This window comes from Panthera uncia, chromosome E3 (assembly GCF_023721935.1).
Source record: "Panthera uncia isolate 11264 chromosome E3, Puncia_PCG_1.0, whole genome shotgun sequence".
NCBI classification, from domain to species: domain Eukaryota; kingdom Metazoa; phylum Chordata; class Mammalia; order Carnivora; family Felidae; genus Panthera; species Panthera uncia.
Window position 1 is genome coordinate 16,323,420 of NC_064815.1, and position 144,179 is coordinate 16,467,598.

General features: G+C 48.6%; 1 protein-coding gene, 1 long non-coding RNA gene and 1 pseudogene across 9 annotated transcripts; all 3 read right to left on the reverse strand.

Moving 5' to 3' along the window:
- Positions 1-8,520: 8,520 nt before the first annotated feature.
- XPO6 (exportin 6) lies at positions 8,521-111,670 on the reverse strand. 8 transcript variants are annotated; one of them, XM_049638478.1, is made up of 24 exons: positions 111,112-111,670; positions 80,655-80,745; positions 77,015-77,127; positions 76,014-76,211; positions 70,809-70,968; positions 68,773-68,868; positions 58,672-59,125; positions 55,234-55,360; positions 49,430-49,539; positions 40,432-40,540; positions 38,528-38,683; positions 37,365-37,434; positions 31,189-31,348; positions 28,136-28,228; positions 25,423-25,567; positions 23,273-23,419; positions 22,173-22,362; positions 17,676-17,831; positions 16,473-16,587; positions 16,102-16,273; positions 14,605-14,766; positions 11,967-12,065; positions 11,604-11,834; positions 8,521-9,219 (listed from the first exon to the last, which is right to left on the reverse strand). In XM_049638478.1, the coding sequence occupies exons 1-24, from the start codon at positions 111,112-111,114 to the stop codon at positions 9,118-9,120; spliced, it is 3,459 nt and encodes a 1,152-aa protein (XP_049494435.1). In that variant the 5' UTR covers positions 111,115-111,670; the 3' UTR covers positions 8,521-9,117. The 8 variants fall into 8 exon arrangements, with proteins under 8 accessions (XP_049494435.1, XP_049494433.1, XP_049494432.1 ...); XM_049638476.1 differs by lacking the exon at positions 111,112-111,670 and adding an exon at positions 101,940-102,192 and having other exon boundaries at positions 38,528-38,680; XM_049638475.1 differs by lacking the exon at positions 111,112-111,670 and adding an exon at positions 101,940-102,190 and having other exon boundaries at positions 38,531-38,683.
- Positions 63,646-68,321, reverse strand: LOC125928000 (uncharacterized). Its single transcript, XR_007459527.1, has 2 exons — positions 66,068-68,321; positions 63,646-65,962 (listed from the first exon to the last, which is right to left on the reverse strand). It is a non-coding gene; the product is annotated as an uncharacterized LOC125928000 (long non-coding RNA).
- Positions 64,371-64,549, reverse strand: LOC125928669 (uncharacterized; annotated as a pseudogene).
- Positions 111,671-144,179: the final 32,509 nt, after the last annotated feature.

Below are 144,179 nucleotides of genomic sequence, written 5' to 3' on the forward strand. Positions count from 1 at the left end.
CGGGCCGGGCACCAGAGAGCCTAAGTGATTCGGCCAAGGTCACGCAGCCAGACTGACTGATGCGTGCTCAGAAGCCCAAGAGAGAGAAGTCAGCCTACCTGCAAGTGTAGCGTCACTTTGAAATCGTAAATCTAATCCTATGACTTACTATTGTTCTTGTTATTTGTTCCCCCCCCCCCACCCACCCACCAAGTTTTACTGAGGGGTCTAATTGGACTTAGAACTTTTTTCATTTTGAATTTCTTAGGGGTGGGGTGCTGGCACTACCCTGTTTTCCAACCTTTAGGGTCTGACCCTGCAGTTAGTAAGGAGTAGCATCTGCACTTGAACCCGGCTCTGCCCGAGTCTGACTCTCGCCTCCTCGATAAGGACAGACAGGTTCTTGACACCCACCAAACTCTCAGACACCCACCTCTCTGGTTGCCTCCTGAGGGGTCGTGCCTGGAAGAGAGAGGACAGAGGGTGGGGTCCCCCAGGAGGCCCAGGCCTGCCGCCTCGCTGGCCGCCCTCACCGAGGGGCGGGTCTGTGGGGTGGGTCTAGCTGTGGGAGGCCTAAGGGCCGCAGAAGATCTAGAAATACTTGTGTGGCCATCTAGTGGGCGTGGGTCACCTTGCAGCTACCCACCATCTTTCAAGTAGGCTTTGTGTCCGGGGAAAATTCTCCTGTTAGGAGCCCAATTCTCAAGCCCAACCCCTCTTTCACCAGATATGCCTACGTAGGATTCCAATTTGGGAGCAAGTCAAGCCACTTCCCAGAGCAGAGGGTGGGTGGTAAAGGACATCAAGACGTTAGGGGCAGGCGGTAGGACCGAGTGGCGGTTGGGAGGGTAGCCCCTCGTGCTAGAGCTCCAAGCCTGAAGAAGGATTCCCTGAGCAGCCGGCTGTCCTGATCAAGTCCCACGGGTTAGCACCGAAAGGCGCGAGACCATTTGTCAATGGCCAAGGAGCACCTTTCCTTACGGAGGTGGATTCCCTCGGCTCTCCCCAGCGTGAGCGGACAGCCACAAAGCTGTCCAAGACTGGCCCCTGAACTTGGCCCCCTGGGAGGCTGAAATTCAGGCCTGGAGGGGGGAGAGGGCAGACAGACGGAGGGAGGGGCTGGAGGGACAGACCACCTGGAGGGGCCGGGGGCATCTGTGAGCCGGTAGCCGCTCCCCACGCCCCGCCCCCTGCCACCCACGGCCTTCACCTGTCATCAAGTCCAAGCTGCCAGAGCAAAGACTGGCCAGGGAGGATCGGGCCCCTCGGGAGCCACGCCGGTCGAGCTCCCCGTTGGGAGTCCACTGAGGGCTTCCTGTGGGTGGCAGCCAGCATGCTGCCCGGGGACTGACCAGCAAGACTGACGCCCGCCTGTGCCTGAGCCCTGGTCCTTCAGCTCTGACATCCCTTCTCATTGCCAACTCCCTTTTCGGGGGCCACGGCTTCCCCGGAGTTGTCTAGAAGGGCAGTGGGAGCTGGCTCCGGGGGAGGGGGGAGTGGTTGAGAGTGCAAAGGGAAGCCCTAAACCCCAGGGCCCAGGGGGACTGGAGGGAGGCCGCTGAGTCACCCCAGCCGGGGCAGGGGGATGGGAGGGGGAGGCCCGGTTCCCACGATAGGAGGGGACACGGAGGCTCGAGAGCAGGGCAACCCCGGCCCTACCGAAGGCAATAAGCCACCCAGGGAGGAGAGCGGCTGCAGCGCGCGCCCCCAGACCGGGAGGGCTGGGAAGGCAGGGGTGCCCCACACCTGTTACTCTGCGGTGGCACCAAACGGCACGGAGGCCTCAAGTACCAGTGACAGCTTTCATTCGTATTTCGCCTACCACGTCCTTCTGGGGACTGGTGAAAGCCAGGTGTTCCAGGCTGGGAATGTGGCCTATGGACGCACTGAGCCTCGGGTATGGGATTGAGTCCCCTTTAGATCTTCAGGCCATGCCCATCTACTAGTGACCCTCTGGTTCGAGGGTCTAAAGTCCGAAACGAGGGCTGGATGCCTTTCCCGCAACCCCCCCAGGCACATAAGCTGCACCCCTCTGAAGTCACCCTGGCAAGAGGAGGGATGAAGGGGAGACCTTTTGAGACAAGGCAGTTTTGACGGGGAGTCTTGACAAATCTACCAGGGACAGCTGTGCAAGTTGTTCACCGACCGAGAAGGCCTGGCTGAGGGGACAGGGGCCCGCCCTCCACGCTCCCGGTGCAGAGCTGCACCTGCCTAGAGGAAGAAGTGCCTTTGAAATCCACACAAAGTCTGTTTGGAGTTTGAACTTTAACTGAACGTTTTATCCAGAAGAGCCTGTTTTCGATCTGGAGAGAATGAGTTCCGTTAAAATCAGCGGGTTTGTTTTTGTTTTTGTTTTTTTTTTTAATACCTTTTTCCTGCCACCAGTTTTCCAGAGCAAAAGGGCATCAGTTAGAGAAACAGGTACATTTCGTACACATCTGACTCTGCTCAGGGTACATTTTGTCCACCACCCAACTCAACGTGTGGCACCTGGCGCACAGTAGGACCCCTCCTCCGTTTCTGGAAGGCAGGACTCGCGTTATGTCCACGTTTCCCTGTCGCGGAGAAGACCCTCAGTGAACTAAAAGGCCGAACTGGTGAGTGATGTGTAAGTGGGAAGCGTGTCCTTGAGTCGAGGATGAGTCAGACACGCGTCGTCATAGCGAGGAAAGCCTACACAGCCGGCCTTTCATTCCACAGCCCCATCCACATAGAAACCCCAAGGGAACCTTGCACTCGGTGGGGCCGGAGTGCCCAGGGCCTCCCCCCATCCGGACGGTCACCTGCAGACTCAGTTCTGCCAACGGCTCTGAAAGCCCCTGGGACCCAGCGGCAGGGACAGCAGGGCCGGCCGGATATGGAGCCCTCCCGTCCTGGGCGGGCCCCCTCCTCACGCCCACTGGCTGCCTCTGCACCACACCTGGGGAAGAGATGGCCCAGGAAGGGAAGGGGACCCGCAGACACAGTGAATGCCGGACCCCCGGGGACCCAGACTGCAAGCCCTCAGCAACCCGCTCTTCCCACAGCTCGGGCTCTGGAACCCCTCCAACCGCTCCGCCCGCAAAGTGCCTCCACTCGGGTCTGTCACGAGGCAGACAACGGAGTGAAGCAGCCACGCAGTGCCTCTGGCGGGGAACAGAGCAGGGTGTGGAGCCCTCCAGACCCACAAGTGGACCCCAGCTTTGCCGGGGCCTTGCTGCTGTGTGGCCTCGGGCAAGTCACTTCCCTTCTCTGAACCTCAGTGTCCTCATCTGTAAGCATTTGCCCTGAAGGCGGGGGGGGGGGGTCCCAAGGGGGGGGGGGGGCACCTGCAAAAGGCAAAGCTGGCTGCATCTGGGAGGCAGTGACGGCCTGTCTCCTGCTGTCTCTTCCAGCATGGAGGAGGCGGGAACCGTTTTTGGAAATGCCACAATACAGATCACGAAGGTAATAAAAGCCCCCAGAGCTTCCTCCGGGCTCCCGGCCCCTCCCCAGGCAGGCTTGAGAGGGAAGACCGAGATGCTCGGCGCCTCCATCTCTGGAATCTGAATCCCTCCTACTCGAGTGCCCCGCAGAGGCCGGGAGCAAGGTCGCCGCCACTCCTGGGGTGCCCAGGAGTCATCAGCTCCAGCGTGGAACACCAGTCGGGAGAGGCAGGATGAGGACTGGTTGTGACCTCTGGGCCTCAGGCTCCACCCCTGCAAGATGGGGATTATGCCTTCCTCAGCGGCTCCGAGAATAACAACGGTTATCTGTCTTGACTCTTCAGGGAGAAGACGCACGTCTGGATGAGCTTCTCCAGATACCAATGTGAGTCTGAGAGACAAGGTCCCAGCTTAACTTCCTGCAATGTTCCAGAGGACACTTGCAAATTGGCCCGCCGTGGCTTAGGTTGAAAGAGCTGGGGTCTCTAGGAACCACACAGCTCACCGAAAGGGGTGTGTGTGTGTGTGTGTGTGTGTGTGTGTGTGTGTGTGTGTGCGCGCGCGCACGCGTGCGTGCAGAGACTGAAGGAGGCAGGACCTTGCCACACAAGTCACATGATCTTATTCCCGCTGAAAGATAGAGGTATGCGGATGGGCATATAGGATATAAATGCAAGGAAAGGTCTGGAAGGCCACCTGCTGAGACATGATTAAACGGCTTTGGAGATTTTTATGTTTATCTCCAAGAAACATACATTATTTCTATAATAAAGGGGAAAAAACTGAACTTATTTCTATTTTTTTTCATGTTTATATTTGAGAAACAGTTCGCACATGCAAGTAAGGGAGGGGAGAGGAGGGACACAGAAAATCTGAAGCAGGCTCTGTGAGGAGAGCAGAGAGCCCGATTTGGGGCTCGAACTCACGAACCATGAGACCATGACCTGAGCCAAAGGCAGACACTGACCGAGCCACCCAGGCGCCCCCAGAACTAAGCTTATTTTTATTAAAAAATTTTTTAATGTCTATTTATTTTTGAGAGAGAGGGAAACAGAGGCAGAGCGGGGAAGGGGCAGAGAGGGAGACACACAGAAACCAAAACAGGCTCCAGGCTCTGAGCTGCCAGCACAGAGCCCGACGTGGGGCTCGAACCCACGAACTGTGAGACTGTGACCTGAGCTGAAGTCCGGCGCTTAACTGACTGAGCCACCCAGGGACCCCTAAGCTTATTTTGAAAAAGAAAATATACCTGTTGCCCAAATGCTCACCTATGTCTGCCCTTTGTTTCATTTAAATAATTTTTCAACCAACCCCCCACCCCACCCCAGGAAGGCACCCAACGTGACCTCTGCACGAGCTTCTGGTGCCCTTCAGGGTCCTGGGGCTCAGAGCCAGCTTCCGGCCCGCCCCACACAAGGCTCCCGGCCTAACCCGGGAAGCCACATGACCTGTGCGATCGCCCACCCCACCCACCCCAAGGCTGGAGCCAATTAATTAACATGAATCTTTAAAGATGTTTCCAATGATGCGAGCAGGGAAGGGCGGAAAAGCGAGTCCTTGAACTAAAGAAATCCTTCACTGAAGAGCTGTTCACTCGAGTGCTTTTCCCTGAGGAGCCCTGAAAAGTAAGGCCAGGCGTTCTGAGCAGACACCAAGGACGTGGCTTCATAATGTTAAAAATTAGTAAGACACCTCAGTGTGACTGCAGGCCTCCTCCTGTGAGGAGAAACCCGTTTGGATAAATCTGGAGAATCCTCGCGCACTCGACATTTTGGGGCACCCGCTGTGGGCCAAACCCCACACCGAGCACTGCGGAAACAGACCCTGCGTCCCCTGCCTTCATTGTGGCAGGGGACACCGCAGGGGCCGTGAGGAAGGCCCTCACTGTCAGGACAGGCTCAGGGGGGCTTCTGACTCCTCCGATGAACCAGGTGGCTGCATTTCGCCAGTGGGACTTCGTCCCCCCCCCCCCCCCCATCTCTGCTGACAGGCCGGGCCCCACAGAGCCGGATGTTTTCTCTTCCAGGAGTAGGGAGACCAGAGGTCCCAGTTGACCCCTGCTGGCCCAGGATTACTGCAGAGACCGTCTGTTGTAACGCCATACATCTCCGTTTGGCAAAACAAACAAAAAACGGACGGTCACCCCGCCCATTTCCCCATCAAATCTTCGTGGCAATTTCTGAAGTGTCCAGGCAGCCCCGGCCTCACCCTTTCCTCACCCACTTGCCCGGCGGTGAGCTCGTCCACACCCTGCAGAACCGGCTCAGTGGCCGACACCCTGGGTGAAGCCCTCCGACCCTGGGGCCCCCATCCGTTTCCTGGCCTCCCAACCCCCATCACCGCACTCAGCCACTCAGCATGCCACTCTGCAACAACCTGTCTGCCTGTCTGTCTCCTCGCGGGTCTGGGCTCCTTGCAGGCACAGGCTGCCTCACTGGCCTCCCAGTCCTTCACGTGCAGCCCAGCACCTGGCTAGGAAAGGTATTCGGGAAACAACGCCTGTGAAATTCACTGCCGTCAATCGGGAGTCCCGTCAAGGCCCCAGGAGTCAACCAGAGCCATCGGCACCTTTCCTCTCCCTGGTCCCAGCCACCCTGCAGCGATGTCACTCTAGGATCACGGTGGCACTCGGGAACGGGCAGGAGGCCTGGTCGGGCCCCACCACTAAGCTAACCAGGCAGGAGAGGCCCCAGGATCCACAGAAGTGGGGGCTGATTTGGTCAAATGATCTCATCGGAGCCTTTCGAGCTCAGACACTGTGCAACTCTGGAGTACGCTTCTTCCGAAGAGAAACCAGGCCCAGCAAAACCTGTCACAAGTCGAGAACGTTTGTGCCGCCAGCTTCGCGTGTGGGAACCGAACCTATGGAAATAGACAAGCGCTGAAATTTAAGTGTGAGAATGTCCACAGCGCATCATTGAGAATAAGGAACCCCATAAACGAAGCGTGTCTGTGAAATGCCATCTGCCATTAAAAATCCTGTTTTACTAGAATAGTAAGTAAAAGGGTCACAACGTGTCAAGTGAACAAGAGAGGCTGCACTACAACACGAACTCGCTTTTACAAAACCAAAAATAAAGGAAAAGCAAAAACATGTGTTTGTCCACATGTGGGAAAGAAAATTCACCAAAATATTAACAGTGGTTTTCTCTGATCAGATGCCTTTTTTTAAGCTTTCTACATTTTTTACTACAATATTTTACTCAGGAGGAAAAAAAAGTCTATTGAAAAAAAAGTCGACCCTCCACTGTCTGAGGCCAATGGCAGGCGAGTGGCAGAAAATGCTGGAATTCGGGAAGCTGTTACCAGTCCCCAGCCAAGACTGACCTAAAGGCTCACTGCTGTCCGTGTCTGGCCTTTCCCTGTCCCCTCCCTCAGAATGCAGACAGTCTCTGGGCTTGTCAAGCGCCTGAGAATGCACCCAATTCCAGCCACACTTCTTAAGGCCTGCTCTTGTGCCCACGGAGGGGGGCGGGAGAGCCACTGCAGACAAGAGGGATCAGATGCAAGTCAGAGGATGACGACGAAGGGAGCAGACCCTTTCTGCAGGTCACCCAGACTCTGCTTGCACACCTCCAAGGACGGGGAGCTCACTACAATGCACACAGCTGGGGCCACGTCCAGCAGAATTGGAACAAAAATCCCCCATCTGGGCCCACCTTACTCCCCACGGCCTCTCCTCTCCCACCCCAAATCCTGCCTCGAGTTCTGTCCAAGGGTACAGCTCTCGGGCGGCAGACCCCATCGCTTCACCCCTTCCATCTGCAAGGCATTCAAAAAGCCCTTTCATTGGCTCAGGCACAGACCACACTCTGGCCTCCCCTCACGGGCAGGTGAGGTGGTATTTATAGCCCAGGAATAATTGGATGTTAATTCTTTTCTGCAAAAGAGCGACCGGAGTTTCAATTTCCTCCTCTCCGAACTCTGAAGTGGGGCTAGCTGTAACTGGGAGGCTGTGACCGACACGGAGCAAGGGGCCACATCACGCGCACACAGGCACACACACGTACCACCCAGGGCCCCCGGGCCCCTCACCCCTGCAAGTGGTCCTTGTAAAGGCCTCAGAAGGAGAAGCCCTTCCTCCCCAGTCCTACCAACAAGCCAGTGGCCACTCTCACTTCGGGTGCGCAAGCCTCTTCCTGCCAGGTGTGGGATTCCACGTCAGAATCTAGCCGAGTCCCGGGGCGCCTGTCTGGCTCGGTCAGTGGAGCCTGAGGCTATTCATCTTGGGAGTTGTAGGTTCGAGCTCCACGCTGGGTGTAGAGATTACTTAAAAATAAAATTAAAGGGGCGCCTGGGTGTCTCGGTCGGTTAAGCGACCAACTTCAGCTCAGGTCATGATCTCACACTCCTCCATGAGTTCGAGCCCCGCGTCGGGCTCTGTGCTGACAGCTCGGAGCCTGGAGTCTGCTTCTGATTCTATGTCTCCCTCTCTCTCTGCCCCTCCCCTGCTCATGCTCTGTCTCTGTTTGAAAAATAAATAAAAACATTTAAAAAATTAAACATTTAAAAAAATTAAATTAAAAAAAAAAATGTCTAGTGCCGTCAGACTGGTCGCTATGACCCTCAAGGCAGGAGGAGCTGCTGACGCGCTATCCCAGAAACTTCGGGACAAGCACCACTTCCACACGCGAATAGCGGCCGGACAAGGCCCAGCTCTCAGACCTACCAACTGGCCCCCAGGGCCACCCTGCTACAGCCTCCCTCCTCTCCCCTGCAACCACCGCCTCTCAGATGAGCCACCTGTTGAGACCTCTGCCTCTCTGCTGACCTCAGGCGAGACTTTGGGCCACAGAGGGGCAACTCCTGCCTGGGTGTCTAGGAAGGATCCATTCTGGAGGAGGAGAGGAACGGGATCCCGAGCCTGAGGAGCAGGGGTGGTCGACCCCACGTGGACTCCACCCCACCCCCGCCACCGGGTGACCTGTAAGAGTCAGCTCCCGCCCTCTGCCCCAGAGAACCGGGGGTCCCGTGTCCTTCGGCCGCTTCACTGAGAGGCTGTCCAGGCGGCCCTCCTGTGTGTGCGCTCCCCCGGCACAGTCCCACGCCCCTCACTGCCCTGCTCCGCACCAGGATGTCCTCCACCCGCACGCTGGCCCAGGGAGGCCCCGAGTGGAAAGACGCTCCCTGACCAGCGTTTCTATAACAACAACATAAGCATTTTATTTTTCATTAAGCTTCTTAGTTTCTTAGTATCACAATGGAATGATGAGAAAACGGGAACAAAAACCCACGAGTCTGCGAATCTCTGACAAAACGCAGAGACTTCAAGGCAATCGGAGGGGAGGGCGGGAGAGGCTGGGCAGAAGCGCCCAGATAGTCCCGCGTCAGGCCTCTCCGCCGCCGGCCGGGCGGGGTGGGTGGGGGCGGAATGGTGAGAAGGTGGCACTGTCACGAGCGGTCCCCGGCGCTTCTGCCTCACGGCTGGTGTCCTCGGGAGGTGCGCGGACGGCCCACAGGATTCCCCGGGGCCTCCCTGGTGCCTGGGCGCACGAGCCCCTCGCCCGCCCCTGACGTCCGGGGGCACCCCAGCCAGCGCTGAGGGGCACCCCGAAGCCGGGTCGGCTGGGTGGGCGGCGGGAGGGGGGCGTGGAGGAGCGGGGGGGCAGGTAGCCGGTCAGGGTGCGGGAATCCGAGGAGCGGCGAGGCCCGTGAGGGGGCGCCTGTGGCGGAGGGCGGAGGCGGTGCGGGCGCGGCAGCAGCAGGTGTGTCCCGTGGCAGCGGGCGGCCGCGCCTAAAGCTTCACAGTGCCGGGGGGCAGGCTGTCGTTGCACAGTCTGTAGTAGCGCAGGTCGTTGACCAGCCTGTGCACGTTCTGGGTGAACGAGGGCAGGTCCTGGAAGGCAGGGGCACAGCTGCAGCCCAGCCCCACCCCGCACCCCGGCTCAACCCCAGCCCCCGCCACTTCCGTCCCAGCACGCTCGAACCTTCTACGCCTCCCCACACCGTGTCAGCACAGGCGCTGCGGGAGAGCCAGAAGCGGAGCGAACGCCCCCCTGGCGCTCCCCGCGTGCAGGCCTGCGCGTCCGCTCAGGGACCCACCCCCTCGAGCCCCACCCAAGCCCGCGACGCACGGTGCGTTCACACCACCGTCGTAAGGGTGAAGACAGCGAAGCGCACAGCGATCGCGGAACTTGCCCCAGGTTACACAGAAAGCAGGGAGGGGGTCCAGACCGGACTCGCTCGTGCACGGGGGCACGCCTGCCAACGCACACCTCTCCTTCGTCACGGCCAAGCCACGTCCACAGAGTCCACCCCCGCCCGGGCCCCAGGCGGGCCCGACCAGTCAGCAGGGACGCATTGGCGGCACCCACGGGCTGCAGACACCCATCGAGAGGGCCCCTCGCAGCCAGAACCCAGACCCCACCAGAGGCCACAACAAGAGCACGGGGGTCGGCCCCCTCATCTTTAGGCCGGGATCACCGGTGGCCAGAGAGCAGGTCCAAATGCGGAGTGACCCCAACGGTGCCTGCCACAGAGCGAGTGCACGCCTTCTGAAAGCCCAGTGGCAGGGCGGGTTCCGGAAACGGCTGAAGCCACCGACAGCTCCCCTCGCCCACCCACGCCTCACCCCCGCTAATCTGTCCTCTTCGGCCTCCGCTCAAAGCCTGCCTCTTCTAAAAAGGCCCCAGCTGCCCAGGCCAGCACCCCTGCTCATCGCTGTCGAGCCGCCCTCGGCTCCCCCTGTGCGTGGGCAGTACAAACCGGCTCCCGAGTGAGAAGGCCCAGCCGAGGGATCCTGCTTCCGGGCTCTAGCGTTCCCAGGCTCTGAACTGCCAACTAACGGATGACCCTGCGGAGCCTGGGCTCATCTGTGAAATGGGATTAACAACAAGACCTGTATACACTTCAGAAGGCTGCTGGAAGGCTCACGAGAGCCAGGACATGTGACTTGGCTGGCCCGGCGTCATCCACGGAGGGCGCCGCCGCCTGTCTTCCCAGGGAGGCTCCTCTGAAGCAGGGAGGGACTGAGCCCCAACACCCTCTCCGGGCCGAGAGGCAGCCAACTTCAGGTACAGAGGGAACTGGTGAGCGGAGGCACTGATTCCTTTACTCATCCTCCAGAAAACAAACCAAGGGGTGTCTCTTAGATCAGTGGCTCCCAAATGCCAAATTCAAATTTCCTGGGGGAGGATACAAGAATATGTTCCTGTGTGTTTCATAAGCACCCCAGGTGCACTGATGCATATATAGATTTGGAAGCCCGGCTTTCAGTCGAGAAGCTGGCTGACAATGACATCACTAGAAACTGACAGTTAAATATCAGGATGTGGTCTCCAGGAAAAGGAAGGAAAAATACCCAAGTGGCTGAAGTGAACTTTAAGGAAAAGTTTAGGAGGGAACAAGACATCCCAGAGAGAAAGATTCCAAGACAAGGGAAAACAGGACCTGAGTCTAAGAAAGCACTATCCTGACACACGTCACAGACGAGACGGGCAAGCGGTGAGAGGAGTCTGCTCCAGCGAGCGATGTGTAAATCTGAACGCTAAAGGGGGACCGTGGGCAGGCTGCTCCAGGGTGGGAGGCAAGGCAGGGACGCATGAGGACGTGGGAGAAAGATTTCATCTTGCCACGTGTCAGGTGGTGAAGGACAAAAAGGACTTGTTCCGTGGGAAGAGTTCCAGGAAAAGCCTATCGGGCAAGCGAAGAAACCTAACGGCTGAGAGAGTAAGCAGGGCAGGTGAGTGCCCGGGAGGGAGGCGCCGGGACAGAAGCCGGGTGCCACGGGACCCGGACACACGGGCAGCGCTGGCTCCGTGTGCACCCACAGCCACCCAAGGTGCTGCACGGGGGGCCACAGAGCCCGCCCTCGCACCACGTTCCCCGAGCGGGCGGCGAGGGGGACAAGGGGGAGTGCTGCAGGGGCTCCTCCCAGGACGCGGCAGCAGGTCAGCCCACACTGAACCGGGAGGCCTGGGGAGAGCCCAGGTGCCCACCTCGAACTCTGGGGACTCAGAGACTCCTGAGCACCAGTCTTCGCAGCCTGTCTGCGAGTTCACGACCCGTGAGGGAACAGCGTCCGGACTGCTGGGGCCGGCGCCCAGGGGCCGACGTGAAGAACACACACCGGGGGAGGCGTGTGCCCCTGCGTCCAGCCGCGGCACCAAGTCGTTCAGGAGCCACCGGCGGGTACAGACCACTGCCCCTTCCTCCCTGAGCAGGCCCCAGGCGTGTGAGCCCTGGCCCGTCCTCCCTTTAGCCTGGCCTCTCTCTCCTCACCCGATCCATCTTGAAATTCCGCCCCAGCACATTTTTCTGGTTGGCATCCACGCCATCACAGCTGGTCAGAAACTCTGGGAGGAAGGCTGCAAAGAAGCCATCAAAGTCCACAGAGGCCATGTTGTAAATGGCGATGCCGATCTCCTCCTGCAGAAGGTCGTGGGACTTGTGAACCAGGACCTGTAGCAGCACGTTCACAAACTGAAACAGCATGGTGGTCCGGAAGATCTTCTGCAGACAGAGAGGCCTGGGTAAGCCAGGGCACGAGGGCCTGCTCTGCCCCTGGGGCCTTGAGGAGGGTGGGACTCCGCCCGCCCCCGGGGCAGCTCTGACGAAGGGCCCTTCCCGAGAGGGGGCACTGACCTTGTGGTATAGCTTCTGCTTGGTGTTGAGAGTCTCCAAGTAGAAGAGATTTTGTTTAAATAGGTGGATATCAGGCTGGAGAAAGGACTGTCCGAAAGCCTAGAAATAAGACCACTGTGTTATAAGCACCATTTAAACCACCTCAGACCAGGCCCTCAAGGGCCCCCGCCCCACACCAAAAGAATGGGCGTGCCACAGGCAGTTCCTCATGCCCACCGCAGGGCTAGGGTATCCACTGCCTTGATTCTTCTGCTCAGATCTTGGAATGTTCCTGTGTAGCCTTAGCTCTTTTTTTTTTTAATGTTTATTTGGGCGGGGGGGGGGGGGGGGCGCACGAGTGGGGGAGGAACAGAGAGAGACGGAGACACAGAATCCAAAGCAGGCTCCAGGCTCTGAGTTCTGACACCAGGCTCGAACTCACAAGCGTTGAGATCATGACCTGAGCCGAAGTCGGACGCTTAACTAACTGAGCCACCCAGGCGCCCCTAGTCTTAGCTCTGAAGTCCTCCCCACTGGGCCTCACTTCGCATCTTGGTTTCACCTTGGCCTTTTGGAATAAACCTCCAGATCCCTTCATGGATTCTGCCTGTGTAGCGAGAAGCTGCCCACCCTCTCCTCGGCGTCCCAGCTCTTATAGACCACAAATCCTGGGAGGCTCCTTCAACCAGCTGCCTCTGCTTGGGGTTAAGCAACAGCAAAGTTTTAAACTGCTTTGTAATTTCTGGGCTATGAGCTATTAGTTCAAGGGCAAAAAGAAACTCCTCTCCGGACCTGACCCAAACAACCCCCAAGCTGATGACGTACAAGCCCCCACCCCTAACAAGCTGCTGATTGCTCTGTCATTCTGACCCCAGGCCCCTGAGCTACAAGAAGGGGGTCTTATAATGCCTGCTACAGCAGTGACATCTCCATGATGCCCAATGTTTTATTTACTTTTTTAAGTTGGGTTTACTGAAGTGTGTGACACAGAAAAACTCCCTCTTTCGGGGTGCACTGCCGTGTGACTGGTACAGGGTCATCTAACCACCATGACAATCAAAACACACATTTCCATCTCCCCCCACCCCTCAAAAGTGTCCCTGGTGTCTCCACTAGTAGTCAGCCTTCTCCCCTGCCCCTGGGCGACCACTGCTCATTCTCGGTCCCTCCAGTTTTGCCTTTTCCAGAATGTTATATGATGTAATGGAATCATATGGCATTGTAGCCTTTTGGGTCTGGCTTCTCACCCAGCACAACGTGACCTATGTTGGTGTTGGTGTAAGAATGTTCCTTTTTACTGTCAAGTAGCAGTCCATTATATGCATGTGCCTCAGTTTACCCACTCACCAGATGATGGATATCTGGATTGTCTCCAGATTTGGGCAATTATGAAAAAAGCCACTATAAACACCCGTGGACACGTAGCATGAATATGTTTTCATTTATCTTAAGTAAAATGCTTAGACGTAGGATCGTTGGTCAGGAAACTGCCAGACCGTGAAGCCGTCTTCCAAACCGGCTTTTACCAGTCCCGAGCAGGGGGCCAGCCATCACCAAGAAGGCTTAAAAGCAAGGCTGAAGAGGGCGACAGGAGGGGAGCAAACACTTGAATACTCCACACCCAAGGCCCCACTGGAGACAGAAGGGCAGCAGGAGACCAGCCGTAGGGAGACCAGCCGTAGGGCTCGTGCCCATCCAGACTCTCCACGCTGGGAGCGTGTGCCTGTGTGCCGACCGGGGGCTCGAGGGGGTAAGGGGAGAATCCCTCTGCCCATGCTGTGAAGAAAACCCTGCGCTGAAACAAACAAAAGGAGAACCCTCTACTCCAACCTAGGCTTAGAACAAAAAGTTCTACGATCCAGTGCAGAATGAGGATAGTGCCGGAAAGCAGCCACGAGGCAGCCTGGCCGCCCTAGCCTCCCACGGCGGGAGACCACTTGCTTCACAGGGCGGTGTTCCACCAGTATAGTGCGGTACGGGCCAGAATGATCTTTTTTTTTTTAATTAATTAATTAATTTATTTATTTTAATGTTTTATTTATTTTTGAGACAGAGAGAGAGCATGAGCAGGCGAGGGGCAGACAGACAGCGAGACACAGAATCCGAAGCAGGCTCCAGGCTCCGAGCTGTCAGCACAGAGCCCGACGCGGGGCTAGAACTCACGGACCGCGAGATCGTGACCTGAGCCGAAGTCGGACGCTCGACCGACTGAGCCACCCAGACGCCCCCTGAATGATCTTTTAAAAATGCAGATCACTGGGTCCCTCTCCAAGGGGGAGTCTCCCCAAGAGACTCCACTCAGCTCCCAGTCAAGGAGGCCTCGACAGCTGTGCTGACGGCAGGCAGTCCCCTCGCCCTTGGGAAACACAAGTGCCAGCTGCTGAGCATACGCTAACTCATCCAACCTCACAATAAACCCATCAGATAAGCAGCATTGTCCCCACTTGATGAGGGGAGAGACTGGGGCTCCAAGAAGTTAATTAACTTCCTAGGTCGCAAGAGGTAGTAACCAAGCTTCGGCCCAAGACGACCTGGCTTCCCCATATGTCAGGGAAGCAAACCAAGGGACGGCCAGCCAGTGGCCCCAGCTGGTGTCCAGGATGAGGCCTGTCCGTCCCGGGATCACACGGCAGCCTCGCCGGCTTTGCCAGCACGTTACCTGCATGATGGCACTGAACTGAGGCTCATTCTCCATCTGCTCCTCAGCGATCCCCCTCTGGACACTGGCCAGGACAGTGGACTTGAAGAAGTACCTCCAGTTGTGATGGAGCGTCCGGAACAGGAGCTCAAACAGCTCAGCCTTCACATCAGGGGAGGGGCGCTGTGGAGACACACAGACCCTCAAACCTTCCCTTCCTGCGGCTCAGGGGGGGCCGCTCACAGCCTCAGCTCCGAGCAGCAAGGAGGCCCGGGCAACGCCTGATAACAGCAAGCAGAGTGTCAGTGTCCCCCCACACTGCCGTCTGGTCCAGTCCCCTTCAGGCCAGCAGTTCAAACCAGGTGTACTTCCGCAGAGACACGATGCCTGGGTCAGTGCCAGGGGTGCCCTTTTTCTGAGGGAAACCCTCAGCCCTCTAAGCCAGGAAAGAACGGCTACCAAATGGCAGAGCAATGAGCGATATGGGTTTCCTGTTTAGAAAGCAGCTGATCCGATCTGTCACCTCTTCTTGGCTGTGTTGTTCCTTCCCCCAGGATAAAAACCGCTGTCCCAGCTAACCTGTTGACCCCATGTAAGACAAGTAAGAAGCTTTAAAAGCAGTTTTGCCGTCTACAGAAGAGGAGTCACAGAGCACCTGGAAGGCACAGAAAGCAGCGTCAGGGGACCTCGGAGGAGGCAGCGTGTGGCGCTGAGCGCTCTCTGGGCCTGTGTCCCCGGTCACCAGCAGCAGGGTTCTGGGAGGAGGGGAGGCTTAGCGGTATTTTCTAACTGAACCAAAAATCTCCAAGTCATTGGAGGGCATGCCAGGTCACGGTATTCCAGATGTCTCTGTAGAATTCAAAACTGTAAGCCCCAGATATATTTAATTCAGCCTTGATTAAAATTAAATTGGGACCAGAGGGCACCAGCTCCCATGGCAGGAATCCTTACAGGGCCCAAGCGTGTTTAACGATGCAAAACAACTCACTCACTTAAGCCTTAGTTGGGGGACTTAAAAAGGTTAGCTCTTACTTAACTATCACATAAAATTTAGTTAAATTCACACTTATTCTGGATCTTGTCATGCTGAATGTAGGTTTTCTAAGGATGTGGAGTGTTTCTTTAACAACAAAACTTCTACATGGTTCCAAGCACTGGCCTCGTATCCTTGAGACCGGTGCATGGGCTTACTAGTATGTCTTAACAAGTACGTCTTGTTACGGTGTTTGCCGGAGAAAACCACATATTCACCTAAAGTTAGAAGCTATTTGCCACGGACACTCATCTTACTCGCCGACCAGCCTCGCATTTAACCTGCTGTGTTTTCCCTAGACTAGTTCCAATTAACTCGACCAATACAAAAAGACTGGACCAAGCTACAGGCATTCTTTCCTGGAAAAAATTATTTTACAGAAAAATAACAAGTGAGCTTTAAAACACTGCATTTTCTTCACTATCTCATTCCCTCCTCGGCTGCAGAAGCGAGGCAGCACAGGGGACCACCCCAGCCCCTCATACCTCGGCAATGATGGGATACACCTGCTCCATGCACAGGGAGATGATGCTGGGGAGAAAAGGCTTGAACACCTGGCCAGGCTCCTGGACCACCACCTGCAGGATCTTCAGGAACTTCTCCACCACCCGGCAGCCAGTGCTGCCTTCGTGGAGGATGCTCTCGGCCAGCTGTTCTCTGCAGACAAGGGGAAGCACGCAGTAGCCAAAGAAATGCTCTCGGGGGGGGGGGGGGGGGGGGGGGGGCAGCATGAAAACCAACGCTCGCGGCAAGTGAAGAGAAAGGAGCAGAAAGTCCTAGGTTTTGTGGCCGGCCCCACCCCTCCTTGTCCCCTGGGAGTCTGGAAGCCACGGACAGCGGATCTGTGGTTAGTTACCTGGTAAACATGTTGAGGAAGGTCTGGATGATCTGCTCCGTGAAAGGCACGCCCATCTGTACTCTAAGGCCTCGGAACAGAGTGAGGAAGAAGCTCAGCATCTCGTCAGTCACATCTAAGCAGAGGCACAAAGCGAACGGTCAGAGGCGCGAGCACACGAGGGTAAGTGGAAGCCCGGGGCCTGGCTGACCTCCTTTTTTCAATCTGCGCTATCCTCTCTCCCGAAGGCTTCCTGCTGGAAGAAATTTCCCCAACACCATCGGAGCCGTGATGCAAAGCGGGAGATGACCGAGGACATGCTGGGACGACGGCTCCGGCCTCGCGAACCTCTGGCTCACAACGGCTCACTAGAGGAAGCGAAGGTCACCTCGAAGCCTCCCTCGCCAGCCGGCATCCAGCGACACCGAGTTTTCACTGCAGGTGGGCCATTTTGTGCTCACGCTGACGGAGCGATTCAACCGGGTCAACACCTGAGTGCTTCTGCCATTTTGCTCTCTGATCGCTAATCCCCGCACTTGGGTCAGAGGTTAAGTGGCTGAAAATGGATAATGACGGTGTATTCAGGCTGCGTGGCCCTCTATTATTAATGGTCCATTATCATTAATGGACCAATAATGGGACTAATTGCCAAAAACGTTGGTTACGTTTCCTCCGGTTCCACTGGCAGATCTCAACAATCATCTCGTACAGTGTTCTGGCTCTAACCTCACACACTCTGCTTACAAGAGGCAATCAGTGAATGCTTGCTGACTGACAGGCCCCAATAGTCCTCTCCGAAGACTGACGAGGCTGCTGTAAACGCTCTCCCGAGAGCCAGAAAGAGCCTCTATCGGGTGAGGGAGGGAACCATGTCGGCAAAACCCACCTTGCCATCTAAGGAAATACGCGGCATTCGGGGGAAAAAGTTCCTTCCCCTCCTTTACAGAGCCCCCTGCACCTCATCCACTCGTGGCCACGCTGGGAGAAGGCAAAGACTTAGAAGCGAGTCCCAGGTAGACGCCCCAAGTGACTCCGGGCCACACGACACAGGTGCAAGGCCCAGGTGAGGGCTCCACGGGGCCTCAGCACCACCCCCCCCCCCCCCCCCCCATGAGCGTCCCTGCCCTCTGCCTTCAGAACCCGGGCCCGCACCGCCAGCTCCTTGTGTTCTGCCGAGCCGAGCAGTCGCTCTGGGCCTTGCAGGCACCTGCCAGCAGCTCCTACCTGACTGGTGGATAAAAGCTGGAAAGAGGGCCAGGGAGACTTGCACGGATTCCTGCAGCGACTGGTAGCAGATCTGCCGGGACTTGGTGGACTCCCCGGAGACGCTGTCCACGATGTCCTCTAAAACACTAAGCGTCTGGTGGATAATCACTTTGGCTGCAAATCGAGATTCAGTGCATGTTATGACTTGTCGGAGGATAAAGCAGGGGGCCGGGGAATACCCGGGAGGGGGCGAGATTCGCAGAAGTATTCGGAGGGCAATCGCAGAAACCTTGCTGAACGAACACAGTCTCTCTTCATGGGCTTCTCCACCTCTCCCGTCTCTCTCCCCCTACACCCTCTTCTTTCTTTTTTTTTCCGCCAGGACTCTGGCTGCCTGCTTGCTCAGATTTTTGCCTCTCTTCTGCCTCTGTCCACCAGAAACAAGGCCACCCAGAGGAAAAGATAAAACGTGGCCCCAGTTAGGTGTCTAGACTCTGAGATGGTGAACAGACGGGTGAGACTGGGCGTCCCAAGGTAATCACCCCAGGCGAGAAAGGACACATGCAGATCCGACACCCCTTCCACCCGACGTGTACCTCCCCGCCTGGCGATCGGCACCAGCACCCCGCTGGCCCACCTACTGTTGCTACGTTCGTGAATAAACTGCCTGTTCGCCCCTTATCCTACTAGGCCTGGGGCCTGACGATATATATGATTATTATGGTATCATGTGATGTTATCAACAACATACGCTTCTAATGAGACCCTGATGTAAACGCGATGCCTTCAGGGAACACAGAGAAAGCAGAGGTGGTGGCCAGCAAACGGGCAGGAGCTCAGAGGACACAGAAAGGGCCCTGATCAGAGGTGCCGGATAGGAACCACAGACGGGCACTTGACGGCCCTACACCCAGACAGGCTCCTTGTCAGTACACCGGGAACAGCCAACAGCCCCACCTTCACGGGGCTGCCGCGAGGATGAGAGACAAGGTTGAGAACGTGTCTGGCCCAGTGCCTGGCACATCGGAAGGTCCAGCACAGGGAAGCTGTCACCATTCCTCAGCACTGGTGGGGCTGGCTCCTCCCCTTAGACACGGAGCTTCCCACCGGCTGCCCTAAGAAGCACCCCCATGGCTCAGCCTGAGCTCAGCAGACTCAACGCTGGCAGAGCTCCAGAGGGCGGAACCAGAGCTGGGCTGAGGGCTGGCCTCTACCTGGTGGGGGTCCCTGGGTCGCCCTGGCCCCTCAAGCTCTGCGGCGGCTGAAGCCTCTGCGGCGGCTGAAGCAGCTTCCAGAGAAACATAAAGCAGAAGGAATAGATGCTCTAGAGGAGCAGGTTTGACTCCTGACTCTACTAGATTCTGTCTCCTCATCTGAAAATGTGGACAGAGAGAGACCACCACCTCACTCAAAGGACGGAGCATGAAAGAGAAGAATGGCTCACGACGGGCCTGCTTCTCTAACGGCCAGCCACACGGACCTCGGCAAGTGCACACAGGGCACACGCATCCTATGGAAGGAGCCACTCCCTCACAGCTGCTACAAGGACCGGGGCCAGGAAACTGCACTCGGGTCAGACGTTTCCCCAAGATGACACAAGGCACAGGGAAAGCAGTTTAGGGGGAAAAGCCAGTAGAGTTAAGAGACCAAAACTTGACCTCTGATGTGTAAGGAAACTGAAATAAGAACCAAAGCGTATTCATAAAAATGTACAAGAGCAAACGGAAAGCACCGTTAAATACGTAGTAACAGGAGAGATACATAAAGTGTGATACCTTCCATGGAATAGGATGTTATCAAATCATTAAAAACAATGCTTTTCAGAACAAAGGGGTGATGTCGTGCAGGACAAGGATCTGGAAGCATTCAGAATCAGATCTGACTCCCGACCCCACCACCTTCTCTCTGATCCTGAACAACCTACACCTGCTGAGCCTGGTGGGGGAGGGCGCTTCACAATGGAGAGACTGGCAGGCACTGCTCAAAGCAAGTGATCCCAGAGAGCATGCCAAAATGGGACACACAGAAGTGACACAACGGGAGGTACACGTCACTGCCCAGGTGGTAGTCACACCCCAACTGCTGGAAACAATCAGAAAAGATTATGGGACATTTTACATGAAAATGGGTTTGGACTCTTCAAAACTGTCAATGTCAGAAGAAACAAAAAACCAGGAATACTTTTCTATATTAAAAGACTGAAGAGGGGCACCTGTGGCTCAGTAGGTTGAGCGTCCAACACTTGATTTCAGCTCAGGTCTTGATCTCACAGTTCATGAGATGGAACCCCATGTCGGACTCTGCACTCACGGTGCAGAGCCTGCTTGGGATTTTCTCTCACCCTCTCTCTCTGCCCCTCCCCCGCTTCTGCACTTGCTCTCTCAAATAAACAAACAAACAGAGATGTGACAACCAAACAGAACACAAGCTCCTTGGCTGTATCTTCGACTTTTTAAGAAGCAAAAAAGGCCACTTTGGTAACACCTGGGGAAAACCTGAACATAGTCTAGGTGTTAAATGACATTACCGTAATGTCACAACTTGGCTGTATTCGTGGTGTTTGGGTTACAGAAGAGAACACCTTGTTCTCAAAGACAAAGGTTAAGGTGTCAAGGATAAAGTGTCGGTAACTTCCTTTATTTAAAGGGCTCTGCTAAAAAGAGGAAGTGTGTGGGGAGGTGGGAGGAAACACGAGTGTGGCAAAATACTAACAAGTGGTAAATCCTAGTGAAAGATACACAGTTGTTCCTTTGCTTCATCCTTCAACTATTCTGTAGGTTTGAAAATTTTTCAAAGTACTAAACTGGGACGGGAAAAAACACTCCAGGCCTGGATTTGATCACTTGCAGCAGGAGGAGAAGACAGACCTCACAGGGCTGCAGGGAGGACCGCACGACGTAACGTACATGAAGTTCCGGGACCCCGCCTGGCACGCAGCGAACACCCCACAGACATGACTCTAAGTCTGTGCACCGTGGGAACCATGGGTTCTATTCAGCAAATAGTTCCAGCATGTGGTGGCACCCGCTCTGCCGTGGAAGCGTATGCTCTGGCCGACGAAAAGTGAGCGGAGATACAAATGATGGGTGTCACCTGCAGACCAGTGCTTTAAGAGCCACTGCACAAGCCCCCACGTCCCTGTCCCCGTGTAAGCACAGACTGCGGGGCGGCCTTCAGCGGCCTGGGTCGCTGAGTCGCCAGGAAAATAAGCAGGACGTTCTCCAACCCCCGTGGCCCCAGCTGAACATGCAGTGCGAGCAAGAAATACATCTTTCTCCTGGATTAAGCCACTACGCTTTGGGGACTGTTTGTTACCACAGGGCAAACCTACCCAACCCATGCTGGCTGACCGACATAAGCACGTGTAAAATAAAGAGACAAAAGACCACTAGATTTTCTGAAACACGACTCCACACTAGCTGTATGTAACCCCTGCGCCAATGACTTCCTCTTACCCGGGTTTCCCCAGGGATAAGATCAGGATAATCAACAGTGCCTAACTCGTAGGCTGATGTGGAAATTCAATGAATTAGTGAATGTAAAACACCGAGACCCAGGACCAGGCAAACACCGGACCGTGAAGGCTGGTGCCGGCTCAGCCGGAGGTGTGATGGCGGAGAGAGGACCGCCCGGGCAAGGGCCCAGCGCTCACTACACCCTCACGAGCTCCGCTGCTCCCATGCAGCTCCAGAACTAGAAGACATACTTAAACAGAGAATAAGGATGACAATGAGAGAATTAAAAGGGTGACTTTCTAAAATACTAAAACCAATGAGATTTAAGAGTTTTCCCCTTCTTTATACTATTCTAATATTTTTGTACAATAAGCATTATGGTAATGTCCCTGATTATGAAAATGATGTTTTTTAAAAAATGCTGGTATTTATTGCTATTTTTAACATTTGTTGACATTCTATGAATGATGTTATCCAATAATGTTCCAATACTTTCTCACTGTGAAAATACTGTATTTTTTTAACATGTACTATAAAATTTGTACATCAGAGAAATCTGATGCCTTCTACTTGAACTGAGTTCTCTTGATTCATTTTTCTCTCCCTTTTTAATATAAATAATTAAACTTGAAGTGCCATTTGTGAAGATACCAAGTTCTTTCAAAGCCTCTGAAATACACGCATTTGGAGAAAGGTTAAAAATAGTTTCAAAAGACAGTTCTTAGATCTGCTCTTCCCAGTGAATTGCTTTGATTGCTTATATAAGTATCTGAAACGGATCAGTCCCTGTACATTTTTTTATCCAAGGAAGGCACCATTGACGGTTTACTTATTTTTGACATTTTAACTAAGAGAAGGGGTGTCCCACATTCAGGAAATAGGTCCGGCTGACGCGTTCACAGAATTCCACAGAGAAGCGGCTTCTACCGCCGAAGGCTGGCTCTCCCACTTTGCAGCTGAGGGACTACGGACAGATGAACGAATGCCGCATCGGCCACAAAGGAAGACAGCGCCTGGCCTACCTGTCTCCCCGGGCCGTCCCCGGCTCTGGGACACTTACTGTCCTCCAGTGGCATCTTCCTCTGGGGGGCCGCAGCATTGGGTTTCAGATCGCGATAGTCCCGTGAGAGTGCGGAGATGAGGCTGGCGTGGTTGATGGAACGGACGGGCCACTGCTGCTCATTCTCAGGCAGGTTTGGCCACGGAAGCAGCAGGATGTTAGAGAGGGCTCGGCACACCAACACCTGAGCCTGGAAGAGACCACCCCCCCGCCCCAGGTATCCATCAGAGGGTTAAGAGCAACAGCCGCTGCACCGGACGCAGCCTGGGCACCCAGGGCACACGCGGAGCTCAGGCCTCCGGGCTCCTTTCTCACAGGCTGGGCCTGAGGCTTCGGTCCAAATCTAAGGTAAGGCAGGGAGGAAAGTGAAAGTGAAGCAAAAACACCACGCCTGGTTCCAGCGCGTTCCAGGCCCCATCCTGGAATGTCATTTCCCGGTGCTGTCACTGCCCCTCTACTCTGGTACCTGCAGCATTACAGGGCGGGGGAGTCACAGTCACTGCAGACGCTCGGTCTAACCAGTCCCTTAGCTGCTGGCTCCCAGCACCCTCGGAGGAGCCGCTGAGAACAGGGCTGAGAGAGAGAGAGGCTGCCGAGAACCTCTTGCGATCAACGTGCCTTTGGCGCCAGGTCAAAAGCAATACTGTGCCACCCCGGGCGCGCCCAAGTAACTGCTCCGACTCCCCTCGGACGCCACCTGTGTCTTGTTGGTTTTTAAACTTCCAGCCTGAGCCTCCTGAAGGATTTTGTGAAAATCCTTGTCTGGAGCTTCTCAACCCTAAGAAAACAAACGTGACAACGGACTGTTTTAAACCAAAAGGAATGCAAAGAAGACGCTGACACCAGCCAAATCGCTGGCTCTCAAAGCAGCGCCACCTCAGCACCTATCGGGAGGGTCTTTTACATCCTGATCTGCACACCGCCCGACTGCGTCGGGAAGGGCCTGACGACAGGGCACGGAGGCTGCCCTAAGTGCCACCTGGGGAGGAAACCATCTCTGGTGGCACAGCCCGTAAGCTCCGAGTGTGAAAGAAAGGCCAGACTCCTCTTGCTCAGCCTCACGGCTCCAGGGCCCATGCAGCGTGGCCCTGGGGTCTCACCTTATCGACGAGTCGCTGAGCAGAGGCATCGGTGATTCTGTTGAACACTTTCTGCACCGCGGGGATGCTGATCAGAAAGACGGGCCGCACGGTGGTGGCCAGTGAGACCAGTAAGTGGCACGCAGATAGCAGCAACTTGTCTTGGACCTGGAGACAGAAGAGAACGTGTCGGCTCACTAGCTCTCCCGCGAGGCTGCGATTCGAAGAACTCCGAGGCAGTTGCAAGCCAGATCTGCTGCCGGGCCGTCGTTGCACATAACTCGGGCTCTGTGTCCAAGAAGTTTCCGGGGACGGCGCCCAGCACGAGGCACGCTCCTCTGTGCCACGTCGCAGCTCCTGACCTCAAGCCGGGAGCGCCACCTCCAGTTCCTCCTGTCCTTACTCGCTGGCACCTCTGGGTGCGATCGCTTCTCAGCTCCAAAAATTCCACGGCAGACTCCTTGGCCTGTCATTCAAACTACTCGGGATTGTTCACCTCACTCCTCCCGCTCCAACCAAGCCAACGTTTCTCTCCACCCGCCTCCCAACACTCAACCGGTCACGCCAGGCTCTCCTGCTTCCTCCCCTCCGCGTGCCAATCAAAAACCTGGTTCGAGGACCATCTGCCCTTTTCAAATTAGCAAAAGAGAAAACTCTTTATAGATACGACCTAATGCTGGTAAGACTGGTAAAAAACAGCACACCAAAGAGTCACGGGCATGCAGTTACTTTCGAAAGAAATATTACTAGAATTTCCTAGAACCACACATTATCCCTAACCTTTAACCTTTAATCCCGCTTTAAGAAAATCACCTAAAAGGATAAAGCTAAGTGCATACGTGCATTTCAGAATGATCTATGGTGATTTTTTTCAAATGCAGGCAACATTAAAGTCCAGCAATGGCTGGATACATCATAAATTATATAAATCCCCCCTCGTGGGATATTGTAACTCATTTACAAATTACAATCACAAAAATCACCCCCAAAACCTGGGGCACCTGGGTGGCTCAACTGATTAAGCATCTGACTTCCGCTCAGGTCATGAGCTCATAGTTCATGGGTTCGAGCCCCACATCGGGCTCTGTGCCGACAGCTCGGAGCCTAGAGCCTGCTGCAGATTCTGTGTCTCCCTCTCTCTCTGCCCCTCCCTCGCTCACACACTCTCTCTCTCTCTCTCTCTCTCTCTCTCAAAAATAAACATCAAAAAAAATTTTTTAACAAGCTAAACAAAACCTTATGGAAATCAATACACTGTTAAGAGGAGGACAGAATGCTACATAGATTAAGACTACAAAAAGACAGGGCCCAGTTGGTTGCTTGTCCAACTCTTGATCTCAGCTCACGTCATGATCTCGTGGTGCACATGACAGAGCTCCAAGTCGGGCTCTGCGCTGACAGCTCGGAGACTGCTTGGGATTCTCCTCCTTCTGACCCTCCCACACTTGCACTCTCAAAGGAAATAAACTTTAAACAAACAAACAAACAAACAAAAAAGACGAACACCTATACGCTCCATAATATAAACTGATGGTTTTCTCAAAGGACAACTGAGTAGAAGCTGTCAAATTTACTTGGATGCACCTTTGACCCGGTAAATCCACTTTCCGGAACCCATCCTACAAGGTTGTACATACCAAGAACTAATTTCCAACAACAGGAGAATTATAAAACATTCCCACTACCAAACAGCAGTGTTTTAGAATGGGGGATTAAAGAGTACCATAAATTTTCGGTCTATAATTTAAATAGTGTTTAACTTCTTCACAATGAGCATGCATTCATGTGGGACTGAGGTTAAAAACTTAAGCTACATTTGAGTTTATATGGACCACAGCTCAAAAGGAACATGAGAGGACACGTGGTTCTATGGTAGTGCTGAGAATTATGGGTCTAACACCATGCGATATTTTGATTTTATAATAAGTGGGTATGTGGACAAAAGGACAAGGACTTAGACACAAAGCGTAGCCCTTGGGGCGCCTGGGTGACTCAGCTGGTTAAGTGTCCAACTCGATTTCGGCTCAGGCCACGACCTGGAGGTTCGTGGGGCCGAGACCCGCGTCAGGCTCCGCGGTAACAGTGCGAGGCCTGCTCGATGTTCTCCCTCGGCCCCCCCCCCCCCCCACAATAAACAAACGTAAAAAGCGTAGCCCTTGCTGCCTTAGGACCTTGGTGCTGATCAGAGGTGTGACGGCATCCATGGTGGTGGAGACGAGCGTGACAAACTGCTGTGTGTTCTGCCGATGAGCTTCGCTGCAGTACTGCGCTAGCCAGTGAGAGTACGCCTGGAGAGCGGCCAGGGACTGGGCGTGCCTGCAAAGGGGAGAGAAGATGCGATTTCAAAGGTTAAGGTCAAGACATATGAGCATTAAACTTGTGTCCACAGCAAGTAAGGATTCCACTCATTGCATTTACCGTTCTAAGACACGCGAGACGGCACAGAAATCACGTACTCGCTCAGGTAGGACCTAAAAATCAAAACTCATCATCTAAATGTTGCCACCACTTCCTGTGACACAGAGAGCAGTCAGTTCTCTATGAAGCTACGGCTCCTTTTAGTGGACGACGAATTTTAGGAAACAAGAGCCTGGGGACTTAGGGGTCGCACCGCTCCTAGGACCTTTTAGGGGACAGAGCTAGGATTCAGGCAGACACCGCGTGGAAATCAAACTGGTCGCCACCAACCGGGCGGCAAGCTGACCTCAAGCGCCTCAGACAGGACACAAGAAGGGCACACCGCCACCTATCTAGTGTTCTCGCGAAAAATGTTGACCATCGATGTCATACAGATCAACAACCAGACAAATTTCGATTTTTAAGATTTTCCTTAGGAAAAAAAATTAAGAGGGTGCCTGGGTGGCTCAGTCGGTTCAGTGTCTGACTCTTGATGTGGGCTCAGGTCATGACCTCACGGTTTGTGACTTCAAGGCCCACATCAGGCTCCGTGCTGACAGCGCAGAGAGCCTGCTTGAGATTCTCTCTCTCTCCCTCTCTCTCTCTGCTCCTCTCCCGCTTGCACTCTCTCTCTCAAAATTAAGTGAACATTTAAAAACAAAAAAATTAAGACCTAAATCTCCCCAAAACTCCATTTCTCTTTCCCTCGTCTGACTCTCCTCCTGTCCCTCCCTCCCACCAACATGTACAGTCTGGGGAGCTGATCTAGATTATGGGAGAGAAATGTAATATGGGATTCATGATTAGTTAGACATTGGATGCAAAGAAAGAAGGACACTTCTGAGGCAACTGGAGAAATTCGAGTATGGAGAAATATATACATATACACTCTTAAAAACCCCAGATATTACGGCATCCATGAAAGTCTCAGAGTATTGATAATGGTATTATGGTTATGTAGGAGGAGGACCTTGTTCCCAGAGATATGTGCTCAAGAGTTTATAGGTGAAGTGACATGTTCGCAATTTATTTTCAGTTTACTTACAAAAAAATAGTGTGTGTTCACCTGTATAAACAAAAAGGAAGCGTGAGAAACAAAAGCAAATGTGGCAAAATATCTATAACTGATGAATCTAGCTTGAGAGTATAGGGTGTTCATTCTGTTTTTCCCCTTTTCTACAGGTGTGAACTTTTTCAAGTTTATTTTGTATTTTACATTTAGAATGCACTGACTTTTAACTTTTAAGCTCTGAAAGTCGGCCTTTGGAGTCTAGGAATTTTAGTCAATCTATCAAATTTACAGAGCTCCGTAAGGCTTAAAGGGAGGGGCTCCAAAACTTCCTGAAATTGTGTGCAAGATGTTGTGTTTATGAGCAAATTAGCATTTTTCTCGGCAGAAGCTTCACAGCTTTCTCTAATCTCGAAAAGGAAAAGTATATATATATGTATACGTGTGTGTGTGTGTGTGTGTGTGTGTGTGTACACACACACACACACACACACACACACACACTCTCTCTCTCTCTGAAAAAAAAAACCTAAACCACTATAAAGTAACAGATAAGACTCTCTTTCTATCATTTACCTAATTTGCAGCTTAAGAACTGCTCCGGAACAGGGGTCAGCAGACTTTTTCTGCAAATACCAGAGTGAAAATATTTTAGGCTTTGCAGGCCACACACACTCTGTCACAGCCACTCTGCCGCTGCGGCACAAAAGCAGCATAGATGATACGTAAATGGACGGGCCCGGCCGTGCTCCAATCCTAATTTACAAAAGCTGGCAGTGGGCTGGATTCGGTACAGGCCATAGTTCGCCAATGCCCGCTCCGGTCCAGAGCAAGCCTTCCAGGCAGTGTGATCCCTGGGATGTGGCCCCGCCTCCAGTCTCCATTCTGCTGTCCCTTCCATAGTCACTTTCCTAATAGCTCCCCACCGTCCTGAAAGCTTCTCAAAGTGTGGTCCCTGAATGTTCTTCAGAATCGCCTGAGGTCTTGCATAATCCGCAAATACCCGAGCCTTCCGCATCCTGCTGTAGTCAGAATCTCTGATGGAATGTGTTCCCCAAGTAATTCTCTGGGCCCTACAGTTGCAGTCACTGGCCCACAGGAGAAGATTCACGGCACTCGAGCTGTTTCCACCATGGTCCTACCGTGCCTATCCGGTCTCATCTCCCACCACACAAACCACACACCACCCCCTAATCATGGGGCTCTGCAACACATCTTTGTCTTGGCTCATGCTGTTCTTTCTTCCTGAAATGCCTACCCCACATACCCTCTGCTCCCAGCTCTCATCTGCCTGATGAATTCCACTTACTCCAATCACCCCTGCCCCCAATCAATCTTTCTCTCTGCCTAGGCTTGGAGGAGGCAGTTTTTCTCCTCTTCATGGCAGGCACAACTGTTCCCTTCTATCCAGAAAATTCCTGGGGGCCGGAGGACAAGGTCCCTCCTGAGAACGCACAAACAGCTAACTCTGTACTTACACATCAATGAGGTCAGGTTTCAGTACTGATGGCACAGCAGTTTCAATGTTGTACAATTTTATCTGAGATCCATACAGAGTGACTTTGACCAACCTGTTGGCAAAGAAGCAGGTAAGAGAAAACATTCAGCTTGTGGGCTAACATAGACAAAATGGACAAGGTACCAACAAAGGTCCCAAAGACAGACTTTTTTCCATCCAAAGAAGAATCAAGACCAGACCTTCAATTTTATCCCAAAGATACCTGAGATGTGCATGAAGATTTACATAAAGACACTAAAGCTGACTTACAGAATCAAAAAATTTTGTATGCAAAATAAATATCTAACAGGGAAATATAAGATGATATAATATATACAATAAAAGTGACTAAGAAGTAAATATTTCATGGTGTGTATTTTACCACAATGAAAAAACACTGGACAAGAAGTAAATGTTTCAGGTGGACAGATATATGACAAAGAAAATATAGCAAAATGTTCACTGTAGAATCTAGGTGACGGGTATATGGGTGGTCCCTGTATAATTTTTCAACTTTCCTGAAGATTCGAAGATGTTCATGATAAAATGTTTGGGGGAGAGGGCAGGGCACGAAGCAAAAAAGGTTTGAGAACAAATCGAAGGGTTTTTGACATGAAGCACAATCCTTCCAGAAGCAAGCTGCTGCGCCCACTGGTGGCGCAAGGGCTCACTGCACGCAGACAAGCCTTCAATCCAGTAACTGAGAACCGGCTGTACAGAGAAACGGAAAATGCCTCTTTCGTTAGAGATGGATGCTCCTTTCTGAGCAAAGGGAAGAAGCCGGAGACGCAGCGAAGCTCTCCCCGTGCCTGCTCTTTAAGGAAGCCTGGGAGCAGGTCTGAGGCGGGCGCCAGGGAAGACAGTGGGTGTTTCTCTCCCTCGGTGCCACGGCACAGAGCTTCTCAAACTTCACCGAGCGGAAGACTCAACTGGGGAACCTGTCACAGTGCAGGCTCCCTGGTCCAACCCCACAGACCGACCCTGCAGCTGCAAGGAGGAGCCTGGAAATCTGCATCTCTGGAAACATCCTGGGGCTCCGTGCGCGTGGACCACACTCTGGAAAGTGCTGCTCTCTGAAGGGACCAGAAAGCGGGACTTCACTAGAAAACCACAAGCTTGAGTCCCAAAGCACTGAGGGTCAGGAAGCAGTCAGAAAGTGAGGGTGAAAGTAGCAAGGGTTCTCGACTGGAAGCTCTGGAAAGGGGCCGGGGTGATACGTAAGCGACGTACCAACATGCACCTGGTGTTTAACTCTTTAAACTGTTCTCCATTCTTCACATTCACAAAGTAGGTATACATTTATTTAGTGGCACTGAATACACGCAGAGCGTGCAGCCACCCGCTCCTGTCTCCTTTACCTTTTCATCCTATAAAACTCTAAGTCTGGACCCACGAAAGAGCAACCCCATCCCCCGCCGCAGCCCTGGCCCCCGCCATTCCCCTTTCCCTCTGGTCCGGACTATTCCATGGGCCTCACGTAAGTGGAGTCACCCTGTGTTTGACTTTACATTCCGCTTTCGCGTTCCCCAGCATTCTTTGGTGCTACTCTACACGGAAAATGGGCTTCTAAACGTGTCTTTTACGATTTCTATGTGCAGCAGTTTAGCTAGGAGGTTTGTTGTGTGGAGCCTGAGTGAAAAGCCGGCTAATCACACCGGCTACGAAGATCAAGCAGTCGTAACAAGGAGCCTTCTCTCACACTTTATTCTGAATGAAGACAAGACTGCAAAGTACCTGTAAGTACTGAGCCTCAAACCTAAAAGCAGTACAGAAAGATGTACATATAAGGACCTATGAGCTAATGACGCAGGAACTCTGAACTCTGAAAAGATACAGATTTCAAGGAGGAAGAACGCGTCCCATTCCGCTAACCGTCAGTGCAGTGGAACGGGCCTCACCCAGGACGGCGAGGAAGGAGGATGCTGGAGGCGACAGCTCTGTGGCGTGGCTAGAGCACAGCATGTGGACTCAGGAAGATGGTCAAAAACCCATGTGCTCCCTCTCGTGAAGCGTGGCCTGAAGAGAGGCACTCACCATCTCTGGGCCACGGTTGGCTCACAGGGAACGTGACATCCCCATCCCCCAAAGTAAAGAATGAAATGATACGTGCAAAACCACTTTGAAAGTTTCCTACCACGTGCTACTTTTACTATTTATTGATATTAATCTGGCTTTTAAAGATTTATTCAAAGCTCTTTGTTTTCTCTGCTTTTAAGCTAAGAGTAACAGTTAAAGAAGACTCTGGTGCGCAAGTCACTAGGCTTGGGGCTTGGTTTCGCTTGGCGTGTCGTCAATGATACGGCGAGTGGGCCAGTGAAAGAGTCCGGTGGCTCAACTGTGGGCTGGACCCACATCTGCCCAATTTTGATCTAATCAATCCACCGGTTACCCTGAAACAGTCTGAACCTCCAAACACATTGAAGCATCTGACTCGTTAAGTGCCTGAGTTCGTGGGAGGGGCGCAGGGAGAATGGGGCAGTCAGGAGCGGTCCTCAACACACGCAGCCAGAAACCCGAGGAGGGACCCGAGGGGAGGGGTAATGACAGAAGCCTGGTGGTGGAGAGGTTGGGAGCCACCTCTCCGGTCAAGCTTCAACTCCTCAAGACCCTCCCAGGGCTGGAAAAAGTCCCACCTCTAGCACCTGGCTGCCAGATGCCGACGGACTACCTGTTTGTCCTTCCACTCCCAGGGCTTTCCCCGTGTCTCTTTACCTGTGGGCGGAGACAGAAGACTGACCCCACGTGGCTTCTTCCGGGACTAACCCTGCCTTCTCATCCACAGACCCAATCTGCACTGAAGTGAACGGCCCACTCGTACAGGCTGCTAACCCCCGGCCGCTGCGCTAAGTGCCGTATCTCGTGAACTCTCACAAGAAGCTACAAGGCACCAGGTCCCCTCCATGTCACAGCGAGGGACCTGAAGTCCTCTGAAGTCCAGAGGGGGTCCGGTGGCCGCTCCGCGTCCGCCTTACAGCCGGCAGCACGCCGCCCTCACGCAAGAAGGAGCGGCGTCGTGACGTCACTCTGGCCTACCTCTCCACGACGGTGAGGGCATCGCTGAACCGCGCCGCAAACACGTCTCCGATGAAGTACTCGGCCAGCCGGCCCACGGCCTGCAGGAGGGAACTCAGGTCTCTCAGGGAACAGTGCAGTCGCCGGCAGTCATTCTCCGCTGTGATGTTCAACCTGTGGCCTGGAACGTAACACCGCAGGCGGTTTTCCACGGGAAGGGCGCGTTTAGTTACCGCTACGGACAAGAGCTCCTACAGGCAAGCTACATTTAGCAAAACCAATTGTTGAAACACAGCAACTCACAGGCTGCTTCCCAGACACGAGCTGGGAAAATGGGCCCAGTCCTCCACCTCAACCTGTACCCACACGCACCCCGGGGCCAGAGAGAGAGGGACAGCGAGCGCAGACAAGAGGGACACATGGCCTGGTGTGCCGACATGGACGGAGCACCTGACGTCATTCCTCTTGTGACCCTGAGGTAGTGACACCACCAATTTTACACCCAAGGAAACCCACACAGGGAGGCCTAGCCACCTGCCCAATGCGGGTCCTATTTCTGGGGCAGAACCAGGCTAAGCCTCTACAGCTGCAAACCTGCCTGCCTTCTGCACGTGGCCTGTCACACAGAATGGAATCTCCCTGGGCTGACAGGATTCACCCCTGTTCAAAGAACCGGGGGTAGCTGGCACTCCACCCCAGACGGTCTGCAGGTAGCACGGCCTAGAATAAAGGCACGGGGCCTGGATTCACAAGACGGGTGCCCTGCTACCCGCTGGCTCCGGGCCTCAGCAAACCCTTCTGAGTCTGGTTCCTTAAAGAGGAAAATAATGCTCCCATTAAATTCACTAGTGTAAAGGCAAAGTTAGAATGAACTATGAAGCATCCTTCAATGTTTTAAGAAATAGGTGTAACAAAAAACTTGTGATTTTCTACGGCCTGAGACTTTCTTACTTTTCCACACGATTTCTTCAAGCCGAGTGATTTAGATGCAAAGATGAAGGACAAAAACATCTTCAATTCAGCCCATCTCCTTGCCTTGCGGACCCCTCTCCCCACAAAGGTCCACAAAAGACAGTGAGAAGAGCCAAGCCAGGACAGGGCGCTCTGAGTTGGGACAGAGTTCTCCTCCATCCAGTCGGAAGGAGGGAGGGAGGGGCAGTAACAGCAAGAGCCCCCTCCCTGCCCACAGGGCACCTACAAATCCTACCACTCCCTAGATACCAGCCCCCTCCTGTGGCAATTTCAGGGGTTTACTCCGTTAGAAGAGAGGAACTGGCTAAGGGCAACCCTGCTCCCGTGGTGTCCCACAAGCATCTTCCTAGAACCCAGACCTACAGACTCAGCTCCCCTTAAGCGAGTGTCAAACCCCCTGGGGCTCTTCCAGTTAAGGCAGGAGAACCCGGACCACTCCCCCCCCCCCCCCCCCCCCCCCCCCCCATCAACACCAGGGCTCTCGTGACCTCACTGCCTCCCCCACCCCCACTCCAATATCTCACCCGGACCCACTGTTAACCCCCAGTGCCTCAGGTCCCTGCCCAGACTGTCCACTGCATCCCTGACCACTCACGCCCTGTATGGTCTTCTCCAGATTCATATAACCACCACGTCTTCTGGGAGACCTCTCCGCATTGCCTGACAGAAGGAATGTGCTTCCCTCCTTTCCTGCATCCCCCTCCAGGGCACCTCAAGTACACATGCAGATAAACTAATGAGCTACAAGTCTCCTCACTGACCATGAACTCCTTCACGGGGAGGGGCTGTGGCCAACACTCTGCACAGCGCCTGGTACGGAAGAAGTGACCACAACGAACGAATGAATTAGATACGACCGAATACAGAGCAAACTAGAGCAGTACAGGGAGGCTTGGGGAGCTTGAGGTTCCCTGATTATTTAAATGTGATTATGGATAAACAACACTTGTGGCGAGACAAACAGCAAAGGCTGCACACCTAAGAAATTGCCAGGTGAAGCGGCAAGTTTGATGCCTCGGATCCTACGCTGGCTTCCACGTGACGAGGCTAGAAACAGACCTGTGACAGCCCCCAAGGGTAGACATGGGTTTGGAAAAAGGTGTGGGTCACATCCCCAGGAGCAGGAGGACAAAAGGAAGGGGCAAATCAAGGAAGGTCTTTACAGGGACAGAGCCGGTGACAAAGGCCAGCTTTGGCCCACCCCTGCCTTCCTCACCTGGTCCTCCACCCCCAGCCCCGCACAGAGAGCAGTGCTTCAGTCAGGAAAACACCAAGCGGTGGGATTCGCGGCCTGCAGGCACCCTGCCAAGGTCACTGGGGTGGGCGCCTAAGGAGGGTGAGCCAGCTCCTCTAGTCAGAGCAAGAGGACGACCACCCCACGCCAGCCAGATGAGCCCACAAAACGGAGAGAACCAAGAGGTATTTTTGATCATGCGAGAGACAACGCTGCCTCTCCTCCTCTCCCAGCTAACAAAAGCACCACAATCACGCACTTTCTGAATGTCAAGGATTTTCAGGCTTACAGCTATATAACTGACTCCCAGGGTAAACTAAAACCTGTTTTCCTTTGCACACCAAGCTTTAGGGCTGTGGGAAACAAAGCCTTAAGAAAAATCTGCCCTGGAACTGGGTGTGGTGCTGCTAGTGTCGGCCGAAAAGAGACCAGCCTTTCTCTCCCCGGGGCAGCGAGGACACATTCTGACTCCGCACTCGCCCGCCCCGCTCACCTTCGTCGCCTCGCCCTCGCCCACGAGGCTCTCCACCCTGCCGACTGCTTCCCAACTTCTTGTGCCCTTAGGTTTACCCAAGAACGAGGTTCTTGAACAGTTTAAAACATGAAGGGAAACAAAAACCAAACCAAGATACCGCCCTAAATCGGGTTTCCACTGGCTGGGTCCTAACAGTCCTGGAGTCATTGTGAGCAGGCCTCCCCGCCTGCTCCGGAGTCCACCCGGCTGCAGCCGGGGCGGGGCCTCCTCCCAGCCTCTCCCCACAAGCCTCTTCGCGGAGTCCTCCATGTTTAAACAGCTTGGCCAGAAACGACAGAGAAAAAGTGTCCCTCCCCCCACAATTCCTTATTGGCATCCCTGGTCCCACCCCGAGGGAAGAACACAAAACGAGCCTAGGCCTGCTTACGAATGGCAGCCTTGGGGAGAGGCAAAGACAGAGACTCTCCTCTCGGCTCAAATACACCCCTGCATCCCTTCATTTCCCGTGTCACCCTCTGGCTGAGAATCCCTGCCATCCTGCTCGTTCCCTTCTAAACCTGCCCGAATTTGTCAAAGAGCAGTACTTGGAATGAAAACCAGCTCAGGACCGCTGTGATTTTAAACTATCAGTTCGAACCATAAGAAACTGCTGATATGTGTCCACTTCTGACAGAACAAAACTGCAATTCCGTATAATTCAACTGAAGACACACGTAGCATCTACAGCGCGTGTCGATGCAAACTGCGACTGCTGCTCGCCTACCGTCTGCAAGACACATAAGCACACAGGCAGGAGGCACCCCAAATGAAAATCTCTGCGCCCACCCCCGAGCCTAGAACCTTCACACCGCCAGCAGCACCAAATGCTGCAAGCAATCACCTGAGTTCCCACTGAGAAAGCTGTTCAGAACCACCCCCTTCTCCTCCTATTTGGCTAAGGCTTAGATGTCCGCCTAATAGCAAAGAACAGCCGCAAAGGGGAACCCTCAGAAGGACATCACTGCCACATGGAGGTTTGCGGGACAGAAAACATCGCGGCCACACTGAAGCGCGATCTTCCATCAAGCAAGTCGCCCTGAAGCCATCTAGGTGCATGTGCTTTTTACCACGTCCAAAGGACAGCTCCCTGGCAAATCAATGCCCGGGGGAGAAAACATCTTCATGTTAAATATAACTCAGTCTTCTTTTGTTGGGGGGGCTGCGGAGGTAGAGATGTGAAAATCCCCATTTGAGGAATTCTACTCTGAGAGAACAAGTAGGTCATAAATGAAGCCAAGCAGAACAAAGAATAGAAGAGACACAACAACCAAAGGTGGGATCTTTCAAACCACAGACGGTTGAGAAAGATAGGCAATGCGGGCGAAGGATGACCTCCCAGGGGCAAGACCCGCACACGGCCGCTGAGGTGCCACAGCGACCTCAGGCCTTGTCTCCGTCCTAATGAGGAAGTAGAGGCAGGAAGATCGGCAGCAGGTGTAAACAGTCAGTCTCCCATCCACACAGCCTCCAGGGGAGATTCGAGAATTAAGAGCTGGTGAGAAGTAAAGCACATGAATGGAGGGGCCACCCTCTCAGAGGAAGATGCCACAGTTTCTGTTAAGAGGCAGGAAGGCTGCTAATCCAGCATGGAGGTTATTGGAGAGGTTAGATGGCCATGGGAACCAGGGAACAAAATGTATTCAGAGTTTCCATTTTTTAATAGGCTTTGCATTGGAAACTTGGCTTTGGAGCCACTAAGGGATGGGGGAATGCTTCGTCACGGATAAGAGAGATCGTTTTAAAACAGTAAGTATTTCTCTGGCCTGAGAGGAGTATGCACCAAGGAGCAGTGCTAGGGATGAGATTTATAAACGATCTGGAAAGGCCAGGCACACTGGGAAACCGCCAGTAAACGGGTTTCAGTGAGAACAGGTATATGATATTTCATTCAGGGAAAAATAAATCAGATTATCCTTCTCGGATGAGAAACTCTAAGTTACCAGTATATCTCAGAAAAAGGATTTAGGAGTCGCTCAGATTTTTCTCCTCAAGACAGACTCAACGTAAGCTTTATGTAGGGGTCAATTTGGGGGGGTGGAGGAGTACATGCTCAGTTTCTTAAAAGATCGAGAATAAGATCAAGACCGGGTCTTTAGGATGCTGAGTACATTCTAATTTGATGAGTGGCCCTGAGGGAGAGACCACCAGGGTACAATTTTCCCCAAGAATGGATGCTGGAAAACATCTGTAGCATTTATACAGTCAAATGATTTTTGTTAATGTTGACAGCATATTTTACAGGCATGTTTGCTTTGAAAAGTGATCTTTTTAAAGTTCTTTGTAAGCTGTTCTTAACCTATCTACAAACTTAGGGGCATGCCAAGTCCCATCAACCTCCTGGGGCCCAGCGGATTATTTAGAAACTAATAATACAGTCATGGAAACAAACCGTCACAGGCCACCAAGAAGGGCAGCCCCAGACAGAGCCTCTCATGGAGGCTCTGCCATGAATAACAAGCTCGCCCAGGAGATGGTCTATACCCTGAGCGGCTCTGTGCCAGGCTGAGACAATTACACAGTAGAGGGGCTGGGGGCCGGGGCCAGGCAGGACTCCTGGAAGGAAAACACTGGGAAGAAGATGGGGGAGGCTGGGGGGATATGGGGAAGCACGGGTGCATTTGCAGGCACAAGAAGAAGTTTTTGGTGTTTTCAACTAGCTAGCAAAAAATGGACGGCAGATTTTAGTTCATTCAACTCTCTAATCCTTCCCTACTATACCATCTTGGGACAAAGTGACATCTCTGGACACCCATTTCCTCTTCCATAAAATAGGAGACCAGGACAGGTGAGAGAGTCAAAGACAGCGTAGGCAAAGAATACAGTGTCTGGCGTGTGACGTGTGTTCTACACACGGAAGCTGTTATTGTTATCAACCAAACGGCCAAAAACTGCTGACCCTAAACCCAAAGCAGGTGAGTGAAGCCACCTACCAAGGGCAGCCCAAAGTCTTCCCAGCCAGCTGCAGCCAGGCCTCCCGAGGGCCAGCTACGGGAGGAGAGTTAACAGCCACGAGCTGTCGGCGTGTGCCCGCACAGGTCGGCCGACTCCAGAGCCGCTCCTGGGTCCTCTTACTGCTTAACGCCAGGGAGGAAAGAGCACACGGCAGCAAAGCCCAAAGCCATTTTTCCCTAGCGTGCTTGCTGGTTTCAAAGACATAAGGAAATAGCCTAATTGGTGGCTTTTTGTTTCTTTTTCCCCCCCGCTAAGTCCCCCCTCTTTGCTCCAAATCAGCTGCTTCTTTCTCACTGAAACACCTGTTCGGAATGCACTGTCACAGCCTCATCCTTGACCTCCCCCACGGCTCCTTTTTGTCATTGATTCTTTAAGAAAGTTTTCCGTTTAGGAGTGGGGAGAGACAGAGCGGCGGGGAGGTGGCAGTGGAGAAATCATGTTGCGACAGCAAAGAAGGCAATAATTAAATATTAGCCCGGTAGTTTTCTTAATGTCGGTTAAATTAGAAAATAAAAACCAGTTTACCTGACCCTGAAGTAACTATAAACTGCTGTAAACCCAGATAAACTTCTAAATTGTCCTGAAGAACTGGGAACTGAAAACAAAAAAACAAAGATTAAAAAAAAAAAAACAAACATAAGTCCAACTTTTAACAGCATTTTAACGTTAAAACATTACAAGATCTATGGGGGGGTAGGGAGGGGCATCAGATTAAAAATACCCTTTTCTCTGAGAACCTTTACTGCCAGCTAAGGAGTGGCTCCCTTCAGTGCCCTGCCTTCAACAATTTCTACAATTCACACCACCAATTAATGTTTGGAATCAGAAAAGAAAAAAACAAAACAAAACAAAACAACAACTTATCAGGTAGATAACTCTTTTCTAAACAAAGCAATGGATGCTGGGTTTGACTATTACGGTTCCTAAAAGAGGACACCAAACCCCAAATGATCTACACCTTCTAGAGCTTAAAGACGGAACCTATCTCCCTTCAAATCCAAGGGAAATCCTATTCTGGAAAGAACTGTCAGATAATCTGCCTTATTTAAGTGCACGGCAGAGTGAAAAGACAGGCCCAATTTTTTAGAAGTCTGATTCCCTTACTCATTTGGCAGACAGGACCCTCATAACCAGAGCTATCAGTATCTTTTCTTTCTAAAGCTGCTAACTCACCGTTAGGACAAAGATCAGACTTCAATGTGACAGGTCCCTACGAAAGGCAGATGGCGAAACACAACAGAACTGTCTACAAGAGAACACAAGACCCCCTCCCCCAAATCATCTTGTCCTTGAAGAAGAGATAGGCTTAATGAAATCTCCCCAAATAACAAGCACCACTGAGTGAAGGAAAGCGGTCCTTATGACTAAGATTCTAGCACATGAATATACGCAGAGTGCTAGCGACGGGCTTTACAAAGGCTCACTTTGCAGCAATCGATCTTTAGCAGGAAGTCCTCTGCGTGGCCTGGTCGTTTCTGAGCTACTGATGCAGGCCTGAAGGCATTAGTAAAATTCATATTACATATGAGAGTTCAGGAAGAAAAACAGGGCTTCCAAAAGCGGATTTAAAATATTTGGGGACATGTTAGCATTTGTTAAACTTCGAAGGTCGGTGATGGTCATCATTATTCTTTGTTTAAAATGTATACCTATGTATTTTAAAATACCGGTGAGCAAAAAAGCCTTACTACTCGTGCTACATGTGCAGGGAGAGAATCAGGCTCTTCGTTCCCCTCCCGATGGTGAGTTACCAGTGTCGAGAAGGCGTGTGTGGGAAGGAGCTCCATCACTTTGGCCACTACCTCCAAGCTCTGGCGTAAGTACCGCTGCCACTCTGTCTGCTGCTGTGGGGGAAACACAGAAGGATCAGCTCTCCCGGAAAGGCAGTCCTGTCATCTTCCCTGCCCATCTAGCCTCAACCTCAAGTCCACTCTCGGACGTAAAATCTCGAAGAAGTGGCAAATGACGGAACCAGGTCATTTGGTACTTTAAAAAGGCCAACCTGGAATCTTTTTTTTTAATCCAATGAATTAGTTTCCTAAAAAGCTGTTTCCTCAGCACATGATCCAGAGAGAATGACCTACTTTTTCCCCCTACGGTCACAGGGACACAGAGATTTTAAAAAGCCACTGGTGAGACGCTCAAGGCCCCTCTATGAGAACGCAGCTATAGGAACTGGTCGCTCGTTCATTACCTTCTGAAACAGTGCATTACTAGGTCCCTAGCGGTGACGGACTGCGTCAGTGCCACTCAAAGTACGGTCCACAGACACGGTAGCACCAGCATCTCCCACGGCCTTGTAGGAAACGTAGATTCTGTGGCCCCCACCCCTAAATCAAAGTCTGTTGAACAAGCTGTCCCAACGATTTTTACCCATGCTCCAACGTGAGAAGCACTGAACTAAATCGTACAGCTAACAAGAAGCGAAGCTCAAGTTTACCGAGCACCCACGACATAAGCAGGCATGCAGCCAGCCCTTCCACACATTACCGTCATGTAACCGTCAGCGCAGGCCAGTCAGCCACATCGCTTCCCTTTTGGGAGAGGAGAAAATGAAGCTCAGAGAAATCTAAGGCCCAGACTTCTATCTCCTTGTGGCCCAAGGTTTCAGAGATTCAAACCCAGGCCTCTGAGTTCCAAGTACAAGGCTCTTTCTAACCCAAACACGGCCACCCTCAAGGTCTCAGCCATGCCACGGTCACAGTTATTTTGAGAGCCCTACCAGTGACTTGAAAATTCTAAAGTGCACGGTGCTTAAGAAAAAGGAACATGGGAATTGTGTCCTTCAACACATTTGCCTTACCCATGTTGGGCACACGAGTGTCAATAAACTCAAGATTGATTTTAAGATACTGATCGACAAAATATACTCAAAAGAGACTTCTTTTCATCCTAGCCTTACCATTTCGGGAGCTCTTTATGCCCTGTCCCTCACCCCGCATCTAGCTAGTTTTTATTCGTTGCCCGGAGTGGGGAGCAGAGGTGTGGGTGCAAGGCAATACAGAGCCCTTGCTCAACCATTTCTCACTGTGCATATGGTGTCTCTACTTATCTCCCTAGTTCATACAGGTAAAAACGTCTGTCAACTTCTTTTTACAATTAACAAACCCCAAAAGACGAGTAGGATATATAGCTGGCCCTTGAGTGACACAGGTTTAAACTGGGCATGTTCACTTACACAGGATTTTTTGTTTCAACAAACAGTACAGCGCTGGAAATGTATTTGCTCTTACCATTTTCTTCATGACATTTTCTTTTCTCCAGCTAACTTTATGGTAAGAATATGGTATAGAACTCACGTAACATACAAAATATGTGTTAATCGACTGTCAATAAGGCTTCCGGTGAACAGTCAGGCTGTCAGCAGCTAAGTTTTAGGGGAGCCAAAAGTTATACTTGGGATTTTCGACTGCACAGGTCGTCAGCACCCCTAGGCCCCACACTGGTCAAGGTCAACTGTAAAGTTCAAACACACAATTCAAACTGTAAGACTACTCTGGCTCCAGAGCAGAGAGCTTACAGGTTCCAAGTCTCCGTTTGGACTCACACCGAAAATGACAATGACTACGGTTGATTAGGCCACGCCGCTTACATCATCATCCAGAGTCTCGTCATCCAGCTCCTCCAACTGGGCCTGGTTGTATCTGAACTGGATTCGATTCAACACCTCCGTGAGCAAGAGGACTAGAGCGTCTTCGTACCTATGCGGCAGGGAGAAATTCAACAACAGGTGACAGCAGGCCTTTAGCCTGGGTTTTGAAAAGGCCTCCTACACTCTGAAGAAGAATAGCGTCCCTGCTGGATTACCATATACAAGCAGTATCTGAACTAGATTTAGCTTACGGGTTGGCAAGTGCATATGTGAGAGTGGAACGGTGGCAGGGGTATCTCTTTATTTTGCTACGTTCCAGACACCTTCTTGACGGATGGACCCTTTATCATTAGACGATGTCCCTTGTCCCCGGCAGCCACTCTTGTCCTAAAGTCTATTCTGACACTAGCATAGCTGCCCTGAATCTCTTTTGGTTACTGTCTACATGGAATAGCTTTTTCTATCCTTTTACTTTCAACCTGTTTGTGTCTTTGAAACCGAAGTGAGTCTCTTATAGACAACATGTAGCGGGATCATGTGTTTTCAATCCATCCTGCTAATCACTGCTTTTTAAACTAGAGAAGTTATATTCTTTACGTTTAATGTAATTACTGGTAAGGAAGGACTTCTGCCAGTATCTTTTGTTCAGCTCCTCCATTAATGCCTTCTTTTGTGTTAAACAGATACTTCTTTTCACTCCCCTGGCATTCTTTTCACCGTATACTCTTGAGTTATTTTCTCAACGGGTGCCCGAGGGATTATAAGTAATGATATATAAATATCAATTTACACCGATTCAATAGAACGTTCAACTCCATGATTCAATCCTTTTAACATCTGTGAGAGGTAGATATATTATTGGTGTTTCTCCGACAAGGAAACCAGAGTTAACAAAAGTTAGACAGACTGCCCATGGTCACCAAGCTAGGTGATTTGAACCTGGGGCTCCCTAACTCAACATCCTATGCCCTCCTCTCTATGCATAAACCACCAATGGTCTTCGAGCCTGCTCCGCTCACTCCCCCAAAACCTTCAGTCAGAACACTTAAAACCTAAAGGAAGAAATGGAAAAGGTCTGGAGGAACCCTGTCCCTTCTCAAAGAAACACCTAAAGCTCCAGGCCTGGCTATTTCCCACGTGTGATGACAGCCTACCTCCGAAAACACCAAGTTACATGCAGCAGTCACACCCAAGGGCCACCAAACCCTAATTTTCAAGAACAAATCCCGAAGCCTAAATGTCTGTCCCGAAACGCTTCCAAGACAGGCTCAGGGACCGCTCCCACTCACAAAGCCGGGCACGCGCGTCAGGCGTCCGGCGCCGATCCAGCCTCACACTTTGTGACGTCGGGGCCCAGGCTGCACAGAGCACACCTCTCCTCTGCCTGGAGGCTCTGCAGCAGGGGCGCTGGAGGAAGACCAAGAGGCAGCAGGAGCACAGGGACGCCATTCTCCTGGTGGGCTCGCTGCCCTGGCAGTGTCACCCCAGTGACGGTCACCTGGAGGTAAGAACTGGTCCTACTTTCAGCTTTCACATTCCTACAGCCAGCCGCATGCACTCTCGGAGGTGCCAGCAGCAGCCAGGTCGCACCCCGTCCTCTCAGGAGTGAGCACCAGCTCCAAGCCTCCACCCCCCGTCTGGCCGAGCTCCTGGGTGCCCTCTCTTCAGAGACCTGAGCTGCACGGGGCCCATCCCTGCGATCCAGACTTGAACAGCTCCACTCTTTTCCTTCAGCCCTGGGGGTGGGCTGCCTCCTGTAGTTCTCATCTGCTGAATCTTGGTGTCTCCTTCTCGCTCTTCCGGCCCTCCAACACCGGTTTCGTCAATCTCTTACACCGAATTCTTAAAACAATTAAGTGTGGTGTCCATTCTCCTGACAGGACTCTACCTAATGAACCATCTAATCCAACACAGGTGAGTACCAGACAAGCTAACCACAGCTAAAAGGAATCCAGTGCCAAGATCAAATACAGTCAGTCCATCTAGTCTGCTATAACCCTTGTAACGACTCTGTACACAGTCTCGAGACTACTTGGAAATCCTCCTATGCTGTCACACTGCAGAGTCTGGTGGGCACAAGAGTTCTTTTTTTCACGAAGACAGAAACACTGACCACCCCTCCCCGCAGTGTTTGCAAATGACTTAACAACCCAGGCTGGACGGGCAACCAAGCAAGGCCGCCCAGAAACTAACGCTGGCAGGGAAGATCACGCACAAAATAGGCAACGTCTGTGGGAAGAATTGCCAGCAGACTCAAAATCCTATTTCAGTCGACTTCAGAGAAAGGTAAGATCAAACACTTAAGCCTGGAGCTTATATTTGCCATTTGCTCAGACATAAATTCCTAAAGTTAGTTACACAAGTTTTATGCTATAAATCACTACGACGGACCAGTGCATTTTCACAATTTTGCTAGGAAAGAAAATCCACTTCAGACCAGAGGACAGATGAAACCCGTCATCTACAAGTTGTCCTGCTGAGCTCAAAAGGGACTTTAAAGACTTTGTAAAATGCACAGAATAAGCCTAAATTAGACCTAAACCCCTACCGGCAGTTAGCAGCTCTGGCTGCAAAAAAAGCTTATCCCATAGAAAATGGACCCCAACCAGGAACCAGGCTAAACACACTCAGGTAGTAACTGCTCTCCCCAAGTGGCTGGTGAAGGTGGGCAGAGTATTCGGGTGTGGCAGACTCCGGCTCCCTACCCAAGACCCATTCTTCCTTTCCTCCTCAGCAAGACAACACTGGGCACTGAGGCCAAGTGGAAGACCACATTTCCCAGCCTCCCTCGCAGATGGCAGTGGTCGAGGACATGCTAAGAGGAGTCACAGGGCAGAGCCTCCGGACAAGAGCCTTTTGTCCAACTCTCCCCTTCTCATTCCTGCTACCTGGCGTTGCGGGTGCGAGGTCTCAACATGCAGCATCTCTGAGCATAAGGTGACCGTGGTGACGGAAGCCATGCCTAAGGCTGGTTCAAATAAAGAGGTAAAAGCATTCGAGATACTAGTCAGCATACAAAGAATGAGGAGACACTGACCATTAATCAAGGGAAAGACGATCAACAGAAGCCAACCTCAAGACGCCAGTACCCTGGAATTATCAAAGACTTTTAAGGCAGCTGGTATAACCATCCTCCGTAATGTTCTTCGGGCAGGGGGTGCTAGGCACTGAATTGAACTGGGTCCCCTGGAAATTCTTATGTTGAAGCCCTATCCCCCGTGTGACTGTACTTGGAGAGAAGGCCTATAAAATGGGAACAGAGGTTACGTGAGGTCATAAGGGTGGGACCCTATCCAACGGGACAGTGGCCTTACATGAAGAGAAAGTGCCAGGGGAGAGTGCATGCGTGCCACTCGCTCTCCCGTGCAAGCACAGAAGGGCCACATGAGGACACGGAGAAGGCAAGAGTCTGCAAGCCAGGAAGAGTCCTCACCAGGAAGTGAACCTGCCAGCACCTTGAGCCGGGACTTCCAGTCTCCAGAACTGTGACAAAGTAAATTCCCGCTGTTTAAGCCACCCGGCCTGTGGTATTTTGTCAGGACAGCCCAAGCTCGTTAATACAGTAAGTAAATGATCATAGGAAGGAAACCTGGAACTTTAAGGACGAAGGACAAAAGCAAGAAACTGGCAAATGTCTGGGTAAATACCATTTCTCTAGTGTTCTCCAGCCTATTTCTCTCCTCTTAAGATCTTTAAAATATGAGTGATGGATGAAGGCAAAAATAAAACACTGTCTGCTGGGGTTGTCCACGTATATAGACATAAAACGTGTGGCAACTTCGGTATAAAGGGAGGGCAAAAGGATCTATGTGGTGACAAGGCTTCTTCCACATACACTCTCAGTGGTGAAAGGCTAAAAGGAAAAGTAGACATATTGTAATACCAGAGCAACCTCTTAAAAACCTCAGATAAAGACAGAGAGTCAAACAAACATACTGAAAAGGGAAACTAAATTTGTGGGAAACTAACAACAGAGTCTCAAAATAAATGAAGCAAAAACTGATAAGGGCTGAGAGGAGACATTGGTAAACCCACAATTACACACGGAGAGCTTACCTCTCTCCCGGTCACTGACTGAACATGACAGAGGACACACAGAAATGCCACCTGCCAACCCGACCTAACTGACATTTACACAAGAGCATCCGACAAGAGCAGAATACACACTCTTTTCAAGTGCGCGATGAACAATCACCAAGAAAACTAAGTCATAAAACAAACCTTAACAAATTAAAAAGAACTGAAATTAAAAAGAACACAAACTACGTTTGCAGATCATGGTAACTAGAATATGGTAACAAGACAGATGGAGAACCTCCAATATCTGGAAGTTAAACAGCAAAGAGGAAACCCCAAGAGAAATTAGAAAATATCTTCAGTGAGGGGTGCCTGTATGGCTCACTTGGTTAAGCATCTAGCTTCAGCTCAGGTCATGATCTCACAGCTCGTGGGTTTGGGCCCCGCGTCGGGCTCTGTGCTGACAGCTCAGAGCCTGGAGCCTGCTTCAGATTCTGGGCCTCCCTCTCTCTCTCTGAGCATTCTCTCTCTCTCTCTCTCTCTCTCTCTCTCTCTCTCTCTCTCTCTCTCAAAAATAAACTTAAAAATTTTTTTGGATGAAGCTAAAGCAGTACTCAGAGAGAAATGTGTAGCATTAAATGTTTAAACATGCAACGGTCATAAACCTACAGACCTCTGTGACTGGAGCCACAAATGTGATTCCGAAGCACCCCAACTTCTGAGTTAAATAAAACTGCACACGTTAGGACAACTACAGAGTAGGTGTTCAGTAAACAAAGGACGGTGAAAGAACAAATGAACAAAAACATGAATAAATGCAGGCAACAAACAGACAAAAGTCCAAGTGAGAGAGGGCTACCAAGGACAGGGGTGGGACGCCGGCCCAATTTTGAAGTCACTGAGACCCCATTCACTTGCTCTCTGGGGCCGTCAACAGCATGAATTTCTCTTCCTAGGAGCTAGGAAACGACCGGAGCCCTGATACAAACCTAGTTGACGCCTTTTATTAAGTGTATCAAAATGTCACGGGTCACAACGGCACTTCCTTTTTGTTAAGCAGAAAACCCACCCGGAAACAAAGGGCGGCAATCGTTCTCACGCTCGCCCACATGTGTTTACAGTCCAACCCGGTGTCACTCGGGATCCCTGGCCGCTCTGTGGCTGGTCCTGGCCAGCACCCTCACGACGAAGCGGTCACAGGACATGACTCGAGAACTTTAGAGGTTGCTTAACTCCCTTCGGGTTTCCTCCTCTTCCTGCAAGAAGTTCCTACACAGGTGGCTCCTCTCACAGTGACAAGCAGAGAGAGAAGGGAGTGAGAGGGAGCGAGCAGAAGAGAATCAGTTCTTCACCGAACACCTACTGTCGGCCAAGCTACTCGACACGCACCGGTTCACTTCGTTTACTCAACAACCTGTAAGTCGGCACAACCTTCCCCAGAGTCCAACGGAGGAAAAGGAAACTGAAATTCAGGTCTTCCCAAACCACCACCTGAAGATGGCCAACCTGGACCACGAGCCCCAGCAGCGGCTTTGTTCTGCTAAGTTACAGAACACAGTCCTCGGACAGAGGGACCCGAGTCCCCAGCAGCTCTGATCAAGAAACTCTGGAGCATTCTCACTGAGTGAGGAACATGAGGAGCTCCAATTTCCAAGCTCCTAGGTCCAAAAATAAACTCATGTACATTTGTGCTTCTAAATTTGTAGCCTACAATGCCTACACCACTTTGTTGTGACGGATGATGCAAAACCTGTAAACCGCAAGGGACAGGAACTGAGTGACTTAACCACACCTACGTTTCCCATTTAAGACACCAAGAAAACATTCTTGACGAGTTCCTGCAACATCAATTGCTTCTGAAATTCTGGCTTAAGCCACAAATGTGATTCCAAGAGCACCTCAACTTCTTTCAGATGCATTTTACCAGCCGAAAAACATTTGATCACATTTACGTGCTTTAGTTAAAATGAGTGGGTCACGACCAGTAGCCAGTGGTCTTTATCAACTACTTTTGCGAAACAGCACATCTCTGACGTATCAGGGTCTCTTAGAACCTAGAACAGTGGTTGCCACACTTCAAAACTTTCATTTAAGGACTTGAGCGCACACCTGCATAAATATACAGTGTTTAAGAGGTGACTGGAAAAATATAGACGTTAAAATTCAACTATTTTCTTTGTGCCCCTCAGCGGACTACCTTATACAGCCCTCTTTGTAATCTGTAACCCAGATACTAGGTGGTATGTGCTCAATAAACAGTTCCCTGGTGATGGTTAACTAATAGCAAAAAACCCCAGACCAGCTTTGAAGATTTCAAGGCTTTTTTTGTTTTTCAAGGGCATAAAAGTGTTGTAAGTGTATGTTTGGGGGAAAAAAAAAAGTCATAGGGGCACCTGGGTGGCTCAGTCTGACTTCAGCTCAGGCCATGATCTCGCGGTCTGGTCCATGGGTTCGAGCCCTGCATCGGGCTCTGTGCTGACAGCTCAGCGCCTGGAGCCTGCTTCGAATTCTGTGTCTCCCCCTCTCTCTGCCCCTCCCCTACTCACACTGTCTCTCTCTCTCTCTCTCTCAAAAATAAACATTAAAAAAAGTCATAAAGAATTAGAAAGCCTCGTTTAGGATGATAATCAAATGATCAATAAAAAAAATTCTTAGGGACATGTGGGTGGCTCAGTCAGTTAAGCGTCCTGTGCTTGATTTCAGCTCAGGTTTCACCTCATGGTTTTTGAGATTGAGCCCCAAATCGTTGGGCTCTGTGTTGACAGCACAGAGCCCACTTGGGATTCATTCTCTCTCTCTCTCTCTCCCTCTCCCTCTCCCTCTCCCTCTCCCTCTCCCTCTCTTACTCATACACTCTCTCTCAAAATAAATAAATAAACATCAAAAAATTCCTAGTGTTGAAAGTGATCAGCCATCACCCCTGCCAACCCAGTGACATCAGATGACAGATGCCTGGGCAGACAGGTCAACATCTGAAGGTGGACTAAAAGGCCTTTAGGCCACCTGGGGGCCCTGGTCACTGAACTCCATGGTCACCACCACAGTCCGATGGCAGCAACGTCTTCTACTACTTATTATCATGGTTGCAGTCATCACTGGGACCATTTACTGAGTGCCTAATACAGGCTAAATACTGTGCCAGGCATTTTATATATGTGATTTCCTTGAATCCTAACCATCCTGAGAGAGAGGTCAACATGCACGTTTTGCAAGAGGAAATGTGATCAGCATATAACTTGACCAAAAGTAACACTGCTCCCATGAAGCAGAAAAGGAATTTAAATTGTATACCACTGCTCCTTCTGTTGGTAGGTTGGTGTGCACAAGGGTATCTTTAACACCAATAATCTGCCAGATTAATACTAAAATCTATTTAATACTACACTCTGCAGATTTTCTCAATGGAACCATATTCTCCACACCTAAAACACTTTTGTACTGTGCTTTAAAAAGCATTTTCATATTAATCATTTCCTCAGTTTATTCTTCCAACAAGCGTGAGATGTCAAATCTCCCACTAAACATAGCAAAATCAAGCACAGTCCCGGAACTACAGGACCCAACTGTTCAGCATACGAAATAGAGAATAAGGCAAAAATACCTTTCCTTTGAAGAATCTCATTCAAAAACACAATAACTAACTTTTAGTTGGCAAAATCACCAAAAACAGGATCTACTGTTGTGTAAGAGTTTCGGATACACGAATATACACCCACAAAGCACATCTGACCTGACAACAAAGCAACTTGCAAGCTATTTTGCAATCACACAAATAATGTTTGGGAACAAAAGTGCAGATTTTTAACTTGAAATGCAAATATTCAGTTTAAGATTATAAAAACTCATTAAAACTTCACCAATACGAGGGTGGGTTTCCCGAGGGTCCGATCTCTTCCCAGGCCAGGATTCTCCTCGCCGCCCCCCACGGGGCACATTGCTAGGAAGGGGTGTTCACTCACCACCAGCCACTGATGCCATCTACTGAGCGAGCATTCGTAATGTGCCAAGCGTTCTAGATTCATTAGCTCAATATTTCACTTCTTAACTAAATAACTATGGTGGACAGGAACTACACTTTCTGCCTGCAAGCAAGAAAAATGACCTTGAGGAGCATAAGGGGAAAAACATTTCCCCATTTTCTGTTTTTTAAAAAATACAATAAAGTGGCGCCTGGGTGGATCAATCGGTTAAGCATCCGACTTCAGCTCAGGTCACGATCTCGGAGTTCGTGGGTTCAAGCCCTGCATCTGGCTCTGTGCTGACAGCTCGGAGCCTGGAGCCAGCTTCGGATTCTGTGTCTCCCTCTCTCTGCCCCTCCCCTACTCGCGCTCTCTCTCTAAAATAAATAAACATTTTTTTAAATTAAATAAATAAATACAATAGAAATAAATACAATAGAAAGTACAAAAGTAATTATCGCTGGACTGTGGGATTATGGATATCTTTTCTTTATATTTTTCTATCTTTTCCTAGTTTTTAAAATACTTATTTTTCACAGCAGGTATTTACTACTTTATTTAGGTAATTTTCACACACATACAAAAGGAGCTAGAATAATGAACCCCAAGTTACCATCAATAAAGGTCAACATCAATTATCAACACACGGCCGACCCTCCTTTCCCTCTATCCCAGTGGATTATTTTAAGGCAAATCCCAGACGTCCTATCATTTCATCCATCCAATAAATACTTCAGTTTTTAATCTCTAAAATAAGGGCCACTTAAAAACAAACCCTTGAGACAGTTACCACAGCTAAAGAACTATACAAATTACATTTTTAATCAGAAAATAAAATGTTTTAAGAAAATGAAAAATTTAAAGGGGGAAAAAAATAAATGAAAATGCTCAATGACACTACTACCTACCCAGCTTGTGTGACCCAGTTTCACTGAAGAGGTCTGACGGCCTGGCTGTCCCTTTAAGCCACAAGAAGAACGCAAAAATGTCTATTTCTATTTATCAGTGTTTCTGAGGTTTACCTGTTGAGAACTGCTTCCTTGTCTCCCAGACGGCTTTTAATTTTACTTGTCAGATAGTCCAGAAAGAGCGTCCAGATATCCAAACAAGAGAAGTAACCTTCATGAGTGGGCTATGATGCAAAAGAAATCCAGACAATGAAATTACTTAACGCAGCTCCTCCTTAGAAACGTCCCCACCAGTGTTTATTTCCATCAGAATGGTACAACCCGAAGCCTAGATTCCCTCCACTTCCTGGTAACCGCAACTGCAATCTTTCAAATGGTTTTCATGACTGGGCCCTGGTGAACCTAACAAGACAAAGGTGCCATGGGACATATCATTAGGGAGATTCTATGCAGGACAAACTTAATTACAAAATAAGCCAAGCAGACACCAATCTTTAAATCTGAGATCGATGGGGAGGACTCTTACAGATCATCCCATTCAAATCTGTTTTAGAGAAAAAGAAATTGAGATCCAGGGACATGATTTATTCAAACCAGATCCCTTTACCACCCCCCCCCCCACCCCAGTAAATGCTCCTTCTACATATCGTTAGGAAACCAGAAGTAAGTTTCGATGGTTCTGAAGGTGACAAGTTTACATATTTGAAAGTTAGAAAAGTAACATCTGCAGTCTTCCTACATAACAGACTGAAAATTAGCTTAAGTCTGACTCTCAGGCATGATCTCATCTGCAGAAGGAGGGGTATCCAATGGGCTAAGAGCAACCTCTAACCAGGTATTGACAAAGACAAAGTGAGGAGAGAAGAACAAGTCTCTGTAGGGTCTAGTGCCTGACTCATTGCGCTCTGATTCCTCAAGAGCCTTGAGATTCTATTTCATGTAAACTCCAGGCACTACATTCTCCAACGTCTAGTCCTTCTCACGCATATTCAATTTCAACTTGTGCCCCCCCCCCCCAATCCCTTCTATATCCACTCAATTTCTTGCTACCTATAAGAGCTCTTTGGTTTTGTGATTGCTTCATTGAAGCAATGTTGGGCGGCAGGATCAGATAGGGAAAGAAGTAAGACCATCATCTTCTTGGATCAGTTTCCTTCCATCTCGGATCCACAAGGAAATCCAAAGGCTTATAAGGGCATGTGTGGGATTTGCCCATTGGGTGGTAGCAGGAGATGGGAGTTCTGTACGCAGTCTGAGACAGAAAGCTAACTTTTTCCGGGGCAGACTGGGGCAGAGTCCAACCTCACAACTCACAGGGTTGCCTTGGAACTGACAATCAGGACCTGACAGGGCCATCCTCTGAAAAGAAAATGACCATTTCCTGTCTCCACTTCATCCTTTGCAAAATCCAGGATGTCCATGACATGAAGTGAACCAGAAGAATAAGCACAGAAAACAATAAGCCACGTGGAAATAATATAAGTAGCTTGTAGACAGGCACTCAATTTGCACAGCCAGGAAATGGGAGTCTTCCCTGGCTTCAGCTTGCTGAGTCAATCACTCAGTTGGCCTTCCTAGGTTTGAAAACACCCATGTTCTCCTCCACAGAACATAGCTGATCAGGAAGTGCTTTTGGGGGGCGCCTGGGTGGCTCAGTCGGTTAAGCGTCAGACTTCAGCTCAGGTCATGATCTCACAGTCTGTGAGTTCGAGCCCCGCGTCGGGCTCTGTACTGACAGCTCAGAGCCTGGAGCCTGCTTCGGATTCCGTGTTTCCCTCTCTCTCTGCCCCTCCCCTGCTTGTGCTGTCTTTCTCTCAAAAATAAATAAAAACATATTAAAAAAAAAAAAAAAAGAAAAGAAACCAAGGCTCCAAAGCAAAGTCACCTGCGCAAGATGAAAAGAGAAGAAACAGAAAGAGAACCAGAATGTGGAACTTCAGACTCCTGGTGTAGAGCCCCGTTCTCTGGTGCCACACCACCCCAGGCACTGTTTTAGGAAAAGGGGGCGGGATGAAAATGCAAGGCCCAGAAGGAACTGCTAAGGATGAAGAGGACCAGGAAGACAGAAATCAGATGCTCAGAGGGGACACCACAGCGAGGGGAGCAACGCCGGAGGCAAACACCTGCTGAGCACTAGTGGCCAGAGGGGCTGTGGTGGGACACATCGGTGAAAGAAAAAATGCAGGACAAGAAACAAGAGAGAGGAGATGCTTATAGAAAGATACTAACACCACCTCTGTCTTATTACTATTCCTTCAATATATGATGACCAGTACTAAAATTTCTTATGAAATTTTTTTTAAGCAATCTCTATACTCGACATGGGGCTCGAACTCACGACCCTGACACCAAGAGTCAGATGCTCCGCCAACTGAGCCAGCCAGGCACCCCTCTGAATTTTAGAAACAAAAGGCAAAAATACTGAGTACACTCATAACCCTCTAGACAAGAGGAAAGAACGTTTTCCAGCTTTGCAGATAATTAAACCATGATAAAGTATGATCACACTGTTAATGACCAGATGAGAACTTAAAACTGTCTCTTAAGGGCACTTCATTTCTTATTCTTAAGTCTTACCCCAAAGAACTCCCCTACTACCGCCAGCTCCTGACCCTGGAGTGCACCCTGCCCATTTACGATAGGCAGCCCAGCCTACAGTAAACTGCACAGAACACCTTCTAGCTTCCTGCCCCTCCGCCCAATGCTCAAATCTGCTTCTTCCTGGACCTCAAAGGACACTGACTCCCATAGTCCAAGAGCCCGCACCCAGAAAGGAAGGGCCTCCAGATGAATGGATAAAGATGATGTGGTGTGTACACACACACACACACACACACACACACAATGGAGTATTACTCGGCAATCAAAAAGAATCAAAAAGAATGAAATCTTGCCATTTGCAACTACACGGATGGAACTAGAAGGTATTATTATGCTAAGCAAAATTAGAGAAAGACAAACATCATGTGACTTCACTCATATGAGGAATTTAAGACACAAAACAGACGAACATAAGGGAAGGGCAGCAAAAATAATATAAAAACAGGGAGGGGGACAAAACATAAGAGACTCTTAAATACAGAGAACAAACAGGGTTGCTGGAGGGGTTGCGGGAGGGGGGATGGGCTAAATGGGGAAGGGGCATAAGGAAGACACCTGTTGGGATGAGCACTGGGCGTTATACATAGGGGATGAATCACTGGAATCTACTTCTGAAGTCATTGTTGCGCTATATGCTAACTCGCTTGGATGTAAATTAAAAAATAAACAAATAAATAATTTTAAAAAATTTTTTTTAATTTTTTGAAAGAGAAAAAAAAGAACAGAAGGAAGGAAGGTCCTCATACAGGAGACCAAGAGAGTACAAGGAAGCTCAGCTGACAGTAACCTCAGGTAAAGGACAAAGAAAGAAGCTTGTTGTCTGCTTCATGACCATATTCATTTCTTTTCCCAGTATATACATGTAATATATAAACATACAAAACCACCACTTTGATTTCAATGGAAAACCAACACCTAAAATTCTAGGCAAAGGACCACAGAAGATGAACAGGGGCAAGACTGTGAAGATGCCCACCACAGTCGATCTCCTTAAGTGAGGAAACTGAAATAGAAGGCAATTAAAAAGACTGGTCCAAGGACACAGACCGCATAGAAACAACCAGAGCTCCAACACAGAACTGTTTGTTGGGTTCAGGTCCAAAAAAGTAGGCATAAGACATGCATACTTTAAAACTCGTACTTAGCTTTCTTCTACGTCCTATATAAAGGGCAGATATAAAACTTCACAGGCAGAGCAAACTGCAAAACATTTTCATTCCACTTTCCCCAAAACCCCTTCTTTGTGACCTCAGCACTGGCTCGCCATCTCTTTCATTTCTGCTACACTTATCCTAACGTATCTATTGAATCCTTTCTTCCCGGTCCCCTCCGGGAGGTCTCTGGATCCATCTCAAGACGCTCCTACCCGGAATGCTTCTCTCCCACCCCCTCGCCCTCCCACATCTCATCACCTCTCCCATCCCTTCTTAGGTCTGGTGAACTGAGAGTGCTGTCCTTCCTGCCCTGCACTCACTGGCCCCTCTACCAGACATCCTGATACTTCCTCAACCCTAGTCCTCCTCCACCCCCACCCTCCCTGCTGCACCCAGGAGCGGTTCACCCTTACCCACTGGGGGCGCTTACTTTTATGTGCCAAGTACCCCCCCGAGAAAGGCTAGCTCACACACCAAACCCTCGCTCCAAATCCCCAACCACACACACACACCCCTCCCAGCCTAGGCCCTTGTCTCTCTTCTACCCCCGTGAAGCTACATAATCGGTGGTTTAAACTTCCACAACTTATAAAATCACATGCCTTCCGTGACCCGGGAACGTCATACCCAGGTTACGCCAACAGAAAGAGCTACACAGGTACACCCAAAAGCATGTATGAGAACGCCCACTGCAAGAGAATTCATGATCACCAAAAACCGAGCAGCTCATATCTGCAGTGGGACAGATTTTCAGATAATGACTTACTATAAAGCCATGAAAACAAACTACTGCCACACACACAACACAGGTGAATCTCACAAACGTGATGTGGAATGAAAAAGCCAGACAAAACAAATATACACTGGAGACATCCACTGAGAGAAGTTCCACAACAGGCAAAAGGAATCTGGGACGTTAAGGTCAAGACTGGGGTGACGCACGGGAAGTGAAGAGGAAGGCACCCAAGGCGGAGCTGGCAGTAATGTTCTACTTCTTGACGAAGGCGGTGGTTACGTGGCCGTGTTCATTTTGGGAAAATTCATCAAGCTGTCCACGCAGGATCTATGCGCTTCTCCGAATGGGTGTGATACTTCAATAGAAAACTTATTTTAAAGACACTCACAGAAGGATGAGCGCTGAGTAATGTACAGAACTGTTGAATCACTATATTGTACACTTGAAACTCATATAACACTGCATTAATTATACTGGAATTAAAAAATAAATTACACACACACACACACACACAAATGCACAAGGGAGAAGACATGACAGAAATGTCTAAAACCAGGCTGATGATGACTGCACGAGTCTATAAATCTAGTGAACATCAGGGAGCTGTACAATCACGATGGGTGAATTTCATGAGATATATAATCCTACCTCAATAAACCGTTTAAAATATGTATATAAAGAAAAGACACTGGGCCACAAAATGTAAACAAGGCACAAGGACTTTGCTTGTGAGGGTTTATACGCCCAGCTCCTGATACACAAGGAGCTCAAAAAGTATTTGTTGAATGGGAGCAAAAATCCGATCCGCCAAAACTTAACTCCTCAGAGCTTCAGTGTTTATTTTTTTTATAATATTGGTTTTTTTTTTTTTTAACGTTTATTTATTTAAGAGAGACAGAGAGACAGAGAGTGAGTGGGGGAGGGGCAGAGAGAGACAGGCAGACAAGAGAATCCCAAAGGGCTCAAACCCACAAACAACGAGGATCATGACCTGAACTGAAAACCAAGAGTCGGACGCTTAACCCACCGAACACCCAGGCGCCCCGAGCTTCATTATTTATAATCTCCCTGTAGGAAGTTTTAGTGCCAGTTACAGAAGGAAAGGCCCTAATTTCAGACTATTTCTATCTTTTGCTTCTCCAACAAAACAGTGGTTAAGAACACAGACTCTAGGAGTTCAAACGCCTGGCCCCACCACTTAATTAACTGTATGACCCTGAGCCGGTTACTCTGCGCCTCAGTTTCTTTATCTGGAAAGTGGAGATGACGATAATAACACCCACCTCAAAGGGTCATTAGGAAGGACAAACGTGTTAATCTTCACAAAGCCAACACTATATAAACGTTCGGGAAATAAACTCTTTACCCTGGAAACAACAAAGCGCGCTTTTTCAGGAGGAAAAGGATGAGCGGTGCTGGTGCTTTACCTGATGAAATGTGTACTTGAACAAAAGCGTCAAAAACTCCACCACAGGGAACTGGGAGTAGGACTCGATTCTTCTCAGGTGGACACTCACGAAGAGCCGCAGGAAGTCAGTAAACTTCTCGACATAGCTAAGTAAGACAAGAAGACGAGAAGAGACGATCAGAAACCCAGCCACCTCCTTAGAAGAGAACTCAAATTCAATCCAAATTTCTTTCAGTACAGAACTACACAGATTTAAAACAGCTTTCAGTTAAAAAGATAAAGGCCTGCAACAATTACCTACAGGTCAGGCAACCCTTCATTCCATTACCACCTGAAACATAGCAGAAAAGCAACTTTAATCCTCAGGAACTCTCTACTAAGACATCTTATAAACTAGGGCTCTCGCGGTTTCTAAGTCCTTCATGCTACAACCGATTCAAGGGAAAGAAAATGATACTAAAAAGTCAAGGGGCAGAGCATGTGCGTCATGTCAATGTGGCAAGTCTGGAAGGCTGGTTGCCTTTGCTAGGAGCCCAAAATATTAACGTGAATGTGCTAAGAACAAAACAAGGCTATACCAAAGGCATGGCATCTGGATAACGTATATGCAGACTTGGAACCTAATGCTCGTTCCCCCCCCCCCCCCCCCCCGCCACCCTCCGGCTCCCAGCCCTCAATAAACGTAAGCACATCCCGATCTACTCAGAAAGTGACTGCAAATATAAGGGATGGGAAGAAGCTGCCCGAGCTGGACAGGCCTCGGGGACAATTCAGTCTGGCGCTTCACCGTACAGACGAGGCCCAGGGAGATCCAGTGACCCGCCCAAGGTCACTGGGCCAGCTCGTGGCAAAATGGGACTACCAACTAGCATCCACTCCCACGCCAGTGCTCTTTCCTTTCACAGCACAGTGGCTCCCCAACTCATGTGTATGTACAATATCATTTGCCAGAGGAGTGTGGGTCCCAGCTGCAAGGATAAGAGACTGCTGTTACTAGATACACAGCACATCATCACTCTCACATGTCACAAACTGTCATTTTAAGCCCCTAAATACCAAAAGGTGATTCGAAAATGAGATGGACATACCTCCACGGATCACATTGCGGACACCGATAAAGACTTACTTATGGGCCTTAGTCAAAAATTAAATAATGGCTAAAACCAATTCTGAAAGTCCTAACTGCAAAAAATTTTGTTTTTTGTTTTTTGTTTTTTAAAGCAAGGATCTATGCAATAATAATGGGGGAGAAAAAGACAACTACTCAGAAGAACAAAATTGCCCCATAAATAAAATGTCCCATATTGTGCCTGGGACCCAGCACCCTGAGGGCGGCCAACCTGCCTGCCTGACCTCCAAACGGCTAGCTAACACACATGTAGACTTTTTTGCAGTTTAAAACAAAAACATTAATCTGCTTGATCAGGAGAACGGCCGTCTCTGTGGATCATGGGACCAAAAACTTGAAACACAGTTAAGGCATTTGAATCAACTGTTTTTAGAGAGTCAGGCGTGAAGAGACTTCTCTCGATGCCTTTGACCACAGATACTCAACAGCAGGGGCTCCTTATTCCTCGTTCTGCTTCTAACGTGACAGTCAGAGCCGTCACCCAGTTTACTGCTCTCTAGGAAGATGCACTCGATTCCCTGCCACCCATGAAATAAAGAGAAGCTTGGGTAAATGTCACACAATCTCGATTTTATTTCACTCTCCAACCCAAGTTTTTGGGCACACAAACAAGGGCCTTTCGGCAGCTAAAACTATAGATTTTATTTCACCTCATTTTCTTTCCCTTGCCCACCTTCTGGTACAGGTGCTAATGAGCAGTTGAAAGTTAGAAACAGGCAGGAAAGGAGAAGAGAAGCAAAGGCCCTGGGGTAAGTAGCCCCTAAACAACCGAGAATGGACTTAGCTGTTTAGAATTAGTGGTCAGGGGCCCAAGAGCCAGGAAGCAAGCACACAGTATTGTTCATGTCACCTTTCTGCTTCCAGGCACCTCTCAGCTTTCACAGGGCAATAGGAAGCATAGGATTAAAATATAAAACCAAAAGCACAGAAGTTACACGTAACAAAATCAGTACATAGGTAACCCACGACGACATCTCTATGCCATCAGAACGTCAGCCATCACGAACATTATGCCTCACGGAAAACTCAAAACAACTGATACCTGATGGTCGGTACGAGCGGCTAGACTTTTTTTTAACATATAAAGTACAGCCTTTCTTAACCAAAGCTAGAAAGGATATGAAATTGTCTGTTTGCATGCCGATGCCTCTGAATTCATACAGAAAGCTATTATAAAATGAAAAACAAAACCAACATATCACCATAAGAGATTACGAGCTCTTTTGTGATTATACAAAGAAAATGTCACACAAAGCTTGTTTACAATGGACCAAACCAAAACAATCTTAGGCATCTATGTTTTTAACTTTAGAAAAACCTTAACAAAGTTGCTAAATTAAAAAGCACTAAAATGGTCTGTAAGCACTTGACTTTACATTCTGCTACTTACTCTAAGGAAAAGGAAAATGCCTTAACTCTACGCAGCTTAATAGCAAAAAGCAAGCCAAGGAAAGTGGATTAATATATTAACAACATTTGCTGCCCAGCGCTCTAGAAGAATTTTCTAACTCAATACAATGTATCTGCCTGGAAGTTTCTGAACAGTCAACATGATGCTTTTAAATGTAAGTTTCTAATTTTCTCTCTTGCTTTTACACAGCAGTAGCCAGCGTCACATCGATGAAAGCTCTAAGACAGATAAATGACATCATCTGGAGGGAGATACATGAGACCACGCCTCAGGGTACCGTGACAGCGTCATCTGTGTGAGTACTTCAGAAGGAAAAGCGAGGTAATTTTCAGCTCCATTCAAGGGGAGGGTCACAAAGAAACACGGTGTGTGCCACGCTAAGACGTGCCCATATTCCCATCTCTTGCTTTTGATGGAAATGTGCCGTGTGTGTAAAACTCACAGTAACAACGACATGCCTACACGCTGCACGGTGTGCACTGGGGGAAAGTCACGGAGTCAAAACTGACAAGCAACGTCAAGTGAAAAGGGGGGATTAGAACTCCTGTACCTCCGCGGCCTCCTCCCACGTTCCTGGCTACGCACGAGCAGCAGACTCGGCTCCTGCGCCACTCAGACCTGCAGGCGAATCGTGAGGACGAGGGGAGGGGGTGGAAGGGAGGACAGGAGACAGACGGGGGAAAAGACAACAAACCTGCACAATTCACAGTCACTTTCCAAACGTGGCTCGCTCCCCTCTACCACCCTAGCCCTTCCAGCTAAGCTCAGACTTACTGGTACACACCTACCTGTCCGTTCCTCATCAGGGGCCCCAAATTCTGAAACCAAAGAGGATTACAGACACCATGCGGCACAACACGGTAAACGGTCAAGGCCCCTTCTTAGGGCGCGGCCGGTTCCACACCCGTGTTCATTACCTCTCATCGAGTTCTTCTAGCCTGCTCTTCACCGTGTGGGCATTGTTATCCTTGGTGATTTTCTGCAGGAGGTAGAAAGTCTGCTGGAACATACGCAGTAAATACTCCTCGAATTCCATAGGCACACAGTTCTTGGACATGAGTTCATTGATGCAGGACATGGCCAGGACCCCAAGACGGCCACGCTCCTGACCCAACACACAGTTCTGGCTGCTGCCGTTAACTGATGCCATCTTTCTGGCCCGGATGTCACAGCCAAAGCGCGCAAAGTGGAAGATGGTGGTTAGGAGGGACGGGGTGATGCTGGCAGACAGAGGAATCCAACTGAAGAGATGGGCCAGGCACTCCAAGGCCAGGGAACACATATACTCACTCTCCGCATCAAGGATGGGGATTGGCTGGTTCAACAGTTTGGCTGAACTAGGACTCTGCAGCAGGTTACTCAGTAAGTCACCTGGAAATACACAAAGGTTTTAACAACCACCCTACCAAGTCTCTTACAAACCAGTTTAAGTACAACAAAGAGAAAACAAAAGCCACCTTTCACCAAGCTACACATTAAAGATACCTGTAGAAACGGAAAATAATGCCATTCAGGAAACTTTCGTTTGCTTCGGAGAAGGCACCTTTCGTTAAAATACATTCTTTGTTCGTATGTCGAGTTCATCACAGTTCTTTTTAAATGAATTGATGTAAATTTCCTCAGTGTTATGTCAACAGATACAACCCACAAAGCTCTTTGAGGACCATGGCGACTTTTAGGAGTAAAGCCATCCTGGGTGGCAGGGTGGGCAAAACGGGCCAAGGGGGTCAAGAAATACAAACTTCCAGTTAGAAGAGACAGAAGTCCTGGGGATACAATGTACGGTGGTGACTACAGCTAGTTAACGAGACCGTACTGTGTATTTGAAAGTTGCTAGGGGAGTGAATTTTAAAAGTTCCCATCATAAGAAAGACAATTTTTAACCGTGTGTGGTAATGGATATTAACTCCACTTTCCGTTACCATCAGTTTGCAATACATACACCATGACGTTGTACCCCTGGAGCTACAGTGTTATAGGTCAATTATATTTCAATTAAATAAGGGGGTCCAGAGACGAAAACACTGAGAACTACTGCGCTGCTCGAGGTAAGTCTGTGGACCTGTATCGTCAGCACATCTGGCAGCTTGTCAGAAATATAAATTCTCAGGCCCCGCCCACACGTGCTGCTGGGGATCCTGGAGGCGTGTGGTCGAGACACGGGTTTTTACATACTTTCCAAGAAGTGATTCTTGCGCATGCTTAATTTTTTCAGCTTTTTCTTTTTTAAGTTTTTATTTTAATCACCTGGCACTCATCACAAGCGTGCTCCTTAATCCCCGTCACCTATTTCACCCACCCCCCACCTCCCCTCTGGTTACCATCGGTTTGTTCTCTACAGTTAAGAGTCTCTTTCTTAGTTTGTCTCTTTTTCTGCTTTTCTCATTTGCTTTACTTCTTAAATTCCATATATGACTGAAATCATATGGTATTTGTCCTCCTCGGACTTACTTCGCATAGCATAATACCTCTAGCTCCATCCATACAGGTCATTGCAAATGGCAAGATTTCATTCTTCTGTGTGTGTGTGTGTGTGTGTGTGTGTGTGTGTGTGTGTGTGTTTTAATGGCTGAACAATATTCTACTGAATAGACATACCACACCTTCTTTATCCATTCATCAACTGATGGGACACTTGGGCTGCTTCCGTATCTTGGCTATTACAAATAATGCAGCTATCAACATAGGAGTGCATGTATCCCTCTGAATTGGTGTTTTTGTCATTCATCGGGTAAATACTCAGTAGTGCTGCTGGGTCCTGGAGTAGTTCTTTTTTTAACTTTCTGAGGAACCTCCAACATGCTTCATTTTTGAGAAGCATGAGACTAACGGAAAGCACGCGAGACGAAATGGGGATTGCGAAAAAAAGGTATCATGATTTTAGAGAAGACGGACATTCAAAGCTATAACAAGAAGAAAACTTTCCTGAAAAAAAGACATGCATATACAAAATAAAGGGGCTTATTCTGCCTCAAGAAGAAATGATAAAGACTAAGAATCTTAGGAATAAGGAAGGAACGTAGGCAGAAAAAGCACAAGCACAGAAGATAAAACACCACACTCAGACTTCTCCGCAGTCACGCAAGAAACCAGACAGCAGTGGCAGAGTACCCACAAGTTCTGAGGCAGAAAATGACTTAACCCAAAGCCCTCCTTTGAGTACGAAGGAAGGGGACATTTTCTCAAACACAAAAACTCAGGTAACATATTGCCCACAGCCTCTTAAGGAGGATCCTGTTCGTGAAACCATGCAAATAAAGCAACAAACAAAAACGCAGAATTAAGGAATGGAGCAGCTGTGGCAAGGGGACTACAGCAAGCTTGGATTAAATATAGAATCAAGACTAAACATATGTAGGAATCACAGAGGGTGTGCTGCCTAACTCCCTCTTCTTTCACAAGCACGTTGTCTCAAAACATATGGGCTAGGATTAAAACATGTAGTAAGAAAATGGTTTTCATAATCTTTTTTTTTCTTCTTAATCCTAGAGGTGTCTTTTACAAACTAATATTCCTGTGGCAAAACCACCCCAAGGTCAGGAATTCCCTTAGGGTTAATACTTCCCATTCAATTCAGGTAAAACTACAGTTTGTTGCTATGAAAAATAAAAACTAGGGCACCTGGATGGCTCAGTCAGGAGAGTATGTGACTCTTGGCCTTGGGGTCATGAGTTCAAGCCCCGCGTTGGGTAGAGATATTACTTAAAAATAAAATCTTTAAAAAAATTAAAATGTATGATATGATGCCACTTTGTCTTTTTATTTAGCTTAACCTCTCTGTATCTATATAGAGAGAGGCATCTGGAATGACGTTATTTCTGGATGGTGGAAGAGTGGCTAAATCTTTACACTGTATTTTGTGCTTTACAGAAACAATTCTCAAACATTTTGATCCCAGAACTTTTTTACACTCTTAAGAATTATTGAGGGGGCGCCTGGGTGGTTCAGTCGGTTAAGCATCCGACTTCGGCTCAGGTCCGCGAGTCCGAGCCCCGCGTCGGGCTCTGTACTGTCAGTTCAGAGCCTGGAGCCTGCTATGGATTCTGTGTCTCCTTCTCTCTCTGCCCCTCCCCCCCACTCACACTCTTTCTCTATCAAAAAATGAATAAACGTTAAAAAAACATTAAAAAAAATAAAAAAGAATTATTGAGGATGCAGGGGTGCCTGCGTGGCTCAGTCAGCTAGCTGAGCATCCAACTTCGGCTCAGGTCATGACCTTGTAGTTCGGGAGTTCAAGCCCCGCATCAGGGTCTCTGCTCTCCACAGAGCCCTCTTTGGATCCTCTGTCCCCCGCCACCCCCGGCCCCCACTCTCTCAAGAATAAATAGGGGTGCCTGGGTGACTCAGTTGGTTAAGCGTCCAACTTTAGCTCAGGTCATGATCTTGCAGTCTGTGAGTTCGAGCCCCTCATCAGGCTCTGCACTAACAGCTCAGAGCCTGGAGCCTGCTTCAGATTCTCTATCTCCCTTTCTCTCTGCCCCTCCCCTGCTCTCTCTCTCTCTCTCTCTCTCTCTCTCAAAGAAGATAAACATTAAATTCTTTTTTAAATTTTTTAAAATAAATAAACAAACATTAAAAGAAAAAATGATTGAGGATGCCAAAGAACTTTTATGCGGGTTATTTCTATTGATATTCATCACACAGAATTTAAAACTGAAGTTTTCAAATACCGTATTTTAAATATTCATTTAATAATATTAAACCATTACATGTTAGCATAAAATATTTTTAAGTGATAAAGTGTACTTTGCCGTCAAAAAATAAGTGAGAAGAGTAGCACCGTTTGTACATTTTTGGAAATCTCTCTAATGCCTGTCTGGCTTAAAAAAAGATCGCTAGACTCTCTCATCTGCTTCAATCTGTTGCAATATGCTATTTTCACTGAAGTATCTGAAAAAAACAGCTTCCCAGAGATACACAATTGAAAAAGAAAGCAGCTCTTCGGCGGCCTTTCTGGGTAACTGCAGCTGTTCTCCAGTATTAAACTTTCACTTTAAATTTCTTAAAGGTTAACTGCAATGTGGGATCTGATTGAGTTCTATCCAGTATACTCATGAGAGCGTGCGTAAAAATGACAAACAACATGGGGTGCCCGGGTGGCTCAGGCGCTGGAGCGTCTGACTTCAGCTCAGGTCTGGATCTCACAGTTCGTGAGTTCGAGCCCTGCGTCGAGCTCTCGGTTGTCAGTGCAGGGCCTCTGATTCCCTCTCTTTCTGCACCCCTCCTCCACTTGCACTCTCTCTCTCAAAAATAAACACTTAAAAAAAAGTCATAGTATCTTTATGAACATCTATTTGATCTTTGGGACGCCCGAAAGGGCTTGGGGGACCTCCAGGGACCCCCAGACCTACTGAAAACTGCTACTTTAATACTAATGTTGAATGAATACGAACGGATTAATCTTTCTCAGCCTCATCTCCTCTGCCAGTAACATGAGGATTTTGTGATTTATTAGTAAGGGGTTTAATTTCTACTGGTAAAAGTAGATTAAAAAGGGGGGCACCTGGCTGGCTCAGTCGGTGGAGCATGCAACTCTTTTGATCTCAGGGTCGTGAGCTCAATCAAGCCCCAGCTTGGGCAGGGAGCCTATTGAAAAACAGGCAGATTAAAAATCTGTCCCCTGGCATTTTAGCTGGTAGGATGTCCAGTGGTCTCTGCTCTGAAAGAGCTGCATTTAGTACTAGGTAAGACTCATCATGATCTCAGCTGCCCACGCTGATCATCAGAGGACCTGGTTTCAAAGAAGAACGCAAGAAGGATGTTCAAGTACAATCTGGGCATATTTCAGTTTGCTGCTGGATTAATAAGGTTGATTTCTGGAATTGCTGTGGTGGCTGTCCACCTGAGTCATATGTTCAACTTTCTCTCTTTCAAAGATAGTAACTGTTTCTGGTGTCGCTCTTCTTGTCATTCATGGACCGGGGCCATTTATGAAAGATGTTGGTGTTAGAGGAAACCACCACCACCCAACTAGAAGGATTAAGGGGCCAAATAATTAACCAGGATCAAATGGACACTTAACCAACAGATACCATCTATGTTCTATGAGACCTGGACATCTTTGGGCCCTTGGACCTTTTAAATCTCTTGAGCATTTTTAATTAGAAATAAATCCTGGCTTTAAAAACGAAAGCAAAACCAAAAAGTTGTCTCTCTACGCTTTAGCTCAGAAGAATTTTTCCAGACGAGGATTGCCAAAGGGGGAAAAAGCAAAACAACAACAACAATAATTATGTAAGAACAGCCACCATCTAATGTGTTGTTATTATTTGCTTAGTGCTGCATTACGCACTTTACATACATATTCTCACTTCATGCCCACAGCTCTAAGGTAGATGTTATTATCTGCATTTACAAAACTGTTAGAGTAAGACCCAGGTAGATTAAGTGTTTGCCCCGTGTTCCTCAGCTCATAAGAAGTAGAGCTGAAACGGAAACCCAGGTCTGGCCCCTAAGCCTATGCTCCTTCCCAGAAAGCAGACCCACTGGAAGGATCAGGCAGCCAGGCAAAGCGATAAGAAAGCTAAGATTCAAATACGGGAAAATACGTATGCTCTAAAGTCCTAATTAAAAGAGCGTGCGCACCAGGACCACAACTGTAGAAAGACATAAGCCCAAGGGCAAATGCTGAATGGCATTATGCAAAATTCTTTAAGTGTGTAAGATGACCTATGATTTTTGCCCCTCAAAACAAGACTCTTTTAAGGTTGTTCTCAATGAAAATGATTTTATTCAACTTCAAACTGATATGAACAGATACTACACTTGATCTTAGCCAAAAGGCTGAGAAGTGATGATTTTATTCGACTTTAAATATTTCAAAGTATTTTAGTAGACTACAAAGAGCTTTCCAAAGATCGTATTTTTTAAATTGTTGTTGTTGTTGTTGATAGAGCAAGCAGGGGAGAGGCAGAGAGGGAGACAAAGGACATGTACTGTCAGCACAGAGCCCAATGAGGGGCTCAAACCCACAAACCACAAGATCGTGACCCGAGCCGAAGTTGGATGCTCGGCCAACTGAGCCACCCAGGAGCCCCTCAAAAATTGTACTTTAAACAAAGGGCAAGGAATTACCACAGAACAGACATTGCTTCATGCTGCATTTCCAATGCAAACTTGAGAGAGCCTGACAAGCTACCTATGCAACAGGGTAACATCTTGGTTGTAGAGCCTGTGAACGACCGGCTTCTCTGAATCAGGCCAGGCTCTGGCGGCAATGTGCGTCCCTGCCGAGAGGTGCCTGGACGACTCTGGTGCATTTACTCACTTGGAAGTAACCCAGACAGGTCAGGCATTCATGCAAAGATCCCCTGGGCTTTTTTCCTTTTTTATTTCTTTAAATGTCGTGTTTTCTATTCAGTTCTACGTTTTCTAATCCAGGGTTTCTCGACCTCGGCACTACTGACATCCAGGGCTGGATAATTCGTTATCGTTCTGCGCGTCGTAGGATATCTAGCAGCAACACCCCCGGCTTCCACTCATCAGATGCCAGCAGTACCCTCTCCTCCCTTACGCTAGCCAAAATACTTCTCGTGCTGCCAGCCAGATATCCCCTGCAGGGCAAAATCACTCCCCACTGAGAACCAGGGATCTCACTGCAGCCTCAGTCCGGCGAAATGGAGAGAAATTCCAGTCAAGGAGCCCTTAGGCTAAGAAAATGAGATCACAGGAGTTGAGTGACCCTCCCGAGAGACATCTTCCTCTAAGCAGCTTATAAGGGAACACGTGACAAGATTTCCAAGTGCACAAAGATCTGCAATCTGCAAAGTGTGGGAGAAAACAGGAAGGCATAAACTGGTCCCCACCATCTGAGCTCTCTAACGTACCTGCACCCCGGACTCCTGCCATCACTGGTATCCGCACAGACCCACACTGGACAGTACACGTCACGCCGATGAAAGGTACGGTCTCAAGTTTTATTGCACAACAGTGAAAGCTAACTCGGAGCTGCAGTATTCACACCATTTCATTTTGTTCCCTGCTTCCCCCACCCCATCTGTCCAGGCAAAGAGAGGGGAGGACGAGGAGAGGCTCTGAAAGCAGGGGGGCTGAGGCCGCCCGGGCGCAGCAGGAAGCCGCAGCCCCAGCGTGTGGAGGGCACGGTCACGTTCCGTCCTCGGAGGACTGCTCCTCCTCTCCTGCTCGTCTCACAGCCCAGGACGGCCGCAGTCCGGGAAGGCGCCCAGCAGATGCGGGGTAGCCGGGGCTCTGAACCAGGGGGAGGGGGAGGCAGAGAGACGCGGGCTGAGCGGCCGAGAAGGCAAACTTCGGACGAAGACCGGGCGCCGAGGCCGCCCCTGCTCCACCACTTACTGGTGACGTGATTTCCCCCATGAGCCCCGGTTTCCTCGTTCGTAAACGAGAGATGAAACCGTCATCTACTTCACAGGATTCTGGTCTAATGAGGCAAGTTTCAAAGATAAGGCAACAATTTGAGGAACTATTCTGAGAAGCAGACCACAAGCACCCTTCAAAGCTTCTTCTATCTCCAGACCGCCAGAGTAGCCACCGCAGGGACTCGTCCCCGGGCTTCGTTCTTTGAAAATGATCAGACAAAAACGATGCTACCAGAAAGTATGCAGGGGGGAAAAAAACACCAAACCCACCGCGGAGGGATTCGGGGATTCCGGCAGGGATTGCCGATTAAATAAAGGTGGGGTGGGGTGGGTATAGGAATTATCTGCTTTATTCACTGGGCCCTAAGGTTGCTCAGAATAATTTTTGTCCGTAACAGCGAGCTTATTAGGTCAATAAAGCTCACCAACTTTTTAGAACTTTTACTGCTTAACTTGGTGTCTTAAGTGCACAAAGGCAGTTGAGCAAAACCATCAAAATAAATGTTAATTAAATCCTCAGCATCATCCAAATAATGGAACAAGATCCAACAGCTTCACTTGCAACTGTCAGAGAAAAAGGCATATGTCAAACGAACATGCAATCCTGTATTTTTTTTAATGTTTTATTTTTGAGAGAGAGAGAGAGAGAGGGAGAGAGGGAGAGAGGGAGGGAGAGCAAGAGAACATGAGCAGGAGAGGGACAGAGAATCCAGAGCAGGCTCTGTGCTGCCAGCAGCGAGCCCAACACGGGGCTCAAACTCACAAACTGTGAGATCGTGTCCTAAGCTGAAGTTGGACGTTCAACTGACTGGACCACCCAGGTGCCCCCTATTTTTTTTTTTTTTAAGGGAAGTATACCAGCTTGCTTAACTTCCCAGGCTCCAAACAGTCTCCATTTGTTTTGTTCTTTCTCAAATACTAAAATTCAAGACTTCAAAAATGCCTTAATACTGTCTAAGAGGCAATCCTCAAGAAATACACACCACATTTTTAGGTTTTGTTTATATGGAAATGTCAAGTTGGTTCATACTGTATTTTACCTAGCCTCATAAACAAAACCTAGGCAACATAGAAAAGAGGCAAGAATATATTTTTGATTTGTATTATCTGATATTCCCCAACCTGGCCTCCAGGAAAATAAGTCTATCAAAGCATAAACTGAGTTCGCTCAGAACATGTAGCTGAACAAAGCCAACTAAAACATACCACTTTTGGCATTGGAAAATGATCTCAGAAAAACAAGTTTTACTAAACTGCTAACTGAAACTGGATGCTAAGCCACTATTCAACCACCTAAAACCAAATCCAATTCAACAGAACTAATCTTTGCAAGCTACTATTTAAACGAAATGACATATTCTAAGATCAGCTAACCTGCAAGAGATTCCAAAGTGTACCCTCATGAAAGCAAGGCTCTGCCTCATTTGCAGTTTTTCCTTTAATCATCACGTATTGCAAAATTTAAATCTGCTAAGTCATCTCAAATATCCACGCTGAAAATGAAAGTCTGCCACCAAGTACAAATAAAGTTCAAATCCCTGTTGGCTTTTAAAACACTCTAAAGCTCTGTAATAGTGTTTCATCTAAGAAGTCTGACAAGTGGCTAACAGTTTTTAATCCAAGTATGACAAATGGAATTTGGAATAAATTGGTAGACTATGAGCAGTCCTCAAAACGTCATGCTGTATTTTCAGCTCTGCGAGAATTTCAGCTTCCACATACTAACAATAACAGGCTACATGAAACAGCTCGGGCTTAGAGGTGTCTGATTTCAACAGCCCATTTCCTGGGGTAAAGGAGAAAGATGGAGAAATATTTCCCCTCAGCCATACCAACCAACCTTTACAGCAGAGGAAGCAACAATATGCAATTCACAGGATGGACTCTACTTGAAAAGCACCTGTGATCATTTAGTGTAAACACAAGCATTCAGAAACGAAAAGTTTCTGCTCAGACACAATTTCCTCTTTCTATCCTTGAAGTAGCCATTTTTAGGCGAACTGCACTCACTTCTGAAAGACTGATTAATGTAACTGTGGATAATCAGCCTCCAGTAAACTACTTAGTGACACTGTAAATATAGCCATGCTTTATCAAATTATTCTGAACTGATCTAAGTTGATGGTGATGTGATTACTGCACACTGGCCCCATCTTCCCTGAGCCCCGAAGGGAAGAAAGCATTCCACATCCTCTTCTCCCGTGTGTCGTGCCGCCCCCCCTACCATTCCCCCTGCCCCCCTACCCACCCCCCCCCCGGCTTCAGGAAGCCAACCAGCTCCTCGGACCTTGACCCCTGCATAACTGCAAAGCAGACCTTTCAGGCCCACGGGCTCATGCCAACGTGAGCATGAGCAATACAGCCATGAAATCTGAGAAAGAGCAAAAAACAAACCAGGAGGGACAACACAGTTGTAAGCTGAAGGGAACGGAAATAAGATGACAGAACATCAAAGGTGCCATTTTTCTGATGGGTAAGGAAGAAACAATGTATGTTGTTCAAAACGTTACATTAAGGAAGTACAAGTACTTACAAAGAACCAAGTAGAGCTACCTACTCAGAAAACGTGGGCAGAGAGGCCAAAAAGTGATGAAGGAAAAATCAGCATCTGTATCTGGCATAGATAAGCAATCGCTACCCCATCGAGCCCCCCAAGTGCATTTAAAAAGAGGAACAGCATACGTGGTGGGCAGACCGTACCACTTTCTCCTGAGGTCGGGGATGGTGGTGGGGTGGCAGCAGTGACACTGTGCTTGTCCCAGACAGTCTCCAAGATACCTAGCGAGGAAGGAGAAATGGAGTTTAAGAGAGAAATGAAGTCTAACCTATGAAAGTCAGATTTAAAAACAGATCTGATCCCTTCGATCAAACGTCAGTATTTAAACCTCCCTCTCCCCACCGTAGGTCCAACTAGACACTCCCGGACACCACCACCTGGATGTCCTAAACTCAATTCATCTTCCCCCACAAACCTGCCACTGCTTCTCTTCCGCCCCTCGCCCAGCCAACAGCGCCACCCACCCATGGAACATGGCTTCCCTCAGGCCTCTGCTCCCCCACCTGGCCTCACCCCCACCTCCATACAAAGGCTGCACACGCTCAACGGGGTGCTACTCCTTCCACACCAACTTCTGACCTGCTCTCCTCCTGCCAATCCAAGCTGGACCTTTCTACCAGGCTGCTGCCTGTCCATCCCTCAGAGCGCCACCCAGCCGCCATCGTCCCCAGGAAGTCTCGTCTGCTCAGTTCTGCCTGTGAGTAAAACGCACCTCTGCTAAACTCTTAACACACTGGCTTTAGCTGTCTTTCTCCCCAACTCAAGTACCCCTCATTAGAGACAGGGACTGTTTTATTCCTTTCTGTACCTCTTTATGGAACCTACTGCATAAGATGATCAGCTGTAAAAGCTTTTGAAAGTACGGTGTTTTCAAAACATTTAATATTATAACATGGATGGGCTTTGAAGTATCCCACTAAGAAGGCCACATAGTGTATGATTTTTTTTTTTTTTTTAAACGAAAAGGCCAAATAGGAAAATCCACAGAGATGAACAGATTAGTGGTTGCCAGGGGTTGGAGGGGGAAAGGGCAGTAATGAGAGTGTTCTGGAATTAGATCGCGTGATCGTTGCGCAACTTTGTGAACGTATTAAAAGCCTAGTTGTGACACCGTCAGATGGAGGATTTGACGCTTTGTGAATTAACCCCAACTGAAAACATGTTAACGTCTTCACGGCAGGACACAGAGATATCAGACATGGTCCTTAACTATAGAAATGTGACATCTAGTTGGGGGCATCGCTGAACGTGCTCTGAATGAACAAATGCTCTGCGGTGTGGGTCTCCCCTAGGGACGTGGGGAAGGACACGGGGCAAACGACAAGTCTACTTTTGATCGGGCACTCTCAACCGATTTTAAGTGCCCACTGCACGCCCAGCACTTTTGTAACACAGACAAAAGAAGCAAGTTCCTAGAGATCCGAGAGGAAGTCTGGGCAGAGGAGCTGCAGATAAAAACTGTTTTTCTCTCTTTTTTTTTTTTTTTTTTTTTTGCGCTGCGGCATTCCTTCAAGCAGCAAGCGGGCCCCCGGCGCCTCAAGGGCCCCGAGACTAGGGCTGCACCTGCTCCTCGTCACAAGCAAGCGGCAGGGCCCTGGCGAGCCGGCGTGCTCCACCCTCGTCCCGCCTTCCTGTCTCGTGCGGTTTGCTTTTGCTTTCTGTTTATTCTTACTCCTCACACACGGTTACGAGGCTCTGATAAAACGGACAAGATGACGAGGAAAATGCTACTTACGACCACGACCAGGCGCACGGGGTGCGGATGCCACATCTGGTCTCGCCTCCCTGAGCGGATTTTGAAATTTGCCCATCCCCCCTCCTCCAACTTCTCCTGATCTTATATTTAAATTATTTTACATGAAGTGCTCGCCACCCACCTTACTGAGAATGCAGCGCTTGGCATTTCAATCACATTCCCGTGACCTGATCTCTACCTCCTTAACGACAGTGACAGTGAGGACCGATTCATAAAGACAGTAAAAACAAGTAGGTTACGAGCATCTGGGGAGGTCCTACCACGTGCCGGACACGGGGCTCAGTGCTGACCGCACACGCCACCACCACATTCCTTGTTTTTCAACTCGGCCACGGTCACAAGCAAAACTGCTCAAAAGTTGAGAGCGCCACCGCCAGCGTCCCTGGCCTCCACCGAACGGCTCACCTGTCAGCAGCCCGAGCACAGTCTGCACCTGGTCCAGCAGCAGCTTCCGCAGCTCCTCCTTCCGAGCCACGCTGAGGTCCTCACGGGGACAGGCCAGCTCTTCTGAAGTCGTCTTCAACATGATCAGCCCGAGGGGGGTTGTCACGGGGGACTGGATCAACTGCAGGGAAGAAGAAGTTCTGAGCAGACTGTCCAGCCGATGGAAGGACGAGGAGGACCACGAAACATTAAACCCGTGAGTCCCTCCATGCGTGTAATTTCACAGGAACGGGCCGCGTAAACCAGTGCTTCAGAGCGCATTTCTGTACGTTTTTTACTGATTCAAAGTACGTTCTCGTTTTATTCTAAAGACAAAACTCGAACCATGAACACAATGCTCTTTTACACCTAACACGACAATTTTTCTACATGTCCAGATTCCCAACAAAGCCCTGGTCCCTTTGCCCAGATTCGTGTATTAGCAACAAGGGAATGTGTGTTATCTTTTCAACATTCAGGGGTTAAATCAATGTTATGTTTCTAAGCTCTGCATGCTCCATGCAAGTTCAAGATTAAACACGTGGCAGAACAGAAACATGCATAATGAGGGCTACGGTTATAATTTTGCAAATACCTACATAGAGATTTGAGTTATTTTTCTACCACCGACAATATCCACTACACTGTACTAGTCGCCTTAAGCAAGAGACAGAAAGAAAGGTACACCTTCAACAGCATTAACACTATTTGTCTCTCTAGTCAATTTCTCAAAAATTCACAGTGTTACTAATTCAATTTACTTTTTAGTTTCCAGAAATGGTAAAAGCAAGCTGCCACGAAAATTCTGTGGAGTTCTATGCTACAATCTATACAAGAGTACGTCCACAATTGAAGGAACACTCGACCATCTTCTTTGATCATAATGAACTTTAAAAATCACTCATTCTCTGATACAAATAAGTTGTTTATTTATTCAGTCCACAAAAATCAGAGAAGAGGAGGGCACCAGGAACTGCAGCCGGACAGGACACAACCCACCTTCTCCACTTCAAGCAATACAGGGCACCTGCCTTTCCCTTGCAAACAGCTCTCCCCTCTGAAGACTAAGGCAAAGCTCATCCCAAAGAGCAGGAAATTCAGGGAACTGAGGATAAATTCAACTGTCGTTGGGAGCAGCGTGATGTAAGACAAGTGGCAATAAAGGGCATGCTGAAAATGCTCTTATTAAATCAATTATCTTGAACACTGAAACTTCAGATACAGCCTCCACAAGTTTTCTCTTCTTTTTGTCCAAGTTTGGGCTACTTCTAACAACGTAAAAGAAAACGCAGCAGGAGGAACAGGAAATCCCTGAAGCAACTTTACTGACCCTTCATAAGCATCTCTTCCCATCCGGAGGCCTGTGGGTTATCAATCTGTACTTTAAAGATTCCCATTCCTTCCCCCTCTTTCACTCCCGTCCTTCTCCTCTACCTCTTTCTGTGTCTATTTTCCCCCACAGCCCTCATTTTTACTCTCTCGGCTGGGAATGCTTCGTATTACCGACTCTTCCAATTTGGCAGTAAACTTTTCCTGTAAGTGTGAGATGCTCTGTGCTCCCATAGGAAAAAAAATCCTACGCTATGGAAAATGTATCCAAAGCCCTCCTTTCTCTCATCATTTGGAAAAAGGGGAGACAGGCAAAAAGCCAACTGAAAACGAAAGTTATTCTTTCCTGAAAGAACAGCCTGATCAGGGGTGCCTGGGTAGCTCAGTCGGTTAAGCGTCTGACTTCGGCTCAGGTCATGATCTCGCGGTCCGTGGGTTAGAGCCCCATGTCGGGCTCTGTGCTGACAGCTCAGAGCCTGGAGCCTGTTTCGGATTCTGTGTCTCCCTCTTTCTCTGACCCTCCCCTGTTCATGCTCTCTCTCTGTCTCAAAAATAAACATTAAAAAAAAAAAAAAAAAAAAGAACAGCCTGATCAAATATTTTTCTTCTCACCAGCTTTGTGTCCAAAAAGCTTGTTTGTAAACTAGCATTTCTCTCGACCATCTTCACATATATAATTTAATCTTGTAACTTTGGTAATTCTCTGCAATTTACTTTAACAGAAAATAAGCACTTTTAGGTTGAAGATCAAGTTCAGATCCTTTTTCCCCCCCTCAAGTTCAGGCACTTAGTGTGAGCTTCTGAAAAGGCTCAATGATTTTTATTACACCACCCAACCAGAAAAGAAATGGTAATTTTTTTCCTATGCTGCTTACCCCTTAATTACCTGGTGCCAGGCACAATGTGACCACAGGTTGAGCTCAGGAGATTTCAGGAATCTGAAGAACAGACTCTACAAAGCTGTGATAGTTGGCCTAGTGTATGGGTGGGAGGTGGAGGGCAGAGTGGGGGCAACAGAGGTCAGTTTCAACTTCAGCTATTTCCTTTTCCAGTGGCCTAGAAAGGGCAAAGCCAGCACAGAGAACTCCAAGTATCCCGCTGGGGCCCCAAATCAACTCCTCTCTGCCTGGTATGGTGGTCACCACAACGATGGCATGAACTGCATAGATGTCCACCAAATTGTCAGTTAAAAAACAAAACAACCACCACAAAACAACGATGCGCCCCAGACAGCAAGCGGACCGTGAGGAAACTGAGCCCGCAAAAAACCTCTTAGAGACGGCTTATCCAAAGGATCGGAGGATGGAGAGGATGGTTCCAGAACTGGGCAGCTCTCTACCTGAAGAAAAGCTTACTTTCTTATCACTACCAGACACGTCTGCAGCGGAGCACCGCTTTTCTTGACCTGGCTTTCACGCCACTGACTGCTTCGTACGAATAAATGAGAAGAAGCAGAGCATTACTACAAGTGGAAGGATTTGAGAGATCACTTACTCCAATCCTCTCATTTTACAGAGAAGGAAAAGGAGGCTCCCGGAAGCAGAAGGAGCGGCGAAACCCAGAGATGATCTGTGACAACAGACGCAGACCCCACACCCGCTTGCCCCCTTCGCTGCTCTTTCCACTATGGGGCGTTCCAAAGTCACAAAGGCTGCATGAGGTAAACGGAGTCATTTTTGAAGGGGTGCAAAGAGGGAAGTGGTAGAGAACAGAGGGCAACAACTAGCCTTTCTAAACCTCCCTGAGCACTTCGCCTAAAAAACGCTCTTCCAGACGGTCATTTGTCACCATTAATCATATTTCAAGGGTTGACAGGAAATCTGTTCTCCATCGAAAGGAGTGATCCCAGCCGGGTGGGAACACGGCTCCCCCGACTGCTACCGGCAGGACCGGGGGCCTCCGGCTCACAGTCCACTGCTGCTTCTCACGGGACCTGCCACTAACCGACCCAGGAACGCAGTCTCCCTCCAGGGAGGCCGTGGAGAGTGACCACAACTGTCCTCATCTTGGAGTGAAGGCAAATATACCACAGAGAGCCACCAAAACCTCTCCCCTCGTGTCCTACCCCTTCGGGCCCGCCGGCCTCCTTGCCATTCCTCAGGGTCCTTGCACCTACTATTCCCTCTCCCTCCAACACTGTTCCCCTAGATACCCACATGGCTCACTCCATCACTTCCACTCAGGCTTCTACTCGAATGGCTGCTCCTCAAAAAAGGCCTTCTCATCACGCCGTCTAGACAACACCCCCGATGCTCTCTTTCTCCTTGCCTTGGATTTAATTTTCTTCGTAACACTTAGAAGCACCTATAAGTCTATTTGTTTATCGTTTACGGATGTCTCCTCCTTGAGATTATAAGCTCCAGAAGGCAGAGCCATTGTTTTGTTTCATTACCATCTCCCCACACGTTTATTAGTTAGCGCACGGCTGGTATTCAACAAACAACTTACTGAGTAAATGCATGAATCTCCTTTGCAGTATCAACCCAATAAACCTTTAGATAAATGGAGTCACTACACAAAACAATACTGAATGAAGAATTTCTGTATCACTTTGAGGCAGTCTGAGAGAAGCAATAAGGATGCTCTATTTTTTCTTAGTTGCTAAGAAAGAATTCGTTTCTAATTCTTTGTAACAAGAGCAGACAGAAGGTTAGAAAATCCTGAGCCTACAGTCACCGAGACACTAACTTACAAAGAATTTTATTCTATAAACGATACCTAATGCCCATTTCCTGTATACCCGTGACTATCTCAATAATAGGAAAGTGTTTCCAACTTCCGCATAGGATTCAAGTGAACAACAGCATCTCCCGCTTGGCTTTTGGGTCCCACCTTTTGTTTGCCCTGATGACTTCCAAATCCTGACCTGCGCCCCGACCACCTTCCCGAGCCCCAGATCCACAGCTCCCAATGTCTCCGGTAAAGAAGGAGGGCACAAATATTAAGTGCCTTTTCTGCCAAATTGAATTCCCCATCTTCCACCCCAACTCATTTCCTCTTCCTTCACCCCTGGCCTGGAGAATCTGCTATCTGAGCCAGAAACCGGGAAGGCATTCTAGATCCCGCCCTTGCCTCACCTCCACCACCCAGGCACTAACCAAAGCCTCCTGACTGGGTCTCCTAAGTGCCCCGCCTCCACCCGCCAGAGAGGCCCGGGGGCCAGGTCCTCATGGTAGCTCATATCTCTCCAACAGCAGCGTCAGGGGTCCAGCCTCACCCCTCTTCGATCCACACCCCATACTGTTCCAGAGTTGTGGCTCCAACACGAAAATGTGGCCCTGTCTTCCCCCCTTCTACCCACTTTTCATTAGCTCCCACGGAAGGACTACAGCTTACAAACTGAAGCCCCCCTGCAAGAGCAGGGCCCTTCCCCGCCTGGCCCCAGCCCATCAATCCGGTCTCTTACTCCAGCACCCCACCGCCTCACCCAACAACGCTGAGGACACCTCAGCTTCTGGGGTCTGCAGGCTGTATGCCACCGTTGCACGACACACACACTTCCACAGTGTCGGACGATCGTTTGCACAGCTATCTTCTTACTAAAGCGTAACCGTCAAAGGCCTCAGCCGTGCACCCCAACACCCAGCACAGGACCTAGCAGGCTTTCAGATCTTTGCTGAACAAAATTTCCCATGAGGTTAACAAAGCGACTGGGTTATCCACCCCCCCGCCCCCGTCCCCGTTCAACACGCACAAAGGTCCATGTCTCAAGAACACGAAGTGGATAATTTGTCCTACGATGACCTCACTACCGCAGTTCCAAAATGCTAATCTGAAAACTCCCCCTCAAGATAAGGAAATAATCACTTCTACAAACAAACAGTTTATGAGATGAAGTTTCCTTAGGTATATCCTTACCTGTAAAATGTTCGTAAAAAAGTCATGGTAGAACATGGGCCAATCTTGACGGCCAATATCAACAATAACTTTGCAGAGCTTGTTCCGGATAAAGTAAGGTAAGGTTTTGTGGTGAGCCAAAAGGAGTTTGGGCAGGCAGCTACGGATTTCCATCTTATCTTGAGATGGGACCCCAAGCCACATTTTATTGATCAGATTCTGAAAAACAAATACACGTCTTCTAAGTGAACCATCTGTACACAACAATAACCGGCTTTCATCCAACGGTTAGCTACATCATCTCAAACAAAAGACCCTGCTTTTAAACAAAAGCTTAGGGCAATTTAGCAATAAGAGTACTAGGAATATTCAAACCCTAGAATACAACAATCCCATCCTCGAAAGATCCACTAAATAACTTCACAGAAACAAAAAGCTGCATGTGCAAAAACTTTTTATTACACCACCGTCTCTGATGGCCACCAAAAAATGAAGAAAACAACTTTAATGTTCAACAACAGGAGGCCCACTTGGTGAATAATGGTATACCCACTTATATAGGAATATAATATAAAGGCTAAATGGGGTGGGGGGGGCAGAATACAAAGAGGCATGAGCAACATGATTATAATTAGGTTAAAAAGAAAAGATATACACAGAAAGACAAAATTTGGAAGAGTTAAAATAAATGAAAATGTTTCTGGCTGGGTAAGAGCATTATGGGTATCACCTCTCCTCCCAAACTGTTTCTCTTTCATTACCTTTCTCTTTTAAATGATGACGTGGAAGGCAAAGTTACACGTTACCAAACCAGCCCTGCCTCACCTTTCTGGGTTGAAGATGGAAAAGTGCTCCAGAAGCAAGACATCTTGACGGGGGCGGCGTGTGGGAGGAAGTCCCTGAGCTGAGCTACTGCTGTTTCCCCGTCAGCTGCACCTCAAAGCTAAAGTCTAGTGCCAATGACCTGGCGTCGTGACTACAAAAGACTTTTCAGGACAGTATAAAGGCATCTGACAACTCACCTCAAACACCGTTAAACTGTACATCATGACATAGTCATTCCGGGTGCTAGAGAGGAAGTACAGGCAGAGTCTCCAGGCTCCTATTTGCTGGGCAAAGTTATCAAGAAGCTCCTCTGAAAAAGTTAAATAGCAACAAAGAAGGCTATGAAAAAGACATGAAATTAACACATGGCTGGGCTGTCTCATCAGGTTTTTAAACACACATCTCTCCATATAATTGAATGGCCCCCAAAACAATAGCAAAATCAGGCTGCGTCTTCGAGATAGAAAGGACAGACTGTACAACATTTTTCTGACTCTGAGGTGACAATGAACATGGACAATGTGTTCAGCCAGCTACAATCCAATAGCCTAAGGGCACTAATTGAGGCAGAGAAACTTTCAATGATAAAGTTCTTACTTAGCCTAAAGTGTGGGCAGACAGTGATCAAAGTATCATTTTACCTTATAAACGAAGGCTAATTGTTAACCTGTTTCCTCTGGGTTACCGGCTATATGTATTTCCTCAGGACTCAACAGTGTTCACACAAACACACACAAAATGATGGCTAGAGAAGCGGGACAAGAAAACATTAAGGCTAACCTTATAAACACAGGACAGGAAAAAAAAATGCAAGAGAATTACAGATGGCTAATTCTCTGTATTTGGTATTCATTTGGTCTCATTCTAAACTACCACATGAAAAACAGTCTGTAAATTAAGAGTAACAATCATGGGAGTTACCACGAGCAGCCCTGTCCACATCAAATCAGTTAGAAATGGTTTTCCCCCTCCTGAGGCTGCTGGTACCATCAGCCAGAAGCCCAAGACAGCAAGCACTGAAAGTCTGTCACCACGTTTCCGAACACACTGCCCCTTAGTCATCTTGACCTGCTACACAGGGCATGAAATACAAAACAAAGGGGGTAAAAAAATTTAAATCAAAATAAACATACATTTAAAAGGTTAAAAAGGAAGTTTAAAAATAGAAAAATTTTAAAGAGTAAAAGGATGAATAAAAGACAAACAACCCCCAGAGATTCTAGGAAGCCCCTGGAAAAGCAGGAAGGACCCTAAGATCACGGCTCTGCTAGCAGAAGGCCTCACTGTAGCAGCCTTACGGTTAAGTAAAAGCTTGTATGAATCCCAGAGCAGGAGTCAAACTGGAAAGAACGAGCTCTGGCTAGAAATGAGGAACGCTGGGCTGGAGACTGTGCTGCTCACTCATGGAGTCTGATCCCGAGGGATCACTGCTCCTCTTTGATGCTTCGGCTTCCTCCACTGTGAAAATGACCAGACTGTCCCTTGAGGTTCCCCGCTAACAGCTGTACCTCTAGAGTACTAATAACGCGCCTCCTTTCCGCCACCTCGCCAGGAAAGTTAGTTTATCCTAAGCTATGGAAAAGGAAGCACGCGGTTCCAGCCCACACACTCAAAGCTCCAAAGACTAGGCACAAAGAGAAGCCAAGTGAGACACACCCACCATATAGAACCAAACCCCTGGAGACTCTCCTTAGCCCGTGTTTAAATTAGACATTTGTAGTATCTGGTTATTTAAAGCTATTTTAAAATCAGATTAGAATACAAGTTTAGTTAAGAGGTTCCACTTTAAATTCATGAACGCTGAAGGTGAGCAATATTTGCTTGGCAAACCAAAAACTGAGAGAAAACCCAGGGTGCCTGGGTGGCTCAGTCGGTTAAGGGTCCAACCCTTGACTTCAGCTCGGGTCATGACCTCACACTGTGGGAGTTCGAGCCCTGCATCGGGTTCCGTGCTGACAGTGTGGAGCCTGTATGGGATTCTCTTTCTCCCTCTCTCTCTGCCCCTCCCCTCCTCAAAATAAATAAATACTTTTATTTTTTTTTAATTTTTTTATTTTTTTTAAATTTTTTTAACATTTATTTTTGAGACAGAGAGAGAGCAATGAACAGGGGAGGGTCAGAGAAAGAGGGAGACACAGAATCTGAAACAGGCTCCAGGCTCTGAGCCGTCAGCACAGAGCCCGACGCGGGGCTCGAACCCACGGACCGCGAGATCATGACCTGAGCCGAAGTCGGCCGCTTAACCGACTGAGCCACCCAGGCGCCCCGAAAATAAATAAATACTTTTAAAGAAACATTGTTTTAATTGAGAGAAAGACCAAAACCACTTCAATTATAAGCTAAAAATAGGACTTCAAAGATATTAGTGTTGGGATATAGCAGATTGATGTAAGAGAAAGATCCTTCACCTGCTTTGGTAATAATCACCAGTTGTATTTTTACTGTTAAGTATAAGGTACTCTGGCAGCATAAAACTAACAACGATCCCTAGTTTATGAAAGCTCTGGTTCTCTATAGACACTCCGTCAGAAAAGACAGGCATATATGGGGCAGGCCCAAAAGAGAGCACCAAGTTTAAAAGTAGAAGAGTAAAAAAAGTAAGCGCCTGGGAGGCTTAGTTGGTTATGTGTCCAACTGTGGCTCAGGTCATGATCTCACGGTTTGCGAGTTCGAGCCCCATGTCGGGCTCTGTGCTGACAGCTCAGAGCCTGGAGCCTGCTTCGGATTCTGTGTCTCCCTCTCTTTCTCTCTCTGTCCCTCCCCCACTCACACTCTGTCTCTCAAGGATAAATAAGCATTAAGAAAAAAAAAGTAAAAGTAAGAAGTTCAACTACCAGAAGCTGATATGATGCTCAAAGAAAGCGAGAGAAAAAGGGCTGCAGCCAAAGGTCTACTGGCTACCTGGAAACCCAGACCTTAGTCAAACCTTGGACCAAAGGCAGAAATCAGCCACAACACCCAACTGGCCAACATGACTTAGAGAAGCCAAGTGGGGCAGAGAAATGGGCCTCCAAAGTCCTAGAGACACGCAAAAAAGGCCTCCCTGGAGGTGAAAACAATGAATGTAAAGTTATTACCCAGCAGTCAAACATCCAAGGGAAAAGCTTTTAGGTTGGGACAGAGAAGAAAACATTTTCCATTTTCAAGTTCAGGGGTTAAGTGAGGACTCAGAGGGAGGAAAAGAGTGCTCGAGGACCACAGTGCAGCATGTCTCTGAGGCAGAGATCTGACAGTTCACAGTGCGCTTCAATGGATAACGCTCACGTAAATGAATATGGAATTCAAAAGGAAATTCTAGAAGGTGCTGAGGTTCCCAGGAGACCCAAGGTAATTATACCTTCATCTCTGTTGTCTGAAGCCTTTATTCATCACAACTTGCAGAATGGGGGAGACAATCATAGAGATAAAGATATAGCAGCAGCCCCCAAGGGAATACCAGTCACACAAAGGACCTCTAGGCACCAGATAAGGTTTGGATTGGACTTCCACACACCAAAACCATGTCGCTCTGACACTTTTAGGAGCTGTTTTCTTAAGGTAACAGTCACGGGCTTCTGTGACAGAAGTTCGACTTTGCTGAAATTAAGAAGAGAGCGGCGGGAGGGGCTTTCCACCGTTGGCCAGAGAGAACCCACCAGCGTGGATTATGGCGGGTTCCGCGAACCACAGCCCTGGATTTACAGACGCCACCGACCAGCAAAACAAGAGCCAAACAAAAGCCAAGACCTGAAGGGGAAACAAGCAGGCCTGACCAGCCCGGGCAACCGACTCCTTCCTCCTCACCACACACTTGGTGTGTTCGAAGGGACTCTTGGCGACGCCCAGCACTTCACTTACCTATCTCACGTTTTCTTTCGTTGGTTGTACAATCGTGGAAGAATTCTGTCATCAGACTTTCCAATGCCCTGAGGGAGGCTTCTTCAGAGGCCTAACAAAGGTATTTAGGAAAAACAAAAAAATCAGTAACTGTCTCTCCAGCTCTACTTTCCTCAGTTCCCTCCAGGTCACATTCAACAGCAAGAGTAATTGACTTCCTCAAACATCTTGTTTCAACATTCTTCAAATACACGGGATTCAGAAAAACTGAAGGGAATTTCCCAGCTGGTTCAAAACCCAAATTCTGAGTGTATTCTACATATCCATGCTACCGTGCAATCGATTTTCAATTATTTATGCTAAGGCAAAGGGAACAAATGACTCAAAATTTAATTCTGGGAGTATATCGAAAGCAAATTACCAGCCCCTGGCCCTGACTGAATAGGCAGAAGAGACCCAGGGAGAAGGTCAGGGCTCCCTACAGACTTCCTGTCAACTATACATTTGCCCCAAGTCTAAAAAATTAGCCATATTTTGATTCACAACAACTGCAATCAAACTGCTGCGTGGATTCCTGGGGGTTGTTGTTGAAGGCACTTCAGGAGCCACACGTTCTGACAACTGTCCATCTCGAATGAGCAGCCACCAGAGGCTAAGGCGAAGGCAGCTAGGAAACACACTGAGCAGGAACTCCCAATCGGCACATCCCAGCCACGGACCCACAGACAGGATCCCAGCCACGGACCCACAGACAGGCAACCGCTGGGCAGAACCGCTCAGGTGGAGAATGAGAGGGGAGGTGCTCTCAGCCCCAGAGCCCACCGTCTCCCTCTTCCGTCTGGGGCTCCAAGCCCACTCCCTCTTCTCCCACGCATGCAGGGGCATCGTTTGCAGCAATGAGTTTGGGTCCGCCCTCCTTCACTTGCCCATCTGCGGGAAGGCGAGCGTTCCTAGACCATTTTTGAATCTGCGCTGGCATTACGTACCCAGAGACCATCAAGAGCCAAGAGCAGTTCTGACTTCTCATCTCTTCATTCTAGTCTCCCCGCTCCTCCCTCCTCCATATCCTCTCCACTGTCTCCACAGTTAAGAGCCGATGATAAAAACTGCATTTTAAAGCAAGCCCACACTCAAATGTGTTATGTAATCAATCTGTAATGTTACCAGAGGCCTCCACCTGGCGACCGACTTTTGAAGACCCCGAGGAACTGGGGCCATCTCTGTGGCAACACCGGCATTTCTTGGGCCTGGTACCAATTACAGGGGCTGAGTCAGGCTTCCACCATCCCGTCCACATCAACTGGCATGCACAAGCACGCCACAGAGCACACAGGGGTCACGTTCAAGCAGTGCCAGGCACGGCTGTCCCTCTCATGCCGCAGTCATACGTGAACGGCTGCGTGATGTGTCATAATGGCACGCCGAGTGAGGAATTACTGTACAATAGTTACAGCACTTGGGATTTGTCTGAAGTTTACAGCTATGATCAGGATTAGCCCCTCTTACTCTGTTTTCAAACCAATGCATCAGTTCAACTGAAAAATATCCTTGGGTTGCAAATTAAGCTATTTTCTTTTTAACATTTATTTTTGAGAGAGCGCGAGCGAGCACGACTGGGGGGGAGGGGCAGAGAGGAGATAGAGCATCCGAAGCAGGCTCCGAGCCGTGAGCACAGAGCCCGATGCAGGGCTCGAACTCACGAACTGTGATATTGTGACCTGAGCCAAAACCAAGAGTCAACCACTTAACCAACTGAGCCACTCAGGTGCCCCTGCAAATTAAGCTATTAAAAACTACGTATTTTAGGGGGCCTGGCTGGCTCAATCGGTAGAACATGTGACCTAATCTTGGGGTCATGAGTTTGAGCCCCACACTGGGCATGGAGCCTACTTAAATATGTGTGTGTGTGTGTGTGTGTGTGTGTGTGTGTGTGTGTGTACGTACATACATATACACACATTTTTTTCAAATGCAGAAATAACCGGAAGGTCAGACTAAAATAGCCCACAATCTTTTTTAACCTGTTTTCAACTTTTTGTGTTGATCGAAACATCTCACTGTTCTCTCTTTCTAAGTAAATGCTAAATATTCAAATTCCTAAAATGAATTGATGTAAGTAAAAGAATGCTTTGATCTGTTTCATAAATCGACTTGGTATACCCATTTGATTCGGGGGAAAAAAAAAAAAAAAGATTTGTTGGGGCACCTGGGTGGCTCAGTCGGCTGAGCATCAGGCTCTTGGTTTTCAGCTCAGGTCACAGATCTCACGGTTCCTGAGTTCAAGCCCTGCATTGGACTCTGTGCTCACAGTGCAGAGCTGGCTTGGGACTCTCTCCCCCTCTCTGCCTCTCCCCTGATTCCTCCCTCTCTCTCAAAATAAATAAATAAATAAATAAATAAACAAACAAATAAATAAATAAATAAGCAAGCTTAAAAATGTTTTGTGAAAGAAAAAAAAATTGTTGTTTTAAAAACAGTCTGTGGGAAAGATCTGAAAGAATCAAAGGAAAATCTCACCATTTAACTTACTGGCAAAAAAATAAAACTTAACATAAATTAAGAGACACCTGTTGAAATTAGGTCATCTATTGAGTTAAAAATAAATCAGTAGTTCCTCTGGAGTCAAAATGGGTCCTTGAAAATTAAGGACACATCTTCAAATCACACCTGCTCCACAACTTTTTCTTGTAGTGAATCATTTCAGGGTAGATCCTAGAAAACACCCGAGCTCAGCACATTGAGGCAAACTACCACCAAGGTCTATTTTGTACTGGTTCTTCAGGGACAAGTTTGTGAACTTGACAATCACCAGCCTTGTATTAAATGCTGCTGGGACAAGTTCAGGACAATCTCTCCAAAGAACACACCTCTAACTCCACTCCCGGTCCCATCCACCCTCACTGCCCAAACCCAAGCTAACCTTCCAACAGAAAAGTGGACAGATGAAAGTATCCACATGGATCACAGGATGGACACTCCCCACCGAATGACGGTTACGCGAAAAACGAAACTCCAAAACCTAACCCAGTAGTATCACCAGGAGCTTGCCAATAAAAACAAATAGCATGCTGTTTACATTTTCGATCACTTCTACAACGGCAATATTAACACCTACCTCACGATGACCCACGTAAAGCTACTATGTAAACTCTAAAGAATTACCTAATTCATAGTTATGGCCGCTATCATTTTTATTTGGTCTTAAATACCAAATGAAAACAAACCAAAACAAAAAATTGAAGTGGTAGGCCTCCTTTGAAACTGGAGATTCATGTCCTCAGGCTTTACGGGCTTTGTCCAAACATCTCTAATGAGGCTTTTCCAACTGGATTTCAAAATGAAACTATGTAAAAGTTTACAGGAGACAAAAAGGAGATCAAAGTCATATACACAGAACAGAGATGTAAAGACAGAAAAGATAGGTTCAAGACCCGCAGAGAGCGCGAAGGATATTGGCGAATTCCTCCCGACTGGCAAGAAGGCTACTGATATTGGCGAATTCCTCCCGACTGGCAAGAAGGCTACTGGAACCTTTGCCAGATGTTTCAAGGAGGGGATGAAGTCAAAATCCAGACTGCTGTGGGTTTAGGGAGTAAAGGCAAGTAAGGAAGTGGTAAGATTCCGTGCAGACTTCACTTTCCAGTAATGAAGGAACAAAGGACATAAAACAAAACCCACGTGCCATGATGTGGTAGGAAGAACAGGCTCCAATTCCCAAAGACTACTCAAGCCCTGTAGTGACTAACTTATGAAGCACACTCAGGACTCAATACACCCGACTGCTTCCCAGCTTGTGCTTGGGATGTAAGATCCGGACCTTGAAGAACTAAGGAAAGACAAGATTAAATTAAAACCAAGTAAGACACATTCACACAAAACAATTACAGTTGGACAACAGATATAAAATGTGAGAGAGAAAACAATAAAGCTTCTAAAAGATAACGTAGAGCATCTTCATGACTTTGGGGTAGGGAAAAATTCCTTGAAAAGGACACATAAAAGCACTAAACAAAGGGAAAGATTGATAAATCAGAATATTCATCAAATGGCATAAGGAAGAGCACGCAAAAGAAAGCCACAAAATGGGAAAAGATATTTCCAACAGAGGACTTAGAGTACAAATCAATAAGGAAAAACAAAGGATTCAACTTTTTGACAAATAGTTAATTCTAAGAAGGTATTCAAAAAGCCTGTTCAGGGACACCTGGGTGGCTCCGGCAGTTGAGCATCTTACTCTTGATTTCACCCAGGTCATAATCCCAGGGTCACGGGATCAAGCCGCACATCAGGCTCCACACCGAGCATGGAGCCTGCTTAAGATTCTCTCTTTCTCTCCCTCTGCCTCTCTCTCCCCCATGCGCACTCTCTCTAAAATAAAAAACAAAAAATAAAAAATGTTAAGCGTATACAGAAAAGAAGTGCTCGACCTCATCCGTTGTCAGGAAAATGCAAATTAAAACCATGACAGCACTATGCATCTACCAAAACGGCTAAAATTAAAAGGACAAGAACAAGAGTTGGTAAGGCTGTTGAGCAGTTAGAACATGCACATACTGCTGCCGGCGAAGCATACACTGGCATAACCACTTCAGAGAGTGGTTGAACGGCGGAACAGAAGAAGATAATTTGCAGGTGACATGTCCGATAAAGGGTTAGCATCCAAAATATATAAAGAGCTGATACAACTCAACACCCAAAAAACAAACAATCCAATCAAATAATGGCCAGAAGACATGAACAGACATTTCTCCCAAGAAGCCAGAGATGGCTGGCAGACACATGAAAAGCCGCTCACCGTCACTCGTCATCAGGGAAACACAAATCAAAACCACGATGAGATACCACCTCACACCTGTCAGAATGGCTCACATTAACAACTCAGGCACCAACGGATGTTGGCGAGGATGTGGCGAAAAAGGAGCTCTCATGAACTGTTGGTGGGAATGCAAACTGGTGTAACCACTGTGGAAAACGGTATGGAGGAGTATGGAATATTACTCAGCCGCAAAAAAGAAAGAAATCTTGCCGTTTGCAATGACATGGATGGAGCCAGAGAGTAGGATGCCAAGCGAAATACATCAGTCAGAGAAAAATACATGATTTCACTCCTATGTGGAAGTTAAGAAACAAAAATGAGCAAAGGAAAAAAAGAGAGAACCAAGAAACAAGACTCTTAATTATACAGAACAAACTCCTGATTACCAGAAGGGAGGTGCGTGAGGAGTTGGGTGACACAGGCGACGGAGATGAAGGGGGGCACCTGTCACGATGAGCACCGGGTGACGCACGGAAGTGCCGAATCACTCTATTGTGCGCCTGAAACGAATGTAACCCCGTATACTAACAATACTGGAATTTAAAATACTTTTTTAAGAGAGAAAACCCTTGGCAGCTGAACACATGCATCCTTTATGACCCTGCAATTCTACTCCTTGAGAACTCAAACAGAAATTGGTACACGTGTATCAAAAAAACTGTACACAAATGTTCACAGCACCATTATTCATAATATCCAAAAAAGCCAAAAGAACCCAAATAAGCATCACCAGTGGAATGGATACATTGTGGTTCATTCAGCAGGAAAATATTATAAGACAATAAGAATGAATCAATATCGCCACATGCAACAACATGGATGAATCTCACAAACACAACGTTGAGTAAAAAGAAGCCAAAACACACTCTTCATTATTCGTTGTATGTTAATTTTTAAAACAAGCAAAATAATCAGAACAGTGGTTACCTCTGGGGAAGAGGGATTCTGAGATGCTGGGAACATTCTGTTTTCTCGATCTGAGTGTTAGCACACAGGATGCACACTAGGATTTGTGCACTTTTCTGCAAGTATACATACACCATTTAAAAACCTTAATGGCATACTTATTTTTAGCATTCAGGTTGTTATTTTCAGCCAGTGAGTTTAAAAGTTGTGTTTTTTCCTCTATCAGCACAACCACTGAGAGCAACTGGGGGCCTGAAGGTCAGGTCTGAGTGGGAGACTCCTGGATTGCTGGGCACCATCACCTATGTTTTCAGAGCTGTTAGGGTGACAGCATGAAGGATTACAATCCCAAAAGCCAAAAGCCTGTGTATACCTCCCCAAGACTTCCTCGGCTTACCTCAGCAGCAGACTAAAACCCTGAGGCAGGATGAGAAAATAAACCTGGCTCAGAAAACTCTCTCGGAGTGTATGTATCTCTCTAAAATAAAGTTTTCTGTTCCACAAAGAGTTAAAAATCTGCAGCGCGGAGGAGCTTTCGGCTGTGCCTGCTCTGACTTTATCTGTTCCTTTTATTGCACTGCTCACGGTTCAGTGGTTCAGAGACCTACCTACTACTGACTCATTTATTAAGGAACAACAAAGTCAACCAACACCCATAATCGCCTAACTACAAGGAAAACTTGAAAAGGGAAGGATCACATCATCTGAAATCTTTGACTCTTCCTTACATCTTCTAAGATCACCAGGCCACCTGGTTCTTGCTTTACACTGTCTTTCAGATTTGCACCTTTTCCCTCATCACTTCTATAGGCCCTGATCCCCTCCTGCCTAGATTACTGTAATTTCTCTTCCCTGGTTGCCTTGATGTCGGCTCTCCCAATTCCAGTCCAACCCGTGCTTCACCACCAGATGAATTCTTCTAAACATGGATTCTCTGTCCCAATTATTCTAAATCTAGCTTTAAAGGGCCTTTGAATCTGGACTGAGAAACTCAGCCATTCATTCAACAAACAAATAAGCCCAATGCTCACCAACTAACTGACTCTGCATTAAGCCCCGGAGATGAATATCGATAAGACTAAGATGAACAAGACTGACTGACCCCCTGACTTCAAGGGACTGGAGGTAGCCTGGGGGAGAGAAGGGAAGAGCCTATGATAAAAAAAAAAAGTAGAATAGGATGGTTTACGAGATCTAGTAGTGACAGATGTATAAATGGCTTCCGGATCCCAAGGGAACGAACTCTGTCTGAGGGAGAGAAGGAAGGCTTCACAGAGAACATGCATTTTGGGTTTTGAAGAAGGCAGAGTTTACTAGGATGAAAGGAGGAAAGCACGCCTGACTCACCATCACTCACCACAGGAAGCCATCCCTCCATTTTGAGCACGCATGGTCTCCCCAGCAAGTGTCTCCTCCCATCCTGCACCTGCTCCTGGGTCTGCAATTCATAGCTCTACCTTCATGACGTTTCTTACAAAATGAAAGTTCACAGCATGGCTCCCTTCGCTGTGTGTACCTCGTGTTTTTATCTCTTGCAATCAGTACCAACAGTTTTGCCCATGGCCCTGTTCTCTGGTCAGTTCAGCACGGCACAATTCAAGTGCACGGGTTCCGAGACTGCATTCCTCAGGTTTGAGCCCAAATGCACCTCAACCTAGTTATTTAATCTGTTAAATAGTTATTTGAGCCTAGTTATTTAATCTGTCACTTTTTTTCCTCTTGTGCACAACTGGGGATAAGAGAACCTAACACATGGGATCGTTCTAAGGATTAAATAATCTGTGTAAAGCACACGGTGAACATAATGCCAGGAATAAAGGGCTGAAAGCCCCATCTGTCACTGCTAATACTTCATAGGTAGTGGGCCTCTCTCCGTAACCAGAACATAAAATGCCTGGGAAGACACTCTGCCTAACACATTTGTATTTTCTACCACATCCAGCATGGACTGGTGCTCAAATGTCTTACAGTCCGAATTCAGGAGGAAAAAAAGGAACAAGAAGACAGTATCACTTTTAGTTTCTCAGGAATACTGGTAATCCTTCCGAATTTAAAATACACGTGACTATTTAAAATTCCCCCTTTAAGGCCTCGGACTGCTCACATGCGTTCAATAAACATTTCTGGAAAAAAACGGGAGAATGCTAACCATTCATCTTAAAAAGACACTGAGACCCAAAGCGGATAATATGGTGCTTGGTCCTTAACTTAAGACACGTACATGGCAGGCTTCTCAAACCCCACCTAAAATCTGTAATGTTTTTATCTACTTGCCTCTAAAATGCCCCCCACCGAAGCATAATCTTTTTACAAAATCAATACCGGGGGGAAAAATGACTCTTTTCTAAAGAAGCTTTTATCAAGCTTCCTGGCACCTTTTCCAGTATGTTCCTCCAAGGAGGTGAATCAGATGAGCCTCCTGCACTTGGGCTCATGGCCTCCTTGCCGCCAAACCCAGAAACATGAGGACCAGCATCCCAGAGTCCCACTCAAATATCCTGTGGCATATCCAGAACAATGCTATCACTCTATTTGCCTGTACAGAAAGGTTTCTGGGAACAAGGATTCCGCACTAGCCTCTGACCAAGGCTCAAAAGTATGCGAGGCATACCTGATGCGTTACAACAGATGCCATTAGTGAAGACACTTCAATCTCTTATAAACTTTCTCAGAAGCTAACAGGATTACCGTGGGTGTTCCGACTCTGAAGAGAACACTCCTTCTCCCTTACGCTCTTCTTCACGGAAGAGGAAACAGATGAGGAAAGAAGGCCCTCTGGCCTTCAGGCCTGTAAGAGCATGAGACGGAATAAGCAGCTTAAAAGAATGTGCGACGGGAATCAACAACGTGACATCTATGTGGCCCCTCTGAAGTCACTCGGCTCAAAAAGCCAGAAAGCAGGAAAGCCTGGAGAGGAAGCCCCGGTCAGGAGGGATTCACAGGTCTTCTCCCTCCTTTCCTGTCTCTGCTCTGTGTGTCTCAAATGGCAGATACTATCCTAAAAAAAAAAAAAAAAAAAAAGAAGAAGAAGAAGAAGAAGAAGAAACAAAAACCCTAAACACATCCTAATGAGTAGAAATCTCGCTTTACTTCTCTAAAAGCAAACTGTTGAAACCGGCTGGACCTCTGAAGTCCAGCCCTCAGAAGCGCAGGCGCTGAGGCGGGGGGTGCCGAGTGCCTGGCTCACACGTACGCAGCTGGCACGCGCCGCAAGCCAAGTCTCCCAACTCAGCCGCATCCGTGCCCGAGTCCGGGTGTCCCTTAGCCCATCTGCGACGGGAAAGTAGGGGCAACGCTAAGAAGAGGGGTTGTCTGGGACTACAGATGTGCAGTGCAGTGATTAACTTCAAAAATTATGTACAGGGGCGCCTGGGTGGCTCAGTCGGTCGAGCGTCCGACTTCGGCTCAGGTCATGATCTCGCGGTCCGTGAGTTCGAGCCCCGCATCGGGCTCTGTGCTGACAGCTCGGAGCCCGGAGCCTGTTTCGGATTCTGTGCCTCCCTCTCTCTGACCCTCCCCCGTTCATGCTCTGTCTCTCCCTGTCTCAAAAATAAACAAACGTAAAAAAAAAAAAAAATTTTTTTTTTTTAAATTACGTGCACAAGTTGCAGGAAAAACGGTTTTCTACTGCAGGAAAGAAACTTCTACCTCTCTTCTACAGAGAGGACATTAAAACAGTATGTCTCTGTAGAAGTGGGGAAAAATACTACAAGGACATAATTGGGCCAAAGGACAAAACTTCTACCTCCCAGTCCTCAGCAGTAAACAGACCCCTTTTGTTCACGGGAGAGACAGAATCTGACCCAAACCCGAGAAATACTGTGCAAACCCAAAAAATACTGGGAGGTATTTTTTGCCATTGATCAGCTTGATGGTAGCTTTAGACTAAAGCAGAAAAGTACCTTTTAATGATTAGAATTACCTTTAGATGCGGCTAAACCATATGTTTTAATCAAATAATTATCTATATGATGATATTATACAAAGTTATATCTGTCGTTACTCCCAAAGGGCGAATATTTTCAAAGTTAAGCTGTAGGCAACAATGAGGAGCCCTTCTGAGGCAAACGCAGAGCTTCGTTAAAAAAAAATTTTTTTTAATGTTTATTCATTTCTGAGAGAGACAGAGAAAGAGAGGGAGAGAGAGAGAGGGGGGCAGAGAGAGGGAGACACAGAATCTGAAGCAGGCTCCAGGCTCCGAGCTGTCAGCACAGAGCCCAACACGGGGCTCGCACTCACGGACTGTGAGATCATGACCTGAGCTGAAGTCGGATGCTTAACCGACTGAGCCACCCGGGCGCCCCATGCAGAGCACCAATAGTTAGTTCCAGACATGTGTTCGTGGAGTCATGGTAAGTGCATCTGCTCTGGCCTTGCTCTCCCGGAACATGGTGCGTCTCCGTTTCTCGGGTTTGGGTCAGATTCTGTCTCTCCCGTGAACAAAAGGGGTCTGTTTACTGCTGAGGACTGGGAGGTAGAAGCAGGAAAACGGCCAGGCATCTGGGCCAGAAAGCCCAACTGGTCCCACTGTGGCAGTGAGAAGGTCGAGGCAGCATTGTCTGTCCCCCTGGGGACCAGTTAGAGGAAACATCTTGTACAGAGAGGACAGTATGTTTTAATGCTGGGAAAAACCTATCCATGTACTATACTGGACAATACAGAAAAACAAGAACCACCAATTAGCTACTAATGGACAGGGGCACTGGTTTCCAAAACTTAAAACAAATCTAAAGGAGATTAACGAGTCATGACTAGTAAATGCTTGATTCTAAGGCTAGATCCTGCACCAAAGTGGGGAAAAATACTACAAGGACATAATTGGGCCAAAGGACAAAACTGGAATACCAATGGCAGATCTGATGAAAGTACTGAATCAATGTTACATTAACTGAAGTTGCTAACTGCACTGTGGCTCCGTAAGAAAATACCCGTTAGAAAATACACGACACAGGGTCAAGGGGCCATGACGTAGGCAACTTACTCTCAAACAGTTCAGCCAAAGAACCTGTGTACATATATACGTGGAGAAACTGTAAATAATGAAGCAAACAGGGCAAAATGTTAACACTGGCAGAGTTTGGATAAAGGGTAGAAGAGATTTCTTTGTACTACTCAGTCTTTGCAATCTTTGTGTCCGTTGGAAATTATTTCCAAATAGAAAGTTTTTGAAAATTTCATCTGTTGAGGGTGCCAGGGTGGCTCAGTCGGTTTAGTGTCCAACTCCTTTTTTGTGTTTGTTTTTTGTGTTTTTAATGTTTATTCATTATTGAAAGACAGAGCCAGAGCATGAGCAGGGGAGGGGCAGACACAGAATCCGAAGCAGGCTGCCGGCTCCAAGCTGTCAGCACAGAGCCTGACGCGGGGCTCGAACTCACAAACCATGAGATCATGACCTGAGCCAAAGTCGGACACCCAACAGACTGAGCCACCCAGGTGCCCCTATGTCCAACTCTTGACTTTGGCCCATGATCTCATGGTTCGTGGGATCGAGCCCCACGTCCTGGCTCTGTGCTACCAGTATGAGGCCTACTTGGGATTCTCTCTCTGCCCCCCCCCCCAAATAAACAAATAAATATTAAAAAAAAAAAACAAAAACTTCATCTGTTGGATTGGTACCCCTCCAACTTTGCTCTTCAGTGCTCCCAGCGGGCTGGGCAAATAGGAAAGAGAAAGCAAGACAAGGATATGACAGGCAAAAGGGACTCATCAACCTCTCAGATGCCAGGGCTATACTAGCACACATCATTTGTGAACAAGGAGAGGATACAGCATAGGCATTAAAAATTTTGCATCTGCTGGTTGGGCAACAAACATATCCCGCTAGGAGCTGAAATACATTAAGTTATATGCTTATTTATTTATATTACAGTAGGTTTTAATTACACAGCCAAAAAAGCAAGTGATAAGAATAGTTATTTGGCAAGAAACTGTCTAAAATAAATGAGTAATACAGCCCAAAATAGGCTCTCTCGTCACAATTCCATCTGCTTCTTTTTCCCAGGTACATATCCCAGGAGGACGGATATTTTTATCTGCATGCCTAGTCAATTAAATCCAAAAGATGCCGAGACCATCAACACAAGGCATACTATCAACAACTCCTAAAGCAGGACCACAGAATCTTAAGAGAGAAATACAAACCCCAGAGAACAGCAAGTCCAACCTCAACATACAGAGGAGGAAAATGAAGAGTATCTTGCCCAAAGTCAACCAGCTACTGGTCAAGTGAAGGCCCTGGAGCAGGGCCACCAGAGCCCTCTCCCAGTGACAGCTCCTCTATCCTTTAAAGGAGGACACCGAGGGGCGCCTGGGTGGCTCCATCGGTTAAGCGTCCAACTTTGGCTCAGGTCACGATCTCACGGTCCGTGGGTTCGAGCCCTGCGTTGGGCTCTGTGCTGACAGCTCAGAGCCTGGAGCCTGCTTCACATTCTGTGTCTCCCTCTCTCTCTGACCCTCCCCTGCTCATGCTACGTCTCTGTCTCAAAAATAAACGTTAAAAAAAAAAATTTAAAGGAGGACAGCGAGTTCTAGGCCTGTAAGTATGATGAGCGAGCTGGCATTACCTTGCATGGGATGAAATCAGGCAATGAATGAGTGTGAAGTTAACAGGCCCACTATATGCGTGCTGCAAATCTAAAATCCCAAGTAACACTACAACTCATACATAAAGAATCCATGGCAGCTGCTCGTACTACCTGTAACTGTTTAAGAGCAAGTCTTGTAAAACCTGTACCACCTTCATCCAGAATTATTCCCAGACACAACCAGCATTTTATTTTTAACGTTTATTTATTTTTGAAAGAGAGAGAGAGAGAGACACCATGTGAGTGGGAGAGGGGCAGAGAGAGAGAGGGAGACACAGAATCCAAAGCAGGCTCCAGGCTCTAAGCTGTCAGCACAGAGCCTGACACGGGGCTTGAACCCACGAACTGCGAGACCATGACCTGAGCTGAAGTCGAACGCTTAACCGACTGAGCTGCCCAGGCGCCCCAGAAGTGGCATGTTACATAACAGTTTAAATAACATTTATTTCATTTTGGCAAAAATCTCCAGATTGTATTCCAGCCTGCTGGGATTTGAAGGGGCATAATCACTTCCTTTCTCCCGCCCAGGTCTATAGCTTGCTACAGTCTCAAGCAACCGAGTGCGATCAAAGTCCAATATCCTCTTCATGACTTGCAAAGCTGCAATGCCTCCTCCTTTCCATCCTGAATTGACCTGATCCAGCCAGGCCGAGCAACAATAGGAAGGCAGGACACGGCAGCGGGAGACAAGCTTCCCTTGAGGATAAGCAGGTGAGAAGTCCAAGGACAAAGCTAGGAGGGTACTGATGCCGTGACCTCACACCTGGGAAATGTGGGCAATGGTGTTGGGCTCTCCCCAGTGCACCCATCATAAACAAATCAGGAACTACATCCCTCCTGGGGGAAGGAAAAAATGAGAGGGGGAAGCCAGAGCTCAGAAGAATGTGCTCCAATACCGTTGCCACCTAGGGTACACGGGACAACTGCTCGAACGCACACCGAACTAGGAATGAGGATGCTGGCGCCACACAGTGAACGTACCTACCTTAATGTCACGGAGTCGTACATTTTTCAATGGTAAATTTTATGTTTATTTTAACACACACACACACACACACACACACACACACACACACAGAAAACTCTTAAGGCTGTGGGGAAAAAGTATGTTAAGGCACCATTTCTAATACATTAAAATAACTACAAAGGGTGCTTAAGTAAATAATAGGTAAACATTAAATAAACCTATAAATGTGACCTATAAGTCCTATAAAGAGACAAAAATAAGGAAGGATGTAGGTAGCAAAAAAAAAAAAAAAAACAGACAAAAATAAAATCGAAGTTGGTGATAACTTTTCCTACCCTTCCACCCCAAACAATATATTACAATGAAGCCATTTTTTAACCTATTAAATTTGCAACAATTTTCTTAAGCCTACCCAATGCCAAGGAGTGTATTTATCTACAGCTGGTAGGAAGAATAAACTGGTATAAACTTTCCAGAAAATATCTGATGACGTACCTTAAACATGTACATACTAAATCTAAAACTATGTTAAAAATAAAAGGTTTACTAAAAAATCTTCATACCCTTGGGTCCTCCTGGGAATCTAGCCTAAGGCAATTTTCTGAAATACAGAAAAAGCTCTTTGCAAAAACATGAATCACATATTATTTACAATGGCAAAAAAAAAAATGGAACAATCTAACTGCCCAAAAATCCATGCAATGCAATATTACACAGCCTCTGTAAATACTTATGAAGTATTTGATGATTTGGAAAACCACTTCTACAACGTTACATGCAAAAAGAAGAAAAAAAGTGCATTTACAGTATCGTGATCTCAGCCATGTTTAAAAAATACATAGGAGGGGTGCCTGGGTAGCTCAGTCGGTTAAGCGTCCGACTTCGGCTCAGGTCATGCTCTCGCAGTTCGTGGGTTCAAGCCCCGCATCAGGCTCTGTGCTGACAGCTCAGGGCCTGGAGCCTGCTTCAGATTCTGTGTCTGTGTCTCTCTCTGCCCCTTCCCCACTTGCAGTCTGTCTCTCTCTGTCTCTCTCTTTCTCTCTCTCTCTCAAAAATAAGTAAACATTAAAATTTTTTTTATTCTAAAAAATAAATAAAAAGTACATAGGAAAGAAGACTTAGAAGGAAACAAAATCCAAGAGGTTGAATCTGAGCTCTTATCTATTTTGTACTTATCACAATAGTCTACAACAGAGTTCAAAGTCCTTTTTACCATCAGGGAAAAACAATTGACTAAGCAAAATCAAAAGGTGGCAGAGAAGCCTTTGTGACAGCACCAGCACCTACTTCAATTACCAAATGGTACAAGAAAGAAGACGCTACAGAAACCGACCTAACTCACTGGCCACAGATCTTGGAAGGCTGGATGACTACAGCTCTGTGTAAAACTAAATCCCCACGGGAGAAAAGCACGCAGGAGCCCCACACACTATTTGTGCAACCCTTCGGGTCTAAAATTACTTCCAAGTACAATGGTTCAATTAAATACATAAATCCCTGATAGATCCCTTACGTTGTCTTTCTCTAAAATCAGAATGCAGAATGTATGTGAATAATTTCCTGGGCTGTACAAAAGCACAGGGCTCCTTTCGTCACGAACTAAATAAAAGCCTCTGGAGTCGCAGTCTTCACAGAAATCACCAGTGCTGCCAGGCGGGCGTCCTGTTCTTCAACATTTCAAAGCTTTCCTTGCTGTGAACTGACCCCTCTTTTCCACATGTAGCTGTGGCTCCATCTGCCCGAAATGGCCCTTCTGCTTCTGCGCCTCAAGCCCCAAATTCTTTGCCTAGTGACTTCCTCCTTCTGCTCTGAAACCTAGCCCCAGTGTCACCTCCTTCCGGAAGCCTTCCCGGTTACAACTCTCCAATTTGGCCAGGGCTTTTATTTTATTTTCAAAGTACAGGAGTACCTCTTACAAGGCTCTATTTTTGCACTCATCCCCCAGGACAGTAATCATTTCTCATCCAGGGTTAGAAACTTCCAGAAGTTATAAACTTCTAGAACTTTTCTTCACCCTTTTCCACCCTCACATTCAATAACTGTAGACCAGATGAGTTCCCAATTATTTTGCAACTCTATCACAAGCAACTCCCCAAACTCACCTCCCGACTTTCCATTTGGGTGAAGCATTACAAAGCACACACACATCCGTGCACAGACTTCCCACCTGAAATTAAATGTCTTTTCAACTTTCCTTACATCATCAGCAAGATCTTCAGAGGCCTAGCACGCCACCAGTATTATGAACTGCTTTCCTTTCTTTCTACACCTAGGGCATGGTGAATCCAAGACCCCAAACTTAACATTCCAACTCGTGAATTTATCCATAACTTCTATTTCCTCACTAAGAACTTTAACTTCTTATCTTTTCATTTGCGTTACCAATTCCGTGAGTTGAATTTCTTTGGGGGATTATCTTCCATAAAGTAGTGAAGACTTTTATAACGCCCTAGTCACAACGCTGAATGGTAAAGAACCCACAGGCTGCACTGAGCTAGGAGGTCAGCTGGGCCACTCACTAGCCAGCTAGGTAACTTGTTCTAGACACTGCAAGACACATCTTTAAAAAAAAAAAAAATGACTTATCAAAGGCTTTGAAGGTCACCGACAATCATCAAAACCACAAGTGTTAAATGTCAAGGGTCCTATGGAGTGTGCCGATAAAAGCGGTCCACGCAAGTCCTTTCACTTTCAATCTGTTCACTATCAAGGTGTAAAAGGGGATTCTTTTTCTCAAAATGTCTTCTGATATTTCTTCGAGGTCTTTAAAAGCCTTAAGTTTCTTCTCTTCGTAAGAAGTCTCCTTCACAGTTACACGAGGATGGGATTTGTTAGCACCTCTCAGCAAAGCATGTCTGTCCACAAAGGTCTGGAAACAGACCAGTCGCCCCCACGGCAAAATGAGCTGAAGGCCACCTGGTGTTATCCTCAAAGATAACGTGTGTGCCTGGGTCTTTAATTTGCTTGTGAAGACTGGGGAGGCCAGAAAGGTGGGGAGAGAGGAGAGAAAGGAAGAAAGAATACATACATTGATTTTTAAACAGTATATGTTTAAAGTCAACCCAAGAGATTCAAGACATTTCAGATTCACAGAGAGCGGCCGTGACCTATAGCCCCAGGACAGGTGCCTTCCTTTAACCAGGTATAGGTGTTCTCTGCCATTAGGGGAATCTCAGTAGAAAATCAGAGAAACCCTAAGCATGACTGGTAAACTCCCTTATGAAATTACTTCATGTATCCTTTAGCATTCTAAATTCACACTCTGGTTCACAAACCCAGTTAACAAATGATTACCAGAAAAATCTCTTCACCAAGGTGAGCTCCGCAGCTTTCCGGCCATGGAATTGCTTTCCTACAATTAAACTTGTTCTCACGTTATGTTATGACAAACATGAAGCCAAGCGGGGAAGAATATTGTCTTAACCACATGGATCATCAGACAAAAGTTTAGAAAATGATGAGATTACACAGTCCCATCACTAAGACAATCATGTTAGTCAGGTCTACAATATTAGTATATGTGAAATGTTAGTGCTCTTATTCTGACTAAAATCAGCAGCATGAGGGGCACCTGGGTGGCTTGGTCGGTTAAGCGTCCAACTTCGGCTCAGGTCATGATCTCATGGTTCGTGAGTTCAAGCCCCGCGTCAGGCTCTGTGCTGACAGCTCGGAGCCTGGAGCCTGTTTCCGATTCTGTGTCTCCCTCTCTCTCTCTGACCCTCCCCCGTTCATGCTCTCTCTCTGTCTCAAAAATAAATAAACGTTTAAAAAAAAAAAAAAATCAGCAGCATGAGAGCCATCGACCAAATGTGCAAGCCATTCCAAACATAATTTTATCGATTCTAAAATTCAGCCAAATTACATTCTTTTTAATTGTTGGCTGACCCAACAGAAAAATGTACAAAGATCTGGAGACCAAAAATGGTCAGCAGACATGGGAAAAAATGCACATGGCAATAAAATATCAAAAGATGTTCCACTTCACTTACAAAGAAAGGATCCCACATGTAATTCCTGATATGCCATTTTCACCTCTCACATTAAAAAGTTTTAACGGTTGGCTAGAAGATAGGAAAACAGGAAGTACCCCATTAATGAGAGTAGAAACTCCTAATTTTGTAGGAATAGCACCATCTACCAGAATTTTTAAATACACGGTTTGCTCCACAATTCTTCTAGAAATTTATCCTACTATCTCACAAAGTGGACAAAGATGTATTCAATGTGTTTACTACAGTATTAGTACCAAGCACCAGAAATCTAAAATAGCCAACATTAGGGAACTTATGCCTTAAGGCAGGCATACCACATTCTTGGGCAAAATGATAACAAAAAAAAATAATAATCCACACTAAAAGATATCCTAATTGAGACTGAACTTCAGCAACATAGATTTCTTCTAACAACCATGCAAAAAAAGGCAAGCTATCTCTAACTGGGGTAAAGGGACAGCATTATATGAATTAGGCTAAACACACTTGTCCACACAACATCATTCAATGGCAAAAAAACGGTAAGTATCAACAAAATTCTTCAGAAAAGAATGTATGACCCATGAGTATTTATGGATAAGAACAACAGGCAGGCATTTTCAAACATGAAATAATTTAGGGAATATAGCAACCAAAAACTCTATGAAAAGAAATTATCAGCTAATCAATGCTGAACAGATTAAAAGGACCAATCCCAGAATATCTAAGAATCTGAAGGAAAGAGTGTAAACCAAGAATTTTATACCTAGCCAAGATATCCTTCAAGTATAAAAGCATTATTTCACCAAATAAGTCACCCTTTTTAAAAACTGACAATCAAATCTAGCCAACAGGAAGATGAATTAAAGATAGGAGATATGGAGGGGCACCTGGGTGACCCAGTTGGTTAAGTGTCTGACTTTGGCTCAGGTCATGATCTTAACAGTTCATGAGTTCGAGCCCCACATCGGGCTCACTGCTTTCAGCACAAAGCCTGCTGCATTCAGATCCTCTGTCCCCTCTCTCTCTGCCCCTCCCCCCACTGGCACGCGTGCGCGCGCTCTCTCTCTCTCTCTCTCTCTGTGTCTTTCTCTATTATTTGTTAAATAAATAAACTTAAAAAGAAAAAAGACTTCAGGTATGAAAAGACCACAGTTCAAAGAACCAGTGGAGAACAATGAATCCTTAAAATCTAAAACTAAAACTAAATACTGAGGAAATTATGGTTACGGAACAAATTATAAATGCTCTAAAGTAACGTAAAACAACAATCAACAATGAGAAGGGGAAAACAGAAGAAGTGCAAATGTTCTTATTTTTCCTATTATTAAGGTCACTGATACTGCCTAGAACTGAAACATGGAATATATTTATTAAAAATGATGCCATCTTGGGGTGCCTAGGTGGCTCAGTCGGTTAAGGGTTCAACTTTGATATTGGCTCAGGTCATGATCTTGCGGTCGTGGGATCAAGCCCCATGTCTGGCTCTGCACCAAGCATGAAGCCTACTTGGGATGGATTCTCTCTCACCCTCTATCTGCCCCTCCCCTGCTCATGCGTGAGTGTGCACACTCTCTCAAAATAAACATTAAAAAAATGGGGGCACCTGGGTGGTTCAATTAAGCATCTGACTCTTGATTTCCGCTCAGGTCATGATCTCACGATTTGTGAGATTGAACCCCTCACTGGGCTCTGCACTGACAGCACAGAGAGCCTACTTGAGATTCTCTCCCTCTCTCTGCCTCTTCCCCTGCTCACACTCTTTCTCGCTCTTTCTAAACAAATAAAATAAACGTTAAAAAAAATTGAGGCCATCTTCTTGGGGTGCCTGGCTGGCTCAGTCAATGAAGCATGGGACTCTTAATCTTGGGGTTGTTGAGTTCAAGCCCCACGTTGGGCTGTAGCTTATTTAAAAATAAAATAAAATTAGTAGATAAAATAAAAATGACTCCATCTTGTTGAAGTCTTTCATAATCTTTTCTCTTAACCTCCACGGATTTATCAAAAGCTAATAATTACTGAAGCAAAGATTTACTTGAAATCTGACAAGTCCTTGTCCAGTTTCATTGCTTTCTTTATTTGCTATGAAATGCAAGTGACCCCTCAAGGGCGCCATGCGTATGAAAACAGTCAATCTCTTAAGGTCACACACGGATTACACTCCTACACTGTCCTCAAACTGACAAAGCTAGAGGGAGAGAGATGAGTGGATGCTGGGGGGTGGGGGCAGGACACAGAGAGTACTAGGCTTGAGGAGTTCTGTGGTGCTGGGGCAGCTCTGGACCTTGACTGCGGTGCAGTTACATCCATCAGCACGTGGACCAAGCTGCACGGAACCATACACACAAGTGAGTGCAGGTTAAAAACAGGTGAAAACTAAGTAAGGTCTCCAGTCCAGTCGGTAACTGACAGGCACCAACGTCAACTTCCTGGTTTTGCTATTGCACACAGCTATGGAAGATGTCACCACTGGGAACTTGTGGACCTCCTTTTGCAACTTTCTGTATTTAATTACTCCAGAAAGTAAAGCTTTAAAAAAAAAAAAAATGCAACAATTAATTGATTTTTCTTTTATTTTAAAACTAACATGATTCTTCAGGGGTGCCTGTGTGGCTCAGTCGGTTAAGCATCCGACTTCAGCTCAGGTCATGATCTCGCAGTTCATGAGTTCGAGCCCCACGTCAGGCTCTGTGCTGACAGCTCAGAGCCTGGAGCCTGCTTCGGATTCTGTGTCTCCCCCTCTCTCTGCCCCTCCCCTGCTCACGTTCTGTCTCTTCTCTCTCTCAAAAATAAACGTTAAAAAATTAAAAAAAAAAAAAATGATCCCCCAAATCAGCATGATCACTTTTGAAATGAAAGAACTTTAGGATTCCATCTCGCCTATCCAGATAACACATATCTACAAAGACATACAGATATTTATATGATGCTAATTATACTTTAGGGTAGTAGGATTAGGGGTGATTTCTTTTGCCATATTCTTTGCACCTGTAACGCCTGATTTTTAAAAAGCACATGTCATTCTTATAAAAAAACTATCCAGTTGTTACTCTTTATTTTTTTTTTTTTACGTTTATTTATTTTTGAGACAGAGAGAGACTGAGCATGAACGGGGGAGGGTCAGAGACAGGGAGACACAGAATCCAAAGCAGCTTCCAGGCTCTGAGCTGTCAGCACAGAGCCTGACACAGGGCTCGAACTCACGGACCGTGAGATCATGACCTGAGCCAAAGTCGGACGCTTAACCGACCGAGCCACCCAGGCGCCCTGGTTACTCTTTTTTAAATAGAGAGATGGAACGATCTTCCCAGGTCTACTTAATTACTAACCAATTTAGAAACCAGTGATTTTTTTGTTTCCCCAGCTGCATTTAGCTAATAAAATACCTTTACCTCTTCAGGGAGTCTGAGACCAGAGATCTTTTTCATGATAACCCTTATGTAAAACAGCAGCAGGCTACTCTAATGTAAATGAGCTCCCACATACGCTAAACCTAATGGACTTAGGTCAACTGACCTGCATAAAGATATCAAGCCACTGTCCTTTCTGCTGATGTGCTGTGATGGGATCCAGCTACCACTGTGCCCTCAAGAGTCATGCTTTCTCTAGTCTATCACAGTAGAGGACATGCAGATACCTACTTTCTCCTCAGTTATGAGCAAAGTTTTGACCATCTTGCCCTATTACTTTACAAGTTTTAAGGTTAGATGACTAGATGCACTGTTTTTCCTGGGACAATACACCCAGCTGGACTACATTTCGAGTAAATATGTCTCTGTAAATGTGCACTGGCTTAAGAAGAAACCTAGTGGAGGAGGAGGAGGAGAAGGAGGGAGGGAGGGGGAGGAGGGAGGGAGGGAGGGAGGGGGGAGGAGGGAGGGAGGGAGGGGGGAGGAGGAGGGGGGAGGAGGGAGGAGGAGGAGGAGGAGGAAGGGGAAGAAGAAACAACCTAGTGATGTCAAAAAAAAAAAAAAAAAAAAAAACACGGGCTGTGGAGTTAGAACCTTGGGTCTGAATCACATTTCTATCAACCTGCTGTGTAATTTTGAACGAGGTACTTACATTATCCTCCCTGACCCTCAGTGTCCTCATCTTCCCAACTGTGCGATGAGAACAGAGGAGACCCACCTTGCAGCGCTGTCATTAAATTAAAGGAGGTACCGTATGCAGTGAACGTGAGGGCCCATCGACAATGGCTGCTGCTGAATGTAATTATGAAACACACACAGACCTTCTGCTCCCTCTGACCCCCAGCTTCCTTCCTTTCCCATCAGCCTCCTGCCACCTCCCTCACTTCCCTCTGCGCCGTGAGTTTCCTCAGTATCCACAACCCCTCCCTCACCACACCCCATCCCCACTGAGCCCCAACAGTTCTTCCAGCAGCAATTGGTGGCTGGAGCCTCCCCCTAAGCACACCATCTACACAGCATTTCTAACAACTTCCCCGGCTCGCTGTTCCCCACCTCTACGCGTCTAGGGGGAAAATGCTGTCATGCGAGAGTGCTGGCTTTGGAAAAACAGGGCGCCTGTTTGTGAGCGTGTAGGTTTTGGAAAAACAGGGTGCCTACTACATTCATACTCTATTACAATCTTACCACACTCTCCAAAAACTGCCACTGTCATTTACTACAGTCTAAGGCCTCCTTGACCTTCTTGAATTTTTCTTTTAACACCTCTTTTGACTGCCTCAGTATCTACAGAATGCTTACAGATGCTGGAAATGCAAAGAGGCTGGAAATGCAAAGAGGCCTAAGACTCACCCTGACACAGACTCTTAAAGACAAAGATCTAATCCTCCCCACCCGCAGACTTGGAGTGGGACTAAAAGAAAACGAGTCGAAGATCTCACACTGTGCTCCTCATGCTTCTGAATTGACACTAGAAGCATGTAGTCCTATAATTCCTATATAATAAAAAACAATATATCAAAATAATAAAAGTCAAAAGAAAAAACATAACTGTATTCAAAGATGATAAACGCTAAACTACTAGCTGAAAAGCCTTAGAAAGGTGTTTATGGTGACCTTGAAATGGTGGGGAAGGTGTCACCTGCAAAAATGAAGAAAAGGACATTAGAGCAGAGGGAACAGCACTGAGCAAAGACAGAAGTATGAAGAGTACTCAGTGTTCTGGGAACGACAGGTGGTTTGCTGTGGCTAGGGAACATGTATAATTTGGCAAGTCTTTAAAAGATATTCCAAATACATCACTGTAAGCATTTAATACATCATCTTCATCCATACTGAGAGGACTAAAAGTGAAACTGTGAAAATCCAGGGCCCAAGTGCTTCCCGCCGTTCTGTGGAAAGCTTGGGTCTCTGCTCTGAATGATTTGGGGTCGAATGGCACGCTTCCATCCGAGCTCCAAGAGGTGGCTCTGGCAGGAATACAAAAGATGGAATGGCAGAGGGAGAACCTGGAAGCCGTCGAGACACCAAGACTGAAAGCAAGAGACAACCCTGACCGAAGTGGAGGGAATGGAGGGAAGGGCGGGGGTCAGAACACAGGTCAGCAGAGCATCCCCAAGTCTAGAGGCATAAGGTAAAGAGGAAGTTAAAGATGACTCAGGTTTCCCCCTTAAGTGTACAGCAAATAAGGTCATGAACAGACGCAGGGCAGGTGGGAGGAGGCGCTAACCTGAGATAAAGACGGTGGACTTGGCTCAGACAGGCTTCGAGTGCCTCCAGGACACTCAGGTGGAGACCAACGGCTGGAGAGTGAGGCTGAGTCCTCACTGGCACCCAGGTCCTAGCAGAAGCCATGAGAAGACCAAGGAAGACTGAACCAGGACAGTAATATCATGGGGGGCAAGGGAAAAAAAGTGTTTCAGAAACGAAAAAGAAGTCCAGGGGTTGCCAAAGGCAGGTCAGAAAGGCACAAGGACTGAAAAGAGGCCGCTTATACTGGTGTCAGCACCCACAAGTTACAGGTGATCTCGAAAAGTGGTGAAGACACAAAGTCAGTCCGCGATGGGTCGCAAAAGGTGCGGGAGGACAGCAGCTACAAGCTCAGGAGCCCCCTCCCTTTTCACCCAAGCCCATGCTGTCACATCTTCCTTGACTTGGACACGTATGTCAACGATTCCGCTTCGTCAATCATCAAGACCTTTGTCCTGCCCGATGCCAATCACCTGCATCTCAACGTGGCAAATGCCCACCTCCTTCCAGAGCAAACCCCTTATTTTATCTGCATGGGGCCTCTCTCCTGTCATCTTCCTGTCCGTTTCTTTACCTGTCACCTCCTCCATTCCACCAAATCCAAATCACCAATTAATTAAAACCTCCACTATTCCCAAACACCAGTTTCCCAAAGTCAACTTGAGTTTTTTCCCTTTTCTTTATCCCTTAACTCTGGAACCCACTTTTTAAAAAATGACAACTCTCTCGCTCAAGTCTTCCTCACTCTAATTCCACACCTAAAAACCGACCTTTGGCACGGCCATACAGGCAAGGTGTCATGTCTGGTTTCCCACACCAATCTAACCTGTACGCGGCAGATGGTTTTCCTTTAAGGAAAAACCAGCCAACAAAACCAAACTCCCTACGGAAGGCCCTCCATAACCTGGTCATAAACCACCTTTATGACTTTCTCTCCAGCTATTACATAACACAAACCGCCATGGCCAAACCAGTCTATTCAATGGTTTGAACATTAGCTACACCCTTCTCTTCTGAAATATCCTCTCTCGGCAAGTTCTATTGGGCACGGGGAACCTAGCTTACTCCAGCTCTCTAACGGCCCTTTGAACACGCAACACATCCACAGCATTCCTACAACGTAACTGTCTACTCTGCCAGAAATTGTTCCAGATTCTTGCCATTCATCAGTGAACAAAGTGAAGATCCCCAGCTCTATAGAGTTAACATTTTAGCAGAAGGAGATAACAAGAAATAGACCTCATAAATAACATCAAGTATATAAAATGTTTTCAAATGGTCAATGTTACACAGGGCCTTGCTGGTTCAGTCCCTAGAGCACTCGACTCGATCTCAGTGTCATGAGTTCAAGCCCCACATTGAGCATAAAGCTCACTTCAAAGGGGGGGGGGGGGGGCGCGCCTGGATGGCTCAGTGGGTTGGGCGTCTGACTTGATTTTGGCTCAAGTCATGATTTCACAGTTCATGAGATGGAGCAAAGCCTGCTTGGGATATATTCTCTCTCTCTCTCTCTCTCTCCCTCCCTCCCTCCCTCCCTCCTTCCCTTTCCCTCTCTCTCTCTCTCTCTCTGCCTCCCCTGCCTGCATACTCTCTCTCAAAAAAAATAAATAAATAAATAAATAAATAAATAAAATTTTAAGGTAAATGCCACAAAAAGCAAGCAAGCAGGATGTGAAGGCGTGGGAGCCGTGGAGAGGGCTTGGGAACTAATCATCTCAGCTGTAGCACCAGTGGACAGAAGAACCTTGATGCGCCTTGATGTGCGAGGCAGACAGAATGGAAGGTGAGGAATTAGAGAGCACTCTTCCCCAGAGTTCTATTGCAAAGGGGAGCAAAGAAACGGGGCAGAAGCCGGCCTGGGCAGCAGAGGTAAAGGTATTTACAATGAGAAGAAATAACATGTTTGTGCCCTACAAGTACCTAAAGCCCTACAAAGTCGTAGGCACTCAACAAATGTTACCTTAATTCCTTCCTTCACTTTCCCTTGACACCTGTTTTTGGTTATCTTTAGGGATACCTATCTGATCTTTGTAACTATCTGCAGACAACTTTTCCTAACCCTTCAAGATTCCAATACGCTTCCTGGGAAACCCTCCCTGGCCCCTCTCCTCAGTGAGTCTCCCTCAGATATGCTGCCTTTTGCACCAATGCATTCTTCTTCTATCACCCTTATCACAGTCTCTTGTAATCACCGGGAGACAGTCCCATCTGCCTCATTAAACTGGCTCCTAGAGGACAGGGCAATACTAACCCTCTTGGGGTCAAAGTGTAACAGTTTCGAGCTCTGACTCTGCTCTGACTCTGGAGCCAGACTGCCTGGCTTTGAATCCCGGTTCCACCACTCAGTCACAATGTGACCTTGGGAAGGTGCCTAACCTCTCAGGGCTTTGGATGTTTTAATCCATAAAATGAGAAATAAAAATAGCCTCTACCTCCTGGCATTGCTTAGAAAAGTAAATGAGTGAACATATGTAAAATATGTGGTGTATGCTAAGCCCTATAAGTATTAACTATTATATTCTTATATCCACAGTACCTAGGATTGTACACTTGACATGGGAAATCAATAAATTATTTTATGAATGAACTGAGGCACTAAAAAGCTCTCTCTCACCGTAGAGAATTACTTCTCTATGCATTACAGAGTTTGTGTTTTTACCAGTAAAGTAATTCCATCATTTGAGCAATGTCATTTCTTGGCTAGTTAACCTGCTTCCCAGCCCAGCTCTAGCTGCGTTGCGGACGACAGAGCCTGAGTACTTCTGAATCTTTCCCTGGCATCTGTCCGCACCGTCACGCTCTTCATACCTCCCAGGGCTCGGTGCGCCACGTGACACCATTAACGAACAAGGGGATGACACACCATTTGAGTGGCCAAACGGAAGGTGTGATTTTGCCTCCATCTTCGGGACCACTCACAGAAGGCAACATTCAAAAACATAAGAAGTCCTTGTAACCAAAGCACTTTTCTAAGCAACTAGAAAAACACTAACTTAAGCAAGAACTTGATTTTGCACAAAACTTCCACAATAACCAACAGCTCATTCAATATGAAGTAACCACTCTTCAGAGGAGTGGGAACCTCAAGATATTACATCACTTCAGAACTCGCCGAAATTCAACAACAACACACCAATGAATTAATCAAATGTAGTTACAGTACAGCTGTTCTAGTGATTCTGTACTGCAACTACGAATCTTGTTTTTTAACTGGCTCTAAATCTGCAGGTCAAGATGCCTCCTAGAGGGAGGGTTTAAAGGAAATATCCATACTTCCCGGCCCCCATCACTATCTACCTCAGAACCCAACAAAATGTAGTCGGGTGACAGCCCCCATCCTGTTCCACGATCTTCCACGTGCAGCAGCACAAGGCGCAGACAGTCCCCGACTTACAATGGTCCGACTTCAGGAGGACGCAAAAGCGATGCGCGGTCAGTAGAAACCATACTTCAAATTCTGACTTTGGATCTTTTCCCAGGCTAGTGACACGCAGTACGAAATTCTGTCCTAACGCTGGGCGGTGGCAGTCAGCCGCTGCTCCCAGTCAGCCACACGATCAGCGGGGTCAACCACTGATACACCCACAACCATTCTATTCTTTTCAGTACGATATTCAGCAAATGACGTGAGATATTCAACACTCTGTTGTAAGACAGGCTTTGTGTTAGGTGATTTTGTGCAACTGTAGGCTAACTTACGTATTCTGAACACGTTTAAGGTAGGCTAGGCTAAGCTGTGATGTTCGACAGTAAATGCATTTTGACTTACAATATATTCAACTTACGTGGAGTTTATCAGGACACAACCCCACTGGAAATCGAGAAAGATCTGAACTACCAAAAGCACAGGCTCTGGAGTAGAGCGCCCTGGTCCAAATGCCAGCTCCACCCAGGTACCTCCATCAGGTGTCATTTCCCCCCCTCGTAACAATGTGACCTCACAGGGCTGCTCCAGTAAACCAGACCAGATACAGATACTGAATGACTGACCACAAGAAAAATGAACAAATGAGAAACAGCTAGCTTATAGCAGACACACAACAAATGGTGGTTTTCTCCTATTACACCATTTCCATCTCATCAGAATTGAAGTTTTACAAAGAAGACATTAAAAAGGCTCAAACGTGTCAACTAATGCCCTTAATTAAAAGTAAAAATGTTAAGAGTGAGGAAAAAGTTCCCGGAATAAAGAAAGAGCTGTGATCCCAGGGAAAAGCTCCTCCTCCTGTAAAATACACACCTGGCAACAACTTCCTTGCATTCTGAGGACAAGGCCTGCCCCGTCCACACCCGACCCTGGGATACCTACAGGATATGAACCCCTGGCGTCAGAACTGAAAATATGTTGTGATTAGAAGGTCCTAGTCTCGGGGCGCCTGGGTGGCTCAACTGGTTAAGCCTCTGACTCTTGATTTTGGCTCAGGTCATGATCTCGTGGTTCATGAGTTCAAGCCCCAAGTTGGGCTCTGTGAAGGCACAGAGACTGCTTGGGATTTTCTCTCTCTTTCTCTCTCTCACTCCCTCTCCCTCCCCTCCCTCCCTCCCTCTGCCCCTCCCTGCTTGCCACACTGTCTCTCAAAATAAAGTTGTTTAAAAAAAAAATTTTTTTTTTAATTTTAAAAAAAAGATCCTTTTCTCGTCACATCCATTGTGGCCACCCCCTGGGTCCTAAGTATGTGAGGTCTAGGTTACAAAAACCTTCACTTGAAACTTACCCCCCCCCCCCCCCGAAAAAGACATACAAGGTAAACATGAAGTCAACTACTTTACAATAATTGCTCCCAGGTGGCCATTTTCAGGATGCTCTGCCTGCCTATTAATGAAATCTGAATGCAAGGGTGCTGGGCTAGCTTAGTCAATAACCAATAAAATTCTGCCCGGGGTCCTAAAGCAACATTCTTTGCAAACTCCCCGAGGGGAGGAGCTTATCTGCTTTTTCATCTGACATTCCCTAGAGCCTGCCGTATAGTGGGGACTTAAAATCCACTGAAAGATTGGGACACCCCTATGCACGGCAGCATTACTCACAAGTCAAAAGGTGCAAGTTAACCCAGGTGTCCATCAACAGATGACTGGACGCACAAAATATGAGCTTATAGGAGTTTTATGTGAGTTTACACCCACAATAGAAGATTACTCAGTGTTAAAATGAAGGAATTTCTGACACATGCCACAACATGGCTGAACCTCCAGGACATGATAGTCAGTGAAATAAGCAGTCACGAAAAGACCCAATACTGTATGGTTCCACTTATATGAGATACAGAGTCAAATTCACAGAGAGAGAAAATAGAATAGTGGTCACCAGGGGATGGGGGAGAAAGGAATGAAGTTATTGCCTAATGGATGCAGTTTCAGTTTTGTGAGATGAAAAAAGTTCTGGGGATGAAAGCACAACCATGTGAATGTACAGTGACCCTTGAACAACGTGGTTTTGAACGTATTTCCTCTTATGATTTTCTGATTGACTTTTTTCTCTAGCTTACTTTCTTGTTAAGAATACAGTATATAGGGGCACCTGGGTGGCTCAGTCGGTTAAGCGTCCGACTTTGGCTCAGGTCATGGTCTCCCGGTTTGTGAGTTCGAGCCCTGTGTCAGGCTCTGTGCTGACAGCTCAGAGCCTGGAGCCTCCTTCGGATTCTGTGTCTCCTCCTCTCTCTGCCCCTCCCCTGCTCATGCTCTCTCTCTCAATAATAAATAATTGTTAAAAAAAAATACAGTATATAATACACATAACATACAGAATAAACGTTCATCAACTGTTAATGTTATCAGTAAGGCTTCCGGGGAGACTAATAGTAAAGTTTCGGGGGAGTCCAAAGTTATACACGATTCTCCACTGCATGGAGGTCAGTGCCCCCATGACCCCCATGTTGCTCAAGGGTCAAGTGCGCTTAATGCTGCTGACCTGTACGCTTAAAAATCATTAAAATGGGGAGCACCTGGGTGACTCAGTCCGTTGAGCATCCGACTTTGGCTCAGGTCAGGATCTCACAGTTTGTGGGTTCAAGCCCCGCATCAGGCTCTGTGCTGTCAGCTCGGAGCCTGGAACCTGCTTCCGATTCTGTGTCTCCCTCTCTCTCTCTCCGCCCCTCCCCTGCTCTGTCGGGCTGTCTCTCTCTCCAAAATAAATAAACGTTAAGAAAAAAAAATTTTTTTTAAATCATCAAAATGGTACATTTTATGTTCTGTGTATTTTACAATCTAAAAAAGAAAAACAAGAAAATTAATTTGAAAGAACAACTGAAGGAAGAAATACCGAGTATTATTTTCATCACTCACTAAATGTCTCATACCTTTGGATTATTCATTAGGGCGTTCCTAACTCCACATTTTACAGATGAAATTGGGACTCAGAGAGCTTAACTGGTCTGCCACTCCATGACACACAGGACCTACCACACAGTGCTGCTCACCATTAATGGCCTAAGCCCCACGAAGACAAGGCCTATGCCTGAGGTTGTCCCTCTATGCCCAGAACCTAACACAACACCCACAGGCTCCTTGAGTGTTTTAAAAATCCCACTGGCCTGAACGTCTAGATCACAGATGTCACTGTGTCCCTTTCTCCACGAAATCCCCAACAGGGGTAAACTGGGCAGCCTGAAGAACACTTCCTTCTCTGGAAGCGCACAAGACACAGGCTGAGCAGTCAACCGCTCCCCCAAGGGCTTACTATGTACCAGGAGTCGGGGCAGATAAAGGTTCAATTTCATCTTTGAGAGAACTGAATCTACTGCCGTAGAGAGATAAGGCTCAGAAACAATTACAACAAAAAAGACAAAAGGCTTAATAAATAGACGGGAGTACATAAATCTAAGGGAATACTGAGAGTGTCTATGGGTCTGAAAAACGTGGCAAGTATCTTCAGAAGAGGTGGCTTCTGAGCTGGATGTGGAAGGATGAATAGTTTTCCAAGCACTACCAGGGAAAAGGCCAGAGCACGAAGCAGAAAGAACAACGGACTGGGTGTCAAAAGAGCACCCCTGTTCCCGACTTTGCTGTTATCCAGATCAGTGACCTCTGCAAATCGCAACCCGTTTCCTCGTTTATACGCCGACAGCAAGCCCCCAAATCCAGCTCTGTGTGTTCTACCTAACACAGGCTCTGAAGTCAAAGTGCCTAGGTTCAAATCGCGCCACGGTCACGTAAGAGTGACCTTGAGCTGAGTTATTAGTTGCTCTGTGCCTCAGTCTCCCCACTTCAGGAGAGAGCTGGTGTGCTCATTAAATAACACAGGTCAGTCGCTCAGCACATAGTAAGCCCTCAATAAACACAGGAGAGCCCCCGTCAAACATGCCACATTGTGAGAGAGGCAAACGCCAGATGCAAGGGGAGTGCCGGCTGCGTTTCCAGGTCCCTCCCAGTCCTGAGACATCCCGGGGGGGGGGGGGGAAGGGGGGGGGGGGGAGGGGAGCGCCGAGCCGGGGCTGCAAAGCCTGCACGCATGTGTCACTGCTGGGCTCGGCACGCGCCTCTCCCCGCCCCGAGGAGAAGCGATGGCTCAGCAGTCCCGGGGCCCGCTCCCACCCCTCGGGCCGGGCACCGGGGCGGGAAGGGGCTCGGACCCCACTTACCATGCTGGCCGGGGGAGGGGCGGCTCAGGTGAGCTGGCTCTCGAGCTTCGGACACGTCCCGCTCGCACAGTTCAGGTCATGGTCCCGGCAGGTTCGGGAAGTCCCCCGCCCATGCAAAGACAACCGCTGCCCCACCCGGGCCCCGCGGGGACCCTCTAAAAAGAGCTCGGCCCCCCGGCCCGCCTCGCCGGGGACCCCCGGAACAAATTCATCTAGACCCACCCGCCCCTCCCCAAGGAAACTGAAAAAGCAGGAAATGGGGCTCGGAGGCCGGCGAGGAGGGCAGCGGCTCGGGGCCCCCCGCCCGGGCCCGACCCCCGAGGGGAGGCTCCGGGCCCAGGCAGGGGCTCCCGGCCTCCGCGTTCAGAAGCGGCTGCGGGCCGGGCCCCGAGGCTGAAGGGGCGGAGGCTGAAGGGGCCTCGGCGGCGCAGCCCCGGCGGCCGGCTCAGGGTAGAGGCCCGGGGGCCCGCGCTGTCCTCGCCGCCTCAGCCCACACGGCCGCCGCCGCCGCCGCCCCCCGGAGCATCCCTGCGCGCGCGCCCGCCCCGGAGCCGCCCGCTCGCGCCGCGCGGCCGCCCCCGACCAACAGCCCCAACGCGCCGGAAGTGGCGAGCGCCCGGCGCGGCCCCACGGCGCGGCCGCCGGGCTGCGGCGCTGGAACCGGACCAATCCGGAATCGAGCGGGGAGAGGGTGGGGGGGCGCGGGGCGGGGCCGCACCTGACGGCTCCCGCCTGGCCCCGCCCCCGCCCGTCCCCGCCCGGCGCTCGCCGCCCATCCACGCGGGCCGCCGGCCATGTTGGTAAAGGGCCCGAGCCTGCCATCTTAGTAAAGGGGCGGTTTCCCTTTCGCTTCGTTGGCCCATTCATTCCGCAGAGCTTTAGGGAGCGTCTTCGCGCCAGGCTCCCCGGCCGGGAGCCCGCCGCCTCTGCCCTCCGTGGAGCTTACAGTCATTTAGTCCACGCACACGTTAGCCAGCCCTGCTAAGGACCCAGGCGCTAGGACTAGTGCAGTCAGCACGGCTGCTGTCGTCCCGGCGCTGGCGGAGGCAGAGAAACAAGGGAAGGGCAAATGAATAAACTAACTGCAAGAAAGGAGTGCTGTGAATGTTAGGAACCCAACAAACACGCAGCTGGCCGAGATAGCAAGGAAGGGAGGGGATGAAAATGTAGACGGACACCTGAAGAATAAAGTCGGGTAATAGTGGAAAGCGTGATCAAAGCTGAAGGAGGAGTAGGGGGCCTGTCTGGCTCAGTCAGTGGGAGCATGCTGGAGGACTCTTGATCTTGGGGTTACGACTTTGAGCCTCAGGGAGTGTGGAGAGGACTTTAAAAAAATAAAATAAAACCTTTAAGCCTGCTAAGTTGGTAGAGATGCTACTCTTGATCTTGGGGTTGTGAGTTCAAGCCCCATGTGGGGTGTAGAGATTACTTAAAAATGAAATTTAGAGATGGGGCGCCTGGGTGGCACAGTCGGTGAAGCATCCGACTTCAGCTCAGGTCACGATCTCTCGGTCTGTGAGTTCCAGCCCCACGTCGGGCTCTGGGCTGATGGCTCAGAGCCTGGAGCCTGCTACCGATTCTGTGTCTCCCTCTCTCTCTGCCCCTCCCCCGTTCATGCTCTGTCTCTCTCTCTGTCTCAAAAATAAATAAACGTTAAAAAAAAATGAAATTTAGAGGAAAAAAAAATTTTTTTAAGCTGAAGTTAGCAGCAACTGCAGAGGTTCTGAGAGGGCATAGAATGTGATGAGTTCCTGTTCCTATCCTCCAATGCGCTTTCCTTGTGAAAGTGCTGATTTTAGGAAACAGGAGAGGCGCCTGGGTGGCTCAGTTAAGCCTCTGACTTCAGCTCAGGTCATGATCTCACAGTTTGTGGGTTCGAGCCCCACATCAGGCTCTTTGCTGTCAGCACCGAGCCTGCTTCGGATCCTCTGTCCCTCTTTCTGCCCTTTCCCCGCTCACTCACTCTCCCTCAGGAAAGATTTGAGAGAGAGAGGAGAAAGAAAGAAAGGAAAGAAAGAAAGGAAAGAAAGAAAGAAAGAAAGAAAGAAGCAGGAAAGAACCCCAATCCACAGAGGCTAAGCCCTAATGTGTGCCCACTGCATAGACTAGAGCAAATCTGTATAAGCCAGTGTCTTTCAAACTCCTGCAAGAACCTGAATGGCCTGAAGGGCTTGTTAAACACAGATTGCCATCCCAGTCCCACTCTCCGAGATTCTAACTCAGTAGGTCTGGGAGAGGCCTAATGATTGACATTTCTAACAAGTTCCCAGGTGATGCTAATGCTGGCAGGTCCTGGGACCACACTTGGAGAATTACCAATAGAACTCCTGACCACAGAAAGCAAGAGCTTAATGCCACCCACTAAGTGACATCCACTGTTCTGAGGATTCGGTAAGGTGAAAACAGATACCTATGTGCCCTTATGAAATAGACAAGCTATTTTAAAAGTATTATACAATAATAAATCAGTTATACTTGTGATAAGAGCGTGGAAGAAAGGGGTGCCTGGGTGGCTCAGCCGGTTAAGCATCTAGCTCTTTTTTTTTTTTAATTTTTTTTCAACGTTTTTTATTTATTTTTGGGACAGAGAGAGACAGAGCATGAACGGGGAGGGGCAGAGAGAGAGGGAGACACAGAATCGGAAACAGGCTCCAGGCTCCGAGCCATCAGGCCAGAGCCTGACGCGGGGCTTGAACTCACGGACCGAGAGATCGTGACCTGGCTGAAGTCGGACGCTTAACCGACTGCGCCACCCAGGTGCCCCAAGCATCCAGCTCTTGATTTCAGCTCAGGTCATGATGTCTCCTTTCATGAGATCGAGCGTAGAGCCTGCTTGGGATTCTCTCTCTCAATCTCTCTCTCTCTCTCTCTCTCCTCTCTCTGCCCCTCACCCACTTGCTTGCGTGCTCTCTCTCTCTCTCTCTCAAAATAAATAAATGTAAAAAAAAAAAAAAGTGTGAAAAAAAAATACAAACCACCATGAGAATTAATGGCCAAGGGATCTAAGTTAATCTCCAGGGTTGGAATGGGGAGAAGGTCAGGAAGTGACATTAACTAAAGCTGAGGCCTGAAAGATATGTTGTACTTTTCTAGGCAAAGAGAGGATGCATAGAATATTCTAGGCAGTAGAAACTGCCTGTATTAGGGAAACCATATCAAAAGGTAAACGGATGAATCCGAACCGAGACCAAGTAATTTGACCTTTTTTGGCTCAGTTCAGTGGGATGAGCAAAGGCTGTAGGATAAGACGGATCTGGAGCGCAATCCCAGCTCTTACCATTAGCTGAGGTACGTTAAGCACATGACTATCCAAGTCTTGACTCCCTCGCTGTGTAATTGGCTGAAATAGCAGAAACTCAACCCAGACTCAGAGGTATGCCTTTGATTCACATAACTCCCATAACTGGACATCCAGAAATAGGTCAACCAATAGGTCTACCAATAGCTGGCTCAATTGGTAGAGCATGGAACTCTTGACCTCAGGGTCCTGGGTCCTGGGTTTGAGCCCCACGTTGGGCGTAGAGCTCACAAAAAAAGAAAGAAAAGAAGAAAACAAGAAAAAGGTCACGTTCATGCTGGGAGTGATGGAAGCCCTGGGTCCATTCCTCCAGGATTTTCTTGGCTCTGCTCTCCTCCGTGGATTGGCTTTGTCCTCAAGATGGCTGCCGGGAACAGACAGGGCCACACACTTCCGGGTTCACATCCGGCAAGAGAGAGCACCTTATCTCACACCCTTTCTCGTGGCAATAAACTTGATCCTACTGGTCTTACTTGGCTCAGGCCTACCCGTCCCTGAACCAGCCACATGGGAGGAGGATGGAATTGCTATTTCCCTGGAGTCGATTTCAACTCCCCATAATAAAGTGGGTGCTGTGGGACCCCTACACGATCAGCACACCTCCATTGCCAAGCTGGAGTTAATATTAAATTGAATGTCCGCAGAACACCTGGCACACGAGGCATATAATAAATCACAGGTATTATTAATTTTGCTCCAGGGATTGGGTCCAAGTCAACTAAATAACACTTTGTTATTAATATTAATCTCCAGCCTGTCTATTCCAAAACAAGATTTAAGGCTGCTATTGTTTTCTGTTGGCACCGCAGAGATGGCCCCCATCCAGCTCCTCCTGCCCATCCCTTTTGCCGCTGCCTTGGTCTCATTCATTCAGTTATTCACTCAACAAACACCCAGTATCAACTTTACGCCAGGCCTTTCGCCAAAGACCCAAAATCCCAAAATGAATAACACTCAGGCAAAGCGTTCGCTGCCTCACGGCAGAAACAGCCCCCCCAACAATTACCGCACAATAAGGTGCTATATAGCAGGGGTGTGCGCAAACTTTCTGGGTGCACAAGAAGAGGGGACGGCGCAACCAGCTACGGAGAGAGACGTGGTTGGAGGATTGGACGAAGATGGTAACATTTTCATCGGGTCTCGCGGGATGAACAGAAATTCGCCTGCCTGCTGCAGAGTGCCCCGTCCTCTTCCCACTCCGAGCTCTCTCCCACTGTATCACGACTCTTTCCATGGCAACTGACGAGGTCGTGACCCTGGGAGTGGGAACGCTATCACACAGACTTTATCGTCTCGTGTGAGAGAATCATCCAAAGGTTTACGTGGATCTCGGACGCGGCTGGAGGCAGAGTCCGAGGTGGCATCGCAGAACTCCGTTCCTCTCCATTTATTGGTTCTGATTCCTTGATTGGGGGGGGGGGGTCCTATATCCACACCGTCACCCCTGGCATGTCCATGCTTTATGGAAAGCTTGCCTCTCCTACGAGTGTTTCAGGAAAATAGTCCCGTTGGCTTTGATTGGATCACTCCTGAGCCAATCACTGTGACCAGGGGGACTGTGGTGCTCTGATTGGCTGGACCTCAGTCACACCCTCGGCCCCAATTTCCAGAAAAGCTCTTTCTATGGCAAAAAAAAATCTCTCTGAGCGCCACCACAGCTCTGTGAAGCCATCGGAACCTGAGGAACTCTCTCATTTTTCCCTGCAAGGAAGCACCTTGGTTTCTCAAGAGGCATAGGAGTATCACCCAGTATGGATTTAATGAAAAAAGGAAGAAAGGAGGAGCATCTGGTACCCTCTATAGGTGATAGGAACAGTCTCTGTTTAACATGGCACTTAAGGCCTTTGAAGGTCTTTGGAGCTCTCTGGCCATACTCTGCCCGAGTTTTTACTCTTAGGTCATTGTATGGCTAGAGCAGGTCACCTCAACTCTTTGCACCTCAGTTTCCTAATCCATAATATGGGAGCAATACTGATACCCACCTGGTCAGTTACATACCTGTATCAGTCAGATTCTATCAAGAAATTCTAGTTAGAATTTGAGGAATTGATAAGGGAGCTATTTTAAAAGGGGTGTAAGGAAACCGTACAAAAGATAATACAGTACCCCCAGTCTCGTAACAGCAGGACTTTGAGTACCCCAAGGGCTGAAGAGGCAAGTGGAGGAACATTTGCCAGAATCTGTCTAGGGGGAATCGTGCGAGAGCAGGTGAAGGAAGCAACCAGCGAAGGTGTTCCTGTAGGGAGGAAGCCAGTGGAATAAATACCCTGACCACACTCTCTTCCCTCCATCTCCTTTTGGGGCTCCCCATTGGACAAATCCAACCAGAAGCCAGAGAGCAAGGGAGCCTGGTGATATAGTGGTTGGGGCCAACCTCCTGGACACAGGGCGAGAAGAAGGACACAGGAGAGAAGAAGAAATGGGACCCCGGAGGTGCAAATGGAAGAGATTCGGCAGAACAGTACCATTACTGTGGCGAAGCACGTGAAGTGTTTTGTGACGGGCACCTTAAAAAGATTTTCAATAAATATTACTTATTTATTATTGTTTCCATCCTAGTTACAGCCTCGCTTACTATCTCCTCTCCCTCTACAAGCCCACCGTGCTAGACTCCTGGAAAGCATCAGTCTCTTCCACATCTCTGAGCCTGTGTTCATGTCATTCTATCATTAGGAATGTCCTTTTCCTCGTCTCTTTCCCTCCCCTTCAAATTCCTACTCGTCCTGAAGACCCAACTCAAATGTCGCTTACTGAGTGACCTCCTCATGTAGAATAAAGAGCTGTTTACAAACACCCATTAATATGATTAAGGGAGAAATCTTGTCTGAGGTCTTACCTAGCTGTGACACCCACCAGAAATATCCAACAAGAATTACCCATGGGCAGGGTATGATGGGAGAGAGACTTCCAATGTTCAGCGATATCTGCCTTGGCTCGCTTCCAAGTACAAGGGAGGTTTATACTTCCCCACTTCCTGTGGTTGGATTGGACAAGGCCAGCTGGCTGGAAGTGACCCACGTCATTTCTGGGCCAGAGCATTTCCTTGGCTAGCATTTCCTTTCAAGTCCCTCTGATTCTGTTCTCCCCTGCCATAGTGCCCTGTGAACCGTTATGTTGGGATTGGAGCACCATAAGGTGGAACGTTGCCCTCAACTACACCAGGTCAACAGAATGAGCAAGAAATAGACTTTGTGTTTCGAGGCACTGGTATTTAGGGTGGTTTGTTACTGCAACAAAACCTGGCATCTCCTGACTGGCACACGAGACCGTGTGTGGTAGCTGGTCAAAAAAAAATGCCCTCACTGAACCATGTCTGTTGGAATGCACATCCTCGTGTAGTCCCCTGACCTTGATTCTGGGTTGGCCCTATGAATTCCCTTCTGACCAGTAAAATGGAATGGAATGGAGCATGACTTCCAAAGTTAGTTCCTAAAAAGCTGTATAGTATTTGCTTGGGTTTCTTCGGACATTATCTTTGGGACAAGCCAGCTACCATGTAAGAAGTCTGATTACCTGAGAACACCAAGCTGTGAGGAAGTTCTAGCCAGACAAATGGAAAGCCCATGTGAAAAGAGAGAGTACTGCCTGACCAGAAAAATCCATCACAGGTAGCTCAGCTGAGGTACCAGCCATGTGAGTGAAGAGGCCATCTTGGACCGTTGAGCCCAGTCATGACTTGGGAAGACTCCAGCCCACAGCACCTCTCTAACTGCAACAGTATGAGAGATCCCAAATAAGAACCACCCAGCTAAGGCCCCATCAACTGTGCAGAACTATGAGGGAGAATAAACGAGCAGGAATGCAAAATCATTATGTTTGGGGATATAACAATAAATAACCAGAACACTATAGTAAGGGTCTGACCTTTTATTTTAAGTTTATTTATTTGAGAGAGATAGAGATAGAGTATGAGTGGGAAGGGGCAGAGAGAGAGGGAGAGGGAGAGTACCAAGCAGGCTTCGTGGTGTCAGCACAGAGCCCGATGCAGGGCTCAAACTCACGAACCATGAGACCATGACCTGAGCTGAAACCAAGAGTCAGATGCTTACCCGACTGAGCCACCCAGGAGCCCCTGGATCTGACCTTTAAGGAAACTAATGAGGAGCCATCACAGCTTTCTTGAAGGGCTGTGAAAAATCAGTTCTCCATGTCCCCAATCAGCTGCTGGACAACCCCCTCATATAAGTCCTGTGCCACCTCTGGGGACTGCGTCCTTAAAGGACAAGAAGCACCTCATACAAGGTCATCCCCTCCCCATCCAACCCCAAAGCACACCCAGGTCTCCCAGCCTCAGTGAGCCCCAGGCGACCTCCTGGCTAGAGACCCTCCAGCTTGAGCCCAATGCCCCAATGCTGAAATGGATTTCTGTTGGCATGGCAAACTTCGGAAGTAATGACGAAGTGCTAAAGCCGGCCATATGTATAACTAATAGAAGAAAGTCCGAAATTGCAATACTTTGGTTCTGAACAGTGTGTGTAATAGTTATTTTTATCGAAAATTATTTCCTCAACAAAATCTAAATTTAGGAAACCCCGTGTGTTATTGAACAGTAATGGCACACAAAAATGGGGAAGGTGATAAAAGTTCACAAACGGATCCAAGAATATGGCACTGACAAAGGAGAAGATGAGGCCGGGTCTGCGGGCCAACGGATACAAAGTGAGTACAAAATACCTCTGTTTTATATGCAGATTAGAGCTAACAAAAAATAAGTGTAAAATGCAGAAAGTTAAAAGAACAACCTATTATGAAGCAAATGACAAATGGGGAAATAAACTAAGGCTGCGGGGAAGGAAGCTATAAAAAGACTCATTAAGCAGTGATTATACACATAATCCAAATCTTAAATACAGGTGCGACGGTGTCAGTCCTTTGTCCTCTGGCTCCTGTGTGCTTTGGTTTTGCCCAACCTCAACCTGGACCCCAAATTCTGAACACCTTTAAGTTTCCCCAAACAATCCACTCACACCACAGCAGCGTTTCCAGTGGGGGTGCGACCGGCCTCGTGCGAGAGACATCTCACCAGGTAGCGTCATCCTGGTCACCAAGTCAGTAATGACCATGCCTCCACCTCCCACAGGTCATCAGGACAAGAAAAACGAAGCCCACCTGTTTCCAAGTGCTCCTGGAGGCAGTATCACCCTCAACAGGGAAACGCTACAGCAAAGCAGTAGGGACCCTTCTTTCCTGAAGATGATGTACGGAGGAGAGGACTTACATCGCACATCTCGTAGCAAAGACTCTGAAGCCGTCATTCCCACCATCCGCAATTTCCTGCAATCCCTCATCAGCTGGGCTGCTACTGGATCGCTTTTTTCCCTCAGCCCCTCCCCCCCTCATAATGCCTGGCTGGCTAGTTCATCTTTCTCCCCTCTAGAATTTCATTCCAAATCTCAAGCCTCTCTCCTCACTATGACGCAGTCACCTCAACATGGCCCAAGATGCTACCCCATGTTAGTATATTCACACGCATCATGGGTGTTCAGCAGAGCTAAGGGCCCTCACATTGACAGAACCCACCGCCCTTAGAAGGTAGTTGAGACACCACCACTGGTTCCCCAAACACATCTAAGTGCTGTATCACTGTGTTTGCTCTGGAGCCTTCCAGCAAAGGAAGTTGTCTCCAGCATGTGACACAGGAAGGGTATAGACGATGCAGGGGACATCTGTTGGTTTTTTTTTTTTCTTGTCCCTTCCGATAACTCCAGTTTTTCTATGAAGGATCACCTTTCCTTTATACTCGGTTTTTTGGAGCTTGGATGGGGCCAACCCCACTCCTCAGTATCAGAGGTAAGCATGTGACCCACGAAAACGCGGTTTCCGTTCGTTCATTAACAAAACCAATGCTGTAAAAACTTACCCTGTGCATACACATAAATGCGCGGGTGTATCCATAGGATAAACTCACAGAGGAGAATTACTAGGTCAAAGGGTAAATGCCTTTGTGATTTGATGGATTGTCCTGAAGAGTCCTGTAAAGGAGTTGTACACTCTTACCAGCTACACAGAGAGTATCTATTTCTACACAGACCGGTCAATAGTCAATAGTCAATACTGTCAGCCTTCTGGATTTTTGCCCATCTGAGAGATGACATTGCAATTTTTTGGTGAACTGTCCAGTTTTGTGCTCTGCCCCTCTTTGCCATTGAGTTGCTGGGCTCTTTCGCTATGTTTCTAAGAATTCTTTATGCAACAGGGAGATTAACTCTTTGTGATATTGACTTGAAAATATTTTTCCCAGATTGCTGCCTTTTGACTTTGCTTATGGTTCCACTCTTCCACAGAGAAGTCTTAATTTATTGTTTATAGCTGAATTAATCGATCTTTTATGGCTTCAGATTTTGAGTCAAACTTTATAAGGTTGCTCCCATGCCAATATTTAAAGGAATTTACTCATGCTTTCTTCAAGTACTTTTATATCTTTAATTCAAAAATACAGGTAAATCTTTGATCTACGTAGAATTTATATTGGTATACAGTGCGAGGTATGAACCCAAGCTGTTGTTTGAGACAGGAGACGCCAACCCCAAACCGGGCACTGAGTAAGGTGACTTAGTTCCCAGAAAGAGGCCAGACCTGTCGCCAGAAGCTGATGCATGAAACAAAAGATGTGCCCAGAACCGGCCAGGACAGCAGGAGCAGCACCGTGTTCCAGTAGGGTGACAGCAAGAAGACAGCAAGCCCAAGTTCCCCGTCAGCATGAAGATACAAAGAGACCAGGAAAAGGGACTGGGTAGCTGCTCCCGCATCCAGAAAAAGCCTAGAAAAAAAAAAGAAAAGAAAGAAATTCAGTCGTCTTTTGCATCATTCAATAGCATTCTACAGTTTCCTTCATATAGATTTTTTAAAGTAATCTTTACGCCCAGCATGGGGCTCAAACTTACAACCCTGAGATCAGGAGTTGCACGCTCTACTGACAGAGCCTGCCGGCTGCCCCTCCTTCAAATAGATTTTATGCATTTCTTATGAAGTTTATTTTTAGGTCCTTTATCTTTTGTGTTGCCATTGTAGATGGGGCCACCACTCCATTCTCTCTTCTAAGCAGTTGTTGTTAGTATAAATAGGGAAGCTATCGATTTCTTTAAATTTTGGACCTAGCCAACTAAGTGAATATTTTTATTGTTTTGTTTTGTTTTGTTTTGTTTTGTTTTGTTTCTTCCAACAGATTCACGTAGGTTTTCCAGGTATAATACTGTATCATCTGAGGGGAGCCTGGCTTGGTCAGTCTTTACCGCATGCAACTCTTGATCTCGGGGTTGTGAGTTCAAGTCCCAGGGTGGACATAAAGCTTACTTAAAAAAAAGCAAACAAACAAAACTGTATCATCTGTCAATCATGTTGATTTTAGCTCCCTTTTTCCATATCTTAGAGATGACTGAAAATCAAAGAGGACGTTTCCCCTGATTCCAAGTCCCTCATGTTTGGGGAAGAGGAAGAAAAGAGAAATTCACCTCTCCTGTGGTACCTCCTAGCCATTACATATGTTCTCTCCTTTGCCGCCCCCTCTCCTTTCACATAGTAGATTTCTATCGCACTTCAAACCCCAGATCAAATGTCACTTCCTCTGGGAATCTCTCCCTGACCTCTCGGCCCACATCTGGGTGGCCTGTACTTGTGCATCATGGAGATCACCCCAGTCATTGTGCTGTGCTGCGGGAGGACCCGATTAGTCCGGGCCTCCCCTTGGCTGGAACGCAAAGAGGGAAGGAAGTGTGTTCATTTCAGGGAGTGCTTGTTTTCATCTTGCCCAACGTCCATCGCCCCCTCAATTCCCTTCTGACGTTTCCATCCTCTCATTAAATACAGTGAGTAGGGATTGAAATCAAAGATTTTCTCTCCTCTAGCCAAGGGAAGGAGCATATGGCCCAAACTAGGCTAAGTGGAGCCCCTTCCCAGGAATTTGAATATTGGGACAAAAAGATAGAAATGTTTGGACTATTGTTCCGGATGTGTGGACACATCCTCCTTCCTTAGCCTCTGGAGCTGCCCACTTCTAAGGCTCCTGATGACCCCATGAACAGCCCATTTCCTTCCAAGAAATTCACTTTTACTTAAGTTGGCCACAGTTGATGTCAAGGTACTCTATGCTGCAGTAACAACCTAAAATCTCAGTAGCTTAGGGGCGCCTGAGTGGCTCAGTCGGTTACGTGTCCGACTTAGGTCGTGATCTCACAGCTCGTGAGTTCGAGCCCCGCGTTGGGCTCTGGGCTGACAGCTCAGAGCCTGGAGCCCTCTTCAGATTTTGTGTCTCCCTCTGTCTGCCCCTCCACTGCTTGCACTCTGTCTCTCGCATTGTCTCAAAAATAAATAAACATTAAAAAAAAAGGTTTGTTTTTTTTTTAATCTCAGTAGCTTAACACAGTAGTTTACTTCTTGTTCGTGTCACAGTTACAGAATGTTGGCAAATCCTTCAGGGTGCCAGTCCCTTTGATCTTGGCTCTCAACACTGCTTCAGGTCCCTAGAGTCATCAGATCTTCTGCATCTGCTGGCAAACAGAGAAGGTAAAGCATTCCCCTGGACGTGCGTGAGGAGAAAGGTCACATATCACATCACTTTCCCCCCAGATTCCATTGGCCAGAACTTAGTCATACGGCCCCTCCCAACTGCCAGGAAAGCTAAAAAATGAGGTCTGTGTGTCAGAACGAAAAAAGAAACAGTGTTTGCTTCCTCTGCTTACCACCAACCAGAGTATACTTTTTTTTTCTTACTTTTTCTTTTCTTTTTAAGTAAGCTTCATGTCCAGAACAGAGCCCAACATGGGGCTTGAACCCACGACCCCAAGATCAGCACCTGAGTGGAGATCAAGAGTCAGACGCTCAACTGACTGAACCACCCAGGCGCCTCTCCAACCAAACTGTATGTTGACTGTTATACCTGCCATTGTATTTTCAGCCCCTAGCCCCATGCCTACACAGAGCGCCCACTCAATAAAGATTTACTGAAGGAACAAACAAACGAATGACACGTGATAGTATGCGGTCTCCACCATAACCGTGCTAAGGCTCAGAATGATTAAGCGACTTGCTGAAGGTCACCCAGCTAGTAAGTGGCAGGGCCAGGATTCAGAGCCAGCGTTCCTTCCATTGTCCCGTGCTGCCACCCAAAGTTCCATCTGTGTGCTGAGCCCTGAGCTGTGTGGGAAAAGGAGATCAGTAGCAGCCAGCCCCTTGGCCTGGCGAAGTTCACATCAAGAAAGAAAAGCCGAGGGGCGCCTGGGTGGCTCAGTCGGTGAAGCGTCCGACTTCAGCTCAGGTCACGATCCCGCGGTCCGTGAGTTTGAGCCCCGCGTCGGGCTCTGGGCCGACGGCCGGGAGCCTGGAGCCTGCTTCCGATTCTGTGTCTCCCTCTTTCTCTGCCCCTCCCCCACTTGTGCTCTGTCTCTCAAAAATAAATACATGTAAAAATTGAAAAAATAATAAAAAAAGAAAAGAGAAGAAAAGCCGCAGAGCAGCCCAAGTCTGCCAAGATTTAAAGACCAGAACAGGACAATAACAGAATGAAATGGCACACACTCCCATGCGAAAGGCACCGCACAGACAAACGTGGGGAGTGGAGAGATGCACTTTGGGTCGAACCCAATGGTCTGGGAAATCCTCAGAGACAAGTCAGAACTCAAACATCAAGAGAAGCTGTGTGCACACATATTCTCCTGGGGACATTTTGGAGTCAGGCTCTGGCCTATCAGTGCCTTTCACTGGATCTGACAGCAGGCAATTTGGGATTTAGGTCTCAGCCTAGCTGCTCACCTGCCATGCTGTTTGTCATGGGCTGAAATTCTCAAGACTGTTTTAGTTTGTATAAGAGACAAGCAATTCAAATTGGCTTTAATGGAACAGGTATATATTCTGGTTCACATATATTAAACGTCTGGGTGTCAGTGGTCTTCAGGCATAGCTTGATCCAGGGACTCCTGGCAGGTCCTTGAAACTTGATCTCGCTTTCTCTTAGTTTATCATTTGCTCTTGGCTAAGCTCTTCCCTAGTGGCGGACCCCGGCTGTACCGGACTCTTACCCTCTCAAGAATAAGTCTAAAAGACAGAATGATTTTCTTCCTGAATTATTCCAGAAAGCGTCCTACAACTTACTCTAGGTTAGCTTCCGTTGAACCATCACTTTTGAGGTGGGTGGAATCTAATTTGAAGTCCCGGATGGTACATATCCGCACTGTCATTCCTCTATTTCCAGGCCTTGATGACCTCCGGTGAGGGAGGATACAGAAGGGACAGACTAGCAAAGGGACTTCTCACGTAAAGGGAGACCTCAGCCCGGCACCTCCTCTTGGAGCAGGGACCGGCCCAACATATCATGACTCACATTGTTGAAGACCTTTAATAGACAGGTCTGGCTTTCCTTCAGACATTCAGTGAATGGAGGCCTCTGCTGCCCAAAAGGGGGCCGAAGAGATGTGGTAGGTCCCAAGGTTGACAATAGCTAGTGGACTATCTCCATCCTCCAGCCTGCTTGAAGGACCTACCTACAGAACCTACTTGAAGGTTCTGTTTAGGACCCCTGGGCAGTATTATCTTATCCACGTGACTCACTCTGACAGAGTCTGGCATGGGAACCACCGGGACAGAACTGGCGGCTGGGGCCTGGGCTGAGCAGGATGGAGGGTGGTTAGGAACTGTCCTGCATCCACGTGGTCCAGAATTCAAGAGGCTGTCACTGTTTCGGCACAGTGTGTGACAGGAAACAGAAATCCACTCGTGCTAATTTAAATAAAGTGATAGTGTATGCATTAGAAATGCTTTCAGCAACAAGTAACAAAGTCTCAAAAATGAGGACTGGCTTGCTTTCTTTCTTTCTTTCTTTCTTTCTTTCTATATTTCTTTTTTCTTTCATGTTTTGTTGGGGGGTTTTTTGTTTGTTTTTAGGTTTTTTTTGTTTTGTTTTGTTTTGTTTGCTTAATAGTAAATAAATGACACTGTGTAGACTCAGGTGCTCAATGGTGCAATGGCATCTCTATGATTCTCTTAGCCTTGCCCTCATGGTGGCAAGATGGCTGCTGCAGCTCCAGGCATTGTGTTCACATTCAAAGTAAGAAGCAGAGGGAAAGAGAATGTGTCAGCCATAACCGCCCCCCACTGTGGGGGAGATAAAGTAAAAGCCTCCCTATAAACCTTGAGCAGCCATCTGCTCCCGTCTTATTGATCAGAACTGAGAAATACAGCTTCCTTAAGCTGCGAGAGAGGCTAGGAAAGAAAATATTTAGTTTTTCTAGACTACAGTGGCAGTAGAAGGCGAGGAGTGGGGAATGCCAAATAGTGTCAGTCACAGGAAAGTTTACTGTAAATACGGTAGGATAATCTTTTTAGGACATCGACCTATGTTGTTTTCAATTTCCTGATATTTTCTTTTTTAGTTTTTTTAAGTAATCTCTATCTCTGATGTGAGGCTCGAACTCACGATCCTGAGATCAAGAGTTGCATGCTTTACAGACTTCGCCAGCCAAGGCCCCCCTCCCAATTTCTTGATATTTTCTTTTTTTTCTTTCCTGCCACCAAGACAAAAGCTATGCTTGTCACCTCAAGAGAGGAATATGAGAGGGTGAGAAACAGAAAAGGCCATGAGCCTGGCTTTTGTGCCCCGATACCTTAAGTCCTTACTGGAGACACATAAAAGCCAAAAGTAGGGCTTGCCCCCTTCGGCTCAGGAATATTCTCCCGGGGTCTAGGGAGGAGGAGGAGAGGTAACGAAAAAAGCGTTTGGGAAATCTCGGGAGGGCAGGCCCTGAACCCTACCTCTTGTGGGGACAGCAGCAGGATTCCAAAGCGAGGTTCGTGAAGTCCAAGTGCAGATGGAAAGAATGCTTCCCAGAGTGCCTTGGTTCCCAGCAGGCATGAGAGCAGCGGGATATCCTGATCGCGGAGCTTTGACGATGGTCGAGAAGAGGCTAAAGGAGCTGCACAGAGAGAAACGAGGTGGCCTGTGTAAGCTCATGGTCGGGGGTAGACAGCTCATGGACAGAGGAGTTTAGGACAGGCACTGCCCACCATAGCTAGACGCCTCAAAAGCCACCCAGGAATTAGACACATTCACACAGGAAGGTATGCATGCCATCTTGGTTTTGCAATAAAAATCAGAGTGAACTATGTCAAAAGTGAAGAAGGCTACTCGTGCACCCTTGAGTACGCGGACTGAAGTGACGGTCTGCGACAGACATGGCTGGTTGCCTCCCCCCGGCACCCATTCTCCCCTTGTTCCTTAGGAGTAAACCCTTACTTCTAGCTGAACACATTTCCCAGACTCCCCCGCAGCAAGGTGAGACGTGTGACCGCGTGGTGGCCAGAAAGATGTCCGCAACACTGCTCTGGGGGACTTACACGAAGTCTCCTTAAGAGGAAGGGACCCGCGTTTTGTCCCTTCTTCCTTGTTGCTGTCCGCAGTGGGCAGCTCCAGCAGCCATCTTGGTGCAAGAGGTGACCTTGAAAACAGAAGGTGGGAGAGGAAGTGGAGCCTGGGTCTCTGTGACCTGGCCTGACCGGGAGACGCACTCTGTCAGTCCGCTCTGGAGGCTGCAACAAAGTGCCGTAGGCTGTGCGGCTTAAAGACCAGAAATATGTTTTGCCACAAACCTGGAGGCTGGAAGTCCAAGAGCAGGGTGTCAGGAGGCCTCCCTCCTCGGCACTCAGACGGCCGTCTTCTTCCTGTCCTCACGTGGTCTTCCCCCTGTGCGTCTCTGTGTCCCAATCTCCTCTTCTTCTAAGGACACCGATCACATTGGCTTAGGGTCCACCCCAGTGACCTCAGTTTACCTCCATCCCCCACTTTAAAGACCCCATCTCCAGACACAGTCACACTCAGAGGTGCGGGGGTCAGGACTTCAACACATGCACTGTGGGAGGGGGACACACTCCACTCAGCCTCCCCTTTGCTCGCAGGAGCCAGACCTAGCTTGAGATGCAGCTCTGTGTCAATCCCGCTTCTGCCCTTTCTGTGACTCAGTTTCCTCTTTTGTGAGGCAAGGGGCTTAACAGGCTGATGGCCACTGTTCAGGTTGCTTCTCGAGAGCTCCCTCTGGGGCTGCGTCTCAGCTAAATTTAGGGCCCATCTGTCCCCATCGTGGGCTTGGTGTGGCTGGAGAAGGGTGTGGGCAGACTGAAAAAGTTTTGGCTGCAGGCCCACAGCCTCCCTCCGGGCTTCCCTCTCTCTCCCTCCAGGAGGCCAGGACTGGCTCAGGCCCTCCACTGACCACCGACTGTCCGCCCACAATGCACTTGAAGAAGTTGAGGACAAGGCCTGTTCGTGCAGCCCATATCTGTGTCCAGTCGGTCCTGGGTCTCAGAGAAAAGGTGAGGGTTACGTCTGACAAAGGTCAGTACTAGGTGCCTTTCATGGTTAGCTTGAGAAGCCTCCTTTTACAGAGGGAGAAACTGAGGCAAATTCCTACCCTTATACTTGGACCTTGAATCCCACCCTCCCCCACCTTCTTCTTCTTTTTTTTTTTAATGTTTATTTACTTATTTTGAGAGAGGGAGAGAGAGAATTCCAAGCAGTGGGATGTGGGGCTCAATCCCACAACAGTGACCTGAACCGAAATCAAGAGTCGGCCCCCCACCAATGGAGCCATCCAGGTGTCCCCTTCTCCTACCTTCTTGAAAACTTCTCGCTTCTATATTTTCAACCCCTTTCAACTGGATCTGCGCCCTTAATTTTTTATTTTTTTATTATTATTATTTTTTTTTATCCCATTAACTTTTAAAAGGGTTAGGTAAGGGGCACCTGGGCGGCTCAGTCAGTGGAATGTCTGACTTCAGTCCAGGTCATGATCTGGAGGCATGTGAGTTCGCTGCTGTCAGCACAGAGACCTCTTCAAATCCTCTGTCCCCCTCCCTCTCCCCCTCCCCCACTCATGCTCTCTTTCTATCAAAAATAAACATTTAAAGAAATAAAATAAAACTTAAAAAAAAAGAGTAGACAATTCACCAGTTTGGTATTTTTTTTTTGTTATTTTTAATGTTTATTTACCTTTGAGATAGACACAGCGCGAGCAGGGGAGGGACAGAGAGGGAGGGAGACACAGAGTCCGAAGCAGGCTCCAGGCTCTGAACTGTCAGCACAGAGCCCAATGCGGGGCTTGAACCCACAAACCATGAGATCATGAGCTGAGCTGAAACCAAGAGTCAGACGCTGGACTGACTGGGCCACCCAGGTGCCCACTTCATTTTTTTTATAGCAGCAGAATATTCCATTTATGTATGTACCATAGTTTATTTAATCTGTGCCCTATTGGGCTATTTCCAGTCTCGTGAGAAAAAGAAAAGCAACAATGATCAACCAGCCCTCCCCCTGCACACACACACATTTTCAACCATGCCAAGTCGCTCTAGAGCGTAAATTCCCAGAAGTGAGACTGCCAAGTCAAGGATAAATGCACCAGTAATTTTGACAGATAATGACAAACTGTCAATCACAAGAATTGTACAAATGTGGAACCCCCCCAGAAATGTACATAAGCGCCTCCCAAGAGTCAAAAGGAGAACGACAAGCTGGGGGAAAATATTTGTCACTCAAATTGCAAATGAAGGGTTCTTCTGGCACACCTGGGTAGCTCGGTGGGTTAAGTGTCTGACCGTTGATTTCCGCTCAGGTCATGATCTCACAGTCATGAGATCGAGCCCTGCATTGGGCTCTGTGCTGACAGCACAGAGCCTGCCTGGGATTTTCTGTCACTCCCTGTCTCTCTCCCTCTCTGCCCCTGCCCTGCTCACGTGCTCGCTCTCAAAATAAATAAATAAACAAACTTAAAAAACAAACAAACAAACAAAAAACAAATGAAGGGCTCTTCTGCCTAATACGTGCAACTCTTAAAATCAACAACAAAAAGACCAATGACCCAATAGAAAAATGGATTACAAACATAAAAAAGAGAGTCTCTAAAGAAAAATGACCTCAAACCTATGAAGAGATGCCAAGTTCACTCATAATAAGGGAGATGCACATCGAAACCATACCAAGAGGCTATTTCTCACCTATTAAAGAGTGGCCAAAAGAAATCCAAAAGTTTGACACTTTATCATTATTCATACATTTTCCAAACGTTCTCCCTTGTTCTCTCCAGGCACTATACTATTTCTCTTCTCTTCTCCACAAGCAAACTTCTAGAAACAACTATCTAATGTCACTGCCTCCATTTGCACGCCTACCCAAAACACTAGCAAGGCAAGAGTTCCCAACGGGGGTGTGATTTTGCCCTCCAGGGGACACCAGGCTACGTTGGAAGCAATTTTGGTTGTCACAGCTTGGGGGTGGCGTGCTAACAACATCTAGTGGGTAAAGGCCAGGGATGCTGCTGAACGCCCTCCAAGGCACGTGATAGCCCCCACAGCGCAGAATTAGCCAGCCCAAATGTCAACAGTGCCAACGTTGAGATAACCAGCATTAAGATTACCCCTGGCATTCAATCCAGTGGACTTTTTCTAAGTCCTCATGTATCTTGACCCCTCATAGCATTCAGAGTGTTGACTGAGCCTCCCTCCCTCTTTTTTGAAAAGCTGACTTCTATGATGCTGGCTTCTTCCCCTCCTCCATTCCCTGCACAGGCTCATGCCCTGTATGTGGCGATCTGATCTGGGGATTCCTCAAGACCGGGGCCGGGACCCTCTGTTGCCCTCACTCCACACTGTCCCCAGTGGACGTCTCACACACACACCCTTGGCTTTAATCGCTGTCTGTCCAAACCTCGCCTTGGAGCTTCAGTTTTGTACCTCTGACTTCCCGCTCCACAACTCCGACCAGATGCTTCCAAGGTCCCTGGCGCCCGTCAGGCCAGGTTCGCCCTCTTGGTCCCCCATTCCACCCTCAGTGACTGAGTCTAGACATGCAAGCATCCGTCTAGATATTCGAGCCAGAAGCAGGACATCATCCTCAGGGCCTTCCTCTTCATCAAGCCTCACCAAGTCCTGAGATTTGCCCTCGAAATATCTCTCTAATTCGTTCACTTCCCACTTTACCACCACCAGTCTGTTCCAGACCACCACTGGAACCCTGGACCACTGCATCACCTGTGTGGGCTCTTTACCACCACCCTGCCCCCCACGTTGGCCTCCACTTGCTGTTAGGATCAAATCAAAACCTTTAACCTGCGGGCGTGGCCTGGTACCCGCCAGCCTGGTCTCACAATAGAAGGGGGGGGATCCCTGCTCCCGAAGATGTTACAGAAGACTTTCCAGGAACTGAGTGGCCAGCTGTGTGGCTACCTGGAGCAAGACTGGTCCAGACAAAGGACCAGGAAGTGCAAAGACCCTTGAGGAAAAAGACAAGTTGAATATCTTTCCCCACATATTTGCTGGCTATTTGTATTTCTTTATTTCAGAACTGCCAGTTCCTGGTCTCTGCTGTTTGCCCTGTTGGGTTCGTGGGGCCCTCTCTTTCTGATTTGTAAGAGCTAATTTTGTGTTAAGGATATCAGCCTTTATCTGTCATTGTTTTCATCTTTATTGAGGCATAATTGACAAAATCGTAAGATATTTAAAGTACATGGATTACTAACTCGCTTTAAAAATAGTTGGCCGTTTGTGTTTATTCTGTTGGCAGTAGCTTTTGCCAACATTTTGCCAAAAAATTTTTAACATTTCTTTAGGGGCCCCTGGGTGGCTCAGTCGGTTGAGCAACCGACTTTGGCTCAGGTCACGATCTCACAGTTTGTGAGTTCGGGCCCCGCGTCGGGCTCTGTGCTGACAGCTCGGAGCCTGGAGCCTGTTTCCAATTCTGTCTCTCTCTCTCTCTCTCTCTCTCTCTCTCTCTCCGCCCCTCCCCCACTCATGCCCTGTCTCTCTCTATCTCAGAAATAAACATTAAAAAAAAATTTTTTTTTAATTTTTTTTTTTAACGTTTATTTATTTTTGAGACAGAGAGAGACAGAGCATGAACGGGGGAGGGTCAGAGAGAGGGAGACACAGAATCCGAAACAGGCTCCAGGCTCCGAGCTGTCAGCACAGAGCCCGACGCGGGGCTTGAACTCACGGACCGCGAGATCATGACCTGAGCCCAAGTCGGCCGCCCAACCAACTGAGCCACCCAGGCGCCCCTAAAAAAAATTTTTTTTTAAGAAATTTTAACATTTTTTACAGTCAAATTTGTGATTTCTGAACTTGCTTTCTGACCAGCAGGACAGTTTCCCGTTGGGATTATTTTTTTTTAATTCACTCCTGTTTTCTCTTAATTCATTTATAGTTTTATTTTTAAGTTTGAAACTTTTCCTCTATCTAGTGTTTCTTATGATTTAACGAGTTAGGTATCCGGTAAGTGACGATCTGGATATACGTCTTTCTCAAAGAAAAGAGTAGCCTATCTTTCCCTCGCTAATTTGCAATGCCCTCATGCCAGATATTAAGCTCAAACCTACCTCTTTACACTGCTCTGCAATGCAGAGGACAGGGCTCCGCAAACCATTTTTCTTCTGGGTTAATAGATTTTGAGGCTAGAGCATGAGGAGGACCTTCCTGCACCTGCTGCTAGGACTCTGGGGCCATGGTGATGCTAAGGGGTGGCTTGAGGGGCTTTAGCCCTCCCACCACTTCATCAGACCCCCCCCAAGTCATCCCAAATAACCATATTCTAAGTTCAATGGCACCCCTGCCCTCCATCGCTGCCTCAAAACAAACTCCTCTTCCTCTCCCAACCGGATTGCCTTCCCAAAACTGTCCGCAGAGAAATGCTAGAACTCATCTTACTCGGGTTCAGGAGGATAGATCAACAAGGCCTGAAAGGGCTGCTGTCCCAGACCTAAGACCTGCCTCACTGAGATCTCCACACAGCTCGCCCAGCCCGTGAAACTTGTCTTTGCAAAGCTCAGTCCGCCTCGGTGTACTGACTGAGAGATAGCGTTCCCAGCCCCTCACTCCCTGGTTCCTCCTCCCAGCCACATACGACTTCCGAGGAAGGACTGAGGTCTCAAGGCAAAGGCCCCTGGTGCCAGGGATTGACCCCACCTGGCTGGGAATCCCAGCCCCTCTCTGAGACCACTGGGCTTCTTCGGCAGGGGAGGGGCTCTATTGTGTACAACTCCCGAAGGGTGGACTTAAGGCTCACGGGTAGAAGGCACCCTTCCCACTACCAGCAGCCATCTCAAGAAGGAGTGAGTTCCCGTCCCTGATCTTTTTGCCTGGAGCGTGTTCCCTCCAGCAATAACATGACTCACCACTCATCTCCTTGAGGTCTCTGTCACTCAAGTGTCACTTTATCAGTGAGGCCATCTATGACTGCCTTATCTAAAATTGCAAACCACCCACTCCAACCCTCTTCCTTGTTTCACTTCCTTAGCCCCCACCATCCTGAGTTCTATTAATTTATCTCGCTTATTATCTGTCTCCCACCACTAGGATATAATCTTCACACAGGCAGGGAATTTTATATTTTGTTCACTACTGAATCCCTCGGGTCTAAAGTGGTGCCTGGCGCATAATAGGTGCTCAACAAATAGCCATGGAACAAATCCCTCCCAACCACCTTTAGAGAAAGTATTGTTTTTAATCCCCATAACTGGCCTTCACAGCAGCTCTGGGTTTCTAGTCCCAGGCAAGCTATGCCCAGGGCCTGTGCCTTTATCTCTACGCCATAGTGACGTCCCAAAACAGTTTCAGTGCCTGAAACAGAGGAAACCTGGAAAGAGCCTAATTTCCCATCAGTAGGGGAACAGCTAAGTAAGTTACAATAGTAGGCACCCTGTAATAGCCTATAAAACCAACCTATAAACGAAGTAAGCAAATCTATATGCACTTACTTGGAACCAGCTCCAAGAAACTGTTGAGGAAAAAAATGGCAAGACCCAAATTCGTGCAATGCATGTGCATAAAAAATAAACAGGATAATCATACTCACAGTGGGTGGATATGCAGAGAAAAATTCTGAATGTATCCTGTAGAAATGATGGACAAGGAGAAAGGGGAGCTTGGGAGTCTCTAGTAGGAGGAGGACTTTGCATTCCATTTTGTATTGTTGGGATTTTATTTCTTTTTTTAAGTTCATTTATTTATTTTGAAAGAGAGAACAAGCGGGAGAGGGGCAGAGGGAGAGAGACAAAATCACAAGCAGGCTCTGCACGAACCATAGGATCATGATCCAGAGCCAGACGATTAACCAACTGAGCCACCCAGGCACCCCTGTATTGTTGGGATTTAAAATCATGAGCATGATTTACTTTTTTTCAGCATCGTAGATCTTCCACATTGTTTAAAACTCAAAAAAAAAAAAAAAAACTGCAGGCTTATACAAAAAGTTAGCAGTCCCCTACCCCCTACCCCTCTGTACTGCAGATCTTTTCCTAAAGGCAACAAATGCAATTCTTTGACTCTTCCTTCTGTTTGCTATTCTAAGTCTGGGTTTCTCAAACTTCAAGGAGCATGTGAATCACCTGGGATCTTGTTAAAATACAGGTTCTGATTCAGCGGGTCTGGGGTGGGTTCCAAGATTTTGCATTTCTAGCAAGTTTCCAGGTGATGCTGATGCTGCTCGTCCGTGGATCACTCTTTAAATGGCAAGATTCTAAATAACATGCTAACACACCTATTTTTTTTTATTATTTTTTTGTTTTTTTATCTTACTTCCTAATATAGACAATGAAAATTTAGTTCTCTACCCTCACTCCAGCCTCTCCCACACACATGCATCCTGTCTTCATCCTCCCAATGTAGTTATATGACATTTTGGTTAAAATAATTTTTTAATATTTATACTATTATGCCTTGGTCGATAATATGCACACCTCAGCCACATAGTATACTATGATTACATTTCCCTTATTGTCAACTTTTTGTTTTCACTGGAGTTAATAATTGCTTTATGTTTTCATTTTACCTTCATTAATGCACTCTCAAACTCTCCTGACAAAACTAAAAACTCTTCTTTATAGATTCAAGCACACGATATACTTTAAATCTTGGAACCTCTGTCCTCTGGGTCCAATATAGATTGGTTATTCCATATATTTCCTCAACTAAAAAGACCAAGTAATGGACGGGCACACAGTTTGTGGCAGGAAGCAGGGAACAGTGCTCAGTTCCTTGGCTATAAATTAGGGCTTCATGACTACTAATTGTATCCTAACCTCCCTTATTCCTTTTAGTAATACTCTGCCCTAGTTTTTAGCTATGCATATTGTTGTGCTGATGGAGCCTGAACTTCCCAGTCTCCTTTCATGCTGGTGGGCTAAATACTTGCTGAGAACATGAGTAGAAGTGAGGAATGCCTCTTCTGCATCACTCCATCTTCCCTCCCTCTTGAGGACTAAAATGTGAATACGGTGCTCATAAGCCAGCTTCAGCCCAGAGGACCACCTACCTCTGTGCTGTTACCTGAAGAGAAATAAATATCCACCTCGTGATAAACTGGGACCCGACCTGGATTGACACAAAACGTTTCCCTGGTGATGTAATCCACATGATCCTTCTGGAAAGACACTGGCGTTTTCAACAGAATGCTTAAACAACATTCACATAAACTTTAATTCAAGTAAGACCTTTTCTGGGAAGCGAGGTTCCCATCCACTCAGCTGTCAGCCAGTGGTGCTAATGATCCAGAATCAGACATTCTATTTTTCTTGTGTTACACAATGAGTATCTAACCATTCTTTTCCCTAGAATGGGGAAAGGACTCTTTGAACCAAGTTGGTTATAAGCCCCTTACCTCGTGGCAAACTTGAAGTACAACTTTGGCATTTGCTCCTAATTGACTTATCAGAAGACTTTTTTGAGCCGCTGTAATGTGGGCCCTCTTTGTTACAGTGGCTTAGTGTACCCTAAGAGAGAGAGAGAAAAGGGCCATCTTCTACCCACCCCCACTGGGCATAGAATCCCCCTTGGGTGGGGCCCTTTCCTCTTTGGGCCCCCACAAGCGCTGCCCAGCGCATGGCCTGGCCAGAGTATGCACCCAGTGACTACTGAATTCGAAATCGAAATCAGGGCTAGTTGGGCCCATATTTGCTTCTTCACCAGACCATGAGGCTCATCCAAGTGATCATTCAGATCTTGAGTGAAGGACTTTGAAAAACACCAGCCATACTCAGTATGCCAAAGGGGAAGGTGTTTTGTCCAAGCTTCAGAGAGCCCTGGGAGAGAGAGAGAGAGAGAGAGAGAGAGAGCCGGCCCAGGAGATGGAACTTAAGTGACCAGTTACTGTTGCCAAGCATTTTATACACTCTGACTCATATAATTCTCCCAAGAGCCTGCAAGGTGGGTATTTGGAGTAAACCTCAGCAGCTTTTGCCTGCCCTCCATCCACGGGGGTAAAAACAAATAGAGAAATGAATAAAAGCCAGGAGGGCCTCCACATGGACCAAGAACAACGATGTGTCACGAACTGAAGAGATGGGCCCATTGTGCCTTCTGCACCCCTGAGTCCTAAGTGGGAAATAAGGGGATGTCGGGGAACATCCTCTGGGGCTTGGCTGGGGCCTGGGTGGATGGGATGGGTGAGGCCCAGCAGTCACCCTTCTCCACGTCCTGGTCCCCGGGTTCCAGAGGGCCACAGCACTAAGCTAGGAACCCAGCAGACAGGCCCTGCCGAGGATTCAAGTGTTTCCAATCAGCCAGGCGTGGGTCCTGGGTCCCCCGGGGAAGGCCTGGGTTCCCTTTTTTGGAGGCTCATTGTGTTCTGGAAACATGAAGACGTGCCAAAAACAACCTTACGAAGACCGAGGGGTATCTTAAACGTTCACCCTTGCCTAATCAACGCTTTTAACACACACACAAATACAGGGCAAAACAGTTGTTCCGTTCACAAGGTAATTACAGGATTCATAAAGGATATTGACTCAGGGCATCCCAGGGGATGCTGTGGGGAGGATGTGGTCTGAGCTGGGACAGTAAGACATGCTCGTAATGTCCCACGAATGTTCCTGGGCCTCAGTCCTGTCAGGGAAATTGTCATGCCTGAATACAGAACTGCACGTAGAAATCATATCAGAAGTCTCTTCGGGGTGGCGGGGGGGAAGAAGCGTCTTCAAGAATGCAAGTCTTGGACAAGCAACCCTCCATGCCTGAGGCAGGTCTGTGAGCCTGGCCTGAGCCCAGGAGGATGACCGGGGCTGACCCTGAGGCCAGGACAGGGGAAGGCGCCCCCAGACTACAAACACAGGGGCCCAGGGCTGCAGGCCTGACTCTGGCACCCACAAGCTGGTGAGGCTGCCTCTGCTGACGTCCTTCTGGCCCATAGGTCTGGAATACGGGTCATCCCTTTTGCAGCGAATGGTTGACTTAAGGGCGCAGACCCTCCGAGATGCTTGGGGCAGAGTTTGGAGCTGCCTGGTCCCTAATCTTTCCTCCCCAGGCCGGAATCAGAAGAGGGTAGAGAGGGAAAGGTGGGGTCTCAGGCCCCTGAAAACTTGGTCTGACCCTCCAACCCCACCCCCAGCCCAAGGGCCAGGCCCAGTCACCCAAACAGGAGACAGAGCTTCACAGCCACCGAGAATTAAAACCTATTGATTTTCCCCATTAGCTAGAGAACGCCATCCGAGTGCATTAAAACCAGGCAAAGCACCAGCATCGTGAATAATTAACGTCCACAAATGACAACCCATGGGGCCCAGGGGAGGGGGGAAGGGGCACCTAGAGGCTTGGGACACCCTGACCCCTTCTGACTCCCACCCCGGGGAGCCATAGCCTGGCCTAGCCTGCCCTCCCCTCCTCCTCCTCCGCCTTCTCCCAGAATCTTCACTCTTCCTCCTGCCTCCTCTCATTTCCTGTCTTCCCTTCAAGGAAAGACCAAGTCTCCATGGCAAGCAACCCAGGCAAACACTGAGCACTGAGGTGAGAGTCAAGGAGCCCAGCTCTGCCGTGTGTCACTGGGGGACCCCAGGGGAGTCTGCCTGTTTCTAGGCTCATTCCCTTCTCTGCGGAGTGTCAGGGTTGGCTGACTTCTAGTTAAGTCTAGAGGTCTACAGTCCCCGACAGGGACAGTGACTGGCCCAAAACATACAACAGGACTGTAGCAGAGCCCATACTAGAACCTGGGGCCTCTAGGCCATCCCCCCAGCCCAGCCTAAAAGGCAGCTTTGGGCAAATTAGAAATAAGTCACCCTCTCTGGATAGACCAGTTCCAAAAAGACACCCCTCTAGGTGGACTGATGTTAAGAAGGCACCCTTCAAGGGCGCCTAGGTGGCTCAGTGAGTTAAGTCAGCTTCTAGCTATTGATTCCGGCTCAGGTCATGATCTCCCAGTTCGTGGGTTCGAGCCCCACGTCGGGCTCTGCACTGACCGTGCAGAGCCTGCTTGGGATTCTCTCTCTCCCTCTCTCTCTCTCTGCCCCTCCCCTGCTTTATGCGCTCGCTCAACTCTCTCTCTCCCTCTCTCTCAAGAATAAATAAAGTTTAAAAAATTAAAAACTAGAAGGCACTCTTCAGGCTGACCAATTAGCAAAAGGTGACCCCCCCCCATCCACACACACACACACACACACACACACACACGCACCCCGTGCTGTCACGGGGCTAAAGAGACAAAGCTTGGCGGAGCAAGATAGGGCTGGATATCAGCCCCCACTCACCATCTGCCAGGATGCCCTGTGCAGTGTGCACAGCCTAAACAACGATGTGTGGGGGCTGTGTCCCCAGCCCCCACCTTTTCTTAGCCAAGAAAGTACAGCTCTGTCCTTCCAGCCAGTGGAATTCAGTTCAACAAATATAGATGTTTCCTTCCAAGCTTCTTCGCCCCCGTCCACCTCCTCAGCCCCTCAGCTGACCCAGGTTCCTGCTCCCCCCTCCGCTCCCCGCCATCCTCCACCCGCAGAGCCCCGGGAGAGGAAGCCCTGCAATGAATACCCGCCACATCTCTGACCGCCTTGCACTGGCACCATGCCCCCTTACCTATCCTTTGCTCCCTCTGCTCCTGAGGCCCCCGGAAAAACTCTGCTCACTCCTTAAGACCCAGCCCCGAGATAGTTCCTGCCTCTGGGCACTTGCACCTGCTGACCCCTCTCCCTGGGTGGTCTCCCTCCAGATCTCTGGCGGCTGCCGCCTCTTCCTCCTGCTGGTCACAGCTCCAGGCCCCAATGTCACCTCCCCTGGAGGTCTTCCCTGAACACCCTACCAAACCAAGTCCCCGTCTTCAGCGTCTCCCACACCTCCCCGTTGTATTTTCTCATAGCCCGGTTCACACTCCAAATGTATTTCTCCTTTGTTTCCTGATGTTTCCGGGGCCGCTGTGAATGGTTCCGCAGGTTGTAAGTTGCAGAGAAGGTGAGTGGGGCTGAAACCCAGCCTGTGAGGGGCACCGCACACTGGTGCTAGACGGCTGCCCCTGCCTCGTTCTAATCCACACACCGGCTCCACGTAGATGGGCTGTGGCCCACTGGCCTCCTGCCGGCATATGCAAGCCCCCCCCCCCCCCAAGGCAGGAGCAGTGTCTGCCTTCTTCACTGCTGGGTCCCCAGCACCCAGCACAGTGCCTGGCACACAGATGCTTGAAACATTTTTCAAGCAAGCGAATTCGACCCAGATTCCCCTACTCCCACCCTATTCCCATGCTCCTCCGTAGGACGTCCGAGTGCAGGGAATCGGTCTCTGGGTCCCGTGGGAGCTGCATGCGGTTCAACTGGGGGGCCTCCCCTCCCCGCCCCGCCCCCCCAAGCCAGCGAGAGAACCGGACCCAAAGTCAGAGATGGTGGCTGTTCAGGGAATGGGGCGGGAGGATCCAGTGGCTTGAGGGGTGGATGTGTGAGCGGAGGAGTCCCGGAGATACTCCCTTCAGCTCAGAGCCCTGTCCATCGCAGGGGTGCTGTCCGGAGCCCCCAGTCCCCCCCTGGCTCCCCGGAGGAGGGGCGTATGGAGGGTGCAGGTGGCCCAGGCACGCTGACCGAGATCCCAACGGCCCCGGCCCCGTGCTGCACCGAGACTCGTGGGCAGGAGGTGGAGGCATCTGAGAGGGTCCTGCCGAGAAGCGAGAAGCGAGCCAGGCTCAGGTGGGGGCGGGACTGAGGCGCCGCCTTTTCTTCTGTCCCCCCCCCCCCCCCCCCCCCGCCTGCCCCGCCCCGGCGGCCTCCCCAGCTCTGGCAGGGAAGGAGTTAACCTCCAGGCTTCTCAGCGTGAAAGTGGAGCTATTAATACCCACAGCCAGAGCAGCCACTGGAGTCGGAGGGAGCAGGGAGCAGGCAGCGGAGGGAGGTGAGCTCCGGGCAGAAGCCGGAGCCAGAGCCAGGACTCCGAGGGCCAGAACTTTTCTTGGGGCCGGCGTGGGTGCCGCGCCAGCCTCACGCGGGCCTCACCCCCCCTGGAGCCTCGGGTCCCGATCCTCTGTCCTGGAGGCCACCCACGCCACCCACCCCGGGAGGGAAGAACAAACTTTCTCAGGGAAGCCACCTCTGCTGCCGTCTGGACAGGGAGGAGCAGACGTCTGGACAGACAGATGAACAGACGGACAGGGCGTCCGCCAGCCTGCCCTCCCGGTCCCGGCTCTGACAGGCGGCAACACAGCGGGTGGCCGGGGAGCCGAGGGCTCCGCGAGGGGCCCTGCCGGACCTTTGTCTCCCAGCAAGCCACCTCTGAGCCCAGGCTCCGGCCGGAAGCCACTTGGCCGGGCCCAGCCCTGCGGGGCAGGACGGGCGTTCCCATCGGACGGAGCCACAGGCTCTCCCACCCACCGAGGCGACGGGTAACCTGAGCGAAAAGGCACAGGTGGCAGGTGGGCAGGCGCAGGGCCCCGAGGCCAACCGGCTGCTGACCCTGGAGCGCTCTGGCTCGGGCACCCCTGCCCAGGCCGGGGACGATGCCGCCGAGGCCACCAGCAGCCACCCCTGCCCCGTCCTGGAGCTGCCACCAGCCTGGCCCTTGGGCTGTGGGACTGAGGATGTCCCAGCCTTTTGCTTCGTGTGCTTTCACAAGGAGGAGGAGGAGGAGCTTCTGGAAGAGGTCCCACTGCAGAGGTCAGTGCTGGGGCGGGGGTGGGTGGGGGGGAGAGACAGGGCGAGGGCGAGGGGCTCGGCCCCCCAGGGCCCCGCAGACCTGCTCTGGACTCTCTGCCTGTCCACTGCCTACCACCCTCTGTCACCTCCCTGAGCCAGACAGGTCCTCACCTGGTTCTCACCACAGCTTCCGCCCTGGCTCTCCCGCTCTGGCCCCGCAGTGACTTTCCTGTCCTCTCCCGCTGCGGGCCTGACCCCCTGCTCAGAGCCCTCCGTGGCTCCCCACTCCCACAGGATGAAGTCAGCGTTTGGCGGGGTGTTCAAGGCCTGTGTGATTGGGCCGACCGCACCCACCTCATTGTGCTCTGCTCCCCTAGAGTCACCCCCCCAGGGAAAACTGCCCAGGCTTCCCTTTCCCGGGCTCCCCACCGTCCAGGCCCAGCGGCAATGCCTCCTCCTCCAGGAAGCCCTCCAGGAAGCCCCTGCCCCACCCTGAGCTGAGAGCCACCTTTCCTCCCTGCAATGCACTGACACCTGATAATATTCAGTCTTTGTTGAATTACTAAGTGAAGATGTCTGCATGTGTGTATATATATATATATACATATATGCTTGGGTGTGTGTGTGCGGAAAAGGGAGAGCGCGGCGAAGGGGTGAGAACGAAGGTTGGCGTGGCTGTGTGACTGGGCATTTGGGGGCGTGTGTGTGATTGTGCCTGTGCATACATGTTTGTGGGAGTGGGTGCAAGTTCGATGTACCTGTAGGAAAAGGGTTGTGCGCTATGCCCCGGTGAGGGCTCCTGCCCCAAGGGCCATTGTCCCTTTTGCCAGCTCTCCCCGCCCCCACCTGCAGGGAAACCCGGGCTCCAGCCAAGTGCATTACCCAAGCTGTGACCACAGACTCCGGGAATGGATGGAGAGTCTGCAGGGGACACAGGGGTCACCTCTGCTCCGGCCCAGCCCGCCCACGCCTCCATCGCTGCCTGAGTCAGCACTACCCTGGGTGGGGAGAAGGGCGGGCTGAGGGTCGACCCAGGTGCCCCTTCCGGGCCCCTTTCAGGAGGGCGAGGGTGTGGGCTCCTGCAGCCTGGACCAGGTTCCTCCCTGAATTTCTCTGTTGGAACCCAGGCTATAATTTTCCTTCTGTGGCCTCTGTCTCCTCATCTGTGGAATGGGAGATATTCCCTGCCATGGCTGTCAGCCCATCAGTCAGCCCCAGCCCTGGCGGGGTCACAGCCTGCTAGGGGAGACAGACACGCAAACAGATCAGCTTGGCAGAATGATGGGCGCCCTGCTGAGGGTGGGTGCACTGTGCTCAGGGTGTCAGAAGGGAAGGGGGACCACTTCTGCCTGCAGGGGCCCCAGGAGACCCTGGGGTCCTCCCCCAGGTGCCGAGTGACGATGAGGAGAGGGCATCACAGGCAGTGGGAACGGGAGGAGCTCAGTCATCCGAGAAAGAAGGGGGATCGGGGAGAGGAGGCTGGCCGGGTCCAGGGGGCCAGATCACAAGGGGCCTTGACTGCTGAGCCCAGGACTTAATCCGTAGGTGGTGGAGTGAACAATGGGGAGGGCCCAAGCTGGAGACTCAGTGCGACCCTAGGTGAGTCCCACAGCAATGGACTTCAGAGAGAAGCGTTATTTTCATGGTGGGGGCTCAGAATGCTTGTCGAACGAATGATGATATGAGGACATAGGGTACCAGAGTCCTCGGAGTGGGTGGTTAAAAAACACACACTCCCGGGCCCCGCCCTGGAGACTTGGTGGCCTCGGGTCTGAGAGGGGACCGGTGTGGTGTTGTGGCCAGGGCCCAGGGGACCAACTTGAGCAAACCACTCTTTGGGAAACTCTAGAATGAGATAAAACAGGCCTTACAGACAGGCACCAGTGAGATCCTGCTGTCCCTTCCTCCTCCCATCTCCCACCTCCAAATGTCGGCACCCTCCAACGCAGGGGACTCCCCTCTGTCTCCTGCCCTGGGGATACAGCGTTTGCAGAAGCCAGTCTCCTTGCCAGCTGGTGGCTGCTTGCCCTTTAAGGCCCGGAGAGGGGACACCGCCAGGCTGGGCAGACAGTGACCACAGGTGCCAGGTGGTGAAGCTAAAAATACTGAGTGATGTGGACACCCAGGCTGCGGGCTGGAGTGAGTGGGAGGAAGGCTCTGGAATATTTCTTTCCTACTGTAGGAGGGGCAGTGGGCAGTGAGGTTTGGTGGGGTCGCCTTAGGGGCTTAGAGAAGGTGTCCCCCCTACCCCCCTGCCCCTCTCAGCCCTCCTCCAGCCCCCTGGAAGGCACCAGGATTCACTCCCAATAGCCACAGGCATACTTAGCAGCCCTGGGTCCTGCTGATTCTCCTCCCCGCTTCTCTGTAACCCTCCATGGGCCTCTGTAAAATTAAAGTTGGATTTTCTCAGGCATTGTCAGCAAAAGCCTCAAAGCCACCTCCATGGGACGCTTTGATGTATTAATTAAGGCGAGGCTAGCCATTGTAACAAGTAAGCCTGGAAATCGCAGTGGCTGGACATGGCAGAGCCCAGCTCCTGCCTATGCAAAGCTCCAGAGGGGTCGGGGTGTCGTGGAGACCGTGCTCCCCTCAGTCTTTCGGGGACCCGGGCTTCTCCCAACTTGTGACTCACTCGGCCGTCACCCAGGGCTTCAGCATCCACCGCCGGATCCCCTGCAACCACTGGCAGACAAAGAAGAAAGAGAACAGGAATCACATGTGAGGTTTCCTGAGCCAAAGCCGGAAGTGGCCTATTTTGCCTCGGCCCGCACTTATTGGCCAGAACAGCTAATTGCAAAAAAACAAAACAAAACAAAACAAAACCCCTGGGATATGTAGCCCAGCTGTGACAACCTCACAGGGCTGTGGAAATGAAAAATTTGAAATATATCGAAGCACCTGGCATATAACAGGTGCGCGGTGTGTCTGTTCAGGCGATCATTCATTCATTCATTCATTCCACAAATTCGACTAGACATCGGAAGGTGAAGATACCACCTGTGTGCCCGTCCTGCTTATATCCAATGGGGGAGCCAAAGAAGACATGATTAAACAGACACACAACTATGATCTAAATCCACTGTTAAGGAAATGACCAGAGGGATGGGGGGGGAGACACCCCCTTTGCATAAGGTGAACAGGGGAGGTAGGGACATTTCATCTGAGATATAAAGAATGAGAGGTAGCTGGGCAGAGTGGGGGTAGGAGCATCCCAGGCCCGGAGAACAGACGCGCCAAGGCCCAGGGGCAGACCAGAGGTAGGGGAGTGTGGGGACATATCAGGTCAGCGCGGCTCAAGCGGAGCAAATGGGCAGGGGGGGGGGGGGGGGGGGAGGCAAAGGGGGGGGGGGACGGGGTAAAAGGAGAGGGGGGGGGGGGGGGGGGGAGGGGGAAGTGACATGAGGTGAGGAACGGGCTAAATGACACAGGCGTGGGCGGTGGTAAGGGAATGGATTTTATCCTGGACAGGATTGGGACACCTCCAGAGGCTTTTAAGTGGAGGACGACATATCATCCGATTGACATTTTAAACGATCTCTCAAGAAGCTCTGGAGAGAATCAATGGCAGCTGGGCCAGAGTGGACGCGGGGTACCTGTGGGCAGGTCATGGTGATGACAGAGGGGCCGTGGCGGCGGCCTGGGCCAAGGCGGGCCTTGGAGATGGGGAAGCAGACGGCTTCTACATATATTCGGGAGACAGGATTTGCTGGTGGGGAAAGCAAGAAAGGGATGTGGGACGAACCTGAGGTTTTGGGGTTGGAGAAATGCATGGGAATGATGGGAAGACCCAAGGGAGGGGAGGTGTGGTGAGACTTCTGCCACAGGTGTTTTCAATTTGAGAAGCACGTGAGCTGCCCAAGGGACTATGTCAAGTGAGGGCTTGATTCCGGAAGTCTGGGGCTCAAAGGAGGAGACTCTTGGCTGGTGACAGACCG

What these genes read in the sequence shown, in the direction of transcription:
- XPO6 (XM_049638474.1), bottom strand. Translation starts at nt 101,969, where the DNA reads ATGAGGACACTGAGGGTCAGGGAGGATAAT. An exon ending in CTAGAAGAACTCGATGAGAG is followed by an intron (nt 55,361 to 58,671) that starts GTAATGAACACG and finishes TGTCTTACTTAG; the next exon opens with CTATGTCGAGAAGTTTACTG. An exon ending in AAGGAAGCAGTTCTCAACAG is followed by an intron (nt 40,541 to 49,429) that starts GTAAACCTCAGA and finishes CCTGCCGCATAG; the next exon opens with GTACGAAGACGCTCTAGTCC.